The sequence below is a fragment of the Delphinapterus leucas genome, chromosome 2, assembly GCF_059928025.1.
Source record: "Delphinapterus leucas isolate spDelLeu-1000000601 "Yukka" chromosome 2, BTC_Dleu_Yukka2, whole genome shotgun sequence".
NCBI lineage: Eukaryota > Metazoa > Chordata > Mammalia > Artiodactyla > Monodontidae > Delphinapterus > Delphinapterus leucas.
This window is the reverse complement of record NC_143130.1, coordinates 108,064,867-108,194,162: the sequence shown is the minus strand read 5'-3', so window position 1 is coordinate 108,194,162 and position 129,296 is coordinate 108,064,867. Positions and strand designations below refer to the sequence as shown.

At 51.9% G+C, this 129,296-nt stretch overlaps 17 protein-coding genes across 45 annotated transcripts in view; 9 read left to right on the top strand and 8 right to left on the bottom strand.

The window, feature by feature from the left end:
* The window catches only part of TGM1 (transglutaminase 1), a 13,725-nt gene extending 689 nt beyond the window's left edge, over positions 1 to 13,036 (top strand). Inside the window, exons 2-15 of the mRNA XM_089907513.1 lie at positions 1 to 250; positions 399 to 587; positions 1,604 to 1,852; positions 2,247 to 2,365; positions 2,473 to 2,580; positions 3,061 to 3,235; positions 3,625 to 3,763; positions 3,891 to 3,994; positions 6,331 to 6,419; positions 6,931 to 7,084; positions 7,192 to 7,473; positions 7,617 to 7,777; positions 8,111 to 8,247; positions 12,645 to 13,036. The exon at positions 1 to 250 is cut by the window's left edge and continues 161 nt beyond it. Coding sequence (XP_089763639.1) covers positions 1 to 250; positions 399 to 587; positions 1,604 to 1,852; positions 2,247 to 2,365; positions 2,473 to 2,580; positions 3,061 to 3,235; positions 3,625 to 3,763; positions 3,891 to 3,994; positions 6,331 to 6,419; positions 6,931 to 7,084; positions 7,192 to 7,473; positions 7,617 to 7,777; positions 8,111 to 8,247; positions 12,645 to 12,858 — 2,370 coding nt within the window. The 3' untranslated portion in view covers positions 12,859 to 13,036. The remainder of the gene's footprint in view (positions 251 to 398; positions 588 to 1,603; positions 1,853 to 2,246; positions 2,366 to 2,472; positions 2,581 to 3,060; positions 3,236 to 3,624; positions 3,764 to 3,890; positions 3,995 to 6,330; positions 6,420 to 6,930; positions 7,085 to 7,191; positions 7,474 to 7,616; positions 7,778 to 8,110; positions 8,248 to 12,644) is intronic.
* Positions 13,037 to 20,422: 7,386 nt separating this feature from the next.
* Positions 20,423 to 30,324, top strand: TINF2 (TERF1 interacting nuclear factor 2). Of its 6 annotated transcripts, none has more exons than XM_089907494.1 (9): positions 20,424 to 24,566; positions 24,709 to 24,813; positions 24,934 to 25,035; positions 25,569 to 25,676; positions 25,781 to 25,877; positions 26,044 to 26,506; positions 26,592 to 26,659; positions 26,767 to 26,858; positions 26,989 to 27,991. In XM_089907494.1, exons 1-9 carry the CDS (start codon positions 24,375 to 24,377, stop codon positions 27,121 to 27,123), a joined length of 1,362 nt encoding a protein of 453 aa, XP_089763620.1. In that variant the 5' UTR covers positions 20,424 to 24,374; the 3' UTR covers positions 27,124 to 27,991. The 6 variants fall into 6 exon arrangements, with proteins under 6 accessions (XP_089763625.1, XP_089763620.1, XP_089763624.1 ...); XM_089907498.1 differs by lacking the exon at positions 26,989 to 27,991 and adding an exon at positions 29,308 to 30,324 and having other exon boundaries at positions 20,425 to 24,330; XM_089907496.1 differs by lacking the exon at positions 26,989 to 27,991 and adding an exon at positions 29,308 to 30,324 and having other exon boundaries at positions 20,425 to 24,344.
* On the bottom strand, positions 27,688 to 34,359 carry GMPR2 (guanosine monophosphate reductase 2). Its single transcript, XM_022553493.3, has 10 exons — positions 33,960 to 34,359; positions 33,457 to 33,577; positions 33,196 to 33,315; positions 30,998 to 31,081; positions 30,674 to 30,847; positions 29,759 to 29,840; positions 29,561 to 29,667; positions 29,333 to 29,375; positions 28,492 to 28,651; positions 27,688 to 28,316 (listed from the first exon to the last, which is right to left on the bottom strand). Exons 2-10 carry the CDS (start codon positions 33,541 to 33,543, stop codon positions 28,127 to 28,129), a joined length of 1,047 nt encoding a protein of 348 aa, XP_022409201.1. The 5' UTR covers positions 33,544 to 33,577; positions 33,960 to 34,359; the 3' UTR covers positions 27,688 to 28,126.
* Positions 34,360 to 34,463: 104 nt separating this feature from the next.
* On the top strand, positions 34,464 to 44,303 carry NEDD8 (NEDD8 ubiquitin like modifier). Of its 3 annotated transcripts, none has more exons than XM_022553653.3 (4): positions 34,464 to 34,589; positions 43,058 to 43,105; positions 43,274 to 43,356; positions 43,940 to 44,303. In XM_022553653.3, exons 1-4 carry the CDS (start codon positions 34,572 to 34,574, stop codon positions 44,034 to 44,036), a joined length of 246 nt encoding a protein of 81 aa, XP_022409361.1. In that variant the 5' UTR covers positions 34,464 to 34,571; the 3' UTR covers positions 44,037 to 44,303. The 3 variants fall into 3 exon arrangements, with proteins under 3 accessions (XP_022409361.1, XP_022409360.1, XP_089763629.1); XM_022553652.3 differs by having other exon boundaries at positions 34,464 to 34,640; XM_089907503.1 differs by lacking the exon at positions 34,464 to 34,589 and adding an exon at positions 40,940 to 41,118.
* Positions 44,304 to 44,407: 104 nt separating this feature from the next.
* On the top strand, positions 44,408 to 48,590 carry MDP1 (magnesium dependent phosphatase 1). 4 transcript variants are annotated; one of them, XR_002641952.2, is made up of 7 exons: positions 44,408 to 45,215; positions 45,332 to 45,392; positions 45,466 to 45,576; positions 45,900 to 46,007; positions 46,105 to 46,190; positions 46,372 to 46,531; positions 48,511 to 48,590. XR_002641952.2 is itself a non-coding variant. In XM_089907501.1 (6 exons), the coding sequence occupies exons 1-6, from the start codon at positions 45,179 to 45,181 to the stop codon at positions 48,556 to 48,558; spliced, it is 525 nt and encodes a 174-aa protein (XP_089763627.1). In that variant the 5' UTR covers positions 44,408 to 45,178; the 3' UTR covers positions 48,559 to 48,590. The 4 variants fall into 4 exon arrangements, 3 of the variants coding, with proteins under 3 accessions (XP_089763627.1, XP_089763628.1, XP_022409359.1); XM_089907501.1 differs by lacking the exon at positions 46,105 to 46,190; XM_089907502.1 differs by lacking the exon at positions 48,511 to 48,590 and having other exon boundaries at positions 46,105 to 46,199; positions 46,371 to 46,888.
* On the top strand, positions 46,951 to 50,666 carry CHMP4A (charged multivesicular body protein 4A). Its single transcript, XM_022553650.3, has 6 exons — positions 46,951 to 47,137; positions 48,511 to 48,660; positions 48,752 to 48,929; positions 49,508 to 49,622; positions 49,788 to 49,923; positions 50,352 to 50,666. Exons 1-6 carry the CDS (start codon positions 47,107 to 47,109, stop codon positions 50,408 to 50,410), a joined length of 669 nt encoding a protein of 222 aa, XP_022409358.1. The 5' UTR covers positions 46,951 to 47,106; the 3' UTR covers positions 50,411 to 50,666.
* Positions 50,592 to 59,426, bottom strand: TSSK4 (testis specific serine kinase 4). The gene is given in 5 exon segments (XM_089907505.1): positions 50,592 to 51,728; positions 51,731 to 51,863; positions 52,310 to 52,709; positions 53,087 to 53,301; positions 53,649 to 59,426. Coding segments are annotated over 5 exon segments (1,014 nt in total). The 5' UTR covers positions 53,871 to 59,426; the 3' UTR covers positions 50,592 to 51,684.
* TM9SF1 (transmembrane 9 superfamily member 1) lies at positions 57,478 to 65,287 on the top strand. 7 transcript variants are annotated; one of them, XM_089907489.1, is made up of 6 exons: positions 57,480 to 58,428; positions 59,660 to 60,024; positions 61,385 to 62,006; positions 62,307 to 62,492; positions 63,776 to 64,049; positions 64,626 to 65,287. In XM_089907489.1, the coding sequence occupies exons 1-6, from the start codon at positions 58,329 to 58,331 to the stop codon at positions 65,017 to 65,019; spliced, it is 1,941 nt and encodes a 646-aa protein (XP_089763615.1). In that variant the 5' UTR covers positions 57,480 to 58,328; the 3' UTR covers positions 65,020 to 65,287. The 7 variants fall into 7 exon arrangements, with proteins under 7 accessions (XP_022409354.2, XP_089763615.1, XP_089763616.1 ...); XM_089907490.1 differs by having other exon boundaries at positions 58,350 to 58,840; XM_089907491.1 differs by lacking the exon at positions 57,480 to 58,428 and adding an exon at positions 58,984 to 59,005.
* A 115-nt stretch (positions 65,288 to 65,402) lies between these two features.
* On the top strand, positions 65,403 to 74,071 carry IPO4 (importin 4). Of its 6 annotated transcripts, none has more exons than XM_089907486.1 (30): positions 65,403 to 65,714; positions 65,795 to 65,881; positions 66,010 to 66,089; positions 66,166 to 66,207; positions 66,641 to 66,770; positions 66,859 to 67,035; positions 67,289 to 67,354; positions 67,460 to 67,561; positions 67,648 to 67,731; positions 67,985 to 68,149; positions 68,250 to 68,303; positions 68,462 to 68,571; positions 68,861 to 68,969; positions 69,130 to 69,259; positions 69,449 to 69,562; positions 69,666 to 69,779; positions 70,013 to 70,133; positions 70,264 to 70,375; positions 70,484 to 70,599; positions 70,709 to 70,786; positions 70,863 to 70,920; positions 71,019 to 71,124; positions 71,226 to 71,419; positions 71,571 to 71,612; positions 71,978 to 72,103; positions 72,210 to 72,418; positions 72,526 to 72,658; positions 72,739 to 72,843; positions 73,537 to 73,596; positions 73,733 to 74,071. In XM_089907486.1, exons 1-30 carry the CDS (start codon positions 65,646 to 65,648, stop codon positions 73,910 to 73,912), a joined length of 3,273 nt encoding a protein of 1,090 aa, XP_089763612.1. In that variant the 5' UTR covers positions 65,403 to 65,645; the 3' UTR covers positions 73,913 to 74,071. The 6 variants fall into 6 exon arrangements, 5 of the variants coding, with proteins under 5 accessions (XP_089763612.1, XP_022409348.1, XP_022409349.1 ...); XM_022553640.3 differs by having other exon boundaries at positions 66,859 to 67,038; XM_022553641.3 differs by having other exon boundaries at positions 66,859 to 67,038; positions 73,537 to 73,606.
* On the bottom strand, positions 74,057 to 80,064 carry REC8 (REC8 meiotic recombination protein). Its single transcript, XM_022553649.3, has 19 exons — positions 79,956 to 80,064; positions 79,787 to 79,855; positions 79,527 to 79,669; positions 79,367 to 79,442; positions 79,154 to 79,274; positions 77,757 to 77,832; positions 77,319 to 77,398; positions 76,987 to 77,080; positions 76,790 to 76,862; positions 76,620 to 76,711; positions 76,404 to 76,453; positions 75,972 to 76,112; positions 75,603 to 75,669; positions 75,333 to 75,499; positions 75,104 to 75,152; positions 74,799 to 74,865; positions 74,586 to 74,711; positions 74,408 to 74,514; positions 74,057 to 74,296 (listed from the first exon to the last, which is right to left on the bottom strand). Exons 1-19 carry the CDS (start codon positions 80,009 to 80,011, stop codon positions 74,205 to 74,207), a joined length of 1,746 nt encoding a protein of 581 aa, XP_022409357.1. The 5' UTR covers positions 80,012 to 80,064; the 3' UTR covers positions 74,057 to 74,204.
* Positions 80,065 to 84,042: 3,978 nt separating this feature from the next.
* IRF9 (interferon regulatory factor 9) lies at positions 84,043 to 90,813 on the bottom strand. Of its 2 annotated transcripts, XM_022553466.3 has the most exons (10): positions 90,253 to 90,813; positions 89,287 to 89,467; positions 88,781 to 88,964; positions 88,411 to 88,541; positions 88,247 to 88,322; positions 88,072 to 88,143; positions 87,116 to 87,457; positions 86,159 to 86,274; positions 85,844 to 86,011; positions 84,043 to 84,136 (listed from the first exon to the last, which is right to left on the bottom strand). In XM_022553466.3, exons 2-9 carry the CDS (start codon positions 89,464 to 89,466, stop codon positions 85,883 to 85,885), a joined length of 1,230 nt encoding a protein of 409 aa, XP_022409174.2. In that variant the 5' UTR covers position 89,467; positions 90,253 to 90,813; the 3' UTR covers positions 84,043 to 84,136; positions 85,844 to 85,882. The 2 variants fall into 2 exon arrangements, with proteins under 2 accessions (XP_022409174.2, XP_089763626.1); XM_089907500.1 differs by lacking the exon at positions 84,043 to 84,136 and having other exon boundaries at positions 85,579 to 86,011.
* Positions 90,814 to 90,931: 118 nt separating this feature from the next.
* RNF31 (ring finger protein 31) lies at positions 90,932 to 101,564 on the bottom strand. 6 transcript variants are annotated; one of them, XM_089907483.1, is made up of 21 exons: positions 100,836 to 101,564; positions 100,603 to 100,749; positions 100,297 to 100,452; positions 100,042 to 100,101; positions 99,863 to 99,938; positions 99,468 to 99,645; positions 98,606 to 98,993; positions 98,141 to 98,428; positions 97,631 to 97,879; positions 97,345 to 97,530; positions 97,027 to 97,233; positions 95,147 to 95,320; positions 94,965 to 95,063; positions 94,782 to 94,871; positions 93,275 to 93,389; positions 93,052 to 93,170; positions 92,679 to 92,858; positions 92,474 to 92,531; positions 91,657 to 91,753; positions 91,185 to 91,353; positions 90,932 to 91,102 (listed from the first exon to the last, which is right to left on the bottom strand). In XM_089907483.1, exons 1-21 carry the CDS (start codon positions 101,025 to 101,027, stop codon positions 90,983 to 90,985), a joined length of 3,348 nt encoding a protein of 1,115 aa, XP_089763609.1. In that variant the 5' UTR covers positions 101,028 to 101,564; the 3' UTR covers positions 90,932 to 90,982. The 6 variants fall into 6 exon arrangements, with proteins under 6 accessions (XP_089763609.1, XP_089763611.1, XP_089763608.1 ...); XM_089907485.1 differs by having other exon boundaries at positions 97,631 to 97,711; positions 98,141 to 98,431; positions 100,836 to 101,562; XM_089907482.1 differs by having other exon boundaries at positions 98,141 to 98,431; positions 100,836 to 101,561.
* Positions 101,565 to 102,024: 460 nt separating this feature from the next.
* On the top strand, positions 102,025 to 105,342 carry PSME2 (proteasome activator subunit 2). The gene is made up of 11 exons (XM_022553467.2): positions 102,025 to 102,144; positions 102,454 to 102,486; positions 102,924 to 102,986; positions 103,231 to 103,317; positions 103,419 to 103,449; positions 103,536 to 103,633; positions 104,227 to 104,295; positions 104,450 to 104,517; positions 104,681 to 104,735; positions 105,038 to 105,124; positions 105,215 to 105,342. The coding sequence occupies exons 1-11, from the start codon at positions 102,097 to 102,099 to the stop codon at positions 105,293 to 105,295; spliced, it is 720 nt and encodes a 239-aa protein (XP_022409175.1). The 5' UTR covers positions 102,025 to 102,096; the 3' UTR covers positions 105,296 to 105,342.
* Positions 105,343 to 106,565: 1,223 nt separating this feature from the next.
* Positions 106,566 to 110,825, top strand: EMC9 (ER membrane protein complex subunit 9). The gene is made up of 5 exons (XM_022553607.3): positions 106,566 to 106,825; positions 106,967 to 107,043; positions 108,122 to 108,191; positions 108,282 to 108,376; positions 108,536 to 110,825. The coding sequence occupies exons 1-5, from the start codon at positions 106,628 to 106,630 to the stop codon at positions 108,714 to 108,716; spliced, it is 621 nt and encodes a 206-aa protein (XP_022409315.1). The 5' UTR covers positions 106,566 to 106,627; the 3' UTR covers positions 108,717 to 110,825.
* On the bottom strand, positions 108,771 to 111,588 carry PSME1 (proteasome activator subunit 1). Its single transcript, XM_022553606.3, has 11 exons — positions 111,345 to 111,588; positions 110,719 to 110,751; positions 110,507 to 110,569; positions 110,278 to 110,388; positions 110,148 to 110,193; positions 109,933 to 110,030; positions 109,625 to 109,693; positions 109,471 to 109,538; positions 109,327 to 109,381; positions 109,165 to 109,251; positions 108,771 to 108,991 (listed from the first exon to the last, which is right to left on the bottom strand). Exons 1-11 carry the CDS (start codon positions 111,381 to 111,383, stop codon positions 108,911 to 108,913), a joined length of 750 nt encoding a protein of 249 aa, XP_022409314.1. The 5' UTR covers positions 111,384 to 111,588; the 3' UTR covers positions 108,771 to 108,910.
* Positions 111,589 to 113,539: 1,951 nt separating this feature from the next.
* FITM1 (fat storage inducing transmembrane protein 1) lies at positions 113,540 to 118,206 on the bottom strand. The gene is made up of 2 exons (XM_022553519.3): positions 114,553 to 118,206; positions 113,540 to 114,171 (listed from the first exon to the last, which is right to left on the bottom strand). The coding sequence occupies exons 1-2, from the start codon at positions 114,816 to 114,818 to the stop codon at positions 113,559 to 113,561; spliced, it is 879 nt and encodes a 292-aa protein (XP_022409227.2). The 5' UTR covers positions 114,819 to 118,206; the 3' UTR covers positions 113,540 to 113,558.
* Positions 118,207 to 118,220: 14 nt separating this feature from the next.
* Positions 118,221 to 125,184, bottom strand: DCAF11 (DDB1 and CUL4 associated factor 11). Of its 2 annotated transcripts, none has more exons than XM_030763445.2 (14): positions 124,591 to 125,184; positions 123,545 to 123,672; positions 123,195 to 123,322; positions 122,856 to 122,920; positions 122,443 to 122,543; positions 122,066 to 122,212; positions 121,799 to 121,853; positions 121,375 to 121,443; positions 120,956 to 121,013; positions 120,684 to 120,869; positions 120,073 to 120,226; positions 119,513 to 119,665; positions 118,570 to 118,676; positions 118,221 to 118,472 (listed from the first exon to the last, which is right to left on the bottom strand). In XM_030763445.2, exons 1-14 carry the CDS (start codon positions 124,743 to 124,745, stop codon positions 118,338 to 118,340), a joined length of 1,641 nt encoding a protein of 546 aa, XP_030619305.1. In that variant the 5' UTR covers positions 124,746 to 125,184; the 3' UTR covers positions 118,221 to 118,337. The 2 variants fall into 2 exon arrangements, with proteins under 2 accessions (XP_030619305.1, XP_022409245.1); XM_022553537.2 differs by having other exon boundaries at positions 124,614 to 124,752.
* Positions 125,185 to 129,296: the final 4,112 nt, after the last annotated feature.

Here is a 129,296-nt window from a genome sequence, read left to right as displayed (position 1 = left end):
CAGAATACAATAGATGAAGACTGGGGGCCTGAGCCCGGTGGAGACCACGGGTCTAACTCCAGGCCTCGAAGGCCCAGCCCCAGGGATCGAAGACCCGACTCCGGGGGTCGAAGACCCGACTCCGGGGGTCGAAGACCCGACTCCCGGGGTCGAAGACCCGACTCCCCGGCTCGAAGACCCGACTCCCCGGCTCGAAGACCCGACTCCCTGGGCAGCACTGTGAACACAGGTAGAGATGGCACCATCCAAGGTGAGGCCCACCTGTCCATGTTATCTGAGAGCCAAAATGCTTTAATGGGCCTGAGACTCATTCTGGCATCTCTGGGGGCCTGGGAGGCTAATGATGCAGGGCCGGACTCCCCATGGGGCTTCACTGAACCTGAGCTCTGGCCTTGCAGAGGGAAAGCTGGTGGTGACTGGTGTGGATCTGCTGAGTTCACCCTCGGACCAGAATCGCCAAGAGCACCACACGGACGAGTTCGAGTACAATGAGCTGATTATCCGCCGTGGGCAGCCTTTCCACATGGTCCTCTTCCTGTCTCGTCCCTATGAGTCGTCCGATCATGTCACCCTGGAGCTGTTCATCGGTCGGTGGAGCCCGCAGTGGGAGGGGTGAAGGCCCTGGGCAGGGTGGAATGGGGTTAGGGGGCTGCGTAGCAGGGCTCCCCGCCCTGGTATTAGGGTCAAAGGGGCAGCTTTGGGCTCCTCACTCACCCCACTCCTCGCCCCTGCCAGATAAGGCAGGCGCAAGCATGTAAGTATGTCCCCAGGGGTGCCTCAGGGAGGGTCTGTTTTCCTAGGCTCACCCTCTTCAAGCCTCCAGGAGCACCTGTCTCAAAATTCTTTTTCTTCAGGTGCTTGGCACAGCATCCCCTTCAGTGTTTCTGCCTCTGTGTGTCTTTCTTTCTGGGTCTGCCCTCCTTCCTCAGGGTGTGGCTCCACGCTCTCTCCCACAATGTCTCTCGGTCTCTCTGTCCCCATGGCCCAGGGCAGGTGCCTCCCTCATTGCATTGCTTGGTGGCTACTGACTGCCTAGGCCGGTGCTTATGCTGCCGCAGGGGGCCGGCGACCCCTCGTACCCTTTGATTAGGGCTTAGCCTTGCCCACCCCAGCCTGTAATTTCCCAGGTACCCCCACCACCTCCAGCAAGGATGCCCTGGGCTCTGGAAGCTGCAGCCCCAGGGAGCAGGCAGGTGAACTTCAGGATATGAACTGCCCTTTCACGCGCAGCAGGGGCAACTGGACCCAGACAGGGTGGCTCTGCTCCTCCAGCCCAGGTGCTGGAACAGTCAGGCAGGGAGAGCGTGACGGTGACCTGGTCTCTTCTAGTCGCCTCTGAGTTAAGTGTCGAGGGAACAGGTTTGGGATGTTGGACTGGATCTCTGCCCTGACATGTGGGCAAACACTGGGTGGGGACAGAGCTGCTCTCAGATTGACCCAGGTGATGGTCCAACTCAGGGACACACTCACTGGCTCATACACTTTCTGGGTGGGGCTGCGAGAAGTCCAAGGCACCATCCCCCCACCCCCACCCCCACCCCACCCCACCCCCCCCCGCCTTCAGATAGGCTGCAGCAGCTAATCGATGCTTTCCCCACTGCAGGAAACAACCCTGAGGTGGGCAAGGGCACCCACGTGATCATCCCAGTGGGCCAGGGGGGCAATGGAGGCTGGAACGCCCAGGTGACCAAGTCCAGCGGGAAGAATCTGAACCTACAGGTCCACACCTCCCCCAACGCCATCATTGGCAAGTTTCAGTTCACGGTCCGCACACGCTCAGAAGCTGGCGAGTTCCAGTTGCCCTTTGACCCCTGCAATGAGATCTACATCCTCTTCAATCCCTGGTGCCCAGGTGAGCCTGCTGGAGTCAGAAGCCAGGCATGGACAGGAGGGGAGGGCAGGTCAGGGCTTCCTTTCCTGGGTCTGGCTACGTGCCTGGGTACCTAGCCCTAGGAGAAGCCAGCCTCCCATTGTCCAGGTGAGGGGACCTAGATCCAGGACCTAGAGAGGTGACCAGCCCAAGGTCACACAGTCTCACCTCTCCTGGGGAAGGGCCCTGGTTACAGCCACCCTCCTCTGATCATCTCTGTCATGCTCACTGCATCCTTCCTGGGAGGAGTGCTGTCAGGCTAGAGGCGTTCCTGCTCTTCCTCTGCGGTCATGAGTCCTGCAGAATCAGCCCAGGGGCAGGTGGGACCCAGGGAGAGGGCTGGAGGGGACCAGGCATATATGCTTTGGGAACACAGAGGACATCGTGTATGTGGACCGTGAGGACTGGCGGCAGGAGTACGTGCTTAATGAGTGTGGGAGAATTTACTATGGGACCGAAGCACAGATTGGCGAGCGGACCTGGAACTACGGCCAGGTACGGCTGGCTGGGGCCTCGTGCACTCAGGGGCACTAGAGGCAGGTAGGGTGGGGTAGGGGAGCAGGTGCTGGCCTAGGGGTCACCTCTGCCCTTCCTCCCTCCAGTTTGACCACGGGGTGCTGGATGCCTGCTTTTACATCCTGGACCGGCGGGGCATGCCATACGGAGGTCGCAGGGACCCCATCAGTATCTGCCGGGTCGTCTCCGCCATGGTGAGCACCCTCGCGTCTCTGAGCCCTACCGTGTGTCTGCCTGCTGCCTCCCCTGCTCCACCCCACACTCTTACCCTTCCTGATTCTGTCACTGCTCTTGCAAAGGGTACTGTGGGAAGTGGTCTCACCCTTCTTCCCTCCCTCGCCTGTCCTCCAACGCTCCCCTTCCTGGCTCCAGTTCCAGCTCTTGCGTAATGTAGGGCCAAACCCCAAACTTGGCACACCCAGCATTCACATTCATGTGTCAGACCAGGACGGGGTGGCGGGGGGGGGGGGGGGGGGGGGGGTGGGCGGGGGTGCGGGGGGGGGGTGGAGTGGGCAGAGAGCTCTGGGAGTGGTGAGAGGGGCTCAGGCTGCTACTGGACCCTGAAGCCTTTAGGGGTGAGGGATGGTTGCAGGGTCAGAGGCTGGGCCGGGGGCCACACGGCAGGCCCTGAGCTTCTCCCCCAACTCTGCCCCACCCCGTCCTGTCCTGGGCAGGTAAACTCCTTGGATGACAATGGCATCCTGATTGGGAACTGGTCTGGAGAGTATTCCCGCGGCACAAATCCATCGGCGTGGGTGGGCAGCGTGGAGATTCTACTCAACTACCTACGCACCGGCTTCTCTGTCCCTTACGGCCAGTGCTGGGTTTTCGCCGGTGTGACCACTACAGGTAGTGGAGGGACGGGACAGGAGCTGCCTGGGCCCTACACGAAGGAGGGAGGGAAGCCAGGCTCTGCCTTCACGAGCCCAGCCCAGCTGTGGCTACAGTGTCGGAACAGGCAGGGTGGCTGGTAGGCTGGCCTTAATTATCATTAATTAGTGTTAACAACCAAGAGGGGCCTAGAGGAGAGGAGGGAGAAGGGACAGTTAGGGACAAGGCGAGGCCGGTGGCCTGGATTCCCCTAACCCCCAACACTCCCTGGCTTGGTGCCCTCCTGACCCTAGCGACCCCTGACCCAGTTGCCCCTGTCCCCTTGCTACTCCTGACCTCGTGCCTCACCTGCCCCCCACCCCTGCCCGGGCCCCGGGCCCTGAACCCCAACCCTGGTTTCCCCACAGTGCTGCGCTGCCTAGGCCTGGCCACCCGCACCATCACCAACTTCAATTCCGCGCATGACACAGACACGTCCCTCACCATGGACATCTACTTTGACGAGAACATGAAGCCACTCGAGCACCTGAACCATGATTCCGTCTGGTGAGGCTGGGGCTGGCCTGCCCGTCCCTGCTGAGGACTGGTGACCTGAGGCCTGGGCGCCAGGGGGATGCTGGGGAGGCCCTGGGGGGTGGGCAGCTCACGGAGCCCTCCGGCCATGTCCATCCAGGAACTTCCACGTGTGGAACGACTGTTGGATGAAGAGGCCGGATCTGCCCCCAGGCTTCGATGGATGGCAGGTTGTGGACGCCACACCCCAGGAGACCAGCAGCGGTGAGGCGGGGCCCTGCCTGTCTCCTGAACCCCACTTGGGGCCCCTCCCTGTCTCCCCAGCCAGGGTAACAAACTCCAGCATCCCGGACGGGGCCTTAGAGCCGGGTCCTTTAACCCCGCAGTTCTTCAAACAGACTCCTCAGGGCAAATCACCATGTGGCCCTTCATTTATTTTTACCTTTCTGCGTAACTATTTGCCTAAATTTTATTTATTGGTAATGATTATTACACTCAGATGGCTCAAAAGTCCAAGGATTCGAGAGAATTCAGTGAGAGGTTTCCCTCCCCTGACAAATCCACTATTCCCACTTGCTTTTTTATTTACATATCCTGGAGGTAATTAATTGAAGGTGTAGTAGGTGGGTGACATGTACCATGCAGGGTGGTTGGGAGGATCTAATGATAAGTCATAGTAGACTAGCAGCATGGCTGCAGCTTCGTAGCTACTCAGTTAAGTATTAGCTCCTTCCTCCTCTCTGTATCCAACTGTCTTGGGAGATCCTGGCATCTACTTTGCCTCACTGAGCCTGTCTCCCCATGTGTAAAAGGAGACCATCGTGCGAGATGTTTTCTAAGAGACGTTTATATATATTCTTTTAAAGTTTAAAAAGTCATTATTTTAAGTAAAACATGCTTGGAAGGAAAAAAAAAGGATAGAATTGTATAGCATAAAGTATACAATTCCCTATCCTCTCTCAGGTGGTTTGTTTCGTTTTGTTTCAAGGAAATTTCTATATCCTACTCCAGACCTGATACGTTGGACCTTCAGGGAATAGACTCTAGGAATCTGTATTTTTGAAAGTTCTGGTGATGTTGCAGATCAGCTGGGTTTGGGAGTTCCTCTAGGGCACAGAGCATTAGGTCAGCAGCAGAGCAGACCCAGCCCCCAACTTCCTCTTTCAACACATATTCTCACTTTTACCAAGTTCCTCTCGTATCTGTTCCACTGCTCCACTGAGTTATATGTACAGTATGAAAAAATCAGGTTTCAGAGAAAAGAGCTTCTGTAACACAGTCCAGCCTAAGAAGTAATCACTGACGACATAACCTACTAGTCTCTTTTCCACAATGCACGTTTCTGCAAAAATTAGGCTTCCCGTGCTGTTCTCAGACAGGTCCCGCACACCCTTCCCACCTTAATACTCTGGCCCCAGGCAGCCCCACCTGCCGGACCGGTTGCCTCTCCCGCCAACCCCTGCCACCTCTCCCTTCCTCACCCTGGGTCAGATAGCCTTCCCCTAGCCTACATTCCTCCTCTGGTCTCTGGCCAGACCCCTCCCCCCTCAGTCATCTCTGTGAACGGTGCCCCCTGAGTTGTGCAACCCCAGTGACGCCTGCGACGCTGGAACAGCCTGCAGGACACCGGGAGATCTGAGTTCTCGTCCCCACTCTGGGAAGTGGTGGGCTGGGCGGCAGCCAGGGCCTCTGAGGCCAGCCAGACCCGGGCTTGATTCTAGCTTGATCACTTCTTGGATATGTCATCTTGGGCAAGTTCCTTGCACCTTCAGGTTTTGGTGTTCTTGTTTGTAATAGGTGGGTGACATGTACCATGCAGGGTGGTTGGGAGGATCTAATGATAAGTCATAGTAGACTAGCAGCATGGCTGCGGCTTCGTAGCTACTCAGTTAAGTATTAGCTCCTTCCTCCTCTCTGTATCCAACTGTCTTGGGAGATCCTGGCATCTACTTTGCCTCACTGAGCCTGTCTCCCCATGTGTAAAAGGAGACCATCGTGCGAGATGTTTTCTAAGATTCTCTCCTGTTGGATGGCCCTCACTTCCTGTTCCGTGTCCTCTCCTGCCAAGCTTCCTCCCTATCAACCCATCTCTTCCAGGAAACCCTCCCGAGCACACTGAGGACAGACTGTGTTTCCCACCAGCTCCCCTCTCACCTCCCCACAGAGAGGACACAGTAGGCTGCAGAGCTGAAGGGTTGTTCTGGATCTTTCTGGAATGGTGACTGTGATGTCATTGCTCTCCCAGCCAGCAAGCAGAGCCACGGTGGGCTCTGGGTTTGTCTTGATGTAGGATGGCTGTTGACCGCAGGGGGTTACAGACAGCTGACATGCAGCTTCAGCCAGTAGAGGAAGTATGCCAGCAATTTGATTAGCAAGGCAGGCCTGTCCCCACAGTTGTCCCTGTCCCCCTATCCCCCACCAAGGACTGAGGCCAAATAGAACATGTGCACTCCTTTGTTTAACCTCCCTGAGTTGGACTGGTGGGAGCTGACCCAAGGCAGTGGGCGCTGGGCCTGGATGGGTGGGCCCAGGACCTGGGTGGGGGGTTCCCCCTCAGCCTCCTTGGCTCTCTCACCCCCATGCTACCCTCACTCCGCTAGGCATCTTCTGCTGTGGCCCCTGCTCTGTGGAGTCCATCAAGAACGGCCTGGTCTACATGAAGTATGACACACCCTTCATTTTTGCTGAGGTGAGGCCTGTGTGGCCGGTGCCTTTGTGGGCAGCCTGGGGAGACCAGGGCACTGGTGTTAGCCCTGGGTTCTCTGGTCCTGACCTCACCACCGACCGACTAGCTGTGTGACCTTGAGCAAGTCACTCATTCTATGAGTCTTAGTTTCCCCAACTGTTAAAAGGGGGATAATAATGGCTGCCATGCTTCCTGTGCTCAGGATCAAAAGAAATAATGGGTATGAAGCTGCTCTATAACTCGTAGAGTCAGCGAACGAGCATAAGGGATTACTGTTATTAATGTTGAATGCATTGTAAGGAGCGTCCCAGACCAGTTTCTTCCCCACTCTCTGGCCTTGTCTGGCTCAGCTTGGAAAGTCTCCCGGTTTGGCTCTTCCAGGAAGCTCCCAACCTTTGGATCTAGCCCTCCATGCAGCTCCTAGGATGCAGGGAAGGCAGCTGGGGGTCAGTCCCACCCTCAGACCCTCTGGCTCACTCACTCCCGGCTCACACCCCACACACGCCCCAAACAGGTGAACAGTGACAAGATCTACTGGCAGCGGCAAAGTGATGGCAGCTTCAAGATCGTGTACGTGGAGGAGAAAGCCATCGGCTCGCTCGTCGTCACGAAGGCCGTCGGCTCCAACATGCGGGAAGAGGTCTCCCACATCTATAAGCACCCAGAAGGTACCAGCCCCCCAACCTGGCCAGCTCCGACCACGCCAAGGGTTCCCACCAAGCACTTGCCAACGCCAGCAGCAGTGGTAGGCTCACCATTGACCCTCGACCCCCAGGCTCAGAAGCAGAGCGGAAGGCAGTGGAGACCGCAGCCGCCCACGGCAGCAAACCCAACGTGTACGCCATCCGGGACTCGGCTGAGGATGTGGCCCTGAAGGTGGAGGCACAGGACGCAGTGATGGGGCAGGACCTGACCATCTGCGTGGTGCTGACCAACTGCGGCAGCAGCCCCCGGACTGTGAAGCTGCACCTCTACCTCTCCGTTACCTTCTATACCGGCGTCTCTGGGTCTGTCTTCAAGGAAAGCAAGAAGGAAGTGGTGCTGGCGCCGGGGGCCTGTAAGTGCTTCTTCCCCAGCCCTGCCGCCTCCCCCCACCCCCCCGCCCCACGGCTGGGCACCCCGGGGCTGGGGACATGGAGACCCCAGGAGGCCGGGTCTGGGGAAGCTGGCCTCAGTGACACCATGCCTCTTCCCCCGCAGCGGAGCGCACGGCCATGCCCGTGGCCTACAAGGAGTACCGGGTCCACCTCGTGGACCAGGGGGCCATGCTGCTCAACGTCTCGGGCCACGTCGAGGAGAACACGCAGGTGCTGGCCAAGCAGCACACCTTCCGTCTGCGCACCCCGGACCTCACCCTCACGGTAGAGCAGCTGGCTGGGGCAGGGGGAAATCGGAGGGCCAGGGGAGGGGGCACTGGGCCAGGAGCCACGGCAGGAGGAGGTCAGGGACCAGCTCTGAGCTCCTGGGCTTCGGTTTCCTCCTCTGGAAAATCAGATCTCATTTCCCTGATTCTGTGGTGGCTGCAGCTGGAGAGTGGGTTGGAGTTTCCTGTCTGGCTTTGGGAGAGCCCTCTCTCGGGGGCAGAAACGTGGGGTGAGGGCGGTCTTGATTCGAAGGAGCTCTCCCTCTCTGGGGGAGTGTCTGGTCCCGTGAGTTCGGCCAGGGGCTCTGATGGGGGCCTCTTTTTCTCTCAGTTACTGCGAGCAGCCGTGGTTGGCCAGGATTGCGAGGTCCAGATTGTCTTCCAGAACCCCCTGCCTATCACCCTCACCAACGTTGTCTTCCGGCTCGAGGGTTCCGGGTTGCAGAGACCCAAGACCCTCAACGCTGGGTGAGTCCGGCCCCTCCTCCTTCCCCTGCCACTGCCCTTGCCTGCCTCCTGGCGGCCTGGGTCCCAGCTTTGCTTCCTCTCTCTGTCAGGACGGTAAGGTCTGTCGCTTGGGGCCCGCCAGCAGCACCTCCTGACTCAGTTCAGCCCACCCAGCACTTAAAAGGCCTGCTGTGGGCAGTGCTCCGCGGTGTCCCCGCCCTGCCTCACCGGCTCGTTAGGGAGCTAAAACCTCACATAGGAATCCCTAGCAGCTCGTCACTACTGTCACCCAGCACTCAGCAGTTGAGCAGGCACTGTCAGGAATATAAGTTCATTTGGAGACCACAGAAACCCCTTAAGGTACATTAGAGATCATCACCTGGGCCGTGTGCCCCAGGGCAAGTGACTGATCTCTGCGCCTCAGTTTTCTCACCTGTAAAGTAGGGATAACGATAAGCCTGGCTCTGAGGATCAGAAGAGACGCTGCCCGTAAAGCACTCAGCATGGTGCTCGGCACAGCATTAGTGTTCTGTTGGTAGCTGTCCCCCCCCTTTACGGATGGGGCAGCTGGTGGCCGCATCTCACAGGGTCTCACAGCTCCTAAGGGGCAGGCTCTGCCCCTCCCGCTTTGCTGAGAGCACAGGCTCTCAAGCTTGTTGCTGGCGTGGTGGCATGAGGGCCGAGCAGCAGTTCCGAAGGCGAGAGCCCTGTGCCTCGGGCCCTCACCCAGCCTGCCGGGGCCTGATCCCGAGCCACGTGAGGCTCTGGGCCAGGCCCGTGCCCACAGTCGTGTTCCTGGGCCTGTGCTGCCATCTCTGACACAGACCCACGCATGCAGGAACAGCATAGAGGGAAAGCAGAGAAGGCCAGAGGCTGACTTCTAAGATCAGCCTTCTGGGGACAGGGACAGGAAGTTTCCTCATTCGACAAAGAGCTCCCGAGGGACAGTGACAGCATGCGCTCGGAGGGGCTGGGTGAGGAAGCAGAGGGTCCCTGCCCACCCTGCCCATCCCTCTCCCCACACACAGCAGGCAGCTCTGCCTGGTGGTGGCTGCCACTTTCCCCAACAGGCCAAAGCTGAAAAGGTTGCTGTTCAGATCTTTGCCCCAGCCTGGCCCCCTGGATGATGGGACACATCACAAACGAGTGCTCTCCTTCCATCGCCCTAAAAGGGTCTCTGGCAGCTTAGAACTCCCAGACAGCTCACCTGCTGGTGTCTCTCACCTGCAGCTGACAGAGGGAGGTTCACCTGTTCTGAGGGATTCCCCAGAGCGGGGCTCCCCTCAGCAGCCCCACCAGATCTTTGATTCTTGCCCCTGCCTGGGAATAAGGAAAGGACCTCTGCACTGAGTGATGGACACCCAGCTCCCCTCTTCAGCTGTGGGGCTTGTGCGAGTCTCCCCCCACTTAAAGGTCTCAGTCTTCCCATCGGTAGGTGAGAGGGTTAGATGGTAGTTTCTCAAGGCGGGTCCTCCTTGGACATCCTGTGGCTCCTCAGCTGCTGTGAGCCCAGGCCAGGGCCACCAGGACAGCTGAGAGCCCTGAGCTCCTGGCTCGGATATATTAGATTCCAAGACGGGCATCACTTCCCTCTCATCTGCGCATCCAAGGCTGTGGCATGGAACCCCATTGTGCCACCCAGCCTGCTGAGCGGCCACTTAATAAACATTCCAGAACTTACTCCTTCAGATGGCTATTGTCACCACCAAAGCAGTCACCAGGGGAAGCTGGAAGACTGCTCCAAATCCTTCTCGGGAATTTCCCCCAGAGCCTGAATCATATTCTCTAGAATGTCCTTAGGGTGGTCTTCTAAGGGGGTGGATTTGACTTTGGGGAAACAGCCTCAAGTCATTTAGAATTAAGACTTAATTAATAAGGTAAGTGAACAAGGTGGGTCATAATGCCCTTTTCGATCAGAACTGAAGCTTGGCTGTAAAGGAGGGGCAGTGACTTGTCCGGGTGTGCGTGCGCACCCAAGTTGGGTGCGTGTGATGTGTGTGTGGTTTTAAATGGCTGTGAAGGAAAATCTGAGAGGAGATTTTTCAAATGTTCAACAGGGTTGAACCAGTACATAGTTGAAGGACAATGCTAATTTGGATGTCTAAGTTCTGATGTCCTGTCAGGGAGTTGGTTTTATTACCTGCACTCACTTACGGGCACATTCCAACATGAGCAGCTGACGTGCTCAGCTTAAAGTGGCAAACTGGGGTGCAGCCAAGGTCTCGCCTGACTCTTAAGACCTACTCTTAAGGGTAGGAAGAGATCTTGACATCCCTAGCTGGAATCTGGAGAGCATTTTCTCTTGGAAATAATGTTATAAATAAAGGCTAGGCTCTGAAATAGTACAGTTCAATCATAGTATGGGTTAAATAGACTTTTGAAGGCTGATCTGAATCTAAACAACCTTTAGCCTGCATCGATGGAAAAGTGAGCACAAATTAAAAGTGCAGATTCGTAACCAGGCAGAGTATAGCCTACCTGCTAAGTTATAGACTTAATTTCTTTCTTTCTTTTTTTAAAATAAATTTACTTATTTGTGTATTTATTTTTGGCTGCATTGGGCCTTCGCTGCTGTGCGCGGGCTTTCTTTATTTGCAGCGAGCGGGGGCCACTCTTCGTTGTGGTGCGCAGGCTTCTCGTTGCAGTGGCTTCTCTTGTTGCAGAGCACAGGCTGTAGGTGCCCGGGCTCAGTAGTTGTGGCTCACGGGCTCTAGAGCACAGGCTCAGTAGTTGTGGCGCATGGGCTTAGTCGCTCCGCGGCATGTGGGATCTTCCCGGACCAGGGCTCGAACCTGTGTCCCCTGCATTGGCAGGCAGATTCTTAACCACTGCGCCACCAGGGAAGTCCCTAGACTTAATTTCAAGTTGTATATTATGATAGGAAGTCTAGAAATTAAGTCTATAACCTAACAGGTAGGCTATAGATATCTATCTCCCTGTCTCCCCTGCTTCCCACCTTCATAGAGCTTGGAGGCACCTTCAAGACCATCTGATCCCACCCCCTCATTTTACATTCGCTTCCGTTTTACACCAGAAAGTGAGGATGACTGGTACCTTGTTCTAAACCACACAGTTAACAACGGTAGAAGAAGGAGTACAGAGTGGTCCGGGGACGCCCCTTGGAAGCAGGCTCTAAGCTGTTTTGCCCCAAGGAGAGCTCATCCTCAATGTTGGGGTGTTGACTCATTCTCTTGGAGGACTGTGGTGTTTGCACAGAGTCTGGCTCCAGAGACAGTCCCCAAGGCAGGCTCAGGTTGCGCAGGGGCCAGAGGTAAAGGTTTAAGGCAGAGGCAGGAAAGGACAGATGCTAACAGGCGTGAGAAGGTGCGATATAAATGCAGTCACAGTCAGTGTGTAAGCACACGTGCAGATTGCTGGAGGAGCTCAGAGAAGGGTGAGATTCATTTTCCTGAGGGCAGGAGGTGCTCCAGGGAGCCCTCACTGAGGAGGAGTTGTGAGCTGGGTCTGGAGGCAGCCTGGGGGCAAAGCTTGAAGACAGAGGTGAGTTCAGGGAAGGGGAGGAGCTCAGTGGGACTGACGGGCAGGAGGAATGGGGGGATGATGAGGTGGTGCAGGCAGGCAGGGTGACTCAGAGTGAGCCTGTGTGTCAGGTTAGGGAGCTACAGTTTCATCTATCTCATAAACACCGAGGAAGCCAAGCCAGTGAAGGGCTCAGTTCATCTCTGAGTGCTTGGAGAATAGAATGGAAAATGAGATGGGAGGCAAGGAGGCCAGTTAGAAGGCTGGTGAAATTGTGATTCCCAGAGGGGTGGTCTGGGACTAGAGGTCCATGGGAAGGAAGAAAATAAAGACACTGTAGTGTGTGTGTGCACACCAGCATGTGTGTTTCTTTCTCTCTCACTCACACACACGAATGTGTGTCAATTTAATTGAAAGATGCCAATTGTCTGTTCTTTTTTTTTTTTTTTTTAATAACAAGCTGAAGTGTGATCGTAGCAGAGGCTGATTGATTAATTTTCTTCCACCTTCTTCCTCGGCAAACCTGAAAGTATTTGGCAATACTGTGTTGAGCCCCAAAGTCTCCCTTTGAAGTTTCCTTGTTCTTGGAAACCCTACGGGGATTGGGGCTGACCTGGTTGGGGCAGGAGCATTGGCCATGGAGAGGAGGGGAGGCAGTGCCTCTGTCTTTGTCCGGATGTTTGTGAGAGCAGGGAGGGAGGAGTCCTGGATGCTGAGGAGATTTCCAGCTCCAGCAGCTGGGTGGGTGGCCACTGATCTAGCCTTGCAGAGGTGGCCTTGGGGTTCAGGCATTGTTCCAGATGTGGAGATTCCAGCTGAGCCCAGAAATGCCTGAAGGGCTCCACCTGCTGCTCCTTCCTTCCTGCCTGCCCCATCAGCCCTTACTCCCCACTCCACCCTCGGTCACCCCAGGCCCATGATTCTATCTCTGCCCACAGGGACATTGAGGGCAACAAGAGAGTGACACTGCGCCAGACGTTCATGCCTGTGAGACCAGGCTCCCGCCAGCTCATCGCCAGCTTGGACAGCCCACAGCTCTCCCAGGTTCATGGGGTCATCCAGGTGGATGTGGCCCCGGTCGCTGGTGGCAGGGGCTCCTCAGATACTAGAGGCAACGGTAGCTCAGAGGAGACCATCCCTATTGCATCTTGAGGTGGGGCTTAGCCCTGGGCCAGGAGCAATGCGAGTGGAGTCAGATGAGCAAGGGCATTGCCTCAAGACAGGGGCCCGCTGCAGAGCAGTTCCCCAGGGCCTCAGGTGGGGAGACCGGGACATCTGGGGAGGAACCGATCTCATTTGCACAGATGCTAATAAACTGTTTTACAATGAAGCTGCCGTTCTGTCCATCTGTCAGTCTATGCCGAGCCAAGGAGCCCCACGGCCTATCCTGGGGATGCCCTTGGCATTTCTGACGCCCCTAGTTCTGAGAAGCACGGCTGGCACGTCAGCAGTGGTACCACTCAGCAGCTCTTGAGATGGGGCTGCTTGGCGTCAGGACAGCCTCCAGCGCTTACCTGCCCAGTCTTCACCCGCTGACCAAAGCCCTCCGGAAGCTCCCTGGGCTCAGTGGTCTGCCGCCTCCACAGCACCCCCTGTGGGAAAGAAGAACCTAAAGTCCCTTCTGTAGGCACATGTTTGAGGTAGAAATAGGCTGGAGTTCTCTCTGAGCAGCAGAAGCCACGTTCTAATATTGATCTTCAAATATCCTTGTCTAAGAATTGTTACAAAAGTAATACGTGTTCAGGGTTGAGCATTAAGAAGATACAGAAAATTATAAAGCAGAAAATAACAATAATCCTCAAGCCCCGCCATGTACAGAAAGTAACTGAGCGTTGTGTTTCATATGCTGCTTCCCTGCCCCCCTCCCACAAATGACCTATGGTGAGCATTTTCCTACAGCATTAAATAGTCTTGAAAGCATCGTGTTTAGAGACTGGATGGTAGGCTAGGCTTCCAGGCCACCCTCCTGGTCCTCCTGGATCTCTGGCTATCCTTCTCAGTTTCCTCAGCTGGGGCCTCCGCCTCGGCTCAGACTCCAGGGTTGGGGTGACTCAGGCCTCTGCCCCAGGCTCTCTCTCATCCAGCTACACTCTGTCAAGGTGAGCTCTGCCAGACTCGAGGTTTTAAGGACTGCTGGCTCCCAAAATTGTATATTTTCCTTGAACCTCAAATCTGTATATTTACTGCCTTCTCCGTATCTCTACAATGTGGATGTCCAATGTGGATGTCTCAAAGACACCCCAAGTATAACATATCCAAGGTCAAACTCCTGACCTCCCTCCAGCATATATCCTCCTACATCTTCCCCTACATCAGTAAATGGCACCTCCATCTTTCCAGTTTCTTGGGCCCAAACTCTTGGAGTCACCCTTAACTCCTTTCTTTCTCTCACATCTCACATTCAATCTGTCAGCAAGTCTTGCTGGTTCTACCTCCCATTCATAGGTGTCTAGAATCGGACCACTCCTTATCTCCTCTACAACTGCCATCCTGCCCGAGCTGCCTTCATCTCTCAGCTGGACTGTTGTACCCCCTTCCTAATCATTTCCCCATTTCCACTCTTGCCCTTTGATACCCTGTTCTTCACACAGCAGCTGGAACGAGCAGGTGAACCAGATCATGTCAATCTTCTGCTCAAAACCTTCCACTGGGGCTTCCCTGGTGGTGCAGTGGTTGAGAGTCCGCCTGCTGATGCAGGGGACACGGGTTCGTGCCCCGGTCCCGGAAGATCCCACATGCCGCGGAGCGGCTGAGCCTGTGAGCCATGGCCGCTGAGCCTGCGCGTCCGGAGCCTGTGCTCCGCAATGGGAGAGGCCACAACACTGAGAGGCCCGCGTACGGCAAAAAAAAACACAACAGAACAAAAAACCTTCCACTGGCTTCCCGCAAAGTCAAAGTCCTTACAGTGCTCTGTGACTCCGCCCTCCCTCCCCTTCCCCTCCCCCGGCTCAGTCCATCCAGCTCGCTGGCCCCTTCCTACCTGGACAGCGCCTGGCACATTCCTGCTCCAGGAGCTCTGCAGGGCTGTGCTCTGCCTGAGGACTTCTTCCCCACATGGCCCCATGGCTCACTCCCTCTTCTCCTTCAAGGCTTCCTTAAGTGCCACCATCTTAAGGTCTTCTCTTCCATCCCATTTTAAAATTGCAACACCTTCTATGTTTCCTATCTCCCTTTTTTCTTTCTTTTTCTCCATAGTACATGTTACCATGTGGTGTTCTATACATTAAATTTTTTGTATCATTTATTATCTAATTCTCTCTACCAGTACTGCACCATCCTAGTCCAAGCCACCATCCTCCCTCACATGGATTGAAGCCCCAGTCCTCTCACTAGCCTTTGCCCTGCCTTGTCTATTCTCAACTTGGCAGCCAGAGGGATACTTTTAAATGTCAGTCAGATTATGTCACCGATCTGCTCACACTCCCCAGTGGCTACTCACTTCTCGCAGAATAACAGCCATGGCTGCTTCACTTTCTTGGTGTTTCTCAAAGCCTTGACCTCCTGGCCTTTGGACTAACAGTTTCCCCTGCCTGGCACACTCTTCTTCTGATATCCGTGTGGCAGGCACTCTCCCCTCCTTTGAAGTCTATCCTCGAATATCACTGTCTTAATGCGGCCTTTTCTGGCCACCCTATTTTAAATTGCAACCCACTCCTCTCCTCATGACCACTTTTCCCTGCTTTATTTTTCTGCATAACACTTATCCACATCCAACATATTCAATATTTTAACAATGCATTTATTCATTGTGTCCCCCCTCCCCCAAGTGGAATATAAACTCCACAAGAGCAGTGATTTTTGTCTGATTTGGTCTCTGTTGTATGCTCAGAATTTAGTGCATAGAAATGCTCACTAGATACTTGCTGAGTGAAGAAGAATTTGGCACTAATCTATTTATGTATAATAACACCTGTCATCTTCACAAAGACCTCATAAGGTCACTGTATTATAATTTCCCCTCTACAGATGAAGAATCTGAGGCAAGGGGCTAGGGAACCCATCAAAATCATTTAGCACTCTAGAATAGGATTAGAACCTGAGTCTGGCTCCACAGCCTGTATTTTATCTCAGACTGAAAGTGACCCCACAGAGCTCTTAATTCCACCCCCAAACTCTTCTTCCCCTAGTTTCTCCCGTCTCATTGTTACTATAATCACCCACTTGTTCCAGCCAAAAACCTACAAGTCACCCTTGATTCCTCCCTCTTCTCTCCTCCCAGATTCACTCCACCAGTATTTCTTATGAGTTCTATGTCCAAAATCTATCTGAATCTGTCATTCTCTCCACTTGCACTGTCACTGTGCTCTCTCCCTATGGAACTGCCATAGCCTCCCGGTGTGTTTCCACTCTTGTTCCTGAATAATCCAGTTTCTACACAGCCAGTGAGCTTTCTAAGCTCTAAATTAAATCCTGGTACTCTCCTGCTTAAAACCGGATGAGGCTGGTACTGAACCCAAACAGCAGCTGTTTGCTGCTTGGAAAGCCAATATACAAGAGACAAATGTTGTTGGGAAGGGTATGGCTGCTTTATTCAGGAGGCCAGCAACCTGGGAAGATGGTGGACTAATGTCCCAAAACCAATCTCCAAATTTCTGGTTAGGGGACAAAGGTTTTAAAGGGGAGTTTCAGGGGTGTACAGGAGGGGGGCCTATGTGCAGAAGAGCACATAATAATAATAATAAATAATAAACTGGTTGTGTGGTGTTCTGGTCGGCAACACCTTGATCTTCTACTCTAGGGTCGGTCTGCTCCCATATCTTTAAGCCCAGTCCCTGGAACTCTTAAGCAAGCAAGATTAATTGTCCCCTAGTCAGCTAGTCATTCTCCAAATAGCTCTAAGACACGCCAGGGTCAGTAGGAAGGGGAGATGCATGTAAATTTTTAAATCTCTACTGCTCAAAATGGAGCAGCTTATGTTATGGCTACACTTCCAGTGCTTTCCCATCACCCTTGGATCAAGGCAAAGTCTTACCCTCATCTATCTGGCCCTGCAGCCCTCTCCAACCTCAACTCCACCACATGCCCCTGGCCCTGCTGCCTCAGCCCCACAGTCCTTCTGCTTCTCAAACTCACCAACCTTCTACCTAAGACTTGGCATCTGCCCTTCCTTCTGGAGGAGCACCCTTCCTCCAGGTGGCATGGCTGCCCCCGTCTTTCAGGTCTCAGCTCAGATGTCACCTCCCCATAGATCTCTTCCCTGTCCATCAATCCGACTAGTTTGCCGCCTCCAGTCTCTTAAGTATATCACCCTATTTTATTTCGTATCCTACCTAGCACTTATTGTTTAACATCAGCGTGTTTATTTATTTATTAAATTCTGTCTCTTTTCTCTAAAATGTAAGCTCCTTAAGAGCTTTATCTGTCTTGTTCACACCAGTGACCCAGAACCTAGAACAGGGTCAAGCACAGAGCTGCACAAGAAGTGTTTGCTACTTACAAAGTTAAAAGCAACAATTTGCAACATATAACTTATAATTGTTCCTTGAATTTATGGAGCAAGCCCCAGTAGTTGTACTAAGTTTTTGTCTTGTTTTGTTTTGTTTTAATTTTTTAAATTTATTTTTGGCTGCATTGGGTCTTCGTGGAGGTGTGTGGGCTTCTCATTGCGATGGCTTCTCTTGTTGCGGAGCACGGACTCTAGGCACGTGGGCTCAGTAGTTGCGGCACGCAGGCCCTAGAGCAGTAGTTGTGGTGCGGGGGCTCAGTAGTTGTGGCTCGTGGGCTTAGTTGCTCTGCAGCATGTGGGACCTTCCCAGACCAGGGATCAAACCCATGTCCCCTGCATTGGCATGTGGATTCTTAACCACTGCACCAGCAGGGAAGTCCTGGTACTATGTTTTTTTAATAAAAATGAACAAATGATATTATTTCTTTGATTAACCTCTCATTCCTAGAAACTTAAGTCTTCCCAGAATTTTACTGTTCTTTTCTCTCTCTCTCTCTCTCTTTTTTTAATTGAAGTATAGTTGATTTGCAACGTTGTGTTAATTTCTGCTGTACAGCAAAGTAATTCATTATACATATATATACATTCTTTTTCATATTCTTTTTTTTTTTTTTTTTTTTTGCGGTACGCGGGCCTCTCACTGTTGTGGCCTCTCCTGCTGTGGAGCACAGGCTCTGGACGCACAGGCTCAGCGGCCATGGCTCACGGGCCCAGCTGCTCCGCAGCATGCAGGATCCTCCCGGACTGGGGCGCGAACCCATGTCTCCTGCATCGGCAGGCGGACTCTCAACCACTGCGCCACCAGGGAAGCCCTTTATATTCTTTTATATTCTTTTCCATTATTGTTTATCACAGGATATAGAATATAGTTCCCTGTGCTATACAGTAGGACCTTGTTGTTTATCCATTCTATATATACTAGTTCACATCTGCTAACCCCAAACTCCCAGTCCATCCCTCCCCGACCCCCCAAAGTTTTGCTATTCTAAATAGAGCTGTGATAAATATCCTTGTATAAGCACATAAATCTTTGGGCTTATTTTAAATTATTTCCTTAAAATAACCCCCCAGAGTGAGAATTATTGTGTAAAGGGGATTGAGCACATTTAAGGTGGTTGATACATTTTATTAAGTTAGTTTCCAGAAAGGTTGAGCAGTAATGCAACAGTATCTCTTTTTATTGAGCTCCCAGGAAAATGTGAGAGCTTAAGATTTCTAACAACTTTGTAACTTGCTTCATATTTGTTCATTTTACCTTGGTCCCCTGTATATATTAGAGCTCACAAATGCTTGAAAGCCTCAAAAAGAAAAACAAAACAACAACAACAAAATGGGAAAGGAATGCTATTCTCCAAACAGCTAGAGGGAAAGAAACAAATATACGTTGAGCTCCTACTATGAGTTAAGCTCAAACTGGGTGCTTTATGGAGATCATCTCCTTTAATTCTCTGGGGGTAAGCATCAGAATCCCTGTTGTTCCAGCTTAATTTGTTCTTAGACCTCTGGTTCCCCTCCCCTAGAATGTAAGGGCAAGGACCTTATCTCTCTTATGCTTACTCATTGTGACTTACAGTAGATGCTCATTAAATATCTGTTGAATGGAAAATGAACTAAATTGGAGGGTGATGGGGAGTCTGGGGGCTTAGGGGTGCAGTGGAGGATTGTGTTTTGGAGCATTTGCGGGAAGAATGCACGATGGATAACTAGACCAGGTCTGGGAAAGAGAGAGATAAATGGGCACTCGGGGAGCTGAGTAGTGACAAGCAGGGCAGAGCTCTTACTTGGACTGTACCTCAGAAAACTGTACTAGGGAAACCTATTTAACGCCATTTTCATTTATTTATATGATTATTTCCTTTACATTACAGAGTGCTTTTTTTTTTTTAACAAAGAGAAGTGTTCTTAGTCTTGGTTTTAAGAAATCCACTAGAGTTGCCGACTTAGTTGATGCCTTCTGGACAGTGATAAGGCAGTCATTATCTCTGAGTCTTGGTCACCAGTTTTGGTTCTCCTGGGACACCTGGTATACAAAGTTGATCACTAGGGAGGAGGTGGATTCTTTGCATCAGTAGCCCAGGTTTTCCTGAGTGTAAAGACCCAGTATTATCAGTTCCTTCTGGCCCAAGATTTAAAGTTGGGAACATTAGTGTGGACTATGGTAGCTTCAACTGAAGCCCAATAGCCGGGAAAGAAACCATCCCAGCCTTGGAGAACTAGGCTGGATACCAGGGTGCATGAATCCCATGTAGGTGGGTTTGACTTGGCAAAGTCTGGGGCTAATGCTGGAAGCTCCTGCAGCCCCTTAGGCCAGGGAGAAAAGTCTGGACCTGGATGTAGAGTCCTGAGAGCTCAAGTACGAATCCCTGTTGTTGGTTTTCTAAGATGACATTGAGTGGGTGGAAGAAGCATGGCAGACCCTGTAGGCAGCAGAGCTCTCCCCAAACGGGCATGGAAGCTGGAAGTTCTGCCCTTTTGGTCACAATTCTTAGGAAATTCTGGGAAAGGTAAAAACATCAAAAGGAAGATTTTATCTTCCTGACAATAAACCAGGTGGAGTTAATTACAAATTTAAAAGAAAAATTTTATAAGTTATGACTTATATCTTTGTCTACAGCTGGTGCAGAATTTTACAGGAGACTCTGACTGGCAGGGTCCAGCCATAGTAGCAGATAATGAACCCATTCCTCCACCCATTTAACAAATATTCAATGACATGTGCCAAGCAATGGGCAAAGTGCTAGAACACAGGGCAAACCTAGTTCCTGCCTTACAGAGCTTACAGTCTGAGAAAGGAACAGATTAATTGAATAACTGCACAAGACAAAGGAGAGTACCTACAGAGCTCTGACGTTTATGGTGAAGGTGTGTGACCTGGCCTGGTGGCGGTGGTTAGGAAAGCTTTACCTAGAGAGGTGAACCTGGAGGATAGGTAGGTAGAGATGGAAGGGAAATCACTCCAGGCAAAAGGAATAGCCTGTGCAAAGATCCTGTGGTGGAAGGGCATCTAGAAGAGTAAACAAGACTAAAAGAAGGACAGTGTGGGGAATTCCCTGGAGATCCAGTGGTTAGGGCTCTGTGCTTCCACTGCAGGAGGCACAGGTTCGATCCCTAGTTGGGGAACTAAGATCTGGCATGCCGCGTAGTGCAGCCAAAACAAAACAAGAAGAAGGAGAGGGAGAGGGAGAAGAAGGAGGGGGAGGGGGAGGGTAGAGGAGGAGGGAGAGGAGGAGGAGGGGGAGGATGGTGTGGCTAAAGCAAGGAGAGCAAGGGACAGATTGGAGAAGGTGAAGCTGAGAGATGCAGGGCAGAGCCTTGTGGGGCCCCATAGGCCACTTTAAGCCTTTGGAAGGTTTAAGGAATTGGAGGTGACATGATCACATTGTGTGTTTTGAACAGATTATTCTGCCTGTGGTGTCAGGTAATGGATTGGAGCGGGGCTGGAGTGGATGCAGAGACACAGATTGGAAGACAGTTGTAATATTTTATGCTAGAGATGGTGATTTGGGCCAGAGTAGTGGTGCTGGAGACAGAGGTGGAAAACTTGGAGAAATATCTAGGAGGGAAAATTCACAGGGTTTGGGGAAGGATGGGATGTGGCTGGGTGGAGGGTGGAAAGGAGCAGTAAAGCTAAACACCAGGTTTCTGGCTCATGGAACAGGACAGATAGGTGGTCCCATCCACTGATACAGGGACTAGTGTCCCTCACCAGAGAAAGGAAACTGTGAGGAAAGGTGAGGCTCAGAGACACCCTTTGTATAGCTCTCTTCTACGTGGAAATTTTCCTTTGGGTGACCTTTGGAGGATCTGGGCTTTGGTTTGAATGAAACTGTTCTCTTACCCCAGGATTCAAGCATAATCCCAGACCACTTGCATTAAAATCATCTGAGGTGTTTATTAAGAATTCAGATTTCTGGGCCCCAGAATAAACCTCATGAATCAGAATCCCTGGAGCAGAGGCCAAGTCTGTATTTTAATAAACTCACTAAGGGGTTTGACTCCTATGCACGCTTATTATTTAGGACAATGACCTTCCATTTTTCTTCTTTCTGTACTTTTTCCATGCTCTCCTTGCCTCCACCCTTCTTGGGCCAGGAGTAGCCACGAGTTCCCAATGTTCTAAGTGCCAACCTCTAGTCTTCTTGATCCTTTGAGTTTGAGAAGGTTTGCAAGACAAGGGGCTCCTGGGGCAGGACACAGAGGACTAACAAAGGAGCTGTTCATGTTAGCCATGAACACATGAACCAGAAACTGCATAAGGCACTAGTGACATAACATGTATGAGAAAGAAGCAAGTCCTTCCCGCAAGGGGCTCCCAACAGTGGGGGTGACAGACACGAAAACATTCAAAATACAGTAAATGCGTATGTAGTATTTAGTAGGAGCCAGGTACTGTTCTAAGTGCTTTATATTTACTAATTCATTTAATCCTTACAACAACAATGCAAAATAGATTCTGCATGACAGTGGTGGTGATAAAAAGATGTAGGGTGGGGGGGAACTTCCCTGGCAGTCCAGTGGTTAAGAATCCGCACTCCCACTGCAGGGGGCGCAGGTTCAATCCCTGGTCAGGAAATGAAGATCCCACACGCCACGCAGTGTGGAAAAAAAAAAAAAGATGTACAGGGTGATGCTGAGGAGTCTGGGAAGAGAACATGAGGGGTTTCATGGAGGTAGCTATCAGATGAGCCACAAAAGATGAAAAAAAGTCAAGTCCAAGAGGCGAGAAGGACAGAGGAATCATCCAGTATATGCAAAGCACAAAATATGAGACAACACAGCATATTTGGAAAATCCAAATCCAATTGAAGGGGAGGCATGATAAGTGCAAAGTGGCAAGGAATGTTGATGAAGAGGTAAACTTAGCCAGTTCATTAAAAATCCTTTTGCCGTATTTTGGAATTTGGACTTTCTTTTGAAAGTAAGAGAGAGCTTTCAGTTAGGGATGATATGATCAGTTTTGCATTTCAGCAGGTTTATGATGAAAGCAACATGGAAAAGAAATTAGGAGTTGGGCTGGAGGTGAGAAGATTAGAGTCTTCTCAATGTGAGAGACAGGGAACCTGAAATAAGATACAGTCAGTGAGAATGAAAAAAAAGGGGGGGTAGGTTTAAAAGTTCTGTAGGAAGTAGAACTGATTAGACTTGGTGAGGGTTTAGATTTGGAGAAGAGAGAGGACAGAGTTAAACAGGTCTTGTTTTCTGACTCATGGGTAAAGAAAGGTGCCATGCACAGAAATACAGAGGCCAGGAGAAAGAGTAGAATTTAAAATGGAAGACAACTTCCAGTTTTCAGTCTGGCATGTAAGGAGCTTAAAAGTTCTCACTCTTGTCCTTATAAGAAGGATGAACAGAGAGTCAAAGACCAAGAGAAAACCTTGAACAAAACTTGAGGGGTAGAAGGGGGGACATCTTACTTATAGAGGAGCAAGAATAAGAATTACTCCGGGGCAGTGGGGGAACTTCCCTAGTGGCGCAGTAGGTAAGACTCCGCGCTCCCAGTGCAGGGGCCCCAGTTTTGATCCCTGGTCAGGGAACTAGATCCCACATGCATGCTGCAACTAGGAGTTCGCATGCCACAACTAAGGAGCCTGCCTGCCACAACTAAGACCTGGAGCAACCAAATAAATATATAAATAAATAAATATTAAAAAAAGAATTACATCGGACTTCTCTTCAGAAACCACGCAAGATGAGAGTGCAGTGAAATGTTTAAAGTGTTGAGGGAACAAAAGCCCACCAACCTAGGCTTTTTTATCCAGCAAAATTATCTCTCAAAAGTGAAAGAGTAATACTTTATCAAACAAAAATTGAGGGAGTTTGTAGCCAAGACCTGACTTGCAAGATATGCTAAAAGAAATTCTTCAGAAAGAAGGAAAGTGACATAGGTCAGAAACTCAGATCTACATAAAGGCAGAACTTTAAGGAAAGAATAAATTAAGGTAAAAGTAAAAAGGAAGACAACTAGAATTTCGTAGATGTCCGATTTGGGTACTTTGGAACTTCCAGCTAGATGTCCCAAGGGCAGTCGAATGTGTGGCTCACCTCAGAAGACTGATCTTGAGTGGAGACAGGGAGGGATATAGGAGCCATTATCTCTAAGAAAGGAGATGGCCCAAGGAAAGGGTAGTTTCACTAAATCTCTGTAAGGTAGTCAGAGCAGGTAATTAATTCAGTCAACAAAAAATATACACTGTGTGCCAAGATTCCGTCCCTGACAATGGAAATAAGGAGAGACACCAGGAAGGGTGACCAGGAGAAAGACAAGTAAAACGGTCAACTGTATTAGGGGGCTGACTGGAGTAAGCGCACAACAGAAATTCGAAAATGGAAATCTATTTTATTTATTTTAGAACTACACGATTAAAAAGAAAGATATCAAACACAGAAAAGCACAAAAATTTCCTGCAGTCTCACCATCTAGAAAAAAACCAGATTAACAATCTGATGTATCTTTTCAAACTTTGAATTTTATTTTTTAAAGGCGGGCGCCCTCTCCCATTCTGTAAAAAAAAAGAGTTGAACTCTTACTGCAAGCGGCGCGCCGCCCGGGGAAGGCTTTGCAGGCGATGGTTTGGGCGCTGGGATTTAAGGAATCGTATTTGAGAGGGTGAAGACGATGGAGAGGGAAAGTGGCATAAGTCTCGCTTTACAGACTAGAAAGTCAAGACCTCAGAGAACGACGGGCCTTCTCTGCAGGCTCCGCGAAGAAATGCAAGGGCCGGAGGCGGGAAAGGGCCGGAGGCGGGGCCCAGGTCCCCGGTCCCAGCTGCTCAGCAGCCGTCGGAAGTGCCAGGCAGCGGGGTCGGGGCCCGGCAGCGCCGCCGGATCTGCCGGGGCGCGGCCTTATGACGCGCGTGACGTCTCCCCTGTCTGGCGGCCCATTGGTTCTACTACCACCCTTCTCCCGGGTAGGGAAACTGGTCGCGGAGCCGGAAGCGAAGTAGCCTTTGAGTTCGAGACAGCGGCGGCGTTTAAGGCAGAACGACCTGTTGCCAGTGGAGCTGGCCAGCTTCTCCATTCAGGCTCCAGCCCGAGTTGGAGAAAACCCCGGGATTCCGGTGGCCCATGGGAGGGCGCAGTCTCGGATCGCGAACTATCCGGCGCAGACCGAAATAGCCGAGCCTGTGAGGGCCACCGGAAACCGCGCCCCTAGGAGGAGGCGGGAAGCCTTGCCAGAGGTAGGAACACAAAGGTACGGCTCCTGGGGTGGGGCCCGCCGGCCATGGCCACGCCCCCTGGGGCCGGTCCCGCCGCTCTTCGCTTCGTAGCCGCTGCCTGCTGGCAAGTCGTGCGCGGACGCTACGTGGAGCATTTTCCGCGAGTATTGGAGTTTCTGCGATCCCTGCGCGCTGCTGCCCCCGGCTTGGTTCGGTACCGGCACCATGAACGCCTGTGTATGGGCCTAAAGGCCAAGGTATTGGAGTCAGTAGGACCCGGTAGAGGGGAAAGGGACGGGATGCGAGGACCTGTCCTGGGCCGACTGCTTGGGGGTGGAACCGGTTGGAAAAGGGCAGCTTGCCCGGACGTGGGGATTCTGAGCTCAGCACCCTTCACAGCTGGTGGTGGATATGATCCTGCAGGGCCGGCCTTGGGCCCAGGTTCTGAATGCCCTGCATCGCCACTTCCCAGAGTCTGGACCTACAGTGCGGGACCCCAAAGCCGTGAGTCGTCCCTGGAGCAAGCCCTACCTCCACTTAACACGCGGTGCAACAAAGTTGCTCCTCCTCCCGGTCACTGGATTCTCGTGCCCCTAACTTGTTTGCCTTCCTTACCCTCAACAGACAAAGCAGGATCTGAGGAAGATCTCAGAGGCTCAGGAAACCTTTTGCCAGCAGGTGAAGCAGCTGGCAGAAGCCTCTGTTGATTTGGCTTCGAAGCTACAGGTGGGACTGGCTGCTTTGGAAGCTATGGCGTAGCTGTTCTCTCTAGTCCTCTTCTGACCTGCTTCCTTTTTTTTTTTTAACTTTTTAAAACATCTTTATTGATATAAAATTTATATATCACACAATTTACCCATTCAAAATGTACAACTGAATCTTTTTTTTAATTGAAGCATAGTTGATTTAGAATGTTGTATTGATTTCTGCTGTACAGCAAAGTGATTCGGTTATACATATGCATATTCTTTTTTATATTCTTTTCCATTATGGTTCATCACAAGATATTGAATATAGTTCCCTGTACTATACAGTAGGACCTTGTTGTTTACCCAATTTTAAATTAGTAATGCTTAATATAAATAACATTACTGATTTTAATCGAGAAGATTCATTCAGGCTTTTTTCTTCAGTGTATACATACTTTCATCAACAATGTACAACATAATTTATTTTTTTATTTTTATTTTTTTTAACATCTTTATTGGAATATAATTGCTTTACAATGGTGTGTTGACCTGCTTCTTTTCCTCCTGCAGGAACTTGAACAAGAGTACGGGGAGCTTTTTCTGGCTGCCATGGAAAAGCTGTTTTTTGAATACCTGTGTCAGTTGGAAAAAGCACTGCCTACACTGCAGGCACAGCAGGTTTTGCTAGGGCAAAACACATAAGGGCAGAATGCTGGGGTGGGGGGTAGGGGGTGGAGTTGTATCAAGGCCTGTGGTCTTCATGCCTCTCTCCCTGCCCACAGCTTCAGGATGTGCTGACTTGGATGCAGCCTGGAGTTTCTATCACTTCTTCTTTTGTCTTGAGCCAATATGGTGTGGACATGGGGTGGCCACTTCCAGGTACCAGGACCATCTAGGAGAACTAAGAATTTGGGGGTTGAGTGTTTAGCTTGCAACCTTTTGAGGCAGCCTATTGGAAGGGTTACATGGGCCTGAGGCGTAAAAACCAGACTGAGTCCATGTGTTACTATATTGCCTTTTTAAAGAGATTTGTTTTCTTTTTCAGAGTGCTTTGCTACTGATTCAGTGAACACGACAGAGCCCATGGAGCAGAGTCCTCCTCAGCAACCAACACCAGCACTCCACGACCCTCTGCCAAAAGCCCGGCCTGGCCCACACCTTCCTCAGGATCCAGCCTCAAGGAAGCACCCGGAAACTTTGACTGGCCACCATTTCAATCTGGCCCCTCTAGGCCGGCGAAGAATCCAGTCCCGGTGGGCATCCACTAGCAGAGGCCATAAGGAGCGCCCCACAGTCATGCTGTTCCCCTTTAGGAATCTGGGTTCACCAACGCAGGTCATATCTAAGCCTGGGAACAGGGAAGAACATGGGACACACACAGCAGACCCAGCAGGTGCTGTGGGCACCAGAGCAGCCTCGACTGGCAAGTCTAGGAGTCCGTCCAAGACCCTGGGAGGAAGGGCTCTGAAGGAGAACCCAAATGACTTGTCTGCCTCAGAGCAAAAGGAGTAAGTACAACAGTTGCTTCTCCCTACTAGCAGCACATGCCCTGCCTGCTTTCCTTTCACCCTGTCTTGCTTGCTCCCACCCTAGGAACTGCTTGGATTGCCCCATGGAACCCCTGAGATTGTCATTATCGCCTCCTAGGGCCAGGAAGTCAGGTAGGTATCCTGAGTCAGGACCAGATCAGACAGCCTCCTCTCTTGGGGACCCTTGAGGTCCTGTGTTCACTGAGAAGAGTACTTGGACTCTGGTTTCCTCCCTGCAGTGCGTCCTCCATCTCTGTGCAGCTCTGACATTACTATAGGGGACCTGGTTTTGGACTCCGATGAGGAAGAAAATGGCCAGAGGGAAGGAAGGGTGAGTAGGAAGGAATGGAAAGCTGGGGAAGGGGCGGGCAGAATGAGATAGAAAGCCATATGATGCAGGATATGGAGGGCTCAGGGCATGTTTCAGTGATGATAGGATCTCCCTGCTCCCTTCTCTGCAGGACTCTCTGGAAAACTATCAGAAGACAAAGTTTGACACCCTGATCCCCACCTTCTGTGAATACCTCCCCACTTCTGGCCCCAGTGGTGTGTCTGTCCCTCTTCCTAACCATACAGACAGTTCTAGACTGCTGTGATTAGACTGGAATGCCCACGGCACTCTGCCTGTCTCCTTCCTCCTCAGCTCTCACGCAGTTTAGGGGTAATAAAGTGGAAGTCCAGGCTTGGGTTGCCTGACTATATTGCTAAAGTTACTTTGTAATACTTAATAATTAAATTTTGGATTTGTTAAAACACTGTCTTAGTTTGAGGGAGGGGAATTAAGGCTTCTATAAGGTCAGTGTAGGTCATTCCTTAGAAACAGAACCGGCCTCTCCAGGGCTGGAAGGGGATCCCTTTGCCATTTTACTTCCCTTGGAGAGTGTTGTTCAGACATGCCCAAAAGGGTTACCAGGGCTGAGAGCCTAGAAGAGAAATTTCCTTTTGCTATTCTGAAAATACTGTGTGTGGTCTGATGCCAGAATATACTTGTAAATTCTCACGCTGCCAGGTTACTTGGGGGTGGTGGCACTAGAATGGAGATGCTTCATGGAAAGGGCACTCACTGTCCTTGACTCCACTGGGTCAGTGCCAACTCCTCCACTTGCCCTGCAGCAGCACCCAGATGCCATCCTTGTGCAGAAATCCCCAGAATCTCAAAGTCATTGGGATCTCTCTTTATTGAGGTATTTAAAATACATAAACACTTCTGAGCTTTGTAGATATTCAAAGATCTATTTAATGAATCTGATTAACAAAACATGATTCTAAAAGCCCACCTCTTCCAGACCAAGGCCATATAAAACACTTATGTATGAATCAGCATCTTTTCCTTTTAATAATCTTCAGGATTCTGGGTCCCCAGATTCCCATTTGATTATCTTAACTTTATTTTCTCAGCCTGCCTTCCTTGCTTCCTCCCCAGTGGGTGCCCTGGGCATTTTGCATGTGCAGATAAAGTACAGAATACTGCAGGAGCCCTTAGCAGAGAGAGGATAGGAAATGACCAAGTAATAGCCCTAGTAGCTGGGATGGGAGAGGGGCCCACTGGGGAGCCCTGTGGTGGGTGCTGGCGCCCTGGGAGGGCAGAACTGCTCAGGTCTAGCTCTTGTCACTGAAGATCGGATTCACCTGCTGGGTGACACGGATGAAGGTAGTTCTCCGGCTCAGCTCCTTCAGCTTAGCTGCTCCCACGTAGGTACAGGTGGAGCGGATGCCTCCAAGAATGTCTCGGATAGTATGTTCCACATCCCCTTTAAAGGGCATCTCCACTGTCTTTCCCTCTGAGGCCCTTAGAAGAGGAAAAGCTTTCTTACCTTTTCTGTCTGGATTTCTTAAGCCCAGTGACTCTTCCCCAATCTCTAGGATTTAGTCCCTGTTCATCACTTTTCTTCCAAGTTCTGCCACCACTTTACTTGGCAAGTCACGCTTTCCAAGAACCCTCAGCTTCTGGCCTCCACACCTACCTGTACTCAGCCACGCCCCCGGCATACTTCTTCATGGCCATTTCAGAACTCATGCCATAGAAGAGCTTGTACTTCTTGCCATCCCTCTCGATGAGCTCACCACCTGACTCGCTGTGCCCAGCCAGCATGCCGCCCAGCATCACGAAGTCAGCCCCTGCCCCTGCCAGCACCAACAAGAGTGGAAAGAGATGAATCTGGCCCAGGTTCCAACATGGTCACCCTCAGAAGCAACTCACACAAAATTCTCAGGCCTGCCAATGATTCTGGCATCTTCCTGGTTTTGTTTCCCTAACTGGCCCACAATCCAGTGCACAGGCCTACTCTGCCCTGGCTTCTGTTCCTCAGTGGACTTTCCAAATATTTAAAATAGAGCCTCTGGAGACGCCCTGCCTGGCTTCTGCTCTCTCCTTTTTGCTGCTTTCGCCATCTTCTGGTCACCTCTTTTTACTCTGCCCAGCCGAACAAGACTCACTTCAAGTGTCCCAAGAGCAAAGCTCTCCAACTTCAGTGTGAACAAGGATCACCTAGGAAGCTGGGAAAATGCAGATCTGTAGCCCCACTCCCCAGAGCCAGATGCCATGGGTCCAGGGTGGGGCTCGGCATCTGCACTGTCCCGCAGTCCAGGGGATGATGCAGATGGCCCTGGTCCACATTAGGAGAGTCCACATCAGAGTCTCAGGACTTCCCCTGCTGGTTTGCCCCAGATGACACCACAGGCTTCTGGGTCACTAGTCATTATAAAAGAATCTGAACAGCTTTCTTAGACTTCCCTAGCCTGATCCTAGACCCTCAGAGGTGACTTATCCTCTTCTACAGGATCCTCCTTCTGTGCCCTCCTTACCGAAAGCCTTGGCCACATCCCCGGGACAGTTGCAGCCTCCATCCTGCAAAGTAAGGAGCACTATGAAGGGAGAGTATGGATGCCCCAAGCCCTCTAGGAGGTCCCAGTGGCCCACCTCAAAGCTGACAGGAACCCAGGAGTCCTGATCCACCTCTACCAGAGCCTCCAGACCTGGCAGAGAACCCAGATGTCTGGCAGCCTCATACCCTACCCTGCTCTTGGCCTTACGGAAATGATGTGGCCTTTGAGGCCATGGGCAGCATCTGCGCACTCCATCACTGCGCTCAGCTGTGGATACCCAACTCCGGTCTTCTTCCGGGTGGTACACACAGAGCCTGAGAAGAACGTGACAAGAATGAGAGGCAAGTTCTCCACAGGTGTCTGCCACTGAAGCGGTGGCCAGTGGCCCCCAGTGAACCAGCTTACCTGGTCCAATTCCCACTTTGATGATGTCAGCCCCAGAGAGAATCAGCTCTTCCACCATCTCTCCTGTTACCACATTCCCTGCCTGGGACAGAAGCATCAAAACAGCATTCTTAGGGTCAGAAAGAGCCGATCGTGTGCTTCCAGCATTATTACAAAGAAGAGTACCTTGGTTCCCTCTACTTGGGCCTTCTGAGGGCTTTTAGACCAGTCACTTCAAAGGACCCTGCTTTCCAAGCTGAGGTAAGGGGGTGAGTGGCCAGTGTCACCGTTGTACTAGGGTAAAGCGGGGGTCCAACTGGAACAAGCTCACATCTGATTTACAGTAGATTTATCTCCCCCTCCCCTCCAAAAGACCCAAACACATCCTTTGCTTAAGCTGTTATGTCATGAAACCTCTCTGGCTTCAGGGAAACGGGGAGGACATGGTAATGTCGGCTAAATACCCATCTACACAATTGTATTTGCTTTTGATGGACAGAACAGAGAGACCACTCAATGCTGCGGAGAAAGTGAGGCGTTGTCATAACTCCCCTGAGCTTGTAAAAATAAAATAAAATAAAACAACATTTCATGCATCCCCTTCAATATAACTGTAGTATCTCTCCATACCTTTGGGCAGGTGTGTATGTACCAGAGGTATGTACGATGCAGAAATGTTCCATTGTGGTTTAGTGAGTGATGTCGGACACTGGATTTACAAAGACTAGGTAGACTAGGTATCAAGGTTCGGAGAAGACGGCACTGGCCAGTACACAAACATTTAAAGCATGGAACCATGGATCATCACCCAGTGACATGATTAAGCGGACTAGGAAATGCAGCAGAGGAGAAAGGAACTGGTGTAACAAAATGGTGTGGCGGGAAAGAGTGGAGGAAGGAGAGGAATGGACCCACTACAGGGTAGTAGAGACATACCATGATGGTGTGTTCAGGGAAGCGCTTCCTCACATCCTTTACAAATTCAACAAAGTGTTCAGAGTAGCCATTGGCCACGTCCACGCATATATATTTCACCTGGGGAATAGCGTCCAGGATCTGTCCCAGCTGCTCAAAGTCAGCAGAGCCTGTGCCTGAGCTGGCAGCCAGATGCTGTGTGAGAAACAGGGCCATTAGCATGTAAGAAATGACCTGGTTGGTTAGCCAACAGGGGTGGGGAGGTAAGGGCTGGTCCCCAGGAAGCCAAACAAAGATTCCCGGAAGACTGGGCTAAGGAGTGGATCAGGGGAGGACCACTGTTACCTCAAGACAGTCAGGATTCTGGCTAGCAAACTCTTTCCACTGCTCGAGGCTGTAGTGCTTATGGACAGCAGTGAAGAGGGAGAACTGGGAGAAGAAAGAGCCATCAAAAAGGAGGGAACTTCATTAAGAGTCTCTTTTTCTAAAAATAGACCTTTATATTATCCTATCTGAGGGACAAAAGGACTGAAGTCTGGAAGGAGCAACTTGAAGAAGTCAGTGGTTGAGCTCGAACCTCAGTTCCACCATTGTTCTCTCTACAAATGCAGTCGGGCTTTTCCCCATAAGCTAGTACTTGCCCAACACTCCCACCAAAGTACTAAAGTCACCTGGATTGGATTTCACCTGCCAGCACGTACAGCGCTTCTGAGTTAAAAGGTGACAAGGACAAGCTGTTGGTGCAGTGGGACAAGCAGTAGACAAGAAAGAACCATGAAGAGGCTGGACGGAGCCAGTGTCTGCCTGCACTGACTCAGCCCCTCCTATGATAACCTAGTACGGAGCTAACCTACTTGCGGTATCTTCTGGTCCATTTACCAGCAGTAATTCAGTAAGCCTAAATGCTCACAAAATTACAAGAGGTAAGGCCTTAAGGTTAACAGTCAATAAGGTGCTACCCTTTCTCCATCTCTGCTAAAGTAAAGGACAAATTTTCTTGAGACATGGACCAACCTGAAAAGTCTATCTCATTCAGTCTATTTCAGTCAACCAAGTTCAAGGATATAATGACTCATCAGACTTGTATTTCCTAGCACAACAAATTGCAAATAACATCCCAATACTTTGAGAAAGGCATTCAAAGGCCACTTGTGAATGCTGGTGTTTGTGATTTAAAAGTGCAGACATGCAAATAGACAAGACAGCACAAATCTTGCAACAGACAAGAGACCCAAGGAAGTCAAGCATCAGCCAGCAGTAAGGAAGTGCAAATGCTCAGAGATCATCATCAACACTACCTAGCTAACGCTGGTACAGAACTGTGCTTTCTCAGCAACACTCTGCCATCAACATGCTAATAGACAAAAATCACTCTAGGAGGCCAGCAGACCTTGGAGATATACTGGCATAGGGTGGCATGATGAGCATATCCAATTACATACCAAGCTAGAGATCTAGAAAAAGATCCTTGCTTGCATCCAAACTTTTAATTATTACTGAGACTTGGCTGTATCTCTAAAATCTGATTTCTTCAGCACTCAGCAGTAATGAAAAGCCAGTCTCAGCATAAAGCATCAAGACAGTCCCGGCAAGGTCCATACATTATAGGACATTTGTTAACACTGAAGTCAGATTCACCATTCCTTAACTCTATTGGACAGGCCAGGTGGACAACGGGCAACAGTGGGATTCCTAAGCAGTTGGTAAATGGCAATAGTAATACAGTACTAAAGCTGCATAACTATGAACCTCAGAGAAATGACAGCAGACATTCCACAGAGACTTACAGCAATCAAAAATAGAGAAAGGGAGATGAAGTCCTTAAGGCTGACAGAGCCACAAGCAGCAGCAGAATCCATCAACCAGGGCTACCTGGATTAACCAGAAGAGTGCATATGTCCTCAGGATGCCCAAACTATCTACCTTCTCAGCTACAAATATAGAGGCAGGTAATATTACTGAAAGGAGCAGCAGCTTCCATTTTGAAAATGAGCAATAACCTGTATATAAGAAAAACACATTCCATTTTGGGCACATCCCAGAAACACCCAGGAACCTAGGACTTAAAGAAGAGGAAGATTAAAAAAAAAAAAACAAAAAAAAAACAGGCATGAAAGAAAATAAACTTCTTCTCTCTAGGATCTTCTAGTTAGGAATTTTTGAATGCTCAAACTATATCTAGTTTCTGGACTAAAACAGTGAATGCTGAGTATCCTAACAATAGTGTAAAGAGGGATGCCGGTGATTTGGAGAGGGTGATCTGGGTGGTGGGAAAAGTTGGCAGGATGTATAAACTGCTGGACAGGAGAAAAGGGAAAGTTCTGTTAAAATGGGGGCAAAATTTAGCTTTGAATCTCATTAACTCAGATGGCCCTTTAAAGTTATCAGATAAAGGGGCCTTAATACTACTGCAAAAACAGAAATTGAGCATCCTAACTGTTAACTGCCAGAGTTGACCTGGGATGGGGGTGGGGATGCAGATACCTCTGCAGTCAGCCCACAAAACTGGACACCATGACGAAGGGGTATGAGGGAAGTCCTACCTTACAGAGAACCTTGGCTATCTCAAAGGTGCCTACAGTATCCATATTGGCTGCAATGATGGGGATCCCAGTGTACATCTGCTTTGAGTTCCGAAATGAAAAGGATCTTGTGAGATCCACCTGCAGATATGAACAGGAAACTAAGCATTTCATTTATCCAAAAAACAAGTATTGCAGGAGGGCAAAAGCCAGGAATCTTTCCCAGTCCTGGCCCTCCAGGAGCTTGGGATCAAGAAAGAGCAACTAGAGAAGCAGGCTCACCTCACTTCGAGACTTAAGGGTACTGCGTTTGGGCCTCAACAGGACATCCTTGAAGTCCAGTTTGACGTCGTTGTCGATGTGAGGCATGGCAGGCACCTAAGGGTAGCAGCGAATCTGAGGGCTGGAAGGTAGGAAAAGTCAGGAGGCGGTAGCTGAGCCAATTTTCCCTTAGAACTTAGTGTTCTGTTAGGGCTGGCGGCAGGGCTCATCTCTCTCCTCGCTTAAATTGTGGAAGGTCAGGGCATTGATCGAGGCATAGTCCCTGAAGACCGTCACCTCAGACTCGGGTGGTTTCACTTACTCTCGGTGTCTTCAACCTAGGTACTATTTGTTGGGGAGAAGAACTGGGATGGAGTCGTGAGTGACCCTAAATGGTGCGTTCCTTACCCCACTACTCTTCTTTCTCCCGCCCCTGCAAAGAGCAGTTTGGGATAAGAGGCAGATTTGGGAGTGAGAAGGAGTGGTGGGATCCCAAAACCAGCTTCCGGAATAGGGGTACTCACTTCCTGTCGCCGGGGCCAGGTGGCAGTTGACCGAAGCTCCTCTTGATTAGCCACTAACCTCGCGCAGCCCCGCTGAGCCTTGTGGGCAGCGCTAACAGGTTCCGCTAATTGCCGGAGAGAACGAGTAACCGAGGAATTCCAGCTTCGGTGCTGGAGGCCTTCTGGGTAACAGAGTTCACACACTGAGGATGCCGCTGGATCTGAGGGGCAGGGAACTATAACTCCCAGGGTGGGACGCGCGGAGCTGCCCCCTGGCATGATGGGAGGAGTCGTTCGTTCCGCCCTCGCTTTATACTAGCCCCGGCTTGCTGGGGACTCTCAGAATTGCAGAGGCGTCATCTCTTCTGTAACTAGGCGGGCCGCCTCCTTTTGTTTGTTTTTTTTTTTACGACGCCACAGAAACGAAACGCGGACGCATTCCTGAGCCTTTCCGGAACCCCGTGGAAAGAAGTGGGAGGAGCGAGGTGCGGGGTGGGGGGTGGGGGGGGTGGAGCCAGGCAGTGACCCGGAAGCAGAAGTGACTCCCACAGGCTGAGGGCTGGGGAGCTGCATCGGCGATCGCAGCGGTAGAAGCAGCAGTTTATCTGTGTGCAGCCCCAAACTGGGAAGAAGATGCTAATTAAAGTGAAGGTGGGAGCACCTCCAGCCTTGCCAAGACGCAGTGGTACTGGGCTGGCCGCTGTGCGTTAAGGGAGAAGCCGGGAAGGAAAACCACGCCTTTCCCGAGCCTGGAGGGGGCTGACAGCCTCGGGGCTCCGCGCGAGGGTTGATGGGATGTAGGGGGGGTCCCCAAAAGGGCTTCGAGAGCAGGGGCTGGCCCAGCCAGACGACCCCGGGGTCTGTGCTGTGCCTGCTTTCATTCCGGGACCGTTCCTTGATCCAGAAGGAGGCCGCCTTTGTCCGGGGTCTCGCTGTGTTCGAACCCCCGCGGTCATAGAGAAGGCCTAGCAGCATCTTGGCCCCCCTCTCTCTCGGATTCTTGGAATAAGCTCTGTTCTCCATCGTTCATGCCCCAGTTACCTGCTTCTCCCAGCCCCTAACGTAGGCTACTCCGAGTACAGCACAAAAACGTAGCCTAGGGAACCGGGGCCTCCCAGGAACTAGACTGTGAGCTTTTGTTAGTTGTCGCCAAGGTGTAGTATCTCAGCCGGCCTTCAGGAAACAAAGCTGGGAGCGTGTTCAGTTAGCACCTGCATTTCTGAGCCAGCATCCTGGACCAGCCTCACTTCCTTGACTGAGGCAGGTTAGTTATCAGTGCCCTAGTTCTTGGTACTAGCAGTGTTTCCTTCATCTCCATCCCGCCTCCCGTGGTTCTTCACCAGTTTCCAACCCTCATTAGCCCTATCTGCTATTTCCTCCTTTGTGCCTTAAGAGGGAGGGACAAAAACTAACAATTGATGCAGTGCAACGTTAGTTTAGCATTTAAAAAAAAAAACTGCCAAGGAAGTCTATCGTTATTTCATCAGCTCTTTAGTGTATTTATCATGCATAATAGCCATTAACCTCTTCAGTCCTTCTGAACCACCATCTTAGCTAAGGATTGAGGCCAAGCAGCATGTTGAAGGTCATTGTTTTTCAAATTTTGAGTAATGAGCTATAAAACAGTCACTAGTGGTAAAATCAGTTTAATAAGTCCGTGGGTCACAAGCAACAAGAAAAAGAAAAAAATAGAGATATCAGGGTATACTTCTGGGCAAGAGGATTGTTTGTGAAATTTTGGGTTTTATTTTGTATGTATATTACATGCATGGATGTGATATTAGTTCATATGTATTTCTTAGTGTGGGTCACTGTCCAAAAAGTCTTGAGAAACATTAGCAAGTGAATGCTTATGTCATTTCAATACATATGGATTCTCAGTTTCTCTTAGTCCTCCCTTAGTCCAAAGAAGAGGTTATTACTATACTTTTGTTCAGTGTTTTGTAAACCTTTTTTTAAATCTCAACCTACACAAAAAAATTTTACCTCATGGTCCCATACAACACAAAATAACTGTGTGTGATATGCTCTGGTATTTTGAATTCTATTCCAAGTTGATTTCATAACCCACTGATGGGTTGAGACCTGCAGTTTAAGAAAATACTGTATTCTAGATGGGCTTCTCAACTTAAAAATGTGTAAGAATCACCTGGGGATCTTGTTAAAATGCTGATTCTAATTCAGTGGTCTGGGACGGAACCCGAGATTCTGCATTTCTAACATTCTGCATTTCTGCTTGTCTGGGGAGTATACAAGGTTCTACTTTCTTTGAATCCATTTGTATTTAGTACTTCTCTAAAACTGTCAGGCTCCTTTCCCAAAACACTTTCCTTTCTACCTTCAAATAGGTTTCTCTCTCCATCTTTCTCTTTCTTCTTTGTATGTTAAATACATTTTTGTATGTTAAATAAATAAAGCAATTAGCTGTGAACTACTATACAAATGATAGGTTTTTTAGCAGGGTTCCTTTGTGAATTATTCATTCTTCCACTGTCGTTCTCCATGTAGGTAATTTATTCCATATCTCTTTTTGCAATCTTTTACAACTAAATCCCTTGTCAACGGAAGGAAAAGCACACAACATAAGAGCTGTGAGTTCAGTTTATTTGGGGACTTACTGAGGACCTTAGCCCAGGAGACAGCCTCTTAGATAGCACTGAGGAACTGCTCCAAAGGTAAGTGGGGGAGGTCAGCATGTATGTGATTTTGGCAAAGGGTAATCAAGCACACATCTCGGTAGAAGGTTGCTGCTAGTTAAGAGGAACAGATATCTTAGTTAATGGCTTTAGTGCTTTTCTAAGTATGGGAAGATGCAAGAGTTTGGGTTCATAAAATTTTCTCCTGGAAATACCTAACTATCTAAAGGCCTGTTCTATTAATTTTCCCAGAGCACATTGCTGATGTGCCTCATTCCTGTCTCCACCTTGAACTCCTTTCAGGCTGGGTTGAAAGTCAGCGACTGCAGTGGCTAATGACTTAATTCTTGTAGAACCAGGAGGCAAGTGACATCCTTTAGTTGGCACACTCGTGATTTAAAATTTCTCTTGATACCTCATCTCTGTGTTTCTAAAATTAAATACAGCATCTTCTGTCTTAAGCCATCTTCCCAATACTCATCTCATATATTGATCCCATCAATCTACCAGTTACCTGGAACCCAGTTCTTTAAAATCATTGTTCTCTTATAGAAGCTAATTTTTCTTTTGATACATCTTTCTGTTGATTTTCTTTCTATTCCCATTACCCTTGTTCTCATCTGGGGTCTCATTAACTTATATCTTTATTTCTCTGTGATACCTCCAGAGAAATACCTCTTATTGGGATACCTCCAACAAGATTTCCTACTGCCATTCCCCTCTAAAGTTTAGAGTCTAGGGACTTCCCTGGTGGTCCAATGGTTAAGACTTCACCTTCCAGTGTAGGGGGTGTGGGTTCGATCCCAAAACATAAAACGGAAACAATATTGTAACAAATTCAATAAAGCCTTTAAAAAATGGTCCACATCAAAAAATTCTTTAAAAAAATAAAGTATATGTATTTTTTAAAAATAATAATAAAGTTTAGAGTCTATACCAAAATACGGTGTACAAAATCATAGTGTACAGGTCTTCTTTAACCTTCTTTTTCATCATATTATTCCCTAGCCTCAGATCCTGCATTGATTCCTCTTAGCAAATTACTTTGGGCACCTGTCTTTACTATCTAAGCCCTAGTTTTCTCATTCATGCTTTTTTAAACGTAAAATAAAACACAAAGCTCTTAAGGGTTAAGTTCAAGGAGTTTTTAACAACAGTATACCCCCATGTAGCCACAGATCTAGAACATTTTCACCCCTGCCCTCTAAAAGTTCCATAGGTTAGTTTTGCTTGTTTTAGAATTTCATATAATGGAATTATAGAATATATCATTTTTGTGTCTGGCTTCTTTCACTCAGCATTATGTCTGTTGTGTCTGTAGCTCCTTCTTATTACTTGGTAATACTACATTAAATGACTATATCACAATTTGTTTATCCATTCTCCTGTTGATGGACGTTTGGGTTATTTCCAGTTTCTGGCTATTATGAAGGAGGCTTCTAATAGCCAGAAATGATGATATGAACATTGTCTTTTTGTGGACTTATGTTTTCATTTCCTTTGGATAAATACCTAGGAATGGAATTACTAGGTCATGTATAACTTTAAAAGATGCTGCCAAACAGATCTCCAAAGTATGGCACCATTTTACATCCCTACTTACAATGAGTGAGCATTCCAGCTACTCTGCACCCATCTTTATTATAGCTATTTTAGTGGGTGTGAAATGTTATCTCAGGTTTAAATTAATCACTGTTGATTTTCCCTCACCACAGCACTTTGTCACTGCCCCTTGTATTTTGGACGATAACATTCAGTATGGCATTTCTTGTGTATTGGTTTGTTCTATTAATTGTATGTCTCAGTGTCTCTTGGTTGTAAATCTTCACTTGAAAGAAATTGTTGGCAAGGGCTGGGTCACTTAATTTCTTTTATATCCCCTACAGTGCTTATAGCAGAATGTCAGGCTGAGGTTCATCATAGACTAGTTGAATAGCATTGAATGTATTCCCAGGTCACAATGACCAGATTTGAGGGAAGAAATCCAGTATGACATGGTCTTTTAAAATATCTTTTAAAATTGAAATCAAGAATATCTTTTAAAATTGTTCAGTTTTAAATGATTTTAATTATGACAATTTCAGACATATACAACAGCAGAGAGAAGGAATAATGCACCCTATACGAAGCTTCAAAAACGATCATCTCATGGCCAATCTTACTTTATTTATGCTCACCAACTTTCCTTACCTTATGTTTTAAGGAGCAAGTCCCAGATAGCGTAGCGTATACTATTGGTATATATTTCGGTATTTATCTGTAAAAAAGAACTTTTTTTACTAACATAACCATAATTATTACACCTAAAAAATCAACAGTGATTTCACACTATCATTGTCTCATTTGTTTTTTACAATTTGTTGGAATCTGGATCCAACTAAGATTCATACATTGTAGTTGGTTGATAAGTATTTTAGGCCTCTTTAAACCTATAATTCCCCATTTCCCCCATTTTTTTTCTTGTTGAATAATCTAGGTGGTTGTTCCCGTAGAGTTTCCTATAGTTTGAATTTGGTGATTACATTCCCATGCTGTCTTTTAATATATTCCTCTTTCCTCTGTATTTCCTGTCAATTGGTAATAAGATCGAGAGGCTTGATTAGTCCTTTTTGTCTGTTCATGTGTGAGAATAATTCATAGGTGGTATTGTGACATACTTCTGTCAGGTTGTTTTGCTTTCTGCGATGTTAGTCATTGCCTAGATCCATTATTTCATTGGAGGTTACAAAATGGGGATATTCTGATTTTATTGTTGCTTCCTACATTAGCTGGGATCCCTGAGCAGTGTCCAGTACAGTGGCCATTTGCCCACGTGCACTGTTGACCACTGGAAATGTGGCTAGTGAGACTGAGAAATTCAATTGTTTTATTTGTATTTAATTAATTTAATATAAGAACTGAAACTTTATTCAGTAGTTGGAAAACTTTTAACTTGTTTGGAACAAGTTGGGAATGTAAACATACTTTTTCAACTGTAAATTGTGAAACTTAAATACAGATCAAGTATTTCAGATGATAACTTATCATCTGAATTGAGGTGTGCTGTCAGTATGAAATGCGCACAGAATTTTGAAGATTTGGTTAGAAGAAAAGAATGTAAAATATATTAATAATTTGAATATATTGGGTTTCAGAATATTAAAATTAATTTCACCTTTTAAAAATGTGGCTGCTAGAATATTTAATATTGTATATGTGGCTTTCACTAAGTTTCTATCTCTAGTGGACAGTGCTGCTTTACAGAATGGTTTCCTTATACTCTCATCAAGGACATTGTTTAAAATTTTTTTTCTCATCCCAGTGTATTCATGGTATTAAAAAATGGAAAATACAAAAAAGCGCAAAGAAAATAATTTAAATCACCCATAATCTCAAAACTCAAGATAAAAGCACTGATGTCTACATCCTTCCAAACTTTTTTGAAAGCATATAAATACATGTATGTGTGTGTTTATTTATTTAGTTACAAAATAAGAATTATACTGTTAGTCTAAATATTGTTTGAGAACTGTGTGATTTTCCCCCTGTGTTTGTACCATAATTTATTTAACCCTCAATTGTGAGATATTTAGATTGTGTTTCTAGTTTTTCAGTTTCAAAAAGTTGCAATTCATTGTCATAGGTATATTTTTGGACAGAGGATTATTTTCCCAGAAGTGTTATTGCTGGGACACCATATGCCAGATTGCTCTCTGGATACATTCATAGGCTTCTATAGTCGATCTCAGAAACAAAGGACCAGTGCTAGAGATTTAGATTTTATAAACCAATAATTTTTTTCAAATGTCATAAAGCCCAAGCATCTGACTCTTGGGAGAGCAGTTCTAGGCTTTCTGTTAGAGTCTTTTGTACTTTTTAAAAATTGTTATTGTTAAATCAGAATGAATATTTATTAATATTCATGTGATAAAGGAATATATTTTTATTAGATATTTTATTAGACAGTACAGATAAAGGGAGAGTTAGCTTTGGTCTCCTCAACCCTACTCCCCTTCTCAAGGATCATCATAATTTTAGGAGATAGGTATACTTTTAATCCTTTCTTCTATGCATGTATGTATGTATATATTTACATATAGAAAATGATACATAATCATACATTCTCTAGATCTTTCCATGTTAATGTATAAACTGTTGCATAATAAATATATCATTCTAGGGCTTCCCTGGTGGCGCAGTGGTTGAGAGTCCACCTGCCGATGCAGGGGACACGGGTTCTTGCCCCGGTCTGGGAAGATCCCACATGCCGTGGAGCGGCTGGGCCCGTGAGCCATGGCCGCTGAGCCTGCGCGTCCGGAGCCTGTGCTCCGCAGCAGGAGAGGCCACAACAGTGAGAGGCCTGCGTACAGAAGAAAAAAAAAAAAAAAAAAAAAAAAATATATATATATATATATATATCATTCTATGGCTGTACCATAGTTTAATAGTTTTCCTATTAATAGGCATTAGGCTGTTTCTTGTGTTTTGCTTTTATGAAGGGTGTTGCAGTAAACCTCATATGTTCCTCTTTGAATACGTACTCAAATTTCAAGTTTTTCCTTAAGGTTAGTTATCTAGAAATAGAATTGTCTGGTTAAAGAGTCTTTGCATTTAAAGTATTATGATCAATAAATTGAGATAATTTGTGGACAACGTGGTATTGCATACTTTTCATTTTGTCAGGAAGGAGCCTAAAGAAATACCATATATTGTCACTGTCGTTTCATAAAAGGACATTTTAACACCTGAAAATATTTAGTTTCATGAAAATCTCATTGTTGTCATTATTTTTCTCATTTTAGCATAGACTATTGAAAATTTTCAAACAGACCAGCTTGAGTTGGGGTGGAAACTTGAAAATTACTGTTGTAATTTATTCTTTTGCATCCAAACAGGTCAATCCAAAGGAGTTACTCTTGCATTTTTTGAAATATCCTTAGTAGTGAACCATTCTCATGGTTGAGAAGTTAGATCCTAAGTACTTTCTTCATGCTGGTCTTTGTGAATATCATAAGTAGGAACCATATGTTATTTTGTGAGTCCACCACAGGAGTGTACATTGGGTCTCAATACTAGATCAGCCAGACTTGGGCAGTACTGAGTACAGAGCTGAAAGCTCAGGTTCTGGGGCCAGAGAGTTTGTGTTTGGATTCATACTCTCCTTTTGACTTCATAGGCATGCTTTTTAACCTGTCCAAACCCCATTTTCCTCAACTATAAATGGTGATAGTAATAGTACATATCTCACAAGTACTTGCAAGGATTAAATGTATTGACGCATGTAAGATACTCAGCGTAGTTTCTAACTCTTGGAAAGTGTTCAGTAAATGTTGGCTGTGATCATAACATGATCATTGGTGTATTTAGCTGTTCCACCAATATTTATTGACTGCTTCTATGTCAAACACTGTGCTTTGTGCTTAAATTAGGAAGACTGAACAGTCTCTGTCCTTTAGGGAGCTGGAGTATAAATTGGAGAGTTTGACACTTAAACAACTAGCTGTAATGGCTCTTAAAGTGTACTGGGGACAAGTCGTCAATCTTAAAGTGTCCCTTGAAGGTTTGCAAAAGAGCGGAAGAGGGCATGGCAACAAGAAAAACAGTAGAAGCAAGGAAAATGCCCCTAAATTATGGATTACTGTAGACTGGTGCAGATGGAGTTTGAAGAGCAAGGATGGATGGGAGATTAGATTGGATGAAGCACGTTTATAAGTGTACAATGAGTATAATTATTGTGTTTGAATATCAGCAGCCCTTTGTCTATAGAAGAAGTCAAGAAGACCAGAGCTGCAATTTAGGATTTAGGTGGAAGTCTGGAGAAGATATGGGAGATAGAATGTTGAATTCTAGTATTACTTAAAAAGTTGGTCAGGGACTTCCCTGGTGGTGCAGTGGTTAAGACTCTGTGCTCCCAATGCAGGGGACCTGGGTTCAATCCCTGGTCAGGGAACTAGATCCCACATGCATGCTGCAACTAAGGGTTCGCATGCCACAACTGAGGAGCCCTCGAGCCACAACTAAAGAGCCCTCCTGCCACAACTAAGACCCACAACCAAATAAATAAATAAATATTAAAAAAAAAAAAAGTTGGTCAGAGGTGATCTCCAGTGTCCTTGCGAATTCTTTGAGTTATCTGAATGTTAATTTCTAGCATTGGTACATGAGATAAGGTCCTTCTCAAAGGAATACTTTCCTTAGGGCAGTTCTCATTGCTGTCTTAAAGGATTTATGGTATTCTCTTGGATTCTAGCAGAATGGGAGGTGAGATGACCTGTGAGATTAAAAGGGTCAAATGGTTTACAGAATCTTCCCCTGTCAAAGTTGTTCACAGCCTAAAAATGTCTGAAATCGGGTGTGGTCAAAACTTCTGACACTTCAAATCAGCTTTGAGAATGTGTGTTTCTCAGAAGGTAGTAGATCCCCCAAGACTAGGCCAGGATGTTTTACCTAGGAGACAAATTGTATATTGGGCTATAGGATTCATGAAACCGTTGCCTGTTTCAGACGCTGACCGGAAAGGAGATTGAGATTGACATTGAACCCACAGACAAGGTAATGTACGCCCAGTACCTCTCCATGCCTGTCTCCCTACATGTACACTTGCTTGGGTATGCTGATGAACTGAGTCCTTCCGCTCTCATACTCTCTGCATAGCTCTTGTTCTTTCCCATTCCATGGTCCTTCCCCCTGAGCAACCCCTGACTACTTGTACCCCTAAAGGTGGAGCGAATCAAGGAGCGTGTGGAGGAGAAAGAGGGAATCCCCCCACAGCAGCAGCGGCTCATCTACAGTGGTAAACAGATGTAAGTTTGGAATGGGAATGAGGGCGTGGCCATCTTATGTGAAGATGAAGATGCAAGTACTGGAGGTGGAGCAGGCCTGCCTTTTTTTTGTTGTCTCAGACCCTTTGGCAATTTGATGAAGGCTATGAACCACTTCTCAGAATTAGATTTTTGCAGACATAAAATAAAATGCATGGAATTACAAAAGAAACTAATAGGATCGAAATACACTTATCACACTACTAAAAAAGCAAGTTTGTAATATATGTACTTCATTAAGATCTAATGATGGATATAATAACTAATTTTAAAAGATTTTCAAGATACCTACGAACAGTTGTGAAATGATAGGAAAATATCTAATTTTTGTTGTTAACAGGTTACCCATATTGTTAATGATACCCCTGTGGGTTTTTTGCCTGTGTTCAAAACTGAAAGAAATATCAGATTTCAGTTAGGGGTTAGTAAAAATATAAAGATGTAATTTTTTTCTCATCTGCATTCATAGATCCCCAGGCAGATCCGTGAAACCCAGGTTAAGAACCTTGCTCTGGACGGTATTTACTTCTAATACCTTTTTTCTTTTTTCTGCCCCTTCCTGCAGGAACGATGAGAAAACAGCAGCGGATTACAAGATACTAGGTGGTTCAGTCCTCCACCTGGTACTGGCTCTGAGAGGAGGAGGTGGTCCTAGGCAGTGATGGACCCCCCCCTCCATTGCACCTCCTTGCCCTGTTGCTCATTATGAGGAATCATGTATCCTCTCACACTGTGGGACACCAGGGCCACTGCCCCCTCTCCTGGATGCCCAGTCTTGTGTGTCTGTTGGTGGGAGACTGTGAGGACCCCAGGATGCAGTGTTCCTGGCCCAAAGGGCCCTTGCTGGCTATTGGGTTTTAGTTTGCAGTCCTGTGTGCTTCCCTCTGTTAATGGCTACGTCCCTGGTTGTCAATAAAATACTTCCTGGCCTCCTGGAATCTTTCTTCTGTTGCACAAACGTGACTGAAATCAAAATGGGCCAATGCACACTCAGTTATACCAGGCTGAAGGAGTAGGACAGTGTAAGAGAATGTGCCCTTAGAGGGGTTCTCAGACTCTTAAGAGTCTACACTCAGTGGTGTGCTGGAGCCAGCTCTTATCCCGCTCCAGAGCTAATTGTTGGCATCTTTCCTAACCCCATATTAAGTGACTTCGTGTTGGTAGCTTGAAATTGGCCATGGTAGGAATATTTACAGAAATTGACAAACAATACAAATCAGTCCTTCTCCCCAAACTGGTTGTTACATATCTGTCAGCATACTACTGAAGTGGGTGGTAGAAACCAGGAGAGTGAATTCTCCCCCATTGTGACTCTACTGGACATTTGGGGCCTGTTTCAAGAAAGGCATCAAGAGCTTAGCAGACACTGCATTCTTTTATGGCTGGAATATTGCTGAGGGCTCTAGGCTGTATACGGTGGAGTGGCTGATGTGGAGAAAGGATGAGTGTCGAGTGACAAGCTATGATGGATCACTTTAGGGCTCAGTTGGTGAGATAAAATGAGAGACGGGTGCCAGAAGAAAGGGTTTCCCTTCCTTGTCTCCTCTAGCTCAGTAGAAGCTGGCGAGGCCGGGTGGGGTGGAGAAGCAAGGGAAGAATATCCCTTGGAGAGGCTTGGCATTGGCACTTTGCTGCGGTCCTCCCCACCACCACCACCAGAAGGCGCTCTTGTGAGGTTTTGGGGCCGATCTTCCCAGCTCAGGTTGGCGACGCTCTAGTCGCCGTTACTCTAAGGCCCGCGGGGCGGCCTGGGAGCCGCGGCAGAAAGGCCCTCCTCCGTACGCGCAGCCCGCTGGCGCGGTTCATGGCGCGGCTCCCGAAGCTCGTAGTCTTCGATCTAGGTGAGGGGCTGGATTGGGAAGAGTTTCGTAGGGCACAGGTTTTTCCAAACCTCAGTTGATGCTCTCGAGGCCCTGCGCCTGCCCAGGCTGAGACCTCCCCCTCCTTCCTCTCACAGATTACACGCTGTGGCCGTTCTGGGTGGACACGCACGTAGACCCCCCGTTCCACAAAAGCAGGTGAGGCGGGGCTGGGGGGGCCTGGGGCCAGGCGGGGCCCCGCGGGAGCTGAGCACACTCTCGCCCTCCCCAGTGATGGAACTGTACGAGATAGGCGGGGCCAGGCCGTCCGACTGTACCCAGAGGTGCCTGAGGTCCTGGAAAGATTGCAGGGCTTGGGGGTGCCCGTCGCGGCCGCTTCACGGTAAGAAGAGCGACTGAGTCTGTCTAATGCTGAGAGGTGCATGCATGAGGAGACTTCCCGTGTAACCCCTTGGCTGCAAAAATTTAGGCGGTGCAAACTTGCAGGTATTTGTATATTTTTCGAATTGTACCTTCTGTGCATTTTGTTTAATAAACATTGGCTCAGTGCCACCTGTGTCAGGAGGGATATGGAATTGAATCAGGGTGGAGGATGCCTACCCATCCAGGAAGAACAGCAAGTTGATTTCCCCCTGGTTACACATAATTTCACTTGCAGCCTTGGCCCTCCGCTCTCCTGATCCCATCTACTACACCTTTTTGCAGGACAGGTGAGGTTGAAGGGGCCAACCAGCTACTGGAGCTCTTTGACCTTGTCAGATACTTTGTTCATCGGGAGATCTATCCAGGCAGCAAGGTCACGCACTTTAAGAGGTACGCTGAGATAAGGGGAGAAGCAGGGAGACAGAAGACCAGAGAGGCTGGAGGAGCTAAGAAGCCAGAGTGGTTACCCTCGCCGTGTCTTGCACAGGCTGCATCAGAAGACTGGAGTTCCTTTCTCCCAGATGATCTTCTTTGATGATGAAAAGCGGAATATTGTAGATGTCAGCAAACTGGGTACTGACTGAATGGCAAGGATAGCCATTTGGGGAGTGAGGAGAAAGGGTTCCTAAGAGGGAAGGGGTTAGGTAGATATGTACAGGATGGATAGTTTGCATGCAGGTGACACCCCAAAAAGGTGAGAGTCATAATAGGGAGCCCTGAAGGCCTGATGAAATTGTGGCTTCTTTCTTTCTAGGTGTTACCAGCATTCATGTCCAGAATGGAATGAGCCTTCAGACCCTAACTCAAGGATTAGAGACATTTGCAAAGGCACAAGCTGGACTCTGAGGTCCAGTCCTGTGGATGAGCCTCATTTGAGGCATAGAACTGAAAGGAAATCAGGAGGGCATTTTCAGGTGCATTTGTAAATTATTAAAGTGTATTTGTGTGTGGCAGAAGAGATATTACCCAGTGTGTGTTGTTTCTAATTTTCTAGCGTGTGACCGGGGTGGGCCATCCGGAGGTGCCAAGACCAGTATGTGAGGCATTAGACTGCATCAGGTTCTGCCTTATAAACTTGTGGCAAACCCAAGACTGTGATTCCCTTGTGCTCTCCCCATCCCCACACCTCTCCTGAGCTCTGTCAAGGACATGAAGAACTCTTCCACTGGCCCCAAGTAGTGGGGTGCATTACCCTGCACATTTCCTTCCAGGAAGCAAAGACTTTGTTTTGGGTTGGGGAGGGTGAGGCGACCTTTTTATATAGTGGGAAACGAAGCGGCCGCTTTAAGAGGAGCGCGTGGGTTTGGGGCTGGTGTGTCGGGTCGCACGTGATAGTGGTCTCGCTGGCGCTTGTTGATGATGTCGCCGCGGTGCCCCAAGGAGGGATTGGCCGAGGCTGGTCTCGGAGTGATGAGCCCAGCACCTCCCGGGAGCAAGGCGGAAGCGTACGGGACGCCGTAGGGCGGAGGCGGGAGAGGCTAGGGTCGCGATGAGTGGGCTCGGCCGGCTCTTCGGGAGGGGTGAGCCCGGCCGAGACTGGTCCCTGGGAGGTGCTGGCCGCAGGGGGCGGGGGGAGAGCCGGGAGACGCTGTCCTGAAAACCCTGGTGGTCCAGCAAGGCCTTCTCCCGGGCCAGGAGGCGCCGCCTTGTCAGGGCGCCTGGCTCCAGCTGCCTTCCTTCCTTCCCTTGGAGGGAAGAGCTCGAGGCCCGGGAGGGGGTGCGAGTGGTGAGCGTGGCAGCTGCGCTGGCTCCCGCTGTTAAGGCCTGGGGGACAAGTTGCTGCCTGTCGGCATTCAGTCCTTTCCAAAACACTGGTGCTTCCTTTATGCTGGGCCAGAGGCAATCTGAGGTGACCCAAGAAAGGTACCCCTCGTGAGCTCCTCTGTGGTGCGGGAAGACAAGCAAAGTCTGGCATTTACAGCGTAGTGTGGCGACTCCGTGATGGAGATTTACCTAAAAGCCAGGGGTGCGCGGAAGAAGCAGGCACGGCGGGTGGTGATCCAGAAGGCTAGGAGTATGCCAGATGGGGGGTTGAGGTTCTCCAGAAAGAGGTAACTGTGCAAAACAGAGGCAGGAAAAAGTATGGTATATTTAGGGAAAAGGAGTTCTGGCTGCCCCGTGAGTGTGTGTGTGCGCGCGCACGCGCTGAAGGAAGAGGAAAGTGTGGATGGAGAGGTAAACGGGGGCCAGATCATGAAGGACCCTGTGTGTCTTAAAGTTTTTTGGATTTTATCCTGTAGGCAGTGGAGAGAATGGAAGGATATTAAGCAGGCTAGGGCCTTCAGATTTTTTTTTTTTAATAAGTCTGTTAGAAGTGCAGAAGATGAAGGGAGAAATTGAGATCAGATTTTTTTTTTTCTCTAGCCTCCCTACTTCATTCAGTTCGATCCTGTGGAATCAGGACCTTGAGTATCTCCTAGGATAGCAAGTGGAACAGTAATTATAAAAAGTGATTGAACTCTGATGGGGAACACGGTAATGAGGAGGTTATGCATGTATGAGTGCAGGTGGTATATGGGAAGTCTTTGTACCTTCCACTCACTCAGTTTGCTGTGAACCCAAAACTGCTCTAAAAAAATAAATTCTATTAAAAAAAAACAACTGGAAATGACTTGAAAGGTAACTAGGAATAGCAAAAGAATATTGGCTTTGGAAATCATACTGTCACATTTCAATTCCTTTGCAGTCTCTTACTATAGTAATTGTGATTTTAGACCAAAATGTTAACCTCTTTATGCCTGTTTTCACATTCATAGAGATAGTACATTCATCGTAGAAAGTTGTTTGGGGATTAACAATAACACGGTCAAGTGCCTAGCACATACTATGCACTCAATAATCGGTGACTAATATTTTTCCTTTACACAATGTGGGCTGCTCCATTGGACTCCAGACAAGAAGGAGAGGGGGCCAACCCCTGAAGAGGCAATACAGAAACTGAAGGAGACGGAGAAGATATTGATCAAGAAACAGGAATTTCTGGAGCAGAAGATTGAACAGGAGCTACAAACTGCCAAGAAGCATGGGACGAAGAATAAGAGAGGTAATGGGGGAGGGACAGGCACCACCAGGGAGGGCCCGGAGGGGGGAGCAAGGGCTTCTGGCTCTGATGTTCAGAGTGTGGGCTGGATCAGCCGCCCTACAGGCTTTGCGGAGGAAGAAAAGGTTGGAACAGCAGCTGGCACAAACGGACGGGACATTATCCACCCTGGAGTTTCAGCGTGAGGCCATTGAGAATGCCACCACCAATGCAGAAGTGCTTCGTACCATGGAGCTTGCTGCCCAAGGCATGAAGAAGGCCTACCAGGACATGTGGGTACGGGGGGATGGGAGGAGGGGGCCCAGGCACTGGGGAGAGTAGCTTGATATTATACTGTGAATCTTAAAACCTCTCCAGATATGAATTTACAGTAGAGTTGCCTGTGATGGCTAGACCCCTATCAGCCTCCTTGCTTATTGCAAGGTGATCTCTTTGCTGGCTGGGGCATTCTAGGGAGGAAAGATGATTTTCCTCTTTTTTTTTTTTTTTTTTTTTGTGGTCTTTTGGCTGTACTGCAAGGCTTGTGGGATCTTAGTTCCTGGACCAGGGATTGAACCCCGGGCCCTCCACAGTGAAAACACCCAGTCCTAACCACTGGACTGCCAGGGAATTCCCAATTTTCCTAATTTTTAAAGATCCTTCAGAGAAGAGAGTGCAACCATTCCTCCCCAGTGTGTCTTCGTGCCATTTCTTAGCCCAGATTTGCCTCTTTACACTTTTCCAGGGATCTCTTTTACCTAGTAGCCATGGATTTGTCAGTCTGAAGCCACAGGCAGGAGGGTCTTCATTCATGTGAGATGAAAAAGTCAGGGTTGTCACCTGATTTCTGGGCCATGTATCTTGTTCTCAGGGACATTGACAAGGTGGATGAACTGATGGCTGACATCACAGAACAACAGGAGCTGGCCCAGCAGATCTCAGATGCCATTTCTCGACCCGTGGGATTTGGAGATGATGTGGATGAGGTGATTGGGAGTGAGGGGTCAAGGAATATTGGAGAAGGCGTGGGACCAGCCAGAAGGAATGCCCAAGAGAACTGTGGGACAGGTTTGGGGGAAAGTCCAAAAGTGGTATGTTTTTGGAAGTAGAATTTTCCTTTGTGTTGAGCGATCTTGTCATCCCATATCCAGGATGAACTGTTGGAGGAGCTAGAGGAGCTGGAGCAGGAGGAATTGGCCCGAGAATTGTTACATGTGGACGACAAGGAGGAGGAACCCCCAGTCACACTGCCCAGTGTACCGTCTACACATCTTCCTGCAGGGCCAGGTACCCAGGGCTGTTCTGTCATCTCAGGGACTTGAGAGGGTGGGATAGATATGGGGAAAAATTATTCCTCATCCATCCTGCCTGAAAGGATCCAGGCAGAGAGGGTTGCTGCTACAGTTGCACAGGTTGTTGACTGCATAAGGGCACCTGGCTGAAGGGGAATGAGGACAGAAATCAGGCCTGTGCTTCACTCAGCAAACTGTGTCCCCTGGTTTAGGGCTGCAAATGCCCGGAGAAAGAGGCAGCTTCTTCTGATTTGCCCAAAGGTGCTGTGGGAATTAGCAGCAGCCCAGCAAGCAAGACCATACCCTTAGGTTCTTTGCTGGGAGAGAGCGTTCCGCAGGCTCTGAGTGTTATAGGAGGGGATGGTTGGAAGTTGCTGAGGCCTTAACACTTCTTTCTTTCTCTGGGTATCCTTATCCCCAAAGCTCCCAAAACGGATGAAGATGAAGAAGCACTAAAGCAATTGGCTGAGTGGGTGTCCTGATGAGTCTGGGCTTGCCTACCTGACGCTGCCTTCATTGTTCTCTTTTCCTTAAGTGCCAAGTGCTAAGCTAAAGGAACATGGCCTTGTTGGGAGGTCCTGCTGAGAGTGGTAGTATGACCCTGCCTGAGAAAAGGGTCCGTCGCCCTCCCATCCCAGGCTCAACCCTGAAGAAGGATTTTGGTGCAGGAGGAACCCCTGGGCTCCCTTTAATAGCAGTTACAGTGCCCTCGTTCGCAATAAAATTGGGTGGATGGAACCCTAGTGCTTATACTGCCTTGTCTACAACTGAAACTCGTCTCCTGGTCCTTGGATCTTTGTTTCAAGAAATGAGTAGTAATGAGAGTAATGAAGGGGAGTTGGAGCATAGGAGAAATGGGAGCTTCCATTATCTCAACCTACTATGATCCAGGCAGATACTGTTCCCTCTCTCAGGCTGGTGTGTCCTAGAGCTGCCTGGTGCTGAGGGTGAGGAAACTGCCATCTGTTATTTTCCCTAGAACCGTGTGGAGCTGTCCCTGAGCCTTCCCTCATTGCTTTCACCCAGTTGTGTCTCTGCCGAGAGAGCCTCGTGACTCACCAGCTGTCCCCTTACAAAGCCCACTTTCAAGGGTAGGAAAGGAGACGTACGGGGATAAGGGGTCAATAGGTTTCCTTTCTCTGGAACGCATAGATCATAGGCTTGGCTTGAACTGTCACTTCAACGTGTAGGAGCAATGATGAGGGACCATGATTCACCAGGATTGTTTCAGTAGTGGGTAAGGTGGCATTTGGAGGAGGAAGGAACCAAGATATTACATACCTCCTGATACCCATGTCTAAAAGAACGAACAGTGCCGTCCCCTTGGACTGTAGACGGGCAGAGCTGTGACCAAACCGAGCAATCAGGGTAGAGCAACCTCTACCCCACTATTTGAACATTTAGAGTGCATGGAGATAGACAAAACTGAGCATGTACTCAGCCAGAATAATGAAGCTTCCCCAAAGCAGGTGTTCCTCTGAGCACGCCCAACCCACTCCCCTATGAGCCACATATGCGCTACACTGTAAATTATAATGTTGACTTAACCAGTGTCAAGATGACTGGTTACAAGCTCTGGGCAGAAACACACCTCTCACCCTCAGCAGTGTTCGCTGCTAAGGTTCCCCTGAGGGAAGACTGTGACTCTAGCTGATGGAACTAAAACAGAATTAGATTTATTTTTGGTGGGAAAGATTTTTAGCCCAAGACCCTCCTGCTTTGCTCCTCTTTCAACCCCCTCCTCCTCCCGCCGTTTTCAGGTACTGATTTCCAAGGATTGGTGACGATTGGTGCTGGGGGCTGGCACATGGCCTCAAGCAGCCTGATCTCATGGGTGGGTTGCTCAGGCTGGAACTTGAGCACCCAGGGATCCTTGATGATGTCCAGGATGGTGGCACGCTTGGTGGCTTGGCATAGTGTCTGGAGGACCAGGTTCTAGGGCAGGGGAGAGAGAGGTCTTGGCTGAGCTGGCCCACATTGTGCCACACAATGAGCAGCTGGACCTAAGAAAGTAGCAGGATAGCCCATCACACCACTCTGGTGAAAGGGAGTGTGGCCCTGACTTTACCCTTAAAAGCCTCCTGTCTGCTCAGAAAGCCAACATCTTGAGGGGAAGGAAAGGAAGGGTTCCTTGGGGGAAATCCTTGCAGAATCCCCTTCTGGCCTAAAGAGATAGAGACTAAAACCTGCTTATCACTCACATCCCAGGTGCAAGCCCAGAGGTTGGCCCTTTAAGCCCTCCGCACTATTCTAGGGCAGGGCAAGGGTGTGGAATGGCCCTGGTATGGGGGGAGGCTTCCCTGGGGTTGGGAGGTCTAGGTTGAGTATTCCCTCTCTGCAGGTCACCCCTGAGGCCTCAGCCCTCCTGGGGGAGCCAGCACCTTGCACTCCTGGGAGATGGCATAGTTAGGTGGAAAAGTGACCTCCTTCTGAGTCTCTCTCAGCAGTTTCTTGAGATTTGTGTCATCGAAGGGCAGACGGGCAACCACTAGCGTGTAGAGGATGACGCCCATGCTCCAGATGTCAGACAGGAAAGGGTTGTAGGGCAGGCCTAGCAAGACCTCCGGGCAGGCGTAAGCAAAGCTGCCACAGTAGGTCTGGCTGAGGTGGCTAAAGCAGTTGCCTTGGTGGTAGGAAGGGCTACTCCGCACAGACTGGCTAGAAGGCACCATCTTGGCGAAGCCAAAGTCCGATATCTTCACGTTCTTCCGCTTGTCCAGCAACAGGTTCTCCAACTTTAAGTCCCTACCAGCAGCAGAAAGGCTGGGGGTCAGGAGAGGGCTTAGTGTTAGACTGGGAGCTGAAGGGCCAGGGGTCAGAGGCTAGAGATAAGGAAAGGCAAAGAGGGAGAGAGATGCCATTATGAGGACACAGGGCAGAGAGGAAGGAAAGTCATGGAGTTGTGAGCAGAGCCCAGAGGGAAGAGAGGATGGTACCTGAGGATCACTAGGAGCTCACCATCACTTTTCATAAAGTGCTCTGCTCACAGTGGGTACTTAACAAATGTTCTTGACCGGATGATTAAAATAAAGTGGATGAATAGGCCTAGATACTGAGGAGGGAGGTCAAGGGAAGAAAAAAGAGGGTAGAACATGGAAGATGTGCATAAAACCCCTTTGGGAGCCCAAAGGCCTCAGTCTGGGTGGCAGCGCCCTCACCGGTGCACGATGCCCTTGCTGTGCAGGTAGGCGATGCCCAGGGTCATCTGGGAGAACCACTTGCCAGCAAGGGGCTCAGAGCAGGCCCCATAGTGCTGGATCCACTCAAGGACGTCACCACCCTGAACCAGCTCCAGAATAACGTACACTCGGGATGTGGTCTCGATGGCCTGATAGAAGTTGATGAGGTACTTGTGCCGCAGGACCTTCATTACCTGGCCCCAGGAGAGGGACCCATCAAACCCAGGCAGGGAGCACCCTGGCTGCGCTCCCAGCCTTCTCCTACTCTCCCACTGCTACTTTCCTACAACTTTGCAACAGAATCAAACCCCAGAGGGCTGGTGGCCTATGGACAAACCCTATGCTTTGCACTTTTTACTTTTTGAGGGTCTGGAGGTGAGGTGGAAAGAAGCTGAATTTACATCAAGTAATTTTCCTAGCTGCCTAGTGAGTCATTCAGTTGTGGTATAGGGGTTTCTGGCTCCACCCCCTCCTAACCATACCCCTTCTGAGAAGCCTTAAGCAGCTTGGTACCAGCTCCCTCTTCTAGCCCCTTTCCAACCTGTATCTCACGGGGCAAGAACTTGTTAAGATAGTCCTCAGAGGCCTTCTTCTTTGAGATGATCTTGACAGCCACCATGACTTTCTGCTTTGTGTAGTAAGCCTCATACACCGTCCCGTAGGAGCCATTGCCAATGACTTTGCCCACTTCGTAACCATATTCCTCCATGACAGAGCGGTAGGCCGAGGTGGATGGTGCTCCCAAGGTGTCTCCCTTCCCCATGGTGTTGGGCTTGCTGAGAGCAGGGAGCTTTGCTACTTAAAAGCCTCCTGTCTGCTCAGAAAGCCAACACCTTGAGCCGCTGACGGCTAGGGTACCAAAGTGAAGTTAGTCTCCCAAAGCTTGCCTATGTAGTCATACAAGTCTGGGATGCTGGGCTCAGCTCTCCACTAGGAGCTTGGAGAGGGAAGAAGGGAAAAGCAGTTCTTTTTGTCTCCACTGGCTGTTGTTACTTCTTTCTCCTCTTGGTTACGGAACTCCCCAAGGTCCCGTGTTCCGCACACATCATAATCCACCTTCTATCCACCACTGGCCACAAGGCTTGAGAAGGAAATGCAGTTTGGAACATACTCATTGCTGGAGGTACCTTTATAATTTGGTGAGACTCGCTCCATGGATCTGGTCCTTTCAACCAATCATGTTTATTGAGCACCTGCTATGTGCCAGGCAGTGTACAGAGTCCTGGGAGAAAATAACCAATAAGGCGAAGAGAGCCTCTGCTAGCGTTTATAATCCAGCATGAGAAACACCTGAGTGTCAGAATATCACAGAGAATCGCAAGGTGTTGTAGAAGTGTGTTCTAAGGAACCTAACTTTAAAATGTATTCCTTTTTGGGGGTGGTGGTGGTGGCTTAAAATAACAACCTTTTTTTGTTGTTGTTGAACAAATTGAGCTGGACTCAGTTGGGTAATTCAGCTGGTGGCATCATCTCAGCTGGGCTGGTTTGTTTCTGCGTACGATCTCATTATTCAGTAGAGTAGCCCAAGTTCCCTCACACAGTTTGCACTGAATTTCAAGAGAAAAAAAGACAAGCTGCATGATCAATTGAGGCCTAGGCTCCAGAATCACAAAACATCACTTCCATACCTTTATATGCATAAAGACGGTTACAAAGATCACTCAGATTTATGAGGTGGGGGATGGAGACTCCTCTTAACCTTGAAATGCATTCTTTTTTTTAAATATTTATTTTGGCTGCACTGGGTCTTAGTTGCGGCACGTGGGATCTTTAGTTGCGGCATGCATGTGGGCTCTAAGTTCCCGACCAGGGATTGAGCCCTGGCTCCCTGCATTGGGAGCGCGGAGTTCTACCCACCAGACCACCAGGGAAGTCCCCTTGAAATGCATTCTTATCTTGCCTTCCATGACCCTGAACTCTTACAGTTTTCCTTCCATCCCTCTACCCATTCCTCAGGTTCCACTGGAGCCTCCCCCACCATCCACCCCTTAATCACACCCCGAGGGTTCTATTATAGGCCTTATTTCCTCAGACCTTTCCATCCTCCCTAAGAATCTCATCGAGACCCCTCATTTCTTAACTCCAGCAAACCTTCTGCTCCCCTCCCCTCAGTGTGTTCACCCTGAAGTCCAGGGAGTAAATCTGATTTTATTCCCATAACAATTCAGTGCCTCCCCATTCTCCTTAAGATCGAGTCCAGATTCTTTTATGTGGCTTCAAATTTGACCCTGCTTACCTCTCCGATTTTTTCTTGTAACATACATGCAATGCTCTGGCCAAACAATTGCTTTTCCTTCATTGTTCCCTCTGTTCTGGCAAACTCCTACTCTCCCTTCAGGACTTAGCTGATGATCTGTTTTAAGGAAGCCTTTACTGACTGTTCAGGCCCAAATTAGATGTTCCTCCCTCCTGGGTGCTCCCACAGCTCCAATACTTTCTCTAACATGGTGTCTGTTTTTCTTGCTTGCATCTCCCACTAGGCTGTAAGGGAGGTCCGCTGATGAGAAAAGGGATATGAAGTCAAAGACTTGAGAAGAAAGGCTTGTGGAGAATGGGAGAGAGCTGATTTGGAAAATGAGCATTATTGGGCAGCACTGAGGGCCCAAATGAGATTGGAAAACACAACTTATGGACACACAATCTTAACATATCATAGTGTTAAGATCATTTTAGCATTCTGGATACAGGTGCTTGAATATCAACAGACATATTGACCCAAGATTAAGGTTTCACTTAGCAGCTGCCGTGAAAGAATGGGAGCGAGGCATCAAGAACACAGGCAAGAATGTGGCTAAAATGATGGAATGCAGAATCTAAGCTGCTTGGGTTAGGAGGACAAGCTAGAAAAAGGCCAAAGGACAGGGGGAGGGGTTGCAGGTCTTAGTGAAATGGAACAAGTTTGGTGGGAAAGACAGAGGACAAGAGGTGGTGTCAGAGAGGTTATCTGGATTTAAGATGGGGGGAGGGGGTGGCACACAGAGGAAATAACAAAGGAAGAATCAGAGTTATCTTCCATCTTCCAAAACAAAACAGAAACTCCAACATTATGCCATAGGCTACTGGTAAATTCCTATTTATTAACAGGCTGATCCTGCTGGCAGGGTGGTTCCAAAGTCCTGTTGGAAGCCAGATCTATTCTACATCCTCAGTCTATCAAGATGAACAACTGTCCAGGGCACACAGTGGTAAGGAGGCCCACCCAGCCCCGCCTATCTTCTGCTTCCCTGGATAGGCAGCTTGGTGGCACCTCTGTTCTCATCACGTACAGCAGATAAACCAGTTCATTCAAGGAATGTGTATTAAGCTGCCTACTGTATACAAAAGCACTGCTAGGCTCTGAGGATAACAAGATGGATAAATTATAATCCTCCTGTGAGGAGTTAGCAATTAGCAAGGGAGACAGACACATAAGAAGTTAAAATAACAGTACGGTGAGATAAAGTTCTATAAACAAAGCCTGTAAGGAAATGTTAAGGGAAGGCTTTATAGAGAAGGTGGCGTTTGCACTGTTCAAAAGAAGTCTCCAGGCAGGTTAAGTAGGGAATGGTAGATTGAACAGTCTAGGCAGAAGGAACCATATATGAAGCTTGCAAGCTTGAGAAAATATGACACTCAAGATTTCAATTTAAATACAGGATAGGGTTCCAGAGGGGAATGTACCTGGAGAAGTAATTTAAATGCAGGTCTGAGAGGCCTAATATGCCAAGCTTTTTTTGACCCTATCCTATGTACTCATGGTTAAATTTTGCTGTGCATCAAAGTCAGAGCTTGTTAAAAAAATACTGATGCCCAGTCACCTCCTTCCCCAAGATCCGGATTTGGTGGAACCCAGGTATCTATGTTATTTTTTATAAATTTATTTATTTTTATTTTTGGCTGTGCTGGGTCTTTGTTGCTGTGTGCTGGCTTTCTGTAGTTGTGGCGAGCGGGGGCTACTCTTTCTTGCGGTGTGTGGGCTTCTCACTGCGGTGGCTTCTCTTGTTGCAGAGCATAGGCTCTAGGCACGCGGGCTCAGTAGTTGTGGCTCGCGGGCTCTAGAGCGCAGGCTCAGTAGTTGTGGCGCACGGGCTTAGTTGCTCCGTGGCATGTGGGATCTTCCTGGACCAGGGCTCGAACTCATGTCCCCTGCATTGTCAGGCAGATTCTTAACCACTGTGGCACCAGGGAAGTGCCGGTATCTATGTTTTTAATCAGTTTCCAGCTGAATCTGATGCACACCAAGATTTGAGAACCACTGTTGCAAACTAGTGAATTTAATGAAAAGAAACAGACTCACAGATATAGGGAACAAACTAGTGGTTACCAGTGAGAAGGGCGAGGGGGCAATATAGCGGTGGAGGAGTGGGAGTACAAACTATTGTGAGTAAGGTGGGCTCAAGGATGTATTGCACAACACGGGGAATATAGCCAATATTTTGTAATAACTGTAAATGGAAAGTTACCTTTAAAAATTTTTTTAAGAAAAGAACCACTGTTGCAGGAAATAGGACATCTTTAAGACTAAACAAAGAAAAAATCCTTGCAGCAGCAGTATGGAAAATGGATCCAAGGGGAGAGATGACCAAGAGACTAGCAAGGTGGCTGTCATGATAATTTAGGTGGGGGGATGGGGCCTGAACCAAGGCAGCATAGCATGGAGGGCAATTTGGAAGATAATTCGAGAGAAAAGCAGAGGAGGCTTGGTGGCACTGATCTTATGGGGGCGGCTGTTAATTGTGAAGGAGACCCAGGTTTAGAGACCAGGGGGTTATCACTTAAAAAAGCCACTCTAAATTACTTTTCTAATTACAAAATTAATTGATTGTCTAAAAAACTCATCCCCCTACTTCCTGGAACCTCACTTCCTCCTGCGGGGAGGAGGGCTGGGTCAGAGAGGGCAGAAGTGAGTAAATGAAGGGCTTTTCAAGCCAGAAACAGCTTGAGATTTTCCACTTTCTTTACGCGAGGAAAGGAAACCTTAAGTTGTTCCCAGGTGGCCAAAACGAAGTCATGGCCCCTGGGTCTGATCTCCAGAGGAATTTCCCTAATGGCAAATCCCTTGACAGGATAAACTTTTCCAGAATAATCTGCGATACAAAATTAAGAGATGCTCAAACACATATACAGAGATAAATAAAGAATAAAAACATAGAGACCGAAGCAAGCATGTCAAGGTTCTTTACCTGCAATTAACAACAAGCGTCAGGCGGCCCAGTTCACGGGGTAAAAGAGCAAATACCCGATGTCTTTGCGTGCCTCTGCACCAAACCTGGCCCAGGCTTGCCTATCGTCGGACACGGGACGGTCGCTATACGGTCAGGGAGGCCTCCAGTACAGCCTCGGTAAGATATTTTTATTTACGGCATTTGGTTTTTGGCGAGAGGCCATTCAGGACGGATGGCAGAGCAGCGGTGAGGTGAGATCCGATTCTAGGACGCTCATGTGGGCTGTGTCCTCTGCTGTCCTACGACAGCGACGCCCAAAGCCTCACCCCCGCCCGGGTTGAGGACCTTGAACCGCCTCTCGGGGCTCGGCCTCAGCAGTCGGTGGCGAGTCCCATTGGTTCAGGCGGCAAGCGCTTCGGCGTCCGCTAGGTGTGGGCGCAGCCGCCGCCCGGGCTCCGCGTCCCGGGCAGTCACTGGGCGCGAGCAGCGGGCACTGCTCTTGGACGCCCAACCCAAACCTTCCCGGGGATAGGCGGCCGGACCCGCGGCAACGCTTATCCAAAAAGGGCGTTTGTGTCCTCGTAGCCAGGTCTCAACCGCAACCCCCACTGGAGAAATCTGGGAGCTTTGGAGCGGCCTCGGCCTGGGGGTAGTGGCCCCCTCCAAGCTCCAGGAAAGGAGCTTTCTGCCGGGCTGAGGTCCCCTCGGGTGAAGGCGGAAGAGGGAAGACTGACGTGTCCTGAGCTGCCCTCAGGTCGCCGGGAGGGCCCCCCACCCCGCTCCTTGCCGGGCGACGGGCTAGCCCGAGACTCGCGGGGTCTCCAGAGCTGGGCCGGGCCTCCAGCCGTAGAAAGGTTCCCCAAGGGAGCACTGCAGTGAGCCGGGCGCGATGTTTTGCGGTGGTGCCGCAGCCGCTGCGATCAGGCACCGCGGCGGCCAGCCCCGTGGAGGTCGGTTGTCAAGTCCTCTCCAGGCCCCCCGCTAGCGCGCCGCTCTGGGGGAGACCCCGGCAGGAGCGCGAGGGCGGCTGCAGGGCAGCAGAGGCCGCTGGCGTCGCCTCGGCCAGCCCTTCCCGCGCGGAGAGCACCCCGGGGCTGCGGCGGGAAGGTGCCGGCCTTGCGGGACCGCGTGGCGTTGCCATGGAAATGGGCTGGGGCGCGCGGGGAGGTCCCGGGCAGGCGGGCTGCCGGAGGGGGGACCCCAGGTTGGGAGGACTACATAGCAGAGGCGGAGGCCAATGTTCGAGCTAGAGGGACATGGTGTGGTGTGGCGGTGGGGAGGTGGCCTCCTGAGGGAGGGTCGGAAAGGCCAAGGGGAGGAATTGGAGCCATTGGCTTCAGTTCAAAGAACCTGACCTGGGGAGTCATTCGATCCCTGGTTCCCATAACTGCAGGACTACCCCAAACAGGTTCCGCTGCCTTAAGGATGACAGTCCTAGGCCACCCTGGAAGTTGGAGATGCCGGTGGTTGCCACTCCTGCTGCTGCTGTTGCTGGGCACAGGTCGAGATCCAGGGGTGGAAGGTGTGACACACTACAAGGCCGGCGACCCCGTCATTCTGTATGTCAACAAAGTGGGACCTTACCATAACCCTCAGGAGACTTACCACTACTACCAGCTTCCAGTCTGCTGTCCTGAGAAGATACGCCACAAAAGCCTTAGCCTGGGTGAAGTGCTGGATGGGGACCGGATGGCTGAGTCTTTGTACGAGATCCGCTTTCGGGAGAATGTGGAGAAGAGAATTCTGTGCCACATGCAGCTCAGTTCCGCACAGGTCAGCCTCTCCACACTGACTAGAACTTAGCCCTCCCTCCCAGGACCTAATAACAGTGCCTTAGGTTTATGGTTTCCAAAGCACCTTTATGGAAATGATCTGATTTGATTCTAACTACAACCTCATGTGGCAGGCAGGGAGGGTAGTATTTATCATTTGCATTTGGTTGATGAAGAAACATACTTGCTCAGAAGTAACTTCTTCAAGACTACATGGATAGTGGATTGCACGGTTGACATTAGAGCCCAGGGCTCCTGACTCGAAGCTTCTCTGTAGGTAATAAGGTCCCAACTATCACACCTATGTAGTCATTTTTTGCCATCCCTACCTCTTGGCTTTTTTAACTGGCTCCTTTACATGCTGCCTAATTTTCCCTATCATGCTTTTTTCTTCAGCAATTCCTATCTTAGGGCACTTTTCCTTAGTCTACTGCAGACTTTCCTACACCTCCCTCTCCTCCTAGGCCTTCATCCTGTCGAGTCATACTTGCTCATTTCAGAGAATCCCAACATAATACTAGGGTCTACCCAGTGGTTCTCAACAGGGGGCTTTTGTCTCTCAAGAGACATCTGGCAATGTCTGGAGATTTTTTTTTTAATTTATTTATGTTTGGCTGTGTTGGGTCTTTGTTGCAGTGCACGGTCCTCTCATTGTGGTGGCTTCTCTTGTTGCGGAGCATGGGCTCTAGGCGCGCGGGCTTCAGTAGTTGTGGCACACGGGCTTAGCTGCTCCGCGGCATGTGGGATCTTCCCAGACCAGGGCTTGAACCCGTGTCCCCTGCATTGGCAGGCGGATTCTTAACCACTGCGCCACCAGGGATGTCCTCTGAAGATATTTTTGATTGTCACTACTGGGGAACGCTACTGACATCTAGTGAGAAGAAGCCAGGGACGGAGCATCTTACAATTCATAGGGCAGCCCCCTACAACAAAGCATTTTCCAGCTCAAAATGTCATTAGTGGGGCTGCCCTGGTGGCGCATGGTTGAGAATCTGCCTGCCAATGCAGGGGATATGGGTTTGAGCCCTGGTCCAGGAAGATCCCACAAGCCGCGGAGCAACTAAGCCCCTGTGCCACAACTGCTGAGCCCACGGGCCACAACTACTGAAGCCCATGCGCCTAGAGCCCATGCTCCACAAGAGAAGCCACCGCAATAAGAAGCCCACGCACCACAATGAAGAGTAGCCCCTGCTCTCCACAACTAGAGAAAGGCTGCGCACAGCAACAAAGACCCAGTGCAGCCAAAAATAAATAAAATAATTAATTAAAAAAAACCCCATATCATTAGTGCTGAAGTTGAAACCCTGCTCTAATACAATGCCTGGGGAGGCCTTGTCTGACTCCTAACTTGCTCTTTTTAGGTGGAACAGCTGCGCCAGGCCATTGAGGAACTATACTACTTTGAATTTGTGGTGGACGACTTGCCAATCCGTGGCTTTGTGGGCTACATGGAGGAGAGTGGCTTCCTGCCTCACAGCCACAAGATAGGACTCTGGACCCATTTGGACTTCCACCTAGAATTCCACGGAGATCGAATTATATTTGCCAATGTCTCAGTGCGGGACGTCAAGCCCCACAGTTTAGATGGGTTACGACCGGATGAGTTCCTAGGCCTCACCCACACCTACAGTGTGCGCTGGTCTGAGACTTCAGTCGAGCGTCGGAGTGACAGGCGCCGTGGTGACGATGGTGGTTTCTTTCCCCGAACACTGGAAATCCATTGGTTGTCCATCATTAATTCCATGGTGCTTGTGTTTTTACTGGTGGGTTTTGTGGCTGTCATTCTCATGCGTGTGCTTCGAAATGACCTGGCTCGGTACAACTTGGATGAAGAGACAACCTCTGGAGGTTCTGGTGATGACTTTGACCAAGGTGACAATGGCTGGAAAATTATCCATACAGATGTCTTCCGCTTCCCTCCATACCGTGGTCTGCTCTGTGCTGTGCTTGGTGTGGGTGCCCAGTTCCTGGCCCTTGGCACTGGTAAGGTGATAAAAATTAATTAGGGATTTCTCTCAAGGGGTAGAACTAAGTAGGTAGTTTGTTCAGAAAAAGATCTACAGATCTTCTCTTCTGTCCAAGGTGAGGGGCAGACCTAAGGGGTGGAATGGCTCTAGCAAGGATGTGTATATTCTGTTGTGGGTTTTCTGGACAACAGAACTGGGGGATATTGTTTTGATGGAAGCCCTGGGTCTGGGAGAAAGGGGGCTGGCTGATTTCTATGAAATTGCCGGAAGAGGGATAGGTGAGACCTAACACAGGCTTTCCACTACCATGCTGCAGGCATTATTGTCATGGCGCTGCTGGGCATGTTCAATGTGCACCGTCACGGGGCTATTAATTCAGCAGCCATCTTGTTGTATGCCCTGACTTGCTGCATCTCTGGCTATGTGTCCAGCCACTTCTACCGGCAGATTGGAGGCAAGCGTTGGGTGTGGAACATCATTCTCACCACCAGTCTCTTCTCTGGTGAGGACTGCCCTTTCCGTGGTGGGCCAGTTTAGGAACTTAGAACACATCATGGAACCTGAGATAGAGTCAGAGTAGGGCTTTCAAGGGACTGAAAATAGGTAAAAGAAACACTAAGGAAACCATTCAAAAGACAAAAAGAGCATTTCTTTTTTTTTTTTGCATAGTTAAATATTAAGCCCTTGAAATGTTTTAGGCAACGTGATAAGCACTTGACATGCCTTCATCTCATTTAATTCTCACACTGACTTCATGAAGTAGGTAATACTGTCCCCATTTTACAGATGAGGAAATTGAACTTCAGGCTGGTTAGGTAACTTGCCTGAGATTGTACTCCTAAAAAGCAGAGAATCAGGTTTCAGACCTAGGCCGTCAAACTCTAGAGCCTGTATTCTCAACCATTACACTGAAATAACACTCTTGAATTTATCTTTTGAGACTCCCTTTTTTTCCCCCCAAGTTTTTTTTTTTTGGCCACACTGCACGGCATGTGGGATCCCACTTCCCTGATCAGGGATCGAACCTGCGCCCCCTGCATTGGAGGCGTGGTGTCTTAACCACTGGACCACCAGGGAAGTCCATCCCCAAGCTTTTTTGTTTTGTTTTGTTTTTGCGGTACGCGGGCCTCTCACTGCTGTGGCCTCTCCCGTTGCGGAGCACAGGCTCCGGACGCGCAGGCTCAGCGGCCATGGCTCACGGGCCCAGCTGCTCCGCGGCATGTGGGATCCTCCCGGACCGGGGCACGAACCCGTGTCCCCTGCATTGGCAGGCGGACTCTCAACCACTGCGCCACCAGGGAAGCCCCCCAAGCTTTTTTAATTTTGAAAGTGGGCCTCCCCACTCTAGCCTTTCAAGCCAGCTTGTCCTTTTAAAGGCAGTAGTAGTTTGCATTCTGAACCTCTTGTGTTTCCAACTGTTAAGTATCTGATTTCTGTTCTACCACATTTACATTTGAACCAGGGCTTTCTGAAAACAGAGCCTTAATTCAAAGGAATGTCTCATACTAGGAATCACCAGTGCCACAGCAGGACAGGCCCTTGGAGGCAGGTGGATTTGTGTCACTCTTAGATCATTATGTAACGGCTTGCCTAGATCCTTAATGATAATGGGTAGGGGAGGGAGTGTTGGTAAGCTAAGGAACAAAGAACAACAAGACATGAAAGGGTGGAGTCAGTCTGGGAGCGGGATGTTTCACTCCTCACCCCTTTAGGTCCAGTCTGATTGGGTGCTCCCAGGGATGTAGCTCCTAGTGCTAACTCTCCCTCTGGGGCCCATCCCTGCAGTGCCTTTCTTCCTGACGTGGAGTGTGGTGAACTCCGTGCATTGGGCCAATGGTTCAACACAGGCTCTGCCAGCCACCACCATCCTGCTGCTTCTGACGGTTTGGCTGCTGGTGGGCTTTCCCCTCACTGTCATTGGAGGTATCTTCGGGAAGAACAACGCTAGCCCCTTTGATGCACCTTGTCGCACCAAGAACATAGCTCGGGAAATCCCACCCCAGCCCTGGTACAAGTCTTCTCTCGTCCACATGACTGTTGGAGGCTTCCTGCCTTTCAGGTATCCTCCCTTTATTCCATGGCCATCACTCTCAGGATCCTGACCTTAACTTTCCCCTTCCGTACTCACCCTGTACCGTAACCCATTGTCGGTGATAATCCCTGGTTCAGCTGTACCATTAAGAGATCACTAAATGGTTCCTCCTTTCTCCAACCAGGACTGAGCTTGAATCAATTCAAATATGAGGGTGTCTCACTTGTGAAGCTCTCCAGAGACATTGCTCCTTTCACTGTCTTCCTAGTTTCTGACTTTGGCGACACCACGTGGGGCTTAAAACCCATTTGATTACTCATCCAATTTGTCGAGTACCTTTTAGTGCCAGACAAATACAGTGGAAAATAGACCAGACAAGATCCCTGCTCTCAACCTACCAAAGAAGATGTTCTTGAAATGAGAGCAGCTAATCATAGGTGAAAGAATCCCCATCAAGCCAGGAACTCCAGTGCAGGGAGTAGAGAGGGCCCACTTTCCACAGTGACCCAGTAACGTGGAGGGGTGGTGGCTGGAGTTTGGCCTGGCCACTGTGCTGGCAGTGCACAGCCCTTTAATGCTGTGTATCGTCTCTTCTCTTCACAGTGCCATCTCTGTGGAGCTGTACTACATCTTTGCCACAGTCTGGGGTCGGGAGCAGTACACTTTGTACGGCATCCTCTTCTTCGTCTTCGCCATCCTGCTGAGCGTGGGGGCTTGCATCTCCATCGCACTCACCTACTTCCAGTTGTCTGGGGAGGATTACCGCTGGTGGTGGCGATCCGTGCTGAGTGTTGGCTCCACTGGCCTCTTCATCTTCTTCTACTCAGTTTTCTACTATGCCCGGCGCTCCAACATGTCAGGGGTGGTACAGACAGTAGAGTTCTTTGGCTACTCCTTACTCACTGGATATGTCTTCTTCCTCATGCTGGGCACCATCTCCTTTTTTTCTTCCCTAAAGTTCATCCGTTATATCTATGTTAACCTCAAGATGGACTGAGTTTTGGGTGGCAAAACTATCACTCTTCTTTCCCTTTCTTCATGCCCTACTGATCTCTTACCAACATCTCTTCTGATTGAGTGACTGAGTTGTGTGATGGTTTTGTTGCCTTCCCCTTTGCCCTTTGGGCCTCCCTTCTCCAGAGAGGGCCCGGAAATTATAAACCTCTATTATATAAGGAGTATATATTTGAACTTTTTAAGTTGCCTTTTTTTGGTCCTGATTTTTCTTTTTACGATACCAAAATAAAATTTATTAAGAAAAAGGGTCCTGTAGTTGGAGGGTTTGGTCTGGATATAGGAACTCGTGCCCTGCCGTTAAGGGCACTGTCCCCTAGGAAGGCGGGTCGGCCGCGAAATGCACGGAACTCGGAACTCGAATTCTTCACGGAGCTGAGGAACTGTCGGCTAGCGGAACCTTCATTACCAGGGCCCTGTTCCCGCGGCTCAGCCGGCGCTCCGCCCAACGGAAGTGGCGGAGCCCGAGCTCCGCGCGAAGCGAGTTGAATCACCCTGGTGACGGGAGGGGCGGGGAGCAACGCCCTTTCCGCCGGAAGCGGGTTTCGGGGCTTCCACGTGCTGTTCCTCCCCCACCTCCCGCCCAGCAGCGGCGGCTGCCCTGCTGCCATGGAGCTGGCCGGCCTGGAACAGATCCTCCGGGAGCTGCTGCTGCCGGACACCGAGCGCATTCGCCGGGTATGGGGCCGGTGGGACCGGGCCAGGGCCAGCGGGGGCGTTGCGGGAACGGCCCAACTCTGACCCCAGGCTCTCCCCAGGCCACCGAGCAACTCCAGACCGCTCTTAGGGACCCCGCCTCCCTGCCCGCGCTCTGCGAACTGCTGGCCTCGGCGGGCGACCCTCAGGTAAGGTTCCTGCCGCTTCCTGCGGAGTTTCCTATAGTACGCCACATGTCAAGCCCCAGCTCCTGCCCTCGGCGACACGGTCAGCACCTTCCTGCCCGGACCTTAACGTGCCTGCTTCCTCGTCCCAGATCCGCCAGTTCGCGGCCGTACTGACCCGCAGACGACTGAGCACCGTCTGGCGACGGCTGGAGGCCGAGCAACGAGAGAGGTGGGTTGGGCCAGGGGTGGGGCGGGCCGGCCTGAGGCGGTTCTTGGGTGCCAAATACTTGCCACCTGTGTTCTAGCATCAAGTCTCTGATCCTGACGGTCCTTCAGAGAGAGACAGAGTAAGTGCCTATCTGCCTCCTCTCAGGGCCCTAACTGACTCTAGGCTGAGAGCTTCTCAGGGTTTCTGCTTTCTTTTTCAGCTCCAGGCTGGCTTTTGGGGGGCAGGGACTTAGGTTTTAGACCAAGGGTGGAGGAACGACTCTCAAGTTGTATTAAAGACGAAAGTTCTTGAGCGCGGGCTGTGATGGTCTGCCAAAGCCGAGTCGGAAGAACAGAACTGAAATTCAGCATGAGTGAGGTCACCCTCACCAGACTGCGCGCCTACTGTGGTGCTAGTGTCTCTCTGAGACGTTTTCTGTGTCCCAACTTGGCAGAGGCCCTGTGCGCACACCTGGAGGTTTCTCTCCTGGCCACTCCGTGGAGGCAGAGCCATCGTGTACAGGGAAGGGTACTGGAGGGTGATTGGGGGTGGGGAATCTCTCCTGTTTGCAGGCATTCTGTGAGTCTTAGCCTGGCCCAGCTCTCAGCTACCGTTTTTCGAAAAGAAGGCCTGGAGGCCTGGCCTCAGCTCATGCAGCTTCTTCAGCACAGTATCCGCAGCCTCCACGTCCCCGAGAGAGAGGTACTATCACATGGTTGGTGGGAGGAAGGGACCCAGAGGCTGGATAGACCATGTAAGCTTTTCCCTCTCAACCCCTCTTCCTGGGCAGATGGGGCTTTTGCTGCTAAGTGTGGTGGTGACCTCCCGGCCTGAGGCCTTCCGACCCCACCACCGGGAGCTTCTTCGGCTTCTGAATGAGACCCTTGGTGATGTGGGCTCTCCTGGGCTCCTCTTCTATTCCCTGCGCACTCTGACCACCATGGCCCCTTACCTTGGCACTGATGATGTGGTGAGATGTGGGCCTTCACCTTCCCTGGCCCCCTACCCTCGGGCTTCCGTGTCCTCACCCTTGCGGGATGCAGAGCTACTTAAGATTCTTTCTCTGCTTTTTGTCCTGCCTAACAGTTGAAAGGGGATCCTGTGGGTGGCTGTACCTAGGCTCCTCCTATGTGCAGGCTTCGAGGAAGCTGCTAGCTTCTGGGGCTGGAGATAAGGCTGCATCGTGCTTTCTGTGATTTAGCTCATCTTGTGTCCTCCAGCCTCTCGTGCGAATGTTGGTGCCCAAGCTCATCGTGGCTGTGCAGACTCTGATCCTTGTAGATGAGGTGAGGACGTTCGGGTAGGGGCTCTGTTGGAAGGAGGGTGCAGGAGCATTCAGCCTGGTCCACTGAAGAAGAGCATAGTAACCCCGTGACTTCTCTGTCTGGCAGGCAAAGGCCTGTGAGGCCTTGGAGGCCCTGGATGAATTGCTGGAGTCAGAGTTGCCCATCATCACTTCCCACCTCTCAGAGGTCCTCACATTCTGCCTGGAGGTGATACTGGGGTCGGCACTGTCCCTGCTGCTTGTTCTGCTGGGAGTTTCCTTGCCCGTTTCTGATTCGAGTTGGTCTCTGGGCAGGTGGCTAGAAATGTGGCCCTAGGTGATGCAATACGTGTGCGTATTCTTTGCTGTCTCACTTTCTTGGTCAAAGTCAAGAGCAAGGTGAGTGCCTTCTGACACACATCACCCCATCTCCATTTTCTTCTCCATCTCACTCTTGGAGCTTTCTGTCTGTCTGGGGTTATGTAAAGTACCATAGCTAAGATGTTCCAGGCTGGGTCTGGACTCAGCCCAGCTCTTGGCTGGGAGATTGGGAATCTCCTGGACCCCCTGTGGCCTGGAAGGCTGGAATTTCTAATGTGAGTCCATCTTGGGAACAGATTCTCAGGGACACTGTTCCATTCTCCCGTTTAAGGCGTTACTGAAGAATCGCCTCCTACCACCCTTGCTGCACACCCTTTTCCCCATCATGGCTGCCGAGCCCACCCTGGGTCAGCTGGATCCTGAGGATCAGGATTCAGAGGAGGAAGAGCTGGATGTTGGACTGGTGGGGGAGACGCCCAAGCACTTTGCCATTCAGGTGGGATGTGGGACAGGGGCCGGGGGCAGGGGTGTTAGGTCGTTGGGGGAGGTTGGGGGGCAGAGATGGAGTCCAGCAAAGTCTACCTGTCCTTTTCCAGGTCGTGGACATGCTGGCACTCTATTTGCCCCCTGAGAAGCTCTGTCCCCTGCTGGTAAGTGTGGTTTTGTCCTTCCAGTGCTCCTACCCCTGGGTTTGCCTAGTCTCCCGAGCCTGAGGATGTTTGGGCCCTGGTAGGTGTGGAAGGCCTATTGCCGCAGGAACAGGCAGGCTCGTGCTGGGGTTTCAGGAGAGTGCCATCTGCTCTCCTAGATGCCCATGCTGGAAGAGGCTTTGCAGAGCCAGAGCCCATACCAGCGCAAGGCTGGGCTCCTCGTGCTGGCAGTGCTCTCTGATGGAGCCGGGGACCACATCAGGCAGAGGTATTTGTTCCCCTGTCTCGGAGTGAGGGTGGGCCATGGGGAGGAGGACCACACTGCCCACGGCAGTCGTGGTCCCCGCTTGTCCTTTGAGCCTAGTCATCAATAGTGTCTGCTCCCCCACTCAAGTGTTCTGCTTTGGAAGATACCCCAGCTGTCAGGGTCAGCGGGTGGTGCTCACCATCTGGTGACAAAAAGCCTTGGTTTTCCCAGGGGAAACAGCAGAATGGCTCAGCCCAGGGATCTCAGGTCCTGCCCCTCAGACTCCACCCTCTTGTCCCGCCCCATCCAGACTGCTGTCCCCACTGCTACAGATCGTGTGCAGGAGCCTGGAGGATCCGTCACAGGTTGTGCGCAATGCTGCGCTCTTTGCCCTGGGCCAGTTCTCGGAGAACCTACAGGTCAGCAAGGCCGATGTGGGCAGCCACTGTTTCAGAGTCCCTACCTGTCCCAGAGACCAGCTTCCCCTCAGCCCCATCCCCAGGCATCCCTGCTGCCATCAGTACTTAGGTGCGTGCCTTGCAGTTGAGCTGACTCAGGCTGTCTTTCTCCTTCCCCCAGCCCCACATTCGCAGCTATTCCGGGGAGGTGATGCCACTGCTCCTCGCCTACCTGAAGTCCGTGCCTCCTGGGTGCACACGTCACCTAGCCAAGGCCTGCTATGCCCTGGAGAACTTCGTGGAGAACCTAGGTGGCAATGCCCTTTGCGGGTGTGAGGGAGGGGATGGGGCTGTCGCTTTGGCTGAAGGGGGCAGGAGGTGCAGCTCCCCGAACCACTGCCCGTGGTGGGGAGAGGGATGTGGCAGGGCCACAGGGAGGGTCGGCCTGGAGGCAGGTAGGAGACCTGGGTTGGTTGGTAGAAGGGTGCCCTTTCCCACAGGGCCTGAAGTGCAGCACTACCTTACGGAGCTCATGGAGTATACGCTGCAGCCTCTGAGGAACCCCAGTAGCTCCCGGGCCAAGGAGCTGGCTGTGAGCGCCCTGGGGGCCATTGGTGAGTCGGAGGCAGGAGGTGGGAGCATGGGTTCACTCTGGGTGCCTGTGGCAGGTGGTCCCTGCTCACTCTCCAGCTCTGATTCTGCCCTTCCGTGCCGCAGCCACGGCTGCCCAGGCCTCCGTGCTGCCCTACTTCCCCACCATCATGGAGCACCTGCGGGAATTCCTGTTGACAGGCCATGAGGACCTTCAGCCTGTGCGGATCCAGAGCCTGGGTGAGCGAGGCACTCCTAGGCCGGCTTCCCAGTGCTGGGGAAGGGCCGATGCTCACCTGTCGTTCACGAGATCGCCCCGGGGCAGCTGCGCTCGCACCGTACCCAGGAGTAGAAGGGATATCTGGATCCCCCCCATCCCCCCGCCCAGCTATCTCTGGTCCCTCAGGCCTTGGCCCTGCACACCTCTGGCCTAGTGCCTCATCCTGGTGCTAACCGAGCCCTTGCCTCTGCAGAGACACTTGGGGTACTGGTGCGAGCAGTAGGGGAGCCCATGAGGCCCCTGGCTGAGGAATGCTGCCAGCTGGGGCTGGGCTTGTGTGACCAGGTAGACGACCCTGACTTGCGGCGCTGCACGTGAGTGAGCCCTCACCCCGCCCCCACCCAGACCCCAGGCCTCTGGTTCTGGACCGTGGGTTCCCCGGGCTCCCCCATCCTGTCTGGCTACAGCAGGTAGGACTATACAGCTTTCGCCTGTCTCCGCCAGGTACAGCCTGTTTGCAGCCTTATCGGGGCTGATGGGTGAGAGCCTCGCTCCCCACCTGCCACGAATCACCACACTCATGCTGTTGTCATTGCGTTCCACCCAGGGCATTGTGGTGAGCAGACAGGGTGGGCTGGGCCAGGTGGGGACGGCCAGGCCTGGGATGGGATCTCTCTCCTGGGCCCAGCTGAGCCAAAGTCCCTGCTGTGCCTCCCCATTCCAGCCTCAGTGCACTGGAAGCAGCACCTTCCTTCTGTTTGACGACGAGCGCGGTGGGGAGGAAGAGGAGGAGCTTGTGGAGGAGGACTTGGAAGAGGAGGAGGACTCAGAGGTCTCAGGGTGCGGAGGCTGCCGTTCTGGTCTGGGGGATCCTGGCTTGGACAAGGGCCCAGGGCCAGCTCTGCTTCTACTGGTGCCTGATTGCTGCTGCCTCCCCACCTTACTCTAGGTACAGCGTGGAAAACTCCTTCTTCGATGAGAAGGAAGACGCCTGTGCCGCGCTGGGGGAGATCTCTGTGAATGCCAGGTGAGCATCGGCCTCTCCTCGGCACAGGGGACCTCTCCTGGGAGCCCCTTCCCCATGGCGGCGTGTCTGTCCACAGTGTGGCCTTCCTTCCCTACATGGAGACTGTCTTTGGAGAAGTGTTCACACTGCTGGAGGTGAGTGGGGCGGGGGGCGGGGCGGGTGGGGGCTGGGGGCTAGGAGCTGTGACGGCCCTGCATGCAGCACACACGTCCTGCCCCTCCTCGTGCCGCAGTGCCCTCACCTGAGCGTGCGGAAGGCAGCCCATGAGGCCCTGGGTCAATTTTGCTGTGCGCTGCACAAAGCCTGTCAAAGCTGCCCCTCGGAACCCAACACTGCTGGTGAGAAGGCGAGGCCAGCGCCCGGCTGGGGCCTCTGGAAGCAGGGGGTGGGTGGGGAGGGCGCAGGGGCTGACCAAGGCTTCAGCCAATCATGTCCCCAGCCCTGCAGGCCGCCCTGGCCCGGGTGGTGCCATCCTACGTGCGGGCAGTGAACGAGGAGCGGGAGCGCCAGGTGGTGATGGCCGTGCTGGCGGCCCTGACGGCGGTGTTGCGTGGCTCTGGGAGCTTGGCGTTGCAGCCCCCTGGGCGGCTTGCTGAGATCTGCCACGCACTCAAGGGTGTGCTGCAGAGGAAGGTGAGGGGCCAGCGGGCTGCAGGGTGAGGAGGTGGCCCAGCCTTGGGTGGGGCTAGCCGGGGGCTACCAGTCCAGCTTCCCCCTCCTTCCACCCACGGAAGAGAGAAGGGGCAGGAGAGCCCAGACTGAGCTGAGCGCCCTCTTCCTGCAGACAGCTTGTCAGGACGCCGACCAGGAGGAGGATGAGGACCAGGTAAGAGCTACGGGTGCAAACTGGGACCAGGCAGCCCAGTTGGTCTCCACGGGGCGGGGTGGACAGTGTGCTTGGCTTGGCCTGGGGGTACGGGGCTTGCTAAAAGATTGGTAGTGGCTCGGAACAACCAACCCAACTCCCGCTAAGGCAGTGGGTGTTCAAGGAAGGCTTCCTGGGGGTGGGGATTCGGGGCAGGCTTGGATTGATAGTGGGAGTAGGAGGACCAGGAGGGAAAGCTGGGCTACAAACAAACCCAGCCTGGAAGGGGCCAGTCCCGTCAACCGAGGGCAGCCCTCAGGGAGACCACCTGCAGCCGTGGAGGAGTGCGGTGGGAGGCGCCCCCAGTTTCTGACCTGGCCCTGCAGGCTGAATACGACGCCATGTTGCTGGAGCATGCTGGCGAGGCCATCCCTGCCCTGGCCGCTGCGGCCGGGGGCGATGCCTTTGCCCCCTTCTTTGCCGGCTTCCTGCCATTATTGCTCTGCAAGACGGTGAGTGCTCTGTCCTCTGGCTTCGAGCCCCGTTCCGCCTGTGCCCCGTGCTCAGTTCCCCACTTGGTCCCAGTCCCAGGCTGACTCGCACTCCTCACCCCACCAGAAACAGGGCTGCACAGTGGCAGAGAAGTCCTTTGCGGTGGGGACGCTGGCGGAGTCCATTCAGGGCCTGGGTGCCGCCTCGGCCCAGTTTGTGTCCCGGCTGCTCCCCGTGCTGTTGAGCACTGCCCGGGAGGCGGACCCCGAGGTGCGGAGCAATGCCGTCTTTGGGCTGGGCGTGCTGGCGGAGCACGGGGGTCGCCCTGCCCAGGAGTATCCTCGGCTTGCAGGAGGGGGCCCAGATGGGGTTGGGAGGGTGTCCCCTGGGGTTCGGGATGGGAGCAGTCTCCCCGTGTGCCTGTTCCTTGACTGTGGACCAGACACTTCCCCAAGCTGCTGGGGCTCCTGCTGCCCCTCCTGGCGAGGGAGCGCCATGATCGTGTCCATGACAACGTCTGTGGGGCACTCGCCCGCCTGCTGATGGCCAGTCCCACGAGGAAACCAGAGCCCCAGGTGAGGGGTGGGGGCGTCAGGCAGGGCCAGGGAGCTGAGGAGGGTGCAGGGCAGGAGGCCAGAGTCTTCTGTGTGTCCAGGTGCTGGCTGCCCTGCTGCACGCCCTGCCACTGAAGGAGGATTTGGAGGAGTGGGTCACCTTAGGGCACCTCTTCAGCTTCCTGTACCAGAGCAGCCCTGACCAGGTAACCGCGATGGTGGGACCCTTAGAGGGGGCTTGATGCTCCAGTCTCATTGATAGGCAGGGTTGGCATCAGTTTAAGCTGCTCTTCTGGGCTTTCCTGTTGCTGTGCAAGGATTGGCAGCCAAGGCCTTTAAGCGGGGAGGAGGGGCTTCCTCTCACCGTTAAGCATTTTTCCTCAGGGAGGTTTCATTTCCACCCTCTGGTCTGAGCCAGAAGTCGCAGCTTTCCTAGGCTGATTTCCTAGAGCAGGCTCTTTGAGACTGTGCTCCATGGAGCCTGGGCCCTTTGGGCCACCCCACCATCCTTTCCAGTCAGAGCAGCTCTGCTTTCTGAATGAGATTTGTCTGCAGCAAGTGGCTAGCTTTGGGAGCGCTTGTCCCAGTGCTCTTGTGTCCATCACCTTTGTCTTGCATCTTCGCAGACTACTGGGGGTGGAGCTCGTGAGTGTCTGGGCTTCTTTTGGTCTTTAGGCCGTGATTTCAAATACCTTTGGTCACAGTCTCATGCTCTCCGAAAATCAAACAGAACACATCACTCCCGCCCTGTTTCAGGGCTCTTCCCACGCTTCACGGTTGTTAGAGCGATGCTGCTCAACAGCCCAGGTGGGAGACTGCCTCTCCGGGGCTCCTGCCACCCACCCCAGTGCTGGGGCCCAGGGGCGCTTCTGCCCGAGTCAGCCCTTCTTTCCCCACAGGTTGTAGATGTGGCTCCAGAGCTCCTGCGCATTTGCAGCCTCATCCTGGCCGAGAACAAGGTCCCACCAGGTGACGGTGGCGGTTGTGGGCAGGGCTGGGGGGAGGTGGGGAGCAGCAGGGCTCAGGGGGCCTGGGGCAGCTCAGGGGGCCTGGGGCAGCCCTCCCCAGACTCCTCCCCCTTCACTCTCCACCCAGACACCAAGGCGTCGCTGCTGCTGCTGCTCACGTTCTTGGCCAAACAGCACGCTGACAGCTTCCGTTCAGCACTGGGCTCCCTGCCTGGCAACAAGGCCCAGGAGCTCCAGGCCATCCTGGGCCTCACCTAGACTGCGGGCTGCAGCCGGGCCAGAGAGAACAGAGCCTGCCCACGCCTGAGACCAGCTCTCTGCCCAGTTGCAGCTCACGCCTTACCAAAGATTCTGGGCCTGGGCCTCATAACGACTTGGAGTCTCAGCCCTACTTGCTGCCTTACCGGGGTGTCCGCTAGGGCTGGGTCTGTCGTGCTGGGACAATACAAACGGAGTCATGACACCATCTTGTAATAAAGGCAGTTTATTTTCTTCTTGAACAGTAGCGCTGGGAGCAGGAAGGATAGAGATCCGTGTTCAGAAGTGAGGCAGGACACTGTTTACCATAGCTGGTTCCCTGGCAGCTTTGTAAATTGGCTCTAACCGCAGTGGAATCGGGGCCCTGGCTGGATCAGGAGGCGCCCATATGGCTCCTCTTGTTTCACACGAAGGATCTGCTGTGCAGCAAGCACTGGTCAAGAGGGGAGGAGAGGGCTGGTCAGAGGAGAGGGTCCCTACAGCAGCCGCTGGCCTGTGTGTCCACTCCCCACCCCCCACACAGGCACACACATTCCTCACTCACCCAGGAGCAGGTAGAAGACCCGGGCGGCCACCTTACGGGGACTGAGAGGTGGCACCAGGCTGCTGAAGTCAGGCTCCCTCTTGGCCTGCAGCTCCCGTGCCACTGCCCTGTGGGGGTCAAGAACTGTGAGCTGAGGCTGCGGCCCAGGCCACCCACGGAGGCATGCCCTTCCTGGTACCTGTGCACAGCCTCCAGCGAGAGCGGCTCAGGCTCTGGGGGCAGCTCCACAGGCATCTCCACAGGCACCTCAGGGAGCTCAGGCACCACGGGCAATGCAGGGGCTTCTGGCTCCTCAGCCCAGGCCCTAGGAGAACACGGGAGTGGAGCAGGGAAGGTGGCAGCTGTGACAGTGACGAGGGGCACAGCCATCCTAGCCGGGGCTGCCGCTTACCACCGTTCTTCCGGGGGGACGAGGCTGATGCGGGTCTTCTCCTCCTCGGCCGCTTCTAGGGAGATCTCTGTCAGGGGGAGGGGAAGGTCCTGAGTGGGTTTGTTTGCATCTGAGCAGTTGGGATTTGGGGGCCACTTGGTCCACCTGGGTGCCAGAGCTGGCAGTGACTTGTTAAAAGTACCCAGGGGGTGGGGGGAGGGGACTGAAGAGACTCAGTCTGTGCTTCTTTATGTTAAGTGGAGCACCAGTTTCCTGGGACAGTGGTCAGGGTGGTGGTCTCCACCGTCCCTTTTCCAGATACTTACCTGAAGGCAGCATGAGGGGCCCACTGGGCTCCAGGGCCTCCCTCAGGACCTGGAGATGAGAGGAGGAGAACTAAGACCCCGAGCCATCACAGAAGCACCGGGGGCAGGGGTGAAGCAGGTCTAGCCCTGAACCAGCCTGGCTGGGACCTGGTGCCCATGGCTCACGTGGGCAGAAAAAAGCAGGCTGTTGGAGCTCAGGCAAAGCAGGAAGGAGTGAGGGTGCCGTTACCTCGATATCGCTTGGAGTTTCAGCCTTTCTCCTTTCCTCCTCAGCTGCCGCCTCCCTCTCAGCTTCCTCTTCCTCAGGCTCCAGGGGCGGCCTTCTCCTGAGTGCTAGCGGGAGTGGCTGGGCACAGCGGGTCCAGAAAGCCAGCAGTTCTTGGGGTAGCCGGCCAGCTGACAACAGGGCAGCAGGGAGAGGGTTTGAGGCGTGAGGAACACCAGGAGTGAGGGACAGGGGTTCAGAGGATCCCACACACCAGCTCCCACCATTCCTCACAGTGAGTCGGGGTTCGGAACAGCTCTGCAGGGCTCGTGATCATCCTCTCAGGAGGCTGCACCATTGGCTGTGTGGTGGGAAAGGCCAGAAGGCTGGTTAGGAAGGAGCCACTGCTCCTTACCCACCTGCAGTGCCTTGTTCCAGGGCCTCTGGCCTTCTAGCTCTTTCAGGCTCATTCTCTGCTCGTTGCTAAAAGGACTTTCAACTGATGCCCTTGGATGTGCTAGATGGGGTAATGAAGTGGTATGTGGGCAAACCCCCAACATGTGCACTTCGGGGACTGTTCTCGTGCCCCCCCCCCCCGGGAGTTTAGGAGACCCAACGTGCACCTGCTTCCCTCCATCCCTCCAGAGCCTGGGCTGTACTCACACACTCCCGGCAGTGGGCTCTGGTTTGCATTTGTTCCAGGAATTCCTTCCGGGGTATCTGGGTCTCCCGGTCCCAGAATAATAAGCGGCGGCGGCGGCGGGCAGGTGGTCTGGGAGGTGGGGAGACTGGGGGCCTCCTCCGCTGAGGGGGGAGGGGAGGTGGGAGCAAGGCTACCCGTTACTCCTTTCCCTGTGGTCCTCGTGGACTGCAGACATGCCCCAACCTGCCGTCCCTAGCGGTGCCCTGGGAGAGGGTGCAGCTCCCACCCTGTATGGGGTGCCCATCCCGATAAAATGGGGTGGCACCTTTTACTAATTTGCTCAAAGGCCTGTGGAAGCTAGCAGTGGCCTTTGGCTTGGGGAAACTGAAAATGGGTGAGCAGTTCTGGCAGAGGAGGGCGAAAAGGAGGCGGCTTGGAGGAGCATTACTCACCTCTGGGCTGAGTGGGGCTGGCAGACGCAGCTCCAGCGGGGGGGTCACCTCTGCAAAAACACTCGAGGTCCCAGCTCTGCCCCACACCCTTTGTCCTCAAAGCCACCCAGGCGAGATGCTAGAGGTCCTCCCTTCAGCAAGTTAGAATACGGGGCCACTGTCTGCAGCAGCTGTACAGGGACCCCCGGGAAGGACCCTGGCATGGCAAGTACTCACCAGGAAGTAGGGCCTCGGGCTCCCAGCCTGGTGGCTTCAGCTCCTCGGGGGCCAGGACCCGACCCGGAAGTGGCTCTGCAGCCTCCTCCACCCTGAGGGGAAATGGGCAAGAGAATGAAGATACCCTCCCAGCAATGACCCCTACCTGGCCCAGGGGTTCCTGCCCTTACTCTGCAAGAGCTAGAGGTGAGGGCGGGGGGACTGTGATCTCCCTCTCTGGGACCCGGAGCTCCTCTTCGTACTCTGTGAAGAGAAGGTCAGGGCTCAGAACACAGAAGAGATGGGAACACTGCCCACCCCAGACTGCCCGTGCCGGAGGCCTGACCGTCCAGCACCGGGCGGGCCCTACGCGGCCACATGGACCTGCCTAGCCGACGTTCCTCTAACAAGATGGCTTCCTCCTCCTCTGCGATCAGCAGGTCCAAGTCTCGGCGGCTGATCTCTGGGAGGTCCCGTTCACCCTGTCAGGAGAGGGAGAACCAAGGTGAGGGGACTCAATTCCATTTCTGTCTGAGAGACATGCCACAGGGCTGGGCCAGACCGAGGAAGCCCGTGGGTGCTCCGGCGCTGGGGGCAGTGGTGGGGAAACGGAGGTGGAGAAGGCAGGACTCTGGGGGCAGAAGGAAGCAGATGCAGGGGGGCTGGGCCAGCAGAAGCAGGACTCGGGCCTCAGGCTCCGTGTGCAGGGGGTCAGCTCACCTCAATCTTTAGCATACGTATGGGCTCCACCTCCAGGAGCGTGATGGCCTCGGGAGACGGTGCAGTGACCAGAATCCTTTCTGGAGGGGAGGGAAGTCACACCAGCCCGGTGTTCCTTTCCAAGTCCCCCCACCCATGTGGTAAGGCAAAAGCACGGACTCTGGAGTCAAGTCCACCTGGGTTCTAGTCAGGCCCCGGCCAGTCACTGGCAAGCTGACCCAGGACACATCGCTTAACCGCTATGGGCTTCACTTTCCTCATCTGTAAACTGGGGATAATAATTCTGATCTCATAGGACTCTTGTGAGCAGTAACGACATTATACACATACAGTGCCCCTCACAGGGCCTCGCTCCTGAAAGAAGCTCAAAGACAGTGATTTCTTCAGCTCTTAGACGTTCCTCTACCTCTCACCAAAGAGAAGGCTCTCTCTGCTCACCTGGCTCTATAGGAACTTCAGGAGGGATCTCTTCAAGAACTCTCTCTGGGGTCACAGCCTCTAGGAGGTGTTGAATCTTTGGGGAGGGATTGGGGACAAAAGATAGGGTTCAGCTTCAGCGCCCTGCTTCCCCACTTTCACAACCTTATTCAGACAATGGACTGGACAGTGGTAGCCCTTTATGCCTAATCCTGTGGCACTGACAGCAGCATGCAGTGAACCCACTCACCATCCGGTTTCCTTTCCTCCCGTCCCCGCCCCCACCCAATCGCCTAGACTGTGCTCATTTGTCTGTGAAAGAAGTACTGCAGCCTTATGTCAAGTGTTGGGGACAGCGGGAACAGAAAAGATTCTTGATCTTAAGGACTCTATGGTCTAGTGGGGAGACGAGTTTGTATACGACCCCAGCAAGAGCCAGCCAAAGGATGCTGTACACCTGAAACTAGCACAACACTGTAAATCAACTACACTTCAATAAAAGTTGTTTGTTTTGAAAAAAAAATAAATTAATTTAAAAAGAAAGAGTCAACACAAAGGATAAACAAGGCCCTAGTGATGTGCTGAGTTCTAGAACATCTGGTTCTGCCTGGGAGTCGTATAAAGACTTGATAGAAAAGTGTAGAAATTGAGCGATGTCTGTAAGAGAATGGGGGGGGGTGACCATTATGGCCTAGGGAAAAAGTAAAGAAGTAAATGTGGCATCTTTGGGGCATAGGGGCCAGGCTGGTGTTTGGGAGCCAAAGATGCCCAGGGGATGTGCTGAGAGATGTCTAGGGATGGCTACCTCTGGACCAGGGTACGGAGAGCCTTAAATGCTAGTATTCTGTTGGCAGCGGGGAGCCACTGGAGGTGTCTTTTTTTTTTTTTTTTTTTTTCGGTACGCGGGCCTCTCACTGTTGTGGCCTCTCCCGTTGCGGAGCACAGGCTCCAGATGGGCAGGCTCAGCAGCCATGGCTCACGGGCCCAGCCGCTCCGCGGCACGTGGGATCTTCCTGGACCGGGGCACGAACCCGTGGTCCCCTGCATCGGCAGGCAGACTCTCAACCACTGTGCCACCAGGGAAGCCCTAGAGGTGTCTTGGAAGGAAGGAAGTAACACTGTCTAAGCTGTAGGGGTGTTAGGAATGGATGGACAAGGACATGGGAAACCCAGTGCCGAGGGACACTGAGAGCGTGGATTGCGGGCTTGGCTCTTGGAATGGTGTGGAGACAAGAGCTGCCTCTAGGTTGGTCCTGAATAGGTAAGTGCAGCAGACTTGCCTGGATGGGTCCACCATGGCAATTGCACTGCAATGACTTCTGTGGGGCAGAGCTGTAGCAGGCTCCCCATCCCACCCCCACCCAAGTGTCAGACTGGCAACTCATCAGTCTGAGGTGTCCAGGGGGAATGAGACCTACCTGAGGGATTTTGAAGGGACTGGGCAGTATGGGTTCCACAGACATCATCCCAAAAAAGGGGTCTGGAGCATCTTCCAGAGCCTCCATCCTGACCAGGTGATTAGGCAGCAGCAGGCTGGGTCTGAGGGAGAATGGGGGCTGTCAAGGACTGAGGCCAAGCAGGGAGGTTCCCTTCCAAAGACTGGGTGGTCCCAGTCCCAGGGACACACTCACAGGTCAGTCTCCACCATATCAATGCGGATCCGCAGCTGGGCCCGGTGCAGGCGCTCCAGGATGTGCTGGATGTCCTCTGCGGGCAGAGAGGACAAGATAGGGTGCCAGCCCATGGGAGGACCGCTCAGCTCTGCCCCACCTCAGAGCCTTCTAGCCTTACCTACAAGGTACTGGCATTGTTGAGAGTAGACCCGAATGACGCCGATCTGGAGCTGGGCTGAGAGATAAAGGGAGAAGCGGGGCCGCGGCAGGCCTGGCAGCGGGGGCTGCACTCGTACCAGCACGTAATTGAGGATTTCCTCGCTGGGGGAACGATGCACCCTGATCACCGCTGCGCCAAAGACCAGCCCCACAGCCCAGCGTAATCCATCCCCTAACCCACAATGGCCCCAGGCCCCTCTTTTCTTTTCTGGGCCTTACCAGGTCTTCACCACGTTCACCTTCAGGTATTCACGCTTCACCAACCGGGTGCCGCGCGTTGCCGCCAGCCTGGAAGAAGGACGAGGTGTGAGGATGGAGGAGAAGCCCTCAGGCTGGGATCCCTGGGCGCCCCTCCCGGTGCGCCCACCCTGGCTCAGCCCTCCCTTACCAGATGGTGGCGAAGCAGCCCGTGTGGCGCTGAAGCACGCTGGGATAGTAGAACATGGTCCCTCCGGGGTTGCACCCTCGTCTACACCACTCTTCCGTTCGGATCTCAGTCCGAATTCTTCAGGGCACAGGATTTCCCAACACCCGTCGGAGAGAAGGATGTGGACAAGCGGCGCAGCAAGTGCACCCAGAATGCCAAATAAACGAACTGATAAACGATGGGTGGATAAACGATTAAGGGGATAAGTAAATGGAGACGCACACTGGATACACAGGAGCAGGGACACTCTCTCCGTCCGCCCTGAGCCGGTTCGCACGCTGCGTGGGTGCTTCGTACTTACTGGAGCCTCGCGGGTTGGGTTCCAGATTGGAGATGCACAGCTCCGCGACGGGAAGCCCGAGCTGCGACCCAGACCAGGTCCGGAGGGAGAACGGGTGTCCTCCGCAGAGAAGCCGGCCTCTCGGCCTTTGCACAGCTTCGGCCCCTGCCCGGTCCCGCGGCTGCAGGGATAGAACCCGCCGCAGGGAGCGCGTGCTCTGGTGCTCTGCGCCTCCCTCCTCATTAGATGGCGGCGGCCCCCAAAGCAGCCAATGGGGAACAGGGTCAGCTTGGGGGCACTGGCTGCAGGGCGCCAAGTAGGCTGCCTGGTTGGAGGCCACAGGGGGCTCCCTAGGCAGGCAGCGAACCAATGGGAAGAACCCTGCACGCGAGGGAGTGGGGGGTGGGGGGCGGGGGGGGGCATTGTGAGGTGTCCCGACCAATGGGCTCTCGTCCTCGCCTGGGCAACAGGGGTTCCTCAGAGGTGCTTCTCTGCGGACCAATGAGCGGGGAGCAGACCCCAGCCTCGCCCGCAGCGAGCCTGGTAACAAGGGTGCTTCAACTACCGGGGAGGTTGCAGCATGCCAAGGGCAACCGCTACGCCCTGTTTGGGGCGCCTGACCTGCGGTTAGACCTTGCCTTTTCCCCCAAATCCCACCGAGTAGCAATTGGTTGGTCCGCCTTTGTTCCCAGCCTAGGGCCTATGGTGAGCTAGGGAGGTAGAAACGGGTATGAGGTGGCCTTGGAGCCGCCCCAGGTCGTTGGGGGAAGAAAGACCTCACAGGAAGCAGCGAGGGCACGGGCCGGGTCATTTCCTAAATCTGAACAGTTTAGGTTGTGGCATTCCTCACCTGGCTGTTGTGAATGTTTTCCTGGCTGAGACTTCAGTTTTGCTGGATGCAGGGCATACTTCTCGGCGTACAAAAGCTGTTTTGTCTCAAAAATTCTTTGTGTAATATAAGTTGTATGGCTGTAGTTACAAATATCCCATTCCCCATGCCTCCTGCCTTCGCACAGTCATTTCTTTGGCCTAGAATATCCTTCCCAGTCTTGACTCCAGGGCATGCTTGTGCCTCTTTATTAAGACTCAGCTCTTCACACCATACACAAAAATAAATTCAAAATGGCTTAAAGACTTAAATAAGACATGACACCATAAAACTCCTGGAAGAGAACTAGGCAAAACATTCTCAGACATAGACTGCAGCGATATTTTCTTAGATCAGTCTCCCAAGGCAAAAGAAATAAAGCCAAAAATTAACAAATGGGACCTAATCAAACTTAGAAGCTTTTGCACAGCAAAGGAAACCATAAACAAAAGGAAAAAACCTACCGAATGGGAGAAAATATTTGCAAACGATGCGACCGGCACAGGCTTAATTTCCAAAATATACAAACGGCACATACAACGCAATATCAAAAAAAAAAAAAAAACCCAATCAAAAAATGGGCAGAAGACCTAAATAGTCGTTTCTCCAAAGAAGACATACTGATGGCTCTCACAGGCACATGAAAAGATGCTCAACATCGCTGATTATTAGAGAAATGCAAGTCAAAACTATTTATTTTACTTTATTTAAAAATATTTATTTACTTTGGCTGCATGCAGAATCTCTTAGTTGCAGCATGCAGACTTCTTAGTTGAGGCATGCATACTTCTTAGTTGTGGCATGCGGACTCTTAGTTGAGGCATGCATGTGGGATCTAGTTCCCTGACCAGGGATCGAACCCGGGCTCCCTGCATTGGGAGCATGGAGTCCTACCCACTGGATCACCAGGGAAGTCTCCCCAAACTATTAATACAATAAGGTATCACCTCACTTCAATCAGAATGGCCATGATTAAAAAGTCTACAAACAATAAATGCTGGAGAGGGTGTAGAGAAAAGGGAACCCTCCTACACTGTTGGTGGGAATGTAAATTGGCATAGCCATAATGGAAAAAAGTATGAAGGTTCCTTAAAAAGCTAAAAATAGGGACTTCCCTGCTGGCTCAGTGGTTAAGAATCCGCCTGCCAATGCAGGGGACACAGGTTTGATCCCTGGTCCAGGAAGATCCCACATGCCTCAGAACAACTAAGCCCCACAGAACAACTAAGCCACATGCCACAGAACAACTAAGTTGTGCGCCACAACTACTGAGCTTGCACTCTAGAGCCCGTGAGCCACAACTACTGAAGCCCGTGCGCCTAGAGTCCGTGCTCCACAACAAGAGAAGCCACCGCAATGAGAAGCCCGCACACCACAACGAAGAGTAGCCCCCACTCACCACAACTAGAGAAAGCCCGCGCGCAGCACGGAAGACCCAACGCAGCCAAAAATAAATTAAAAAAACTAACTAAAAATAGAGCTACCTATGATCCAGCAATCCTGCTCCTGGGCATATATCTGGAAAAGACGAAAACTCTAATTTGAAAAGACATGTGCACCCCAATGTTCATAGCAGCATTATTTGCAACAGGCAAGATGTGGAAGCAACCTAAGTGTCCATCAACAGAGGAATGGATAAAGAAGATGTGGTACATATATACAATGGAATACTACTCAGCCATAAAAAAGAACAAAATAATCCTTTTGCAGCAACATGGATGGACCTAGAGATTATCATACTAAGTGAAGTCAGACCGAGAAAGACAAATATTATATGATACCACTTATATGTAGAACCTAAAAAAGAACACAAATGAACTTATTTACAAAACAGGAACAGACTCACAAACATAGGAAAAAAACTTACGGTTACCAAAGGGGAAAAGGAAGGGAGGGATAAATTAGGAATATGGGGTTAACAGATACACACCACTATATATAAAATAGATAACCAATAAGGACATACTGTATAGCACAAGGAGCTATATTCAATATCTTGTAATAACCTATGATGGAAGGAATCTGGAAAAATATATAACTGAACCACTTTGCTATACATTTGAAAGTAACACAATATTGTAAGTCAACTATAGTCTAATTAAAAAAAAAAAAAGACTCAGCTCTTATTGCAGCCAAGCTGACCCTATTTTATTTTGTTCCTTCAATCTGGGAACTCTTGAGAGGTTCTTGTTTTTTCCATTAGTGCCTGAAACTTAGCTCAGCAAATGTTTGTCAGAGGAATGTGCAATTGCCCTAAATTTACCACCACAGAATATCAAGGCTGAACGGGATTTCAAAATCTAGTCCAAGACTTGCCTTTACAGATGAGAAAACAGAGGCCCATATGGACTGTTTGTTCCAGACCACACAGCTCCTTAGTGGCAGCCTGGTTGGGAACTCTGCTCTTTTGAATTCCAGTGTTCCCAATCCCTATTCCATGGTGCTTGGCTAAATTGGTCTCTACATGATACTTACAAATTGTTTCGATCACTGTACATATATTGTCAGTGTTCACAAGTGTTCACGCTGGGGCACAAATATGATAAAGTGGGGGCACCTGCCCTTAAGGTGCTTAGGACCTAGTTTAAGAGATAAAGGACACAGTAATTTGCTCATTCATCTGTCCATTCATTCAACAAGTATTTATTACATGCCTACCATGTGCCAGGCACTACTCTAGACACTGGAGATATAGCAATGAACAAAACAAGTCCCTGTTCTCATGGAATAGGGACGGAGTGACGATAAACAAGTAGACAAATAGAAATGTGTGAAGTGGTAATCAGTGCTATGAAGAAAAATGAGGCAGCATAAGAGAATAGAGAATAGTGAGGGCTGCTATTTGGGTTGGGTGCTCAGGGAAGCCCTCTCTGAAGAGAGGGGGCAAGTCACGTGCTTACCTGAAGGAAGAGTGTTTTAGTCAAAAGAACCAGCAAGTGCAAAGGTCCTGAGGCAGAAATGTCTGGTGGGTTCAGGGGGCCTGGAGCAAAGTAACTGAGGAGAAGAATAGCAAGGGGTGCGGTTAGAAAGGAGAATGGGGCCATATCACCTTGAAGGCCATTGTAAGGATTTGGGCTCTTACCCTGAGTGAATTGAAAGCCAACGGAGGATTTCAAGCAGAGGAATGACATGATAAGATTTATGTGTTAAGAGGATCTCTTCTGTGTTGAGAATGGGCTGAAGGTGGACAAGAGTGGAAGCAGAAAAGATGTGGAAGGAAGCAGAAAGAAGAGGTGTGAGAGATGATGGTGTTTGAACCAGTCTTGGTTAGGGAAGCAGAGTCAGATTCTGGATAGATTTTGAAGGAAGGAATGATAGGATTTGCTGATGGGTTGGATGTGGGGTGTAACAGAAAATGAAGTGAAGGTCCAGGAGGGATTTCAGCAGGGCCCGTGCACACTCAGTACCCAATTTCCTCACTGCCTATGCAGATGCCTGTTGGGGCTCCTGGCTTCTCAGGATGACAATGAGGAAGGGCCAAGGAGGCAGAAAGGCTCAAAAGCAGTGAAGTTTGTCAGGTGAGACAGCAAGAAGTTCCTCAAGAATCTAGACATCCAGATTTGATCATGTCAGTGAGCCACTCAAAGCTTATAAAAGTGACATGACAGGAAGGAGCTGGTCTGGGAGGCTACCTCTCCGCCAATTTGGTGTCATGTACGGGAAGCGGGAAGCTGGAGGCTGTGGTAGTCGGGTTAAGCGGTGAACTAGTCTGGTGGAGATCAGTGTAGGATGAGGTAGGATGACCGGTGGCCTTGTGAAGAAGAACTACCAGTTTGGGAGCAAGATAAACGTGGGGCAAGGGAGAGTGGTGTTGGTGGATTTGGACCCCTGGGATCCCAGCAGACAGAGTGCTGGTGATGTGGCAGTCTAGGCCATGTTGTCTGTCGTGGTGCTCAGGTAGAGTGAGGAGACCTGTTTGGGAGCAGCCTTCAGTTGGGGTGACAGTGCCCCAGGTACCGGGAGAAGAGGCACCAGGGCATGGTCTGCCCAGGGCACAGGAGGCTCAGCCACTCTTCCCTCTGATTTCCTCCCCTGCCAGGCCCCAGGGCCTCCATCTCATCATTTCAGGTCTGTTCATTGAGACCTCCAGGCCAGAGTCCAACCCTAGGCTGAATCGGAGCCCTCTAGCCAAGGACTGTGGACACCGGATTTCCCTTATGAAGGTGGCTACAGTGGCCATAGGCTCAGTGCCCCTCTTTCTGGCTGACCCCAACCCTCTCCCTAATCCTGGTTGCCTAGAGGGTACAGAGAGCCAGGCCCAGAACCTGAAGCTTCCTAGCCCAGACAGCTTGCTAGCCCGAACCTGTGGCTGGAGGAGAGGAAAGAGGCCCAGAGATGCCAGCAGGAAGAGAACCCGAGTGCCCTGCCCTCAGGTTACATCCCCATCATCTCTCTGTGACCCTGCTGCCTTCTTCTCTCAACAAGTCCGATGCTGATTCCTTTTCAATAAAATTTTATTTTCAATCCTTAGTGAAGATCTAAGAAGAAAATATAAAGTGCTAGGTTTTAGGGTTGCGGGCAGAGGGAAAGGCCCCCTGAGTTCGCGCCATCTGTACTTGCCCAGTTCAGTTCCTCAAGAGATGAAAGAGGGTATATCTCAAAATTAAAAAAAAAAAAAGTCATCCTTGAGTTCCCCACCATCCAGGGTCTATGAGGAGTTCAAGGACTAAATCACCACAGACGACCAATGAGAATGATCACCATGGGAGGCAGGTCGAGAGCGTGGAGGAAGAGGCTCTCTCAAAGCAGATGGGTGGAACAGAGAGAGGAAAAGGAGGCTGGGTCCTCCAGGCTCTGCACCAGGGACAGGATGGCTGCCTGATCCTCTGGAGTCTTCTCCAGTAAATGTCGGGCAAAGGCCTGCTCCATCTGCACGAAGAGGTCGGGAGAGGGGGTTGTGAGCACGGCAGGCAGGGACGGACACTACGCCCAGGGGCTCTTTCCCCGGGAGGCCCTCTTCCTCCTCAACACCCCACTCCCATGCGGGCAGGCTGTTCTTGCCCTATCCCGACTCACCTGCACTGTGATAAGACTCTGTGGGGTGTGGTTGGGGCCAGGGCTCTCCTCCCAGAAATTCAGTGTCACCTGGAACTCGGGTGCGGGGCCCAGGCCCTGGAAGTACCTGGCCAGGTCTGAGAGAAAAGGTCAAGATTTGGGAGAGAAGACAGAGGGTCTCAGGCAGGGAGGGATTGGGGAGGATCCCATAATGGAGAAAGAGGGGTGGCAGTGGGGCCACTCAGAGACCAAGGCCAGAGCAGGAGCCTCGGGGTGGTGAGGCCGTTGCCTGGTGCCAGGGGAAATGTTAGGAACTGAGCTGCTACCCGCCTGTGGACAAATAGGGAAAGGGGCCCCCTTTTAGAGGTAGCCAGTCATCACACAACCTGAAACCTGGGGGAGCTGGGGGAGCTTAAGAGTCCTCTCGGCAGCAGCCCTGGCTGCTAACACAGTTGTGCCACACCTCTGTTGCCTGCTCACAGCCTCCCTGCACTAAGGCACCCTGTGGCCCTGGGTCCCCTATACTCCGGGCCCCCACTCCCGAAGTCCAATTGACAGTGGAGTGGAGGCAGGAAGTGGGATTCCAAGCGTGGATGGGAGAGGGGCAAGCTGAGGGGCGGCTGAGCGGTGGGCGAGGGCACGTGATGCACACAGCTCTCGCGAATGTGTGAGTGGTCGCTGGGCAGGTGTGTCCGGTGGGGGGTGCCACGAGGCGCAGCTTCCCATGATTACTGTACGCTCCCGTGTGGTGGTGCTCCCGAGGCGTGACAGCCTCGTGCTGGGCTTACCTGGTCCTCATCTTCCACGGCCTTGGCTGGGGAAGGGGGGCTGCCAGGGCTGAGCACTGCACGAGTGCAGGGGCCGTGCCTGGGCTGTGACGGGGGATGTGCTGGAGGGAGCGCAGGGTGGTGGCCGGGCCCACGGAGGGGGAACAGAGGTGGGGGAAGGGGCTCAGGGGCTCGGCGGGAGCAGCCTCACCTCTGCAGAAATAGGCGGTTCTGAAGAGCTCCACGCACTCGTTGCTGGGCAGCAGGTGCGGGCCTGGACCAGGTGGAGCCTGGGGCGCGCTCCAGGAGATGGGGATGGGGCAAAGGCGCTGCACAAAGAGGCCTCGGGAGTTGCTGGCCACCAGGACCCCTCTCTTGAGCTGGCTCAGCAAGCGCTGGGTGGGCTCTCGCGGGCCGGGTTTGGGAAATATCACCTGCTCCATGCCGCACTGGGAGCCCGAGGGCTCAGCCACGAGGCGGCAGTCCAGGCTCTGCACCTGGGCCTCACCCACCACGCGCCCCTCGTAGATGAAGGTGAGCAGCAGGGAGTAGTCTGTGGGCGGAGAAGGCCAGCTGCACCGGCGCCCTCCCCAGGGGCTGCCTGGCCAGCAAGGGGCTCTGGAGAAATGAAGAGGGCTTCCTGCAAACCCAGCAGCCTCATTTTGCTGGCGAGCAACGTGAGGCTCAGAGAGAGAAACCAGGTAAGGGCTGGCGAGGACCGAGCAGGCCGCAAGGTGGGGGCGGCAGCCGCACCTTCTAAGGATAGAGAAGGCGCCCTCCCTCCTCATCCTCACCGCCAACCCTCGGCAGCCCAGAGGGCTTCCCATCATACTTTCCCGTCACTCAGGAGAAGAGCTAATACACAGACTCTCACTGAGGCCTTAATGGCCAGGGCCTTACAGTTTACAAGAGGGTCCCAGAGATCAGTCCTCTACTTAACCCACAGAATCAATGTCTCAAAGTGGATTTCCAGGGAACACAGTGTGTAGGGGGTATTTTTGAGAAGTGAGCTGTTTGGAGTGGTGGCAGGTGCACTGCCTAGAAACCAGTGCCTCTGAGTAAGGTGGCCCCGGTTTGCTGCAAGCCCTGACAGATTAGATAACACATACGTAGCCATAGGAGGACAAGGGAGGACGGGGGCAGGGGTGACTCAGAAACGCCAAGTACCTGAACCTGGAGGGGGCAGAAGCTCTGGGGACACCAGATCTCCTTGGAGAGGGGCCTCAGCTGTGTCCCTACCTGGGGGGGAGGCAGAGGCACTGGTCATTCAGAGTGGACTGGGGAGTCCAAGGGCCAGAGGCTGTGGCATGGAGGATAACACAGGAGGCAGGGCACTTGGTACCTTCCTGAGGCTCAGGGCTGTTGCTGCTGCTCCCGGAGTCTGAATAGGCTGTTCCCCCACTGGTCTCCACCAGCTCCTACAGACACAGTTTCTATCGTTGGCCCATCTCTCCCCCAGTTACTGTTCTGCCCTCAGGCCCGCCCGGTTCCCTCCCCAGCTCTCACATTTTTGAGGGGGTCCTGGAGCAAGGAGGGGCTGAGTATGCAGTTCTTCGTGGTAACCTCGTCCTCCTTCCTCTCACAGGACACAGAACTGTGGTGTCGCTTTGATGGTGATTTCTGGGTCCCTGGCTGAGCTGTGGAACGTTGAGAGGGAGAGGAAGGTCAGAGCCTTAAGTGGGCACAGAGGGAAGGGGAGAGGTAGGAGGCAGTGAAAGGATGGGCAGGACTGGCAGGGAACCTGCTCCCCAAGGACAGGGCAGAACTCTGACCGAGGGGCCTGGAGGGAGGCCACCACCCTCCCAGGAGGCGCAGGGCTCCATCCTTCCTCCCCAGGCTGCTGATTCTAGGAGTGGCAGGGCAAAGGGACACCCACCGGGGAGGGTTCCAGGTGGCAGCAGCCGGTACACCTTGTAGGGCTCAGCCCCATCCCTGTGGCCATTCTCAGGAACCTCCTGGAACTCAGAACTCTTGTTCAGAGCACAGCGCAGACGAGTCTTCCAGATAGCAGGGCCTTCCGAGTCCCCCTCCTTGTACTTTCCCTTAAATATCGCCCAGGCCTAGGACACAGCAGAAGTAAAGAAGAGGCAGCATGCTGTGGACCGCAGATCCTTTACCAAGGCTGGCTTCACGGATGTGTGGCCTGAGCACTCACACAGAAGAGCCTATGCTAGGTTTATGCTCAGCTATTGCCACCTTGAGATCCTTACTAAGGTTTGCATTTTCATCTTGCATGGGGCTCTGACAAGTACGTAACGTAGCTGGTTCTACCCTGCAACCTCCCCTTTATCTGAAACCCAGGTGGATGCAACCGCTTGAGGGTGACAGTGCCAGTGTATATTCCATCCCTCCCTCCAAGGGGCTGGTTTCCGGGCCTTTCACCTTGAAGAAGGCGGCATCCTGATCCTCCCGGAAGTCCTGCTTGCCTGCGTGCTTCCAGGGAATCCGGAACATGGTCTTGGCCGCATCTTCCCAGCACACTCCTGGGAACTGCCCGCTCTCCACCTGCTCCACCACCCAGTTCCGGAGCTTCCGGGTGCAACGTGTCCTGCCTGATGCCATCCTGGGGATAAAAGCAGCAGGAAGTGTCAGGGGAACTGATACTTTGGGAAGAGTGAGATCCTGGCCCTTGGGGTTGGATTCCGGCAAGGGCCCCCAGAGATCTCATCCATCTTTTTGCCTCTATAGATATAATCTCAAACTTCTGAGGCTGAATTGTTTCATTTCTGCCGTCACTAGCGATGACGAAAAATACTTTCTTTTTAACATCCCAAGCTGTGGCATCTAGAAGGGAACCTTAGGCATTGGTCTTAATTTTAAGGTTTTTCAGGAATCTATTGTTCCCCTGGTGTCCTGCTCCTGGTGAGAGGCCCTGTCTGGATCCCCAAGTATTTACAGACACAGTGGCTGCTTGTGAGATGCCTCTTCAACCCTCTTCACTCACCACCCCCACAACCTATCCTTCGATGCCCCCCAACCTTCCCCCCCCTCCCCCCCCCCCGCCTAGTCCCAGGGGTAGGTGGGGCAGGGAGCTGGGGGCAGGGGCAGAGCTGTGGGCGGGCAGAAGTGGGCAGGACCAGGAGGCAAGAAAACAATCAGGGGAGAGCAGCAGAGTCTTCTTCCCCAAAGCCGGTAGCAGGTGCCCCTGTCCTTTGCCTAGAGGGCTTGGGACACCGGCCTCCCCATCAGTCTTTCACTCTCGCCAAATTCCAGCTCCCTGGCTCACAGGCCTTCTGTCTATTCCTCAGTCTAGCAGAGGGGTCCCCAGGAGCCTCTACCCACCACCTCCAATCTAGCCGGGCCTTCCCACCTAGACCCAGGCTGACACCTATTTTTGGTTAATCTTACCTGAGCTGCTCTGCAGGCTGTCCCAGGGCTCAGCCGACCTCAGCTCAGCTCCTGGCTAGGCAGCTCCTGGATCTCTCCGCCCCTTTCTACAGTCCCCACCCTAAGTTTCAGTTCTCCTCCAGGGAGGTTCTTTTCCCCGAAATCACGTGGTCTCCGAGTTGCAGGGTAACTGGTTACCACCAGGGGGAAGCAGCATCTGAGAATCTTATCGTAGGAATCCTGCGGTCAGAGTCTGGAGGAGGGACCCTACTGCCTCAGGCTCATTCTCCTTCCTCCCTCAATATACTCCTTGCTTGTATCAGACCACCTCTATGACACTGCTGCTTCCCCAGGGAGGCCGCAGTGTCCCGGAGTCTGGCCTGGGGCCTCTGGATAGCTCTGTACCGCTTGTGCATCTGTGTTCCCCCACGATGCCTGCTTGGTACCTACTAGGTCACCCCCAAATATCAGCTGAATTCAATGAAAGAAGAAAGGATGCAGGGAAAGAGGAAGCCCAGGCCAGGTGGCTGGATGGGGAGGGCTGCCCTTGGCCTCCCACAGCGTCAATTCCTTCTGCCTGAGTCCAGAGAGGGTCAGGTGGCAGGCGGCAGGGGGCCTTTAGCAAAGCTCTATTCACACACACCCCTTTCCCTGGTGCCCCCAGATGGTGGGGTCAGGAAGGAAGAAGGACCACCAAGAAGCCTGGGCAAGGAAATGCCTCTTTATTGGTGCTGGAGGTGTTCCCGGGGAGTCAGATCACGGGACCTTCACTGGGACCCTTGCCCTCAGCTACTTCCTCCTGCGGGGGATACTCTGTCCCAAGGGCACCTCTTCTATCAGCTTCTGTAGAAGGAGAGAGAAGATGATGATACTGGAAGCCTGGGGCTCAGACACAGTCTGGACAGGGGACTTCTAGAGAGTGGGGTCAGAGGTGAGGCTGGGGGAGGCTTTACCTGTAACAAGCGGGCGTGGTAGGTGGCGGCATCCTCCCCAGGCAGCGGCTGGGGGCGCACATGCAGGTAGCGCTCGGCAGCCGTCTCCAGCTCCTCCACCTCATACAGGCTGGCTGGGTCCAGTGAGTGGGCATTGATGAGGCTCACAAGGTACTCTTTGTAGTGCGCCCTGGGGAGATGAGAGGGTGGAATATTTGTTCTTCTGAAGTTTGGCTGATATCAACTGAGTGTGTCCAGCACTGTGCTGGGCACTAGCATACTCAGATGAACAAGACCAACACCCCTCGCCAGTTGCTCTTGTGGGCCCTTGCCAACCTGTGCACACCACCTTTCTGTGCCCTCGCCTAGAGAGGCCCCTCCCTCCCACTTCTTGCAGGACCTACTGCTTGCAGAGACCCACTCTTCTGCCCAGGCACACCCCCAGTGCTCCTGTGCCCCCGACGCCATGCTCCACGCCCTGCCTGGCACTCACTGGCAGAGGCCGGCATAGCCAGCAGGAGTCTCCTTGCCGCAGGCTTCGTCCCGGAACCCGTTGGGAACTTCCTTCTGCTCCATCACTCGGCAGCCACCTAGGGGTAAGGGAAGGAAGGGTCCCTTTGTCCGGAGGGGGCCACTGACCACAAAGGCCCAGGAGAACTAGGATATGGATGGAGGCACGGGAGGCAGCCTCTAGGGAGGGGACTGAGGACAGGAGCCCCTGCTCTAACAGCTGTGCCAGAGACGCCACGGTGCAGACCACTTCCGACACAGAAGCAGGGACCTTGCTGTCCCTGCTTTTAGCCAAGCTGACTTCTGGCCCGTATAATCATATACTCCCTTGAGACAGCTCTTTTGGTTGTGATTTAGCTCTTGCGAGGTTAGCTTATTCTGTGAAGGTCTTACTCTACGCAGGTGGTAAGAAGTGGGGCAGATTAGAATCATATATAACATCTTTCTGTTGCCCTCATGGAACCTAAAACAGTGCAACTAGTAAGTCTTTAATTAAATAGTCATTGAGTTAACTAATGAATCACTATCCTTTGGGAATGGGAGAATAAAATTAGCATCGAGGTGCCAGGCGCTTGAATGTGGCCTTACATAAAACAGCTTGGCTGCAAGGTGGATATGGTCCCCACTTTACAGAGGAAGAAACAAGCCTGGGGAGGCTGAGTCACCAAAGAGCACAACAAGCAAGCACAGGATGGGCCTGCGTCCTGGTCCAACCCCAGACCCAAGCCTTGCCTTCATCCATCACACAGGGGGAGCCCACCCAGCCCCTCCTCTTGCCTTCTCCCAGGCCCGACACTCACCTCCAGGCACTGCCCGGGCCCCCGCTGGGGGCTCTGTGTTGAACATGACGTTATTGTCCTGAGGAGGGCAGAAGGATGGGCGTTAGCTTCCCGTGGTGCCAGCCTGCTGGATTTCTCGGCATCCAGGCCTTTCCCTTCCTGCCACCCTGTGCCCTGCCTCCTCTCCTGGGTGACTGGCAAACCAGCCAGGCTGGCCGCCCCTGACCTGAAGCAGCTTCTGGAGCCGAGGAGCCGTCCAGTCCCGCAGGTAGAAGAGGCAGTCGCGGGGGTGGTGGCCGTGCAGGGACTTCTTCACCCTGCAGTTAGGGTCTGGACATTTCTGGCGGAAACCCAGATGGGAGAGGGGAAGTTGGAGACTGTTGGGGTCCTGGCCGCTCAGGAACCCCTGCGTGAGGGGTGTAGGGGTGGGGGAGATGAGACATCGGAGGGTCTGGAGCAAGCAGAAGGGGGGAGGACAGAGAGGTGCTCTACCCCCACTGTTCCCCTCTTCCCCTGGGCTGCTCCTCAACGGCCTCCACCCCTCCCTCCCGATGGCAGCCCCACCCCACTAGCCCTTCCATCCCGTTCTCTGCGCTCACATTCTTGGCGTAAAAGGCATTGTAGCAGCCACTGCAGAACTGGTGGCGGCACTGGGTGCAGTGAAAGTGCATGCAGCCTCCTCGGGCCAGTGCGTACGAGAACTTGCACTTGGGGCAGTCTGCAAGGGACAGCAGGTCAGGGTTCGGGCTGCCACTGTTCCTCAGGCCCTCAGGAAGAGAGCTGCTGGCAATGAGAGATTACTGGGCAAACAGGCAACCTTACCTATGCCATTTTCCTGAAGGTACATCGCCAAGCCCTGGGCCTGGTACTCCGGGTCATTGGTGCGTTTCCAGTTCTGGAAATCTTCACAGCTCCGACCTCGGTGCTGCTCCTCCCACTGCCAGAAGGAAATGAGCTTCCCATGAAAGCTCTATCCTAGGCCCTTCTTGCTGGCCCCTCCACTCAGATCCAGCGGTCCCTGGCTTAGTGTATGGCACTGCCATCCACCATTTGCTCAAATCCCAAACCGAGGGGCCAGCCTTGGTTCTCTCATCTCTTCACACCCGAAACATTCACCAGCAAGTCTTGTTTCCACCACCCAAGCCTAGCTCAACCCTGTCCTTTTCTTCATCCCTACTCTGACCACCTTTACTCTGGGCCAGGTCAGGTCTCGTCTCGATTCCTAGTCTCTATGCCTCCACTCCTGCTCCCCTATGGTTCAGCCTCCACCTTGCAGCCAGTGTGCCTTTGAACATGTAACCAACTGCACTGGGAGTGTTCTAGCTTGGAGGTTTGGTGGTAAGGTCGCAGGTGTTCATTTTATTATGGTGTTTTATATGACAGATGCAGGGACTTCCCTGGTGGCAGAGTAGTTAAGGATCCGCCTGCCAATGCAGGGGACATGGGTTCAAGCCCTGGTCCAGGAAGATCCCACATGCTGCAGAGCAACTAAGCCCGTGTGCCACAACTACTGAGCCTGCGCTCTAGAGCCCGCGAGCCACAACTACTGAGCCCATGTGCCACAACTACTGAAGCCCACGCGCCTAGAGCCCATGCTCCGCAACAAGAGAAGCCACCACGATGAGAAGTCCGCATGCGGCAACGAAGAGTAGCCCCTGCTCACCTCAACTAGAGAAAGCCCGCACGCAGCAACAAAGACCCAACACAGCCAACAATAAGTAAATAAATTAATTAAAATAAGTCAAAAAAAAAGACAGATGCAACTTTTTGGTATCAAATATTAAACTTTCTAAAGGTAAATGAGAGAGCATCACCCCTTGCTCAGTCTTAGAATGAAAGGCCGATCCCTTGCTGGACTGGCCTCACGGCCTCTCCTGACCTGGCAGCTAGCTCCTCTCCGACCGCCAGCCGCTCTCACCCTTGCTCTTGAGGCTCCAGCCACACAACACTTTTTCTGACTTTGGCCTTTCCATGTGTTGTTCTTTCTCTTCCAAACACTCTTTGCATAGTTGGCTTCTTCTTAACTTTCATGCCTGAGCTTAAATCCAGCCGTTTTAGAGAAGACTTGTCTAACCTCTCGATCCTGTGTACTAGGTAGGTCCATCCTGTTATTCCTAACCTCAGATTCCTATTTGTTTTCTTCGTAGAACTCACAGCGATGTATAATTCTGCTCTCTCTCCTTCCCTCACCCCTCCTCCCTCCCTCCCTGGCTAGCCTGTAACTCTTTGAGCCCAGAGCTCATGTCTGTTCTGTTCTCCAGCACACCCCGCGTCTAACAGTACCTGCGGTGGCTCAGCAGGTATTTCCAAAAGGGTGGATGTGCCTCACCTGGCGCTTACAGCGCACGCAGAAGGTCTGGTGACACTGCGGACATGTTGCCTCCAGCTGCTCACGCTCGTATATGAAGCCAAAGGAGCACTGTGGGTGCAAGAGCATAAAGCTGTCGGAGGCCTGACCAGGCACCACTCCCCACCCCTCCCTCCGGTCAGCAGCTCTGGGCAGGCCTCTGACCTGGGCACACCACAAGAACTTGGGATCTCGCATGAGCACGCCCTCAGTCAGCTTCTTGTGGAACAGCGCATAGGCATCTGGCTCTAGGCTCTCTCGAAGCTGGGAACAGGATGTGGAAGTGGTGGGTGGGCAAGGCTCCTGTTCAAAGCCCAGGGCACCCTGAGTCCTAGGGATTTCAGTACCTGGATATCGAGGGTGGAAAAGTAGCTGAGCAGCTGTGCATCATCGGTGAGGTCGGGGCGGCCACAGGCAGGGCACACCATGTCTGTGATGTGTTTCTCCTTCAAGGCAATGGTGAAGTGCTGGCGGAAGCAGTCGGGACAGATAGTGCACTCACAGGAGGTCAGAGCCTGCATCTGGTGGAGGGGAAGGGAAGGGAGGGAAGGGGGTAAGAAGCTACAGTTGCCAGCCGGGGGGGGGGGCAGTAGCCAGGTGTCTGCTATGAAACCAGGGTCTAATTAACAACTGGGCGGGCAACCTAAATGTCTGAAGACCTTCAGATGGAAAAAAACAGACAATGGTGAGACCTAAGGTAAACGGAAGAATGCCCTCTAAAGGCATCCACATTCAATTAAAAGCAAGCACACAATAACTGAATCACTTTGCAGTACACCTGAAACTAACACAGCATTGTAGATCAACTATACTCCAGTAGAAAATAAAAATTTTTTTAAAGTTAATTTAAAAGGGAAAAAAAAGCCGGGGGTGGGGTGGGGGGTGGTGGTGGTGGTGGATTCCCTGGTGGTCCAGTGGGTAGGACTCTGCACTTTCACTGACGAGGGCCCGGGTTCAATCCCTTGTTGGGGAACTAAGATCCTGAAAGCTGTGTGGCGTGGCCAAAAAAACAGCAAACACAAACAACATCCTTGAAATGACAAAACTATAGCAATGGAGAACAGACTAGTGGCTGCCATATGACAGGAGGAGAGAAAGAAGGTTACAACTATAAAGCGGTAGCACAAGGGGGTTGCATTGTGGTATCTTGATTGTGGTGGTGGTTACATGAATCTACATGTGGGATCAAATGGCATACAACTACACACATACACACTGAGGCACAAAATGAACAAAGCCTGCGGTCTAGCTGACATTGTACCAATATCTATTTCTTGGTCTTGATATTGCACTATGATTATACAAGATGTCACCACTGGGAGGGGGTGGATAAAGAGCACACAGGACTCTGTACTATTTTCATAACTGCCTGTGACTCTACAATTATTTTAAAATAAAGAGTAAAAACAAAAAACATACAGAGCCAGCCTAACTAAACTGGGCTGTATTTTGCCAAAGAACTGCCACTTCTGACCTAGAGTAAGTCAGAAGGGGCTCAGGAGATAAGAGGGGCCTATTCCTACCAAGTGGGTATTTGATGATCACATTAAATAATGGTAATTTTTTTGGTGTGACAGTGGTATTTGTGGTTATATTTTCAAAGAGTTTTATCTTTTAGAGATACATATTGAAATATTACAGATAAACTATCTGACATCTGAGATTTGTTTCAAAATAATCCTATGTAGGGGCTTCCCTGGTGGCGCAGTGGTTGAGAGTCTGCCTGCCGATGCAGGGGACACGGGTTCGTGCCCCGGTCCAGGAGGATCCCACATGCCGCGGAGCGGCTGGGCCCGTGAGCCATGGCCGCTGGGCCGGCGCGCCCGGAGCCTGTGCTCCGCAACGGGAGAGGCCACAACAGTGAGAGGCCCGCGTATCACAAAAAATAAAAATAAAACAAGAATCCTATGTATGTGTAGATGAAGTAAAGATTGGTCATCCATTAATAATGGCTGAAGCCTGATGATGAATACATGGTGGGGGGAGGGAGAGTGGAATCCATTATACAGTTTTCTCTACTATTGCATGTTCGAAATTTCCCATAATAGAACATTTAAAAAAAAGAGAGGGAGGTGGCCTATTCCTGCCCTCCCCTTCCCAGAAGCCTTCAGGGGCACACGGGCAACTGCAGAGCAAAAGACAAGATCAGAGACAGGGGCTGGGGTAGAGTGGGGATCCAAAGGGAACAGAGCAATTCTAAGGCCAGGGGCAGTGGGGAGGGACTTACCCGGTTGCGGGGCAGGGCCCAGCTGCACACGGCACACTCCTGGGCAAGCAAGCGGCGCAAGAAGGCCCGGTCCTGGCTCTGCCTCACAGCTTCTACCACATCCCCCAACTCATAGTTCCTGGGTGTTTCCTGCAGTAGCGCCAGCGCCAGCTCTGCCCGGCCCCAGCTGGGGAGTGCGTGGACTGCCAAAAGCCGTCTGACCAGGCTCTGCAAGGCGATTCAGGTGGAGAGGGAAGAAGTGGCTGTCAGACCGCAGAGAGCCTACCCCTCAGCCTGCCCTCAGCCCTACTAAGTGGGCTCTTCACCTCCTTCCAGCACCTGCTTATCTGGCCCGTCCCAGGAAGGGGTGGGCTCAGGACCACTGTCCCAGAGGCGCTGATGGAAGGGCTCTAGGCGCTGGCGCTGTAGCTCAGTCAGGGCTCGTGCCACGTCACCTCCATGTTGGAACAAGGCATGAAGAGACCCCTCCTCAGGCTCAAAGCCCAGGGACCGGAGCTCCTGCACCTGTGAGTTGGGAGGGGTGAGAAGGAGTGAAGAAGAATGTGAGAGGCTCTGAGATCCACAGCCCTCAATCCTGCACCCCCTCCAGCACAGCTGCTGCTACCTTCCTCCGCCGGGCCCGCACACACTCTTTCACAGCTTCATCCAGGTTGCCGTGACGATCCAGCCAGGCATTCCGGGCCTCCTGACAGGAAAAGGCACCCAGCCTCGGGTCCTGCTGTGCAGCCAGCTCAGCCACCATCTCCAGCACGTAGGGCAGCTCTGAGCGCAGCCACTGCAGGGGCACCTCGGTGCCCGAGTACTGCAGAGCTGAGAAGACCTCCTCTGGACAGGCGCCTCCGGCTTCCCCTTCCTAAGGCACAGTCCCGCCCAGACAGGGCGCCCATCAGGAAGGGCACACCCCACCCACCCTTAGCCCGAACCAAAATGCCGACAGTGCCTGAGCTGTCATGGATCACGGATCACGTGAGCAGGACACAGCATGATACCTGCCGTGGGGGAAGGGTTCAATAAGAGGCAGCTGCTGCTAACAATGACAGGTTTTGAGAACTTGCATCAATCAACTGCAGCCTCTCTCTTCCCCCACAAGCTTATCCCAGGCCCAAATCCTCACCCGGATCTTGAGCACTAGCTGGAGACCTTCCTCCCGCATCTTGTCTTGGCGCTGCTTCTCAAGGTCCCCACAGGAACTGGCCAGGGGGGCACTGAGGCGTCGTGGAGGCCCTGGTTCAGGGAGTTGCTCTTCCAAAGAGCCGGCAAGGGGCCGAGAGGTATGCTGTACTGGGATGGGGCTGCTGGTCCGGTTGCACATGGCACACACCCAGCCAGGGCCCGAGTTGCAGAAGGTACAGTGAATGCAGTACCACACTGGAGTCTGGGCAGAGGAGAGCAAAGTATCCTCCTGCTGGGAAGGCAGAAAGAATTATCCCATTGAAGGTTGGCTGAGGCTCAAGATGGAAATATAGGAAGCTGGGGGGAAGATACCGGGGAACTGAAGGAAAATAGGGGATGAAGAAGTAGAGAATGGCCTGTAGTAACAGGTGCAAATAAAGAGCTGAGAAGGCCAGGAACAGGTTACCTGAAGGGGCTGCAGGCAAACGCCGGCATCCTGAGAATCCACTACCAAGCTGGGAGGCTGAGCCAGCCGAGGTCGCTCACACATGGCACACAGCACAGCCACAGCCTTATTCTCAAAGGTGCAGCTCTGGCAGGCCCAGTGACCCCGTGCAAGCTCGGGTTCTACGCCCCCAGCTCCTTGGGGACCCTCAATCCCCAGCCCCAACCCTTTACAGCCTCGGGGCCGATCACAGGCCACACAGAGTACTGTCCAAGGTTCATTCAGCATGGCGCAGGCAGAACAGTGCCAGGGAAGACGGGCAGTTGCAGGATCAGGGGAAGAAAGAGAGCTGTCTCCCAGGGCCGGCAGGGAGGTTGACTGAGGCCGTGGTGGAGCTGAAGCAGGTAAGCTGTAATGGAAAAGCAGACACGGCCTGCTGAGGGGGTGCCTGGGACCCTTACCCATGGGCATCCCTCATTCCCTGCAGGACAACACATGGCTCTGGCCTTTGCACATGTCTGGAACACTGCCATACCCATAGCCTCTTCAACATTTAAATGACAGCCTAAAGTCCATATCTGGCTGGTAAATATCCCTAACATAGGGCCTGACCCCTATTAAGTGCTTAAAATACTACCAACTGATTGAGCTGATCCTTCTGACTAAGCTGTATCCTCCTGCTACCTATCTGCACACCCAAATAATCTATTTTGCTATGACTGCTACTTGCTTGACATGTATGTCTATGATCTCCTGGAGGGCAGTAACTGGCTGCTTGCTCTCTATGAGACAGTCTTTAGCACAGAATCCAGCACACAGTAGATACTCAAATAATTTTAAGTTCTCTCAATTTCGCTCCCACTCAGGAGAAAAGGCCTCTCACCTGGGGGTCAGGTGGGTGGCCTGGGGGGCCACAGGCAGGGTCTGGCGGAGGTGATGTGCACGGTCTGGGTGTCCATGGAAGAGGCGATCACAAGTTGGGCACAAGGCCTGTTTACAAGCTAAGCAGTGCAATGTGCCTGGGGCAGAACCACAGAGGAAGCAGGGACCAGGAATGGAGGCTGGAGAACAGGAAAAAATAGAACATCTTTCTAAAAAAGACCAGGTTACATTTGAATCTGCTGTGGAGGGGACAAATCACAGACAACTTTTCAGCATATCTTTTCAACCCAAGGAAACAATTTTAATCTATATAAAAGGAAGGTAACCAAGAAGACAGGAAATTTCCATCAGTATGATCTACTAGCACTCCCACCCCCCAACACAGGACAATAATACCTGGGGCAGAGGGTGTGGTGAGGGGGCCAGGAGCAATCTCTCTCAGTAAGGGGGCAAACTCTGAGAGCTGCAGTATCTGAGGAAAAAGGACAGGGAATGAGCAAGGGCTTGGGGACAGAGACCCACAACAGGTTCCCTTTGTTCGCCAGGCCCCAGAGCCCCATTCCTGCCTTCCTTACATCATCTTCAACCTTGTCTTTCAGCAGCTGCTCCAGTGCTTGTGGTTCTGGATGAGTATTCTGCAAACAAGGTAAGAGGAGTTCCCACCTAGAGCCCTGGAACAAGGCCCTCCCTCAAAGCCCTGGTCCCCCAACGTTCACAGGGTGAAAAGTACAGAGAGATCCTAAGTTACTGTGGGGACTATGCCTATGGTTCAGCAGCATGGGAGTCCCCACACTGGCTTTGTTGTTAGGCTGGGACTAGAGATACCTCACCTGTAGCAGCAGGCTGAGCTCTGTCCGAAGCAGCAGTACTTCCAGTGTGACTGTAGCAACTTGTTGCTCATCCGGCTCCTTCTGGCCCTCAGGGAAGCTCAACCCATCTGGCTGCTCCTCTGTGTAGCCATACAATCGCAGAACATCCCGGCCCCCCTGCCACACATTCAAACCAGTCACCGCCCAGCAGGTCCCCTTCGCAATAGGGCTGGACCTCAACCCATTCAGCACAGCCTCAGGCCCTTTCTAGTCAACCCCCAGCCCAGGCTAAGTTCCCTTCTCCCATTAGGGGCCCAAGGGCTTCACCTGAACAGCATCCACCGTACTGCGAAAGACAGGGTTATTAAACTTGACCCCGCGCCAGTACCGGGGCCGCTGAGGGCTGAGGAGGTTGCGGCCATATTTCTCCAGGATGTTCAGAGCCGTGGAGAGGGTGTTGAGGTAGTTTCGGGGCTGCGAGCAGTCAGAGAGCAGAGAGCTGTGAGCCCCGGCCCGGCCTCAGGTCCTCTGTCCTCCTCCCAACCCGGGCCGGGCCTCACCTCCCCATGAGCGTTGCAGCGGACCAGGCGTGCAGCATCCAGCTGCAGGTAGCGGGCTGCTGGCGGCAGAGAGGTGACCAGTAGCGGCCGGAGCTGCTCCAGCGAAAGCGCCTGCCCGGAATCCTTCCTCAGGGCGCTCGCCAGCTCCTCGCGGGCCGCCAGGAAGGCCCGCTCCTCCTCCTCCCCCGGCATCCTGAGACAGGAGTCAGCCCCAGCCCGCTGTCCGACGGGACCCGGCGCAGGCTGTGCGCGGTCCGAGCGCCGCCAGTAGCGCCTGGGGTCTGGCTTCGCGGCCCGACCCGGTCGGTTCGGACGCCCCGGGTCACTCACGGCACGGTCACTCTTCGGCCCCGGGCCCAACGCCAGGGTTAGCGGGAACAGGAAGTACTAGGAAAGAGGGCGGGACTGCAACCCAGATTCAGGGGAAGGGGCGGGGTCTAAACTTGAGGAAGGGCGGAGGCCAAGAAATCGGGGGCGTGGCCCAGGGTCCCAGCCAATGATAATGATAAATAATCCATGGCTCCTCCCCCAGAGCGCCTAGGCAGCAAACCCTGTTCTGGCGTTCTTCCCCTCCTTGGTCCAGGCTGGTCCCACCCCTCTCCGGATAGACCCTGGTACGGGGTTACTTTACTCCCCTCAAAGCCCTCCTCTCTATCCGGGACCCCACAGGGGAAATCCCACTCAGCTGGGGACTCAACTCTGGCCGGCCTGAGCCCCACTCAAGCCCCTTCTCCAGTCAGTCTTGAAGATAGGGCGCCCTCCGGGAGGAAGCCCCCGCGCCTTCTCCCTTCCTATCCTCTGTCCCTTCTCCCTCCTACTACTTCTCCCGCCCACTCTGATCCCTCTCTGGCCCTTCCCCGCAGTCAAGCCTTCCTGTGGGAGCCCCACCACTTAACACCCCCCTTCCCACTCTCCCACCCTTCTCACCCCAACCCTGACTGTCCTTGGACGGTTCTTTCCCCCTCTCTCTAAGCCCCTCCCCTTCTCCGAGGGACAGCCCCTGTTCAATCTCCGCCGGTCCCACTTGTCCTAGCCCCTCCCCCGGACAGCCCCTGGGTTTGTGACCGAGTCAGCACCGCCTTTTCTAGTCTCACAGGCCGAGAATGGCAGAGGGGCTCCCTACGGTTTGCGGCCTTCCAGGGGGAGGGGGAAAAGAAGGAAGGGGGTGGGGCTGAGGGGGGCGGGCCTGGACGTGGGGAGTGAAAGCGAAAGCCCAGGCGGCGAGCAGGGAGACCGGAGACCTAGCAGCAACTGGAGCAACATGGCCAAGCCTTGTGGGGTGCGCCTGAGCGGGGAAGCCCGCAAACAGGTAACGGGGGACCGGGAGGCAAGGAAGGCGCCGAGGAGCCCTCCTAAATGGAGGCCAAACTGGGTGCTCCGAGGGACCAAGGCCGTGCCAGAGAAATCTCCCAACCTCTCTAAGTGCTTTCACTTCTGCCCGGGGATTACCAGATTCTTGCCCTCCGGACAATCTCTGCACTGAGCATGGGCTTCCAGGGAAGTCTGGCTTGTGGTGGGGAAGGACTGAGCCAAGTTGGAGGGCATCCTGTTGGGGGTGGGATCTTACTCTGGACAACGGAGACCCTTAACCAACATCCGGGTACCGCTCTCTGTGCAGGTGGATGTCTTCAGGCAAAATCTTTTCCAGGAGGTAAGTCTTCTGGATTCAAGCGATTTGACCCAGAATCTTAGGCCAATACTTGAGGGTTGCAACTTCTCAGACTGATCCCCAAACCCACCCTCCATCCGCGCCTTACTTAACTTATTAAGCCTCCATCTAAGATAAGCTCTTAATTATTGATCTCTGCTTTTACCTGTACCCCTCTTAATACCTTCTGCACTTCCACCACTTCCTGTCCCCTCTTTTGGTGTGGAGGGAAAAGCCATGGCCCCAAAGCAGGAATACCACAGTTCTAACCTTGGTTCTGCTGCATCCCAGCTTGGGGAATTCCCTTCAATTTTCAGGGCTTCAGTTCCCTCATTTATAAGTACTGGAGTCAATGATTTCCAAGGGCCCTTCCAGTCCCACTTCTCAGACATCTCACTGAACGTCTTCTGTGATTCCGACCCTTGCAATGTAACCCACAGGCTGAGGAATTCCTCTACAGATTCTTACCTCAGAAAATCATATACCTGAATCAGCTCTTGCAAGTGAGTAGTGTGGCCCCCTCCTGCCCCATCCCATGGCCTCTCTCCTCTCCATCCACCCTCTCTAGCTAACAACTGGGCTCCGAATGCACAGAACAGTCGCAAATGGTGGACTGGGAACATTAGGATAGTGTGAGGCCTGAGCCTAGGTTGGGAGGCAGAGGTTGGGTGGGATGTGTGGAGGAAAGGCTCTGACTCAGGATGAGGGGAAGAGGCTGGGCAGCCCCTGACAGTGAGCTCTGTGCAGGAGGACTCCCTCAACGTGACTGACATGACTTCTCTCCGGGCCTCGCTGGACATCCCCATCCCAGACCCTCCACCCAAGGATGATGAGGTGAGGCACTCATGGTGTAGGGCTTGGGCTATAAACCCAGTGTAAGTGGCTCTCCAACCTCCATGACTTTTCTAAAGCCACTTTCCCCCTTTTTTCCTTAGATGGAAACGGATAAGCAAGAGAAGAAAGAAGGTGAGAGAGGAAGGGGTGGCTAGGAAAAGGGAAATGGCACACTGACTACTGGATGAGAAAGGGTCTAAGTCCCCTCTTTCTCACAGTCCCTAAGTGCGGCTTTCTCCCTGGGAATGAGAAGGTCCTGGCCTTGCTTGCCCTGGTTAAGCCAGAAGTCTGGACTCTCAAAGAAAAATGCATTCTGGTAAGCCTGGGAACTGGGGGACAGAGAAAACGAGCAAGGCCAGGCCCTGGTCTCCTTCAGAGATTCAATTCCTTCATTTAGGAAACTATTCCCCAAATAGGAAGCTTCCTTCTGTGCCTTGGGTTTAGATACCTTTTGTTCTCTATCACAATGATATCCCCAAATTAGACTGTGCTACATCCACCTCTATAACCTGAGAACCTACTGCTGTACCAGGTACAGAGTACAGATGCTATGATACAGTGAGTTGGTTTAAGAACTCGGGCCCTAGAGGGAGACTGCCTTGGTTCAAATCCTGACTCTATCACTTACCTAACTGGTTACTTTAAGTAAGTAACTTAGACATCCTGTGACTCAGTTTTTTCATCTGTTAAGTGGGTACAATAAGAATATATACTTTGAAACAAGCAAAAAAAAAAAAAAAGAATATATACCTTGAAAGGTTGTGGTGAAGATTAAATGAGATATATAATACATAGCACAGTGCCTGCCATATAATAAGTACTCAGTTAAATGTACCTATTATTAGGAAGTAGCAGTAATCAGAATAGAGGGTTTGTTGAATGATTCCTACATGATATCTCTTAATGTAGGTGATCACATGGATCCAGCACCTCATCCCCAAAATTGAGGATGGAAATGACTTTGGGGTGGCAATCCAGGTGAGAAAGGGTGTGTGAGGATGCTGACAGCAGGGAGAGACTTGGGGAGTAAGGGATAGGAGCTAGACAAGAACTGGGAGGAGGAGGGAGACGGTGAGTGAAGGAGGGAGGAGATGAAGGGTTGTCTTTGCTTTCCACTCTTTTGTCTCCACAGGAAAAGGTGCTGGAGAGGGTAAATGCAGTCAAGACCAAAGTGGAAGCCTTCCAGACAACCATTTCCAAGTAAGGACAGCTGGAAGGCCAGCACCGGGGTCTGCAGGGACATTTCTTTGGGACTCCCAAAGCTGGGCATGCCTATCGGATGAAGCGGTGCTTTGGGAAGGGTCTGAGGGAGTACCTCTCTCTGAACATCCATTCCTGTGGTTACTCCTCTTGCTTCTGGCAGGTACTTCTCAGAACGTGGGGATGCTGTGGCCAAGGCTTCTAAGGAGACCCACGTAGTAAGTGGACAGTCCACCAGCCTTTTAGCTGAGGCTGCTGGGGATGGGGGGTGATGAGAAAGTGGGGGATAGAGGTCCTCTATGTCTCATTCGTGACCTTCCCAATGTGGAGAATATTAAGCCCAGGAAAACTGATTTAGGCTTCAAAAACCTTGACCCCTTTCTCTGTTTGATCCTCTGGGATCCCATTTCTTGGCTGAGAAGGGGCTCATTCCTCAAGTTACCTATTCCCTGTATGAGGAAACCAGACTAATGTCCCAGCCTTCCATGGGGCTGACTCAGCTTTGCCTTCCACATCCCAGATGGATTACCGGGCCCTGGTGCACGAGCGAGACGAGGCAGCCTATGGAGAGCTCAGGGCCATGGTGCTGGACCTCAGGGCCTTCTATGTGAGTGTGGAGTAAGCCCCTAAGGGAGGTGGATGAGGGGTGCAGGGAAAAGGCCAAGAACCTGACTGTTGCCCTCTGGCCTTCTTCCAGGCTGAGCTTTACCATATTATAAGCAGCAACCTGGAGAAAATTATCAACCCAAAGGGTGAAGAGAAGCCATCTATGTACTGAGCCCAGGGTTAGAAGGGAAATAAATGACCTATACTTTGTGTGGATAACCTCTGGTGTGTGTCATTCATTCAAAGACGTTTACTGAGTGTCACCTATATCCAGACACTAAATGTGAATGAATGTGGTGATGAGAAAGGGAGGGGTGCCAGGAAGACGAAGATGAATTAAAGGTCCATCCTGTTCTTAGGAAGTCATCCTAAAGAACAGGGTGGGAACTGTTACATGCCATGACAGCCATGAAAATAACCTGTATTGGGGAATTTCACAAGATTATTTCCATCTGGAGGTGTCATGAGTGCTTCCTGGAAAAGATGGCATCTGGGCAGAGCCCTTATAGGAATAATCAGGCTTTGGACAGACTGGGGGAAAGCTCTGAGGCTGAGGTCAGGGAATGAAGAAAGGCACAACCCTTTCTTCAGCTCAGAGCACACCTGGAGGGAGAATGAGATTTCACTGGGAAAATTATGGGTAAATGGTTGGACTCCTTCTCAAGGGCTGGGAGGGTCAAAAACGCTTCCAAGGCATTAAGGCGAAGGAAATTATACTACAGGACATTATGGGAAGGATGGTTCAATAAAATTCTTTTTGACCTTTACCCTCCTCCTTCAGCCAATGCCGTCTTTATTTCTGCAGTCATTACATTGAGGAAAGCAAGGGCCAGAAAACCTGCAGTTGCGAAAGTGACACGGCTTATTAGTAAGTGACAAAGCCGCTCTAGAGTACCGATCCACTCATTCCATAGTTGGAGCCAAGCTGTCCGCTACGTACCGATATTCGAAGCTCCGCGTTTCGGGGAGACACCAGATGAGGGGCGCGGGCACCACCCCGGTGGCTCAGCGGGGCCTGTAGGGGCGGGAGGCAGAGGTAACAGACGCAGCCATCTTGCAATCAAGAGCCGAAGTGGGGTAGCCTAGCCAATCAGCGTGCGGGTAGCTCTCTACAGTCAAAGGCGGGACAATGTTGGATGCTGATTTGGCAAAACGAGACTCTCTAAGCCTATCAAAGAGCACCACGTGGGCGGGACTCCAGAAGGCTGTCCGACTTGGAGCCCTGGTTATGTGTCCCCGAGGCAGGCGCAGCTCTGCTGCCGCCGCTTGGGGGCGGGGGAGGCGGAGCTCTGTGCTGCAACGTGCAATCCCGGCCGCCTGCATTCCGGGCCGGGTGGGGGCCGGGGGCTGGGCGCCGGGCTGAGGTCTGCCGGAGTCGGCGGGCTGCCTTCGAGTCAAGTCAGCGTCACCGTCGAACCTAAGTGAGGGGGCACGGGGAAGGGCCCAGGAGGGCTTGGGGGCGCTGGAGGGGGCTTCGCGGACGCGAGCTGGGGCCCCGCTCGCCATGGGGGAGGTGGAGATCTCGGCCCGGGCCTACGTGAAGATGTGCCTGCACGCCGCCCGTTACCCGCACGCCGCTGTCAACGGGCTATTGCTGGCGCCAGCGCCGCGGTCGAGAGAATGCCTGTGCCTCACCGACTGTGTGCCCCTGTTCCACAGCCACCTGGCCCTGTCTGTCATGCTGGAGGTCGCCCTCAACCAGGTGCCGCCGCTGGACGCCCACCGACCACCGCGAAACCCCCCAACACCCCTAGCCCAAGGCCAACCCTGGCCTCTTGGCAGTAGTGCGCACCCATAGGGCGGGCGGCACGATTTAGTTACTGATGGCGCTTTCCCATGGCAGGTGGATGTGTGGGGCGCGCAGGCCGGGCTGGTAGTGGCAGGGTACTACCATGCCAATGCAGCTTTGGACGACCAGAGGTGAGTGGGGAAGCCAGAGGCAGAGGGCTAAGGATTATGGGGTGGGGGATGTCAAGAGAGCCCCTCTTGGTCATTCCTTCCATCTTTCCTTCATCCAAGGCTTAGCCACTGTAGAGCTAAGGTACCTAGTAGGCTGGGTAGGCGGTGAGAAAATATAAAGAAATGTTATTTTCCTGGAGGAGCTGTGGTGGGGTGGGAAGGACAATAACAGGCTGACACCTGCTGTAACTGAGATGCCCCCCAAGTGCTGAAAACACAAAGGAAGCCCAACCAGCAGCTTCTAAAAAAAGGAAGTTTCTTTTTATATATACAGTTCACCGTTTAACAACACCGGTTTCAACTACCTGGGGCCACAAATAGGCGAACTTTTTTCACTGAATAGGTACTCCGGTACTACAGAATCCGAGGTTGGTTGAATCCCGATGCAGAATCCAGAATAGGGAGGGCGCACTGTAAAGTTACCTGCAGATTTTCAACTGCGGGAGGCTCTGTGGCCCCTAGACCCCTCATTGGTCAAGGGTCAACTGTATACAGAAAAAGTTATCTACTTATACAGTAGTCACGTATTTGGAGCAAATTATACTGTTTTGTAATTTGCTTTTCTCTCCTTAATAAATATCTGACATCTTTCCATCCCTACACTAATATCTACCTTACCCTATCAGCTATACAGTATGAACATGGATGTACCATAATTTATTTAGTGCCTTACATTAAACATTGAGGTTGTTTCCAATTTTTTTTTTATTACAGACACTGTCCTATTATTACAGTAAATTCTTCGTTAGTGGGGTTTCTGGGTTAACATACAATATAAATCTGGACGGTTATGCCAAAGTACTCTCCAAAAAAACCATCTTAGATTTCCACTCTCACCAGCAGTGTCTGAGCACCTGTTTCCCACAGCGCTCAAGCATAAGTCTTGCACGAAGCAGTCAGGCAGGCCTGATGCCCCCAGGCCAACTACAGGGAAAGGCCGTCACTGCCTCCACGTCTATGGGCCCTGGGAGGCCCAGCTCAGATGGACGGGGTCTGCCCACAGGAGGCTCTTCACAACTCTGATCTTCCTTCTACACAGCCCTGGGCCCTTGGCCTTGAAAATCGCTGGGCAGATTGCAGAATTCTTCCCTGATGCAGTACTTATTATGGTGAGGCTTGGGTTTCAGAGTGGGGAGTTGGAAAGAAAGTAGGAAGGGGGAATCCTCGAAACCCTCACCTGCCCTTCCTTGTCCACACAGTTGGATAATCAGAAATTGGTGCCACAGCCTCACGTGCCCCCAGTTATTGTCCTGGAGAGCCGTGGTCTCTGCTGGGTCCCCAAGGACAAGAACTTGTGAGTGCCCCACTCCCTCCACCTCTTGGAAGCCCACAGCTCCTGAGCCTCCTCTGTTTTTGGTTCTGCCCTAAGCGTCCTTCTCTAGAAACTAACTTCTGCCAAGTGTCTGGCCCCTCTGCCTGCTGAGTTTGACCTCCATGGGGGTTGTTATTTCAGAGTGATGTGGAGGGACTGGGAACAGTCACGGCAGATGGTGGGAGCACTACTAGCAGGCCGGGCCCACCAGCACCTTGTGGACTTTGACTGCCACCTTGACGACATCCGGGAGGATTGGACCAACCAGCAGCTCAATGCCCAAATCACCCAGTGGGTTGGTCCCACAAATGGAAATACCTGAGCCAGGGCCAGAGGGGAGGCTCCGGATCCAATAAAGAGACTTGGGCTGTTGGGCGATGGTATGACTAGATTTATTGTGCCTGGGAGGCAAGGTGAGGGAGAAACCTCAACAGACAGAAGGTGGGGAAAGTCTGGAGTCTCCTGTGAAAGTCAGGAAGGTCTCTGCTGGACCAATCACAGAATGAGAGGAGGCTCTCAATAGATCATTCCCTTTGTTTCTCCCCTGGGCTTCTTGAGCTTCTCGAAGTTCTTCAGGATGATGTCATATAACACAGCCTATGGGGCCAGGGAGGAGTGGGGGTCAGCCGCAGGTGTCCAGTGGCTCTGTGCCCCATTTCTTGCCTTGTGGAGAGGTTGAGCTTTGATACCCTTCACCCCCAGCCCGCAGGGTCAGGGAGTGGGTGGCCTGGGAAAGCTGCCTCTGCCCACCCCTGCCCTCGCCTCCTCACATAAGCGTTGCGGATCTCCATGACCATCAGCCGGATATCCCAGTACTCTGCCTCATCCAGTTCGTGCACCAGCTGCCGATAATCACCCTGTGGGAGACTCGGGTCAGGCCTGACTTCAAAGGTGTCCCTCCTCCCACGCACCCTGACCTGGGCCTCACCTACCACGTGGGGCTGCTTAGCCGCTTTGGTCACAGCATCACCTCGCTCAGAGAAATACCTGTGGGAAGTAGAAGGGTGTGGAGTAGGGGGAGGAGGGAGCACAAGCCTCAGTCCCAGCCAAAGGCAGAGCAGTGGGCAATCACTAACTTGGAGATTTGAGTGTGGAAGCCTTCCAGCTTGGTGTGAAGGGTGGTCATCAGCTCAAACACCTTCTCCTGGGGAAAGAAAGCGAGGAGGAAAGTGTAAAAGCAGCATGGACGGGAGAAATAAGGAGGGCAGAGGAGTGGGGCAGTGTCCTCACCTGGACAGCCACTCCAAAATTGTTCCCATCCTCAATCCGAGGTATCTGCAGTTGCAACCAGGTGGTGACCTGGGAGGAGGGAACGGCATTGAAACCCCATCAGCCCCCAACCCAATTCCCAGGTTCCTGTCCTCCTTTGTTTCCCTGCTCACGGTGGGTGGAAGTATGCCACGTCTGTCCTGAACCCCAAAACCTGGAATTCTGGCTTCACTTGCTGTGCCCTCTCCTGCTAAGACCTGGCAGGTGCCATGCCCAGCTGGCAGGGACGAAGGAGGACAAAGGGTGGGGGTGGAAGTGGGAGGGCTCACCAGGTTGAGCTTCTCAATGACATCCTTGATCTCAGGCTTCAGGCGCTGCAGAAGGACCACGATCTTCTCATTGCAGTTCACTGGGCCACAAGGAGGACCTAGGAGGTGGGCACTGGGTCAGTCACATGACTGGGACTGTGCCGGGCAGGGAAGAGGCATCCTTAGGGAGGAGCTCCTGGGAGGTGAGACACAAGTCCCTTTCACCATAGTGATACCTTTGTCTTCATCTTCTCCTTTCTTCTTTTCATCCTTGTCTTCCTTCTGTAGGGAGAAGGGGTCTCTTAGGCAGGCCTAAGGCTGATTTTCCCTGTATTGGGTCCCTCCTCCCAGCTCCTGCCAACTTGCCTCCTGTTGTTTCTTCCGCTCCTCCTTCTCTTTCTCCTTGACTGGATCAGGCACTGGGATGTCCAGCGGGGCCTTCAGATTGCTCAGGTTGGCTTCATTGAGAGCTGGCTCCTGGTGCAGGGGGGTAGAAGGGCTGGAGGCAGGGGCGGGCTCTCACCTCCTCACTCTCATGGCCCAGCAGGCTCTCCCTTTGGCCCCTACTCTCTTACTCCCTGCCCAGCCCCAGTACCTTTAAAAATGCATCCAACTCAGAAATCTTCTTGGGGAAATAGCTCCCGAGCAGGTTCTCTGTCTGTGTGTATGGTAAGGGTAGGGGAGGATGGCGGTCAGAATCAAATGCCCCTCCTAGGCAGTGAAGCAGGGCTGCCACTGCCCAGCAAGGAAGGGCTGAGCAGTGGGATTGGGTAGGGAGGGGTGGGGTGATGACGGGTCAGGTCTTACCTTAGTACATAGGTCTTCACGGAACACATCCACCTGTGGGACACAGGCAGCCCTTCAGACAACTGGCTTTATGGCCAGTCTATTCAAGGACTCAAGGACCCTTAGGGTTGTGTAGGGTCTGACTTGGGGAAGGGTGGAGTGGACCCAGGTGAGGCGGGATTTGGGAAATGAGAACATTCCTGGAGCTGAAGGGCGAAGGGTTCAAGCGGAAACATCCCTAGCGTCTCCTGGGCTGTGGGAGGAGGGATGTAAGAGAGCCGCTGCGACTGGGGAAGGGGCGGAGTGCCCTGTGGAGTGGGCTCCGGGGCCTCCTGTGGTGGCAGGGCAGGGTCCGCTCCCAGTCTGTGTGTGGGCCTGGGCCCGGGGCCAGCGTACTTCCTCTCCACGCCAGCTCTCCGCTTCACCTCACCCCGCTGAACCTCGGCCGCCTCGCCTCTCTCTCTCCCGGCAGGCAGACCCGGCCGGGCTCCCCGGGCTCAGGTGCTCCGGGCACGGAGGCTCACGAGGGTTCGGATGACTGACCCCGACTCGAGTCGGGGGGCTGGGTGGGAGCGGGTCACGGACGCCCTCAGCCTCTCGGGGCCACGCCTCCCTGACGGGCCCTTCCTCGAACCCGCAGCGCTCACCTTGGCTTGGGCTTCGGGCAGGACCCTGAGCGTGGCCATGGCCGGGGCGGCGGCCTAGGGCCGCACGCGGAGCGAGGAGTGGGCACGGGGAAGGGAAAGCGAAAGCAGCACTCGCTCCCCGCACTGCCCTCCTGGGTAGTGGGAGTGGAGGCACTGGAGGAGGCGGGGACAGACCAGAGAAAGGCTAGGAGCTGAGGGGCTCGGGGAGGCGGCCCAGCCGCGGCTCCCCCTAGAGCCCGAGAGGCACGTTTCCAGCGCCCCGCCTCCCCGCTTCCCCGCCTCCCCACCGCTGCCAGTCTTTCGACTCCCCGCCTACCAACTCCGCCCAACCCACCTCCTCCCTCCCCGCCCTGCCTTCTACGCCCCCGCCTCCCCGGCCCCAAGGCCAGTGCCCACCTCTGAACTCCCCGCCTCCCATCTCCCTGCCTCCTGACAGCCCTCTGGCTCTCTTCTTTCCCTGCTCGTCCTGGGACAGTGATTAGCCTTATCTGGCTCTCTTCTTTCTTTTCTCGGTGCTGGAGCAAGACCTGGCCTCCCTTCCTTTGCCCTGCCAGCGTGGACCCCTGGCTCCGCGGGCATCATCTGGCTCAGTGACATTCAGACTCTGGCATCGCCCCATCACAGGGTCATAAGAGAGGGTCAGCTCTCTTATGACCCTTGTGGGCTCCATTCCTCTGTAACCCACTCTCCGCACAGCAGCAGGATTCCACCTTGCTCTTGCTTAAAACTTTCTCAGCTTCCTGTTGACCTTAGGATGAAATCCAAAGGACTTTCCTGGCCCAAAAGGCCTGTCTGGCACCTGTTCCCCTTCAACTTCACTTTCCACCGCTTTCTCCCTCTTTCATTTCAGTTATAAATACCTGGACTTTCCAGCTGTTTCTCAAACCTGTTTGCAACAAGTTCATTCCTGCCTCAGGGCCTTTGTCCTTGCTAATCCCTTTGCCTGACATTCCCCTTCCCCTGCCTCAGGATGTCATTCCGTTCTCAGCTTAAATGTCACTTCTTCAGAGAGAACTCTATCTTCCTTATAAAGGAACTCCCTCCAAGTCTATTAGAAAGCAGCCTGTTTTAGTACCTTCATAGCACTATCTTTCTGATATTAGCCAGTTTATTTTTGGGGGATAGTGTGGTTCAGACCAGGGGCTGGCAAACCTTTTCCATAAAAGGCCAGATAGTAAATATTTTAGACTTTGTAGTGCCAGTAGGAACTACTCAACTCTGCCATTGTAGCACGTAAACAGTTAAATGGATTAGCGTGGCTAGTTCCCATAAAACTTTATTTATGGACACTGGCATTTGAATGTCATGTAATGTTCACCTGTCAAGAAATATTCTTATTTGATTTTTTTTCAACCATTAAAATTGTAAAACCATTTCTTAGCTCTCAGGCCATTCAAACACTGGCCACAGGAGGGCTGTTGTTTGCTGATCCCCGACTTAGAAGACAGACAACAGACCCATAATGCCTGGGTTAATCATTCTGGCTCCGATATTTACTAGCTGTGAAAAAGTTACTTAAACTCTGTGCCTCCATTTTCACAAGTGTCCAATTGGAACGCTACCAGCCCTAGCTCATAGTGTTGTGAGGGCTAAATACGTGCGAATTTATAGACACTTAGAATGGTGCCCAACACACAGTAAGCACAAGTGTTTGCTATTATTATTTATGAGTTTATCATCAGGCAGTAACCCATGGGCCCCCAAACAGCAGAAACCTTGTCTTTCTTATTCACATGGCAAGGAACTATGCTTGGCTTAATGAACATCTTTTAAGTAAATGAGCACATATAGACCCCCTATGGGAAGACAGGGTAGGAAGCGACTGTGAGTAGGGTGCCCGGATAGGCAGGCTCCTGAGGATGGCAGAGGGGGATTCAGTGCTGGAGGCAGGGAAAACAAATCAACCAGGCTGGAGATGGAGCATCTGCTCAGTGGGAATGCCACCCATACCTAAGGGCACTGCTACCCGACCTGGCAGTGCCAGTCCTTGACATCAGAGCCCCAAAGAGCTTGATGTCTGCAGGGACTAGGAGACTGAAAGAACAGGAGGGATAGCGATCAAGCACAGGGGCATTCAAGGTCAGCGACAGCAAGGTCTTGCTGAGGAAACCTGGTGACCATCACACTCTCTTCTTACCCTTCCCACCCTTTGCAGGTCCCGCCAGCCCAATGATGAGCGGAGCCAGAGCCAGGCCTAAAGTGCCTTTATTTCTTTCAGTTATGCTTGTGGCTGGAGTGGGGGTGAGGGAAGAGCCCATGGCCCGGGATCCCCGGAGACCAGGGCTGATGATACCAGCTGCCGTAGGTGAGGTACCAGGCAAAGGTCCCCACCGCGGCGCCCACCACCTTGTGAGTATATTGGTGGAAATAGATGACGGTGCAGAGCAGCAAGAAGTTCCAGAGGCCCAGCAGCAGCACGTTGAGCAGGAAGACAAGCCGCAGGGGTGCGCCGGCGGGCAGCCCGTGGGCCAGGTACTTGGCGAACACTGCTGCTTCCTCGGCCATGAGCAGGCAGCAGAAGGTGAGCAGGAAGGTGTGGGAGGAGACGGTGTAGCCCCGCCACTGGTGGCCGGCCGCCAGGCAGCTGCGGCGGTCCGGCAGCTCGCGGAGCAGCAGGCCCTGGGGCAGAGGCTCGAAGCAGGAGCCCGTCAGGTCCTCGATGAGCAGGAAGGCCCGGCCGGCACCCCGCCACACAGCTGCCCCAACCACCAAGCGGCTCAGGTGCCGGGCAGTCACTGCCACGCGCCGTGTAGCCAGGAACACCACCAGCAACACGAAGCCCCCCAGGAAGGTGCACGTCCAGCCCCATGCTGAATTCACAAACTTTCTGTGGCAGAGAAGAGGGAGGGCTGCTGAGACCCCCTCAGCCCCATCTCCCCACCCTGCTCTACGTTCCCATCACGTCCCTGCCTCCAGTCGCATCTGTCGTTCCCGGTTCTCTGTTTCCTGGGCCCTCTCCCCCTTCTCCCCCCATGCACTTGAACTGGGCCATCTCCTTAGCGGCCCATTCAGCCTTCTAGGGCCCATGTTTCCTCTTCGGCGCTGCTCCTGTACCCCCATGACTCTGTTCCCCTCCCCCTCTGACCTTCTCCTCAACCTCCTAGCCTATTTTTAGTGTCCTGGACTGGCAAGAGCACAGAAACCTGGAGGAGGGAGCTGGGATCCCAGAGCCCAGGGAGCCAGCGCCCACGGCCTCGAGTGGACTCACATGTTGAAGAAGTTGCCATGGCTGGCAAAGATGGTCCGAGGGTTGACATGGAACTGCAGAAGGGGCCCGAAGATGACCACTGCTGCCAACCAGGCGTGGTAGAGGCGCCGTAAGCAGGGGCTGCCCAGGAGGCGGGCAGCCTGTTCGCTTCCAAAGTATAGCAAAGCAGAGGCCACCCAGAGCAGCACCCTGACCAAGCAGCCCAGCAGTGCCCAGATCTGGGCCCTGGCCCCCCCCCCTGCCCCCACCGCCGGCCCCCGCTCCATGTTCCCTCCCCTCCCCACTAACAGCTTGCTCTGCTGGGCAGCTGAGGAGGGGCTGATGGGGCTCCCCCTGGACAAGGACAGACAGTGACAGGTGTGGCAGACACAGGGCAGAGCCCTGTTGGCAGCTGGCAGGCGGGGGAGAGGGGCGGGGGGCAGTAAGAGGCTGGGGCGGAGGGCTGCCACGTCAGCAGTGTTCTCGCCTTGGGTGTGTGTCCTGACAGCAGCCTGTGTCCTTCCCTGTTAGTCCTGTGCCTCCTTGACCCTCTAGGCTGGAACCATGTCCTAGTTCATGTTTCAGGGCCACGACCGAAACATGGGATGTTTTTGGCCACAGCCTGTTTGGGTCTGCCTGTCTCTGTTTGGTCAGCCAAAGTCACCCCCACCCCGCCCAGGTCGGACTCTCAGAGCCCCGAAGATCAGGTTCACTCCCAGGTGATAGTGGGTGGTGGAGACCCTAGAAGGAAGATCCCCAGCCTGGAGTCCATCAAATCCTAAGGTTGTGTCCCCCAACCAATTACCCTGGGACTTGGCCTCCCAGCCTTACCACTGAGGCTGGACCCGTAGGGCGGTGAGCAACCTACCCAAGGGAAGTCCCTGATATTCAGTAACTGTTTTGAGATCCCTTTTTGTCTTCCTTCCTCATTCCTCAAAACTGGTGGTGGGATCTCAGAGCACAGTGGAGGCCCGTGAAGTAGTGAAAGGAATGAGCAAGAAAGGGCACCTGGGCTCTGGCCCAACTCTGTGACTCTGAGAGAATCAACTAACCATCCTTGGTCCTCAGCGCCATCATCAGCAAGCTGGCCGAGATGGATTAACCCATCAGGGTCCTTGCAGGTCCTACAGCCCACACCTCGGCATAGTCTGCGCTCAGGGATCCTGTACCTGAAGACCTACAGGAGCACTCACACGTTTTTAAGCTGACACAAAATTTTACATTGTAATTTTAAATAGTTGCAAAGGACATAATTTCCAGTGTATCGTATATGTTGACATTTCAAAAATAAAGCTATCTTTATCACTCTTTTAAATATATCCAATGGAATCTAAACACTACAGTGATTATATACCTCACGGTTTTTCATTTAAAAACATGTGACAAGATCTTAAGAGTCAGGAATAACACTTCCATTCTTTCCCCACAGAAATTATCCTAATGTTTTTATGCCTGAAAGTCTTTCATTGATCACACTTCTCTGCCAAAAGCAGATAATTTGAAACAATTTTTACACATTTCCTGTGATCACAAGGTTAAACTTTTTTTCTGTATTGAATTTCCTATTTTTTACTAGTACAAATTTCAAAATTGTTAGTAGTACAAAATGTATTATTTGTACAACAAACATTCCACACAGTTTGATAATTAATAATAAACTAAAATTGTATTGGAAATGCATTTCTTTTCAAATGGAACTTATAAGGGTTCCTTTTTTAAAAATTTTATTTATTTATTTTTGGCTGCATTGGGTCTTTGTTGCTGCGCGCGGGCTCTTCTCTAGTAGTGGTGAGCGGGGGCTACTCTTCGTTACGGTGCATGGGCTTCTCATTGCGGTGGCTTTTCTTGTTGCGGAGCACGGGCTCCAGGTGCACGGGCTTCAGTAGTTGTGGCATGCGGGCTCAGCAGTTGTGGCTCGCAGGCTCTAGAGTGCAGGCTCAGTACTTGCAGCACATGGGCTTAGTTGCTCCACGGCATGTGGGATCTTCCTGGACCAGGGCTCAAAGCCGTGTCCCCTGCGTTGGCAGGTGGATTCTTAACCACTGTGCCACCAGGGAAGCCCAGAAATGCATTTCTTAATGAGAATAGATGGCCCTTGGGGCCTTGACTAAATGAGGCTTTGAGGACACTAATAATTTTAATTGGCCTCTACCTTTGGCATCCTGGAGGTAAAACAGTTCTGGGTGAGATAGGTTGGCATCTCTGGGTGAAGAGGCAGAGGGGGAACAAAAAGGGCTGGTGGGAAAGGAGATCTGCATGACAGTTTCATGCAAGTGGATCAATGGAGGAAAGAGAGCATATGGAGGCCAAGCATCTGGACAATTTCTTTTATTTTAAAAAATTTATTTATTTATGTATTTATTTAGGCCACACCGTGAGGCATGTGGGATCTTAGTTCCCCTACCAGGGATTGAACCTGTGCCTCCTGCAGTGGAAGCTCAGAGTCCTAACCACTGGACCGCCAGGGAAGTCCCTTTATTCTTTTACAACTACCTGCTTTGCTGCTGAATAGGTACATCTTTTAACCCCTTGCTGTGTCTTTAAGACCCCCTGGAGGTGTGCATCCAGGTTCCTTAGAGATAATGGGGAAGATCAATCAGAGCTGCTCCCCTACTGACCATACCATGGCTCTGCCCTGGGGCATGGTGCCTGACCTCTGCACACCTCCATTTCCTCACCTGTAAAAAAGGGTGGCTGTGAGGTGGATAAGGTTCTAAGTGTGAAGTGCCCAGATGGGACCTGGCATCAGTGCCCACCACGTGCTCTCTGGCTCTGGGCTACTTCCTTCCATAGACTGGACCAGCTCCAGGGCAGAGCTGATGTGGGTGTTCCAGGTTCTCATCTAAAATGTGTTTATTTCCTGTTATCTCTATTTCTGCTTGCTGGGAAGTTTCTGAGGTTGGTGAGGGACTCCCTGTTGCAAAGCTCAGTTAACTAATGATTTTGGTATTTCCGTTCATCTTGGGGCATCAAAGCAGTGTTTTCTCCCACAGAGGAGCATATCTGAAGGCTCTGTTGAAACTGTTTTCTTGAAGTGAGAGGATAAAAGATCTCAGACAGGAAAAAGAGAGAGACAGACGGACACTAAGCTAGGTTCCCACAGAGAGTTTATTGAGGGAGCCAAAGCCAGTGAGAGGACGAAGGAGTCCTACTTCAACATCCCTCCTCGAAGCTGCTGGCCTCCTGCACGAGGGAACACTCGGGGAGGGGAGGGCCCGCCCTGTGTGGGGTCACACGGAGCCTCTCACACCACAGCCTGCCTACCCCAAAGACCCAGACACGTGAGAGAGAAGACGTAATTCCCAGCCAGGGAGGGTGCTGAGGACACACCTTCCCCATTCCCCCCTCTCCTGAGGGGCTAGAGCTCTAGCCATTAGGACCTCTGGAAGAAAGGCAAGGACGCCTGGCCCTGATTGACCAGTTTAGTCCTCAACGCGCGAAGGCCTGGGCAATGGGCCTGGTTCAGTTCAGACCTGGCCCCAGGCATCTACTCTAGGAGCTAAGACTTAACATCCAAACAAGATTAAAAACACTCAGGACGTTACTCCTACTGACCAGATAATGGCAGTCCTGCCAGACCCTGACCAGAGACGGAGACCCAAGTTGATGGGTGTGAGCATGTGAGAAGACCACTCTGCCCCAAGGGGAGGATCTCCCTCCTGGGGCTTAGCTAGAGGGCCGAAGCCTGGGCTTCTGTTTCTCCCCACCCAATGCCACTGATTCCCCAAAGATCCCCCAGAAGGGAGAAAGGGAGGAGGCGGAGAGACGTCAAAAGGCTCACCCATGAATGGGGCTGGAAGTCAGATCTACTGGGGTGAGGAAAAGGCTGTAGAGGGGTGGGACATTGGGGCAGGGGTGCTCGGGTGTTCCTCAGACTCTGGCATGTCATCCTGGAAGTACTCAGCCTGGCGGTACTGCCACAGACGCAGGTTCCCGTCCCACTGCGGGGCAGAAGGTGGCAAGTAGTCAGGAGGCACTGCTCCCTCCTGGGTCCAAGTCCCAGACACACACTGGCCCCCCTAACCACAGCATCCTCACCGAACTGCTGACAATCTTCTCCTCGAAGGGGTGCCAGCTGACGTCACGCACACAGGCCTTGTGGTTGGTCAGCTTCTTCACGATGTGGCCGCTGAGGAGGTCGTACACTGTCCAGGAAAGGCCAGAGTGGAGAGGGGCCGCCAGAAGACCTTCGAGCCACCCCTCATCTCTCTCTGAGCAGCACCACTTACCTGCCTCTCAGGCAACTTCCCATTTTCCCAGGGGAGCAAAGCCCATGCCCGAGGATGGTGTTAGTTTCTTTTCCCTACCTCAGGTTGAGGGTATGGTCTAGCAGAGCTTGGGTATCTCTGGCCCTTAGCTAAATGTCACAGGGTCTACAGTTAAGAAAATGAAATGTGGCTTTAAAGTAGCCATTTTCTTAAAAGCCCACAAGATATGGAAGACACCACAAAAGTGAACAATGGGCTGTCTCCACAGACTTGTGAACGTGCTGTTCCTTTTCTGGACGTGGGTGCACCTTTCTCTCTCCCTGGATAGGCCTACATGTCAGGGGCTCCCTAGGTTTGGCACTGTCTTAGGAACCTGTGACTGTGTATTTCTTTTCGTGCATTCCTCCTACTTCAGTGGCTGTACATCTTTTACTACTTGCTGCTATCTTCTTGTGTCATTCTGTTTTTCTCTGTTCCCTCCTACCTTTCATCTGCAATCTCTTTCCTTGACTGGCTGAGAAACAGAACTGAGTATATTTCTGGCAATCTAGTATATTTACTGACTAGAATTCTGTGTTCCTTTTCTTAATTTAAAATGCTGGTGCATAGAATGTTTTCTCTTTCTCCGTTTAAGCCTCCCTGCTCCAGGCTAAATGAAATTTCACTTGTAATGGTCACTGGGCTTCTTAAGGTAGTCACTGGTGGTTACAGGTAGAATGCCAGGGGAACACGGCTGCCCTTCCCGAGGCCCCCTGTTCAGACACAGTCCTTACCGACCACTTTGCCAGTGGAGCAGCCACTGTAGATGAATTGCTGGCCGGTGCTATGGGTGGGGGAGAATCGGCAGCGGATGAGGGTATGCAGCACCCCATGGCCCCGGTAGGTCATCAAGGAGCTGTCCCCTGGGAGCTTCAGCTTCCGCCAGGCTGGGGAGGGATGCAGGGTGAGCCCTGGGTTAGGGAGTCTGGATTCCCCTGTATCACTGGTCCTCAGCAAAGACTGATGCTCAAAGACAATCGCCTTTGCAATTCCCAACTGGTGGCTCTTTCCCCATCTAACAGTCAGCTGATACACACCAATATGGCTCTGCTGATGGTCAAGACGCTGAAATACTTTTGCATTCGAAGGTTTGGAGGGATCCCCAGCCCCTACACTGAGAACCCCTGGCTCTCCCATGGTTCAGCAAACGAAGAGTTAATGCCTGGCAAGGGGGAGGGCTCCAGGCTTTGGCCCATCCACAGCGCCCATGCCAGGCCTTGCCAGGGGTTAAATGTTTTAACTATCACCCCCGACCCTTCACTCTTCAGATCTCGGGTTCTACATCCGCTCTCACCTTTTTTGGGCACCTGCTGCCAGCGGTAGTCCCAGTTTTGCTGTGTGGCAGCCTGGCGAGAGGCTTCCATGCCTTCCCGGCTAGAAAAGCGTCGGATATCCCAGAGCTTGATGGTCTGGTCTTTGGAGTTGGAGATGAGATACCGGGCATCTCCCTGTGAATCCCAAGATGGATAATGAAGCATCGGAGCTTGCAGATGTCAGTGTCTGTCAGTCCAGCTCCCCCTCCCCAGCTCAGGAGTATGAACCCTGGTCCTTTAACTTTGGTTGCCTCTTTCTTCATCCAAGTGGGCCTCACCATTGGTTTCCTACCACAGACCCCACACCCTGGCTAGGTTTCCCCTTCTTTGCCTAGGGCGCTGGCTGGGCTCCTGTTCTACACTGGGTCAGATCATCTTCTACTCTTCTTGTACAGAAAGCCCTGCTCCTTGAGGAATGGTGGGTACCGATGGACCTCACGTCTCGTGGCTTAAGCCTCTTCCCTAAACTCCAGCTCTTGCAAACCTTGGCTAATGAGGAGCTTGGCGAGTTCCCACACCCGTCCACTCTGACACCCTCCTGGACAACCACAACCTCAGTCGCCTGGCTGTGCAGTCCTGACTCTACGCCCACCTTGCTGTCAATGAAGGTGATGCCATCTTGATGTCCAGCCAGCGCACCCACGGGCTTGGGGTCATCCTCCCGCATGGTGCGTCGATCCCACACTTTGCAGATGGCATCGTCACCCCCGGAGAACAGGATTTGGGAGCTGATGTCAGCAAAGGCCACCGCATTCACATCATCCTCATGGGACTCAATCTAGGGGAGAAGGGGGCCAGGTCTTTCTAGGTCTTCCAATCGGCCAAGGACCAGGAGGCAGAGGCTTCAAGTCTCGGGAGCAATACCTGAAGGGTACGTCGGTTCTGTTCTCGATCAAAGACATACAGGCAGCCATCATTGGCCCTGAAAGGGAAGGGAAAAAGAGGGTTCTGGAGCCAGGACCGAGAGGACCCATGCTACGTGTGCTCTGGAGAGACTGTTGTCTCGAAGTCCTGCTGAGGGGAGAGCCCTTCTCTCTTCTTATACAGGAGGTGGGAGAAGAGTTAGCTGTGTTTGCAAGGAGGTTTGAGACCTCCCATCTCATGCTGCAGAAATGGTGAGTGAGAAGTGAAGCAACTCATAAACCTTGGCCCCGGAGAAGGCCTGGTTGTTCTCCACAGCTGCCTGGGTACAGGTGTCCAGTGCAGTCTCTGTAACGGCAGAGCTGGTCTCTGCGAGAACTCCTATCTCATTAAGTGACAGAGGCATCCCCACAAACACTCACCCTCCTAGCACTTCTCGCCCATCTGAGGAGACAGCGATGGAGAAGACAGCAAAGCGACGCTCATCTGGCCTGAAAAGAGCAAAGGAGGAGCTGCGTTAAGTGGACTTCCCTTTAGCCCTGGTTAATCTATACAGAATCTGATGAGGGCCGTGGGGCACACTGCTGAGAGAAAAAGAAGTCGTGCCAGCACGTGCCAGAACGTGGAGCACCTCAGTGAGAAGCCGGGAAGAATCCTGCAGCCATCTATTTTACTCTGGTCCTCTGGCTGACAGGCTGGGTGGTCCCCTCCCAGGAATCCACAAAGAGAAACTTGCAACCAGTGTACTTTTCCCTCCAAGCAGGAGTTCCAGTTCAAGAGGTTTGCTCCTGGAGAGCCTTCCTTGAGAAGTTTCTGCTGAGTCTAACCAGGAAAGGAAGCCAGTACCTTAGATCCAGGGCAGTATGTGTGTCTCCCTCCCCGTAGATGTTGCAGATATGAACTAAGAGAAGCAAGAGAAACAAGAATCTTTCAGGGCTGAGGTCAGGAGGGTGGAAGTGAAGCTAGGGAGGAGATGGAACAAAAGGGAAGGATGTTGGACCCTGGGAGTGATCTGCCCAGGAGAAGGCGGGGAGTCATGGCATGGAGGAGATGGGCATTTGGAGACCTCAGGTCCCAGGCCGAAGAGATGATGGTGGTCTGGGGCACACTCACTGTAATCAGACCAGCTGGAGTAAAGGAAATGGTTCCCGTCAGGGGTGAAGGCCACATCCAAGACGCTCCAGCCTACATCCCGGGCCTTGATGCTCTTGAATTTGTGAAAGCGGCCATACCGGCAGTCATACAGTCGGATTGTCTGGTCTGTGTGAGTGGGGATGAGGCAGAATTAAGGAACACCCTCCTGGAATCCTCCCTAGATCAGACCTTTCTCACTCATCACTCATCTGTGGAATCTTCCCTTGATCATGGGACATGTTCTAGCTAAGCATCCCTAAGCCAGGGTCTGAGCTCCCTGGGTCTGGGGCTTTCTAGCCTCAGTCAGGGAGAACGTCTGTTGTTCTAGGGCAGTTGGTAGGACTAGGGTCTGGTACCTTGGCAAGCAGACATGAAGATTTGACCATCTTTGCTGTAGATGCCACAGAAAGCCTTCTGAGAGTAGGTATCAGTGAAGCCCAGATCATTGGGCAAGAAGCTGGGAAGCAGAGGGAAAGTGAGGGTAAGGGGAGCTCAGGATGGGGAATGTCCCAGTTTGCAGAATCCTAACAGAGCTGGATGTGAGTACAAGGGCATTCTTCCCTTTGGCTTTGGGTATAAGCCCCTTTCTTTGAATCATTCTATCATCCTCTCAATTGCTATACTTTTCCACTTTGTTCACTCTCAAAGCCTCAACCCCACATAACCTAAACTTAATATCCCTGAGGATCCTTTAACACTGATCCCTTCACAGTTTAGGAAATCAGACCTATCTGGCCCTTGGAACCTCTCCACCAAGCCCCATACTCACTGAGACATCACTCGAGACCGTTCTCCAAGGGAGAAGCTTCCCTGGTGGCAGAGGCCCCGTTCTCTCTAAAGGAAGGGATTGGGGAATATTGCTAGCAGAAACAGAGGGCCACTTCAGCCGCACCAACCCCCGTCCTCCAAAAATATTGCTCTTGCTACAGAAACGAACCCCACACACAGTAGTATGTCCCACCAAACTCCAGCTCAGGCTGGCTAAGAGCTCTCCAGCTCCAGCACTTGAGGCATCCTTGGGAAGTTTACTTCCCTCTTCTCTGGGATTGTAGCTTCTGGCTGCATTGATAGGCCTGCTGCCAGACTGGCTGGAAGTAGAGAGGCCTACCTGGTGCAGCATTTGAGGAAAGCTGTGCTCCCGGGCTGCCCGCCTAAGCCCCAGCCGCCCTGTGGCCAATTCCACTTGTGTCTTGATCTCATTGCATTCCAGCTCCCGTGTGTCAGGGGTTGCATCCACTGTGAGTACCAAACAGAAGTTTCATCCTAGGTCTTTTCCAGCCTCAGAGGACAGTTAGCAGAGCTAACTCAATGTGACTGAATATACTGGGGCTGCAAAGACTCCCTCATTCCCTGAATTATCTCATCTTTTTCTTTCAATTTTTGCCGAAGTTAGTTTTAAAAAAAGGCTTTCTAATGGAAGTCCTCTGATATTATGTCTCAGTCTGCCTTTCGTCTTACCGGGTGGGTTGTATCGGTCTCCAAGACGACCATCCCAGGCACTGTCATGCTCTTCCTCCGAGTCCGAGAGGGCCTGGATGAGCTGTAAATTTGCTGCACCTCCTCCCTGCACCAACCTCACTTGGCCTCTGTGGAGAGACCCCCCATGATAAAGGGGAGGATCCCTTCCCCAAATCAACCAAATTCAGAGTCAATAGCTATGTAGTTCTTAGACCACCTTGTCCTCAAACCCTCATACTGTCCCCATTTTGAGGTTTGAGGCTGACTAGACCTTGGCTGTTATTTTGTCTCCTATAAGACACACTGGGAAACTAATTCTCACTCTTGCAGCAGGAGTAGAAAACCCCAACATTGCATGGATTTTGACAGATCTACTAAATTGACTTCCCAGAGAGCTAAAAATTCTGAGAGCATTTCCTTCTGAGCCTCTGCCCAAGGAGTCCAGCATAGAACGTGGTTTTCTGAAGGGATTCCCAAGCTCGTCTTCTCCCCAGGGAGCCATAGCTAAGAACCAAAGCCAGCTGCACCCCTTTCCAGTCAATTCCTGGTGGTCACTTCCCTCAAAGCATTCTTTCCTCAAGAACAGGATTAGAGTTAGGTTAATTTAAACTTGTTTTTCAAGTAAATCCACGTGGCCTCATATCATGTGTCAATAACTTCATTTAAGTTCAACACCCACTTCCCTAACTCTTTTCTTCACCCCTCACATCACTCCCTTCCCACCAGGTAACCCACCCACCCCCCCTTTTTATTTTACTTACTTGGAAAATAGGTTACATTTGTGTAGTCATAGGTAGAGAGACTACCTTGAACAGTCCCCTCAAACACAAGAGCCAGCCATCCTGTTGACCCTCCCTAGGCAAGAACCACTCTTACTGGGTATGAAGCTGAGTGCGGAGAGTGTCCAGCAGGGAAAGCTGTTCTGCTCAAACAGAACAGCTGTCCTGGGCTAATCTCATTCCCTATTCTCTGTAACTCCCCTGACTGGAGCTGGGATCAAGGGGCTGTGGTGGCACCTGGTGGGGAAACACCAGGGGGTAAGTTACCTGCGTAGGAGATAGGCCAGTACCTGGGCCAGATCCACATCTTCATCCTCCTCTTCCTCTTCCTCACTCCTACGCAGGCCAGCCCCTCTTCGGGGCAAGCCCTCGGACGGGTCTCCGGACCCACTTCCTGCGCTGCTGCTGTTCCGTGATCCCATCTTCTGGTCACAGCATCCTTAAGTCCTGTGCAGGGACTCCTCCTGTCACCTCCTTGGATTTGGTGAAAGCAAAGCCTGCTCTAGAAACACCAGAGTCTCCTGAGATACGATAGTAGCTGTCTCTAGGAGGGCGACCCTTCCTAGAGGGGTCGCCCTCTAGAGACTGAGACTGAGATCCCTTCTCCTTAGCCTGTAACAACGCCCAAGGCTTCGGGAACACAAACCTTTCCCGATCCTGTGAAGCAAAAAAAGCAGAGTGAAGCCTAGGGCACGACCCTAGCTCACCAGTAAGAATCCTTTGAAGAGGAATTTCTCAGTTTCTACCTCAAACTCACCTATCAAAGTCCCTGGGGTGGGGGTGGATTCCCAGGTAACCTCTCTGGCCGGCCAATCAAAACCCCTCGCGGAAGAAAGCGTCTCATTAGCTTACCCCATCTAACCAATCAGAAGCCTTAGGAGTCAGAGCCCCCCCCCCGACGCCCCCCGTATCGGCCAATCAGAGAACTCCCTTGCGAAAGCCGGCGGCAGCAACAACCAATGAGGTTAAAATTCGGCCTACACCCCCCTCCTTCCTTGCCTCACGCCCACGTGGTGTACCGGGGGTGTGTACACTAAGCGGGGGTAGGCAGGGAAAAAGCCGAGAAGCACCTCCCACAAAGCCGGCGGTTACCGCCCCGCGCGAGACCACCCACCAGCTAGGAGCGGTCGTAGGGCCCGGAGCGGCGCGAGGCCTTGTTTACAACGACTGCCGCCGCGGAGTCGGCCAACCGCTTCTCCGTCACGCGCCTCCTTCGACACTCATCTCCCGGCTCCGCGGCTGGCTGACTGCAGACGTCACGCGACGCCCCTGGTGGCCCCGCCCCCTTGGCCCGCTCACTGGACAGCTGAGCGCGGTGATTGACAGACGGGCGGGAGAAAGTGCTCAAGGGGTTTGAGGGGAGGAGAAAGCGCGCGACCCAGTAGGGGCAGTAGCTCCTTGTTGTGGGAGGAGTAAGTAGGGAATCGGCTGCTTCCTGAATCAGAGACAACGGAACTAGACTTAATGGACGAGGGGCGGGGCTTACAAAAGAAGTTGGTGTGCTTCCGAGAGGTGGCTTAGCAAGGGGTACAATTTGCTGTCGGTCCCTTAGGTTAATTGGGCTTCGCACTTTTCAGGCGATCTCTAAGGGCCTACTCTTTCCTCCCCTGGTCCCTGTCCGGCTTTAGCTTTTCTCTTTTCGCCGGCTGCAGCTACAGCCGTCCTTGCCCTAAGGGGTGCCCCGGGCTTTTGGGACGTGCTCAAGTCACAGGCCTTCGCACCCGCCCTTCCGGGCTTAGCTTCCGGAAGCCTTGTTCTTGTGGGGACCGCCCTTTCTAGACCGCCCGTTAGCCGTTTTGGCAGCTTTCTAGATGACCCCTGGCTTCCCTCCGCGCTCTTTGCAGACGCTCCCTTAGCACTCCCAAGTGTCTCCGCCCGCCTTTCGTCTGTTCCACTCAGACTCCTCCTGGGCCTTCAGGGATTTGCGAACTTTTCTTAGACCATCTGTCCTTGGGGAGCTTCTCCGCCGCGGGCCGCTTGTCCGGGGTGTGCACGCGCGGCGCCTCCTACCCCCTCCTCCGGGTTTATGAGTAACCCGGCTGAGTCCAAGGCCAGGACTTGTGTACCTCGGGATCCTCGCCCGTGCTGGGTGGGGTGGCGGGGGTGGGTCGAGCGACCGTGCCGGGAGCATAGGCCCAGGGTCCAAGCTGCACCGCAGCGCCCCCAGCCCGCACTCTCTTAGAAGTGCTGCTTAGGAGAGCGGGGGCCCTTGGATTCCCTGGCATCTCCTTCTGGGGCTCGCTCTCGCTCGGATGGAGAGGGTGTGGTTAGCCCTTCGGGTGATGCCTCCTGGTTTCTAGATCGCTAGATCGGACCTTAGTATCTGTGGTCACCAGGGCGGCTTCAGAGGCCCACACTTGCCTTAACGTTCTGCCGTCACCTTTTGAAATTCTTAAAAGTCTTTGAGCAAGCGCCCCACATTTTCCTCTTGCTCTGGGCTCTACTAATTATGTAGCCGGCTCTAACAGTCAGCCATCTCCTATTGCTAGGTTACTTACTATCTGCCCTATAGTATTGTCTCAATAAATCTTAGCTTTATTTAGAAATAAATTCTAAATTTATAAATTATAAAATAATTCTAAATTATAAATCAAAGAATCTTAGGAGTCTGGTTTCTGGGTTGTCCAGCCTGGAAAATCTGGAATCATTTCCCAAAATGATTTTTCCCTCCTCTTTGCCCTTTTAATTCAGTTCTTCAAGTCCTATGGATTCTTAGCTGATTAGTTGAGGTGGTTTTTCAGGGTCATCACTCAACATCAAATTTTCATTATGTCACGCCTCTCCTAGTTAGTTGATCTGCTAGAAATATTCTTCTCTAATAGCATTTAGTTCTTAAGAACCTACAAATGGTTCACTATTGTTTATTGTTTCAAATACAATCTTCCAAACCTGGTTGTCTTTTTTACTAGCCTCATTTTTTTGTTACTTCTGCCAAGCAAATATGGCCATAAATTCCTTGCTTGTTTCCCCCTCTGCACCTTCCCAGAAGAATTTCTTATCTGGGGGAAGCTTTATCTCTACCAGTCAGACTCCCTTCTTTATGACCCAGTGGTGTCACTTCTAAGAAATCTAGCCCTGACCTCTATGCTAAGTCTAGCAAAAATGTTTATGTTCAGCAGAGCAATTATTGACAGTAGTAAAACACTGGAAACAAAATAGATCCAAACACACTGCTACGGAATGGGATTGGTTAAATAAATGATGGTCCATATGGTACACAAAAATGCCAGGGAGCCATTAAAATTATGTAGTCTTCTATTTTTACGCTGTGGGAAATTGTGCAAGTTACATTTTTAGGTTTAAAAAAGGTGGTAGTTCTTCTGGTGACATGTGGTGGATGCAAAAACAATATGGTTTAAATTTGCATTTAAAAAGTATAAAAATACCTGGGCTCATTACATCATTAAACAAATAATAAAATGGAGAAGGCCTTGCATGAACTAATGACAAAGATACGGTATGAACAAAGCATCATGGTTAACACAATTCGACTACCTGAGGTCCACAGAAAACAAAAACTTCTGTTACACTCATCTTAACTCATTTTTATTATTTATTTTTAAATTTTAAAAATAAATTTATTTATTTTTGGCTGCATTGGGTCTTCATTGCTGCACACGGGCTTTCTCTGCGGCTAGCGGGGGCTACTCTTCGTTGCGGGTTTCTCATTGTCGTGGCTTCTCTTGTTGCAGAGCACGGGCTCTAGACGTGCAGCTTCAGTAGTTGTGGCACGTGGGCTCAGTAGTTGTGGCTTGCAGGCCCTAGAGCTCAGGCTCAGTAGTTGTGGCACACGGGCTTAGTTACTCCGTGGCATGTGGGATCTTCCCAGACCAGGGCTCGAACTCGTGTTTCTTGCATTGGCAGGCGGATTCTTAACCACTGTGCCACCATGGAGGCCCTTAACTCATCTTTAAATTAACCTCTTTCCTCTTCTCCTCCTTAGCTTACAAATCTTTTTAATTTACAAATGCAGTTTAAAACTGAATAAAATCTAAATTCAAGCCTTTGAAATATGGAATTTGTATATTATTGAATAAGACATTTCAGTCATGCTAAGTGTTAAAAAGAAAAATCTGAGGTTTTATGGCCAAAACGAGTCTTTAACATCAAATTCTAAAGAATATAGGATTTCATCTCTGGATCCATTGGTTGATTTTTGAATGTAAAAAAGATTTTTAAGCCTATGAAGTTGATTATATCACTTGTGACTTACATTATTTTAAAAATGTATATGAGCTTTTATATGTTAGGCTATACAATGTGTTTCATTGAAAGACAATAGTGTTTCTTTAAAAATAATGAAGTCATTTTGATAAACTTTATTGGCCTTCCCTCTCATGATTTTGAAATTTGGCGTGTTGCTTGGTGACAATTTGTAAGTGCTTTTCATTTGGGCAGCCTCCACTCTCCCCAGCTACACTTAAAGCCACTTGAAGCCACAGAGAGGTTTTCTACCTTTAGCATCCATTTTAGGACTGGTTCTAGTAACTGCTCTGTACATGTCAGCTAGTTGACTTCCGATCTGACCTGCCTTGGGCTGTTCCCGGCTCATTAGCATCTCCACCAGGGGGCGGGCTGAGCTTGAGAGGAGAGAAGGAAAGTAAATTTTTCTTTCTTTGGCTACCCCTGTCCTCTCTCTCCCCAGTCCCAGCTCCCAGCCTGGTGACTGCACAGAGCTCCTGGGACACGTGTACAGCTTCAGGCAACACAAGGGAAAGTTCTGTCTTCCGAAGTGACGGATGACGTGTGTTTATAACTTATCTTCTTGCAGCATGTTCGATGTAGAAGGAACGGGGGAAGTATGCTAGTTTGCCCAGGACTTAAAATGTGTTGACTATAAAGAAATTGAGTAATTATGGGATTTCTAATACTCTTGTCTCCTATGTCCTTGGGAACCAGAATTTTTTGTGTGGTGATAGGAGTTACAAATGTGATATAGAAGTTAAAAACCCTTTAGCCCTGAGTTTGAATAG

Bases quoted from the DNA above. Each gene is read 5' to 3' on its own strand.
- PSME1 (XM_022553606.3), bottom strand. From the start codon at position 111,383: ATGGCCACGCTCAGGGTCCTGCCCGAAGCCCAAGCCAAG. The intron at 110,389-110,506 runs GTACTGGGGCTG...CCCCTGCACCAG, and splicing joins AGTTGGATGCATTTTTAAAG to GAGCCAGCTCTCAATGAAGC. The intron at 109,694-109,932 runs GTGAGCCCTCCC...CCCTCCTCCCAG, and splicing joins TCATTGAGAAGCTCAACCTG to GTCACCACCTGGTTGCAACT.
- MDP1 (XM_089907502.1), top strand. From the start codon at position 45,179: ATGGCGCGGCTCCCGAAGCTCGTAGTCTTCGATCTAG. The intron at 45,216-45,331 runs GTGAGGGGCTGG...TTCCTCTCACAG, and splicing joins GCTCGTAGTCTTCGATCTAG to ATTACACGCTGTGGCCGTTC. The intron at 45,577-45,899 runs GTAAGAAGAGCG...ACCTTTTTGCAG, and splicing joins CCCGTCGCGGCCGCTTCACG to GACAGGTGAGGTTGAAGGGG.
- REC8 (XM_022553649.3), bottom strand. From the start codon at position 80,011: ATGTTCTACTATCCCAGCGTGCTTCAGCGCCACACGGGCTGCTTCGCC. The intron at 75,500-75,602 runs GTGAGGAATGGT...CCCTGTTGTCAG, and splicing joins GTTCCGAACCCCGACTCACT to CTGGCCGGCTACCCCAAGAA. The intron at 74,712-74,798 runs GTAAGCGGCAGC...GTGTTCTCCTAG, and splicing joins GTCCCCCCGGAAGAACGGTG to GGCCTGGGCTGAGGAGCCAG.
- DCAF11 (XM_030763445.2), bottom strand. From the start codon at position 124,745: ATGGGATCACGGAACAGCAGCAGCGCAGGAAGTGGGTCCGGAGACCCG. The intron at 122,544-122,855 runs GTGAGTATGGGG...TCTGCTTCCCAG, and splicing joins CGGTCTCGAGTGATGTCTCA to CTTCTTGCCCAATGATCTGG. The intron at 118,677-119,512 runs GTAAGGACTGTG...TTTCCTGGACAG, and splicing joins CTCCACTGGCAAAGTGGTCG to TGTACGACCTCCTCAGCGGC.
- RNF31 (XM_089907482.1), bottom strand. From the start codon at position 101,027: ATGCCGGGGGAGGAGGAGGAGCGGGCCTTCCTGGCGGCCCGCGAGGAG. The intron at 99,939-100,041 runs GTAAGGAAGGCA...CTTTTTCCTCAG, and splicing joins AAGACAAGGTTGAAGATGAT to ATACTGCAGCTCTCAGAGTT. The intron at 93,390-94,781 runs GTGAGGCACATC...TCCTTCTGGCAG, and splicing joins GCGTGCGCTGTAAGCGCCAG to TGGGAGGAGCAGCACCGAGG.
- NEDD8 (XM_089907503.1), top strand. From the start codon at position 41,047: ATGAAGGGTGTTGCAGTAAACCTCATATGTTCCTCTTTGAATACGTAC. The intron at 43,106-43,273 runs GTAATGTACGCC...GTACCCCTAAAG, and splicing joins ACATTGAACCCACAGACAAG to GTGGAGCGAATCAAGGAGCG. The intron at 43,357-43,939 runs GTAAGTTTGGAA...CCCTTCCTGCAG, and splicing joins ATCTACAGTGGTAAACAGAT to GAACGATGAGAAAACAGCAG.
- IPO4 (XM_022553640.3), top strand. From the start codon at position 65,646: ATGGAGCTGGCCGGCCTGGAACAGATCCTCCGGGAGCTGCTGCTGCCG. The intron at 67,355-67,459 runs GTGAGGACGTTC...TCTGTCTGGCAG, and splicing joins CTCTGATCCTTGTAGATGAG to GCAAAGGCCTGTGAGGCCTT. The intron at 72,659-72,738 runs GTGAGGGGTGGG...CTGTGTGTCCAG, and splicing joins CGAGGAAACCAGAGCCCCAG to GTGCTGGCTGCCCTGCTGCA.
- IRF9 (XM_022553466.3), bottom strand. From the start codon at position 89,466: ATGGCATCAGGCAGGACACGTTGCACCCGGAAGCTCCGGAACTGGGTG. The intron at 88,144-88,246 runs GTACCAAGTGCC...CCTCCCCCCCAG, and splicing joins CAGCCCTGAGCCTCAGGAAG to GTAGGGACACAGCTGAGGCC. The intron at 87,458-88,071 runs GTACTTGGCGTT...CTCCGCCCACAG, and splicing joins TCTGCCCCCTCCAGGTTCAG to ACTACTCCCTGCTGCTCACC.
- TINF2 (XM_022553490.3), top strand. From the start codon at position 24,375: ATGGCCACGCCCCCTGGGGCCGGTCCCGCCGCTCTTCGCTTCGTAGCC. The intron at 26,660-26,766 runs GTAGGTATCCTG...TCCTCCCTGCAG, and splicing joins TCCTAGGGCCAGGAAGTCAG to TGCGTCCTCCATCTCTGTGC. The intron at 26,859-29,307 runs GTGAGTAGGAAG...CCTCTTCTACAG, and splicing joins ATGGCCAGAGGGAAGGAAGG to GATCCTCCTTCTGTGCCCTC.
- PSME2 (XM_022553467.2), top strand. From the start codon at position 102,097: ATGGCCAAGCCTTGTGGGGTGCGCCTGAGCGGGGAAGCCCGCAAACAG. The intron at 103,634-104,226 runs GTAAGCCTGGGA...CTCTTAATGTAG, and splicing joins TCAAAGAAAAATGCATTCTG to GTGATCACATGGATCCAGCA. The intron at 104,736-105,037 runs GTAAGTGGACAG...TCCACATCCCAG, and splicing joins CTTCTAAGGAGACCCACGTA to ATGGATTACCGGGCCCTGGT.
- GMPR2 (XM_022553493.3), bottom strand. From the start codon at position 33,543: ATGCCTCACATCGACAACGACGTCAAACTGGACTTCAAGGATGTCCTG. The intron at 29,376-29,560 runs GTAAGGCCAAGA...CTTACTTTGCAG, and splicing joins TCAAAGGCCACATCATTTCC to GATGGAGGCTGCAACTGTCC. The intron at 28,317-28,491 runs GTAGGTGTGGAG...TCCTCTTCTAAG, and splicing joins GGGGGCGTGGCTGAGTACAG to GGCCTCAGAGGGAAAGACAG.
- CHMP4A (XM_022553650.3), top strand. From the start codon at position 47,107: ATGAGTGGGCTCGGCCGGCTCTTCGGGAGGG. The intron at 47,138-48,510 runs GTGAGCCCGGCC...ATTGGACTCCAG, and splicing joins CGGCCGGCTCTTCGGGAGGG to ACAAGAAGGAGAGGGGGCCA. The intron at 49,924-50,351 runs GTACCCAGGGCT...TTATCCCCAAAG, and splicing joins ACATCTTCCTGCAGGGCCAG to CTCCCAAAACGGATGAAGAT.
- TM9SF1 (XM_089907489.1), top strand. From the start codon at position 58,329: ATGTCTTTGCGTGCCTCTGCACCAAACCTGGCCCAGGCTTGCCTATCG. The intron at 58,429-59,659 runs GTAAGATATTTT...TACCCCAAACAG, and splicing joins AGGCCTCCAGTACAGCCTCG to GTTCCGCTGCCTTAAGGATG. The intron at 64,050-64,625 runs GTATCCTCCCTT...TTCTCTTCACAG, and splicing joins GGAGGCTTCCTGCCTTTCAG to TGCCATCTCTGTGGAGCTGT.
- EMC9 (XM_022553607.3), top strand. From the start codon at position 106,628: ATGGGGGAGGTGGAGATCTCGGCCCGGGCCTACGTGAAGATGTGCCTG. The intron at 106,826-106,966 runs GTGCCGCCGCTG...TTCCCATGGCAG, and splicing joins TGGAGGTCGCCCTCAACCAG to GTGGATGTGTGGGGCGCGCA. The intron at 108,192-108,281 runs GTGAGGCTTGGG...TTGTCCACACAG, and splicing joins CTGATGCAGTACTTATTATG to TTGGATAATCAGAAATTGGT.
- FITM1 (XM_022553519.3), bottom strand. From the start codon at position 114,818: ATGGAGCGGGGGCCGGCGGTGGGGGCAGGGGGGGGGGCCAGGGCCCAG. The intron at 114,172-114,552 runs GTGAGTCCACTC...TCTCTGCCACAG, and splicing joins CATGGCAACTTCTTCAACAT to AAAGTTTGTGAATTCAGCAT.